We start from the raw sequence: 144,179 nt of genomic DNA on the forward strand, positions 1-144,179 counted from the left end.
CCCCTCTGCCCCGGCGTCCCCCTCTGCCCCGGCGTCCCCCTCTGCCCCGGCGTCCCCCTCTGCCCCGGCGTCCCCCTCTGCCCCGGCGTCCCCCTCTGCCCCGGCGTCCCCCTCTGCCCCGGCGTCCCCCTCTGCCCCGGCGTCCCCCTCTGCCCCGGCGTCCCCCTCTGCCCCGGCGTCCCCCTCTGCCCCGGCGTCCCCCTCTGCCCCGGCGTCCCCCTCTGCCCCGGCGTCCCCCTCTGCCCCGGCGTCCCCCTCTGCCCCGGCGTCCCCCTCTGCCCCGGCGTCCCCCTCTGCCCCGGCGTCCCCCTCTGCCCCGGCGTCCCCCTCTGCCCCGGCGTCCCCCTCTGCCCCGGCGTCCCCCTGAGTGAGCCACCATGTTGTGTTTCAAAGAGTTTGTTTATTTACATGCTTGTTGGATTGAGTGCTACATTCTTGGTTAGAACTAGCGATTATAGTGTTTACATGTAGTGAAGCTAGTGTGAACATGGTTTACAAATGTTGTGTGCCAAGGTGTCGTGGGAATTACAGAACTGGACCAAAAGTAATGTTGTTTTCCTTTCCGAAAGATGCGAATCTGCGTCGGAAATGGCTTTCAGTGATTCATCGGGACAATTTCCAACCCACTGAGCACACGAAGGTATGTAACAACTATATACCTAGTGCATTTATTTATTTTTTTTCTAGTGGAATATCTTGAATTTTGGATACATTTGTCTAAAATTGTGAGCAATAGTTCGCAGTAAACAGTATTCGTTTTCAAGTGGCTTTATTTTGATTTTCAAAACGAAATATAAATTTGTGGCTCAAATTGCATTTTATTCATGTTTAAATTTCTCTGCAGTTTGTATTTTGTTACACATTACCGATACGTTTTATTCTCCATTTGTGAGTGTGTGTTATTTTTCACTCTCACATTAGTTAGTATGAGTGCTAATGAATGTTGAAATTGCTGTTTTCATGTTTAAATAGTGATCTCTCTGTATGAAGCATATCTGTGTTGTTTTTCTATGTGTTCGTTTTTCCTGTTATTAGACATTCGCCAACCCATGACCAAATAATTATCTTTCAACCTAACCTACACTTCAGGTTGCGAAGCAAAATAGGTGTCATCACAAACAGATTTCAGTGGCGTCTTGTATCACTTGAGCTTCCTCTTATAATGATATTCTCGTTAATAACGCATCCTGTTACTTAATCTGTTCCACATGGTTAACTGACATGACAAGTGTCCTTTAGTTCATACAGCACAGCTTGGTACGGAATGTTTAGTTGATATCTTCTTAACATACTTCCAGTTGGATGGTCATGACTGTCTTACTGAGGTGTGTAATTTATGTTGGCATCTGTTCAACTTTATTTTGTGTTTGGCATGCATTTGCTTTGGAGTTGTTCTTCTAGCCAAACATGAAATTTGTGCTATATCAAGACACTCATTCAGTGTTACCTGCAATGATACAGTTTTAATATGTGCTGGAATAAAAACACCCACAGTGAAATATTATTCTGCAGCTGTTGATATCTCATATTCCATGACAATGAAGAAACTGTAAAGTCAAAATTACAAAACAACATGCAGAATCCAACAGATTACTGAATTTTTGTGCCACTTAATCCATAATAGGACCTTCACTCTTATAGTTCCATAAATATCACAGTACTGCTGTAACACAAGCAGTTCACAGGTATATTCATCATATACTGATGCCTGTTGAGGTATGCTCCTAGTGCTTATAGTACTAATTAATAAAAGAATATTACAATGGAATATGCATGTTGTTGTAGAACACGGTATATTGCTGTTAGGCCTAAATGATTTGTGTGCTTCCACTAAGGTGTGACGTGTCAAGTTGATATTGGTGGAAAATGAATGAGTATTGAGTGTTTTTCGCTTTCACATACAGACACACATCTCTAATTCATGCTGTATATTGTACTGACTCACACTACTTTGTTGTAGGTTTGTGAACTTCACTTCACTTCACTGAATCTGACTTCTGCTGGCACATGGAATGTTATGATGAAGTGAAAGGCACAAATCTTACTATCAAGCTTTCAAAACCAAGACTTAGAGAGGGTGCTGTCCCGTCAGTGTTACCAGGCTGCCCAAGCTATTTGTCTACTCCATCCACCAGCTTTAAAGAAAGTACAGAGGAAAGGTGAGCTAGATTGGACAATGAACATCTTCTACAAGCAATTAAAGACAGTATAGTAACCAAAACAGAGTATGATTCGAGGAGGTTATTTTCTACTTTTGAAGCATTTCTGCAGTGCTTAGAAAGAGAAACCATTCTCAGAGAGTTGACCATTGTTAAGAGAAGTGACTGTATCCTGTTTCTATTGCTTACTGTATTGCCTGATCCATCTGTGTCTGTATCTGTTGTAGTGAAAAATGATTGACATTTGTCTGCCTATCGAAGTAACACTGAGGTAAGAAAGATAGGCGGTAGCAAAATATCAGACAAACTTTCAAATATGAATGATTTGTTTACAGTATTAGACAAAGTGAAAGAATTAGTCAGTGCAAAAGCAAATTCATTAAAACGCCAGTTCCTTCTTATACAGGACGTTTTAAATGATATGTGCAGTTCAGTAGATGAAGAAAAACAGAAACAAATTCAATTCTTAAGTGAGTAAGTTAGGTTGCTATGTAGCTGTGAGGAAAATTATAGGTTTAATCCTCACTTTTCTGTATTTTGTTGTATCCTGCATTGTATCTCCCCTCATGCCTATAAATTTTTGAGGTTGTCTGGCAATCTTATTCTTCCCCATCCAAGAACTTTACAGAAAATATGTTCCTCATATAGTAATGGTCCTCATAATGAACAAAATGAAGGTGCTATGCTCCTACATATTAAGGAAAGATTTAAATCTTTGCAGGAAAGTGATTGTACCATTTCTTTAATGATGGTTAAAGGCAGATGTGACTCTCATTGGTGAAGAAAACATGATGCCAATCCTGAGCAGTCCATTTGACATGTTCTTGGGCCCATCTGTACTGCAGTGCACGGTGTCATGGTTGCAAAGATGGACCTCGCCATGGACATCAGGGGTGAATTTGCGCCTCCTGTAGCCTATTGCGCACAGTTTGAGTCGTAACATGATATCCTGTGGTTGCAAGAAAAGCATTATTCAACATGGTGGTGTTGCTGTCAAGGCTCCTCCGAGTAATAATCCATAGGTAGTGGTCATGCACTCCAGTAGTACCCCCCAGGGGGTCCACAACTCTTTTGTCGATAGGTGCGTAGCGAGCACGGGACCCCGAGCTAATGTGGCCCTCCTTCCTTTCCGGGCTGCATACCCTCCCTTTCCGCATCCTTCCCCGTCCCCCATCTTTGCCCCCCCCCACCTCTGGCTCTTTCCTTCCCTTTCTCCCCCTCTGGGAGTATGGTTTGTGCCTACGTCCGGAGACGGACGCTTGTATAATGTACCGCATTATTCGCCTTCCTTGCTTGTATGTCTTCATCCTTCCTTTGTCCTTCTCTTTTCCGTACCTCTTCTCTTTACCCTTTTCTCCGCTGCGGCGTTTGAGACCTCTCTTCTTTCCTTTCCCTTTCTCTTTCTTCCTCCCTGTGCGTGTCTGAAGGCCGACCCACGCACTTCCATGTGTAGCCGGTGACGGGATAACGCGTAATTCCCCGCCCCGGGTAGACAGGTAGGACACGTACGTACCCACTGGTAACGGCCAGGCCCAGGGAGGGGTGATTACCCGAGCTGATACCTTCCGAAAGTGCTGATTGGTCCCTCCGTCCGTTTGTCAGGAGGTGTGACCTGAGGTGTGAACAATCACCTAAGGTGGGAGTGCCCTCAGAGAGGGGCCCCACAAGGGAGGAGCATGCCATCGGAGACGCCGGTAATCATGGGGGATTCTTCCGCAATGCTTTCCTCACCTTCCACTATGTCTGCTCACAAGCGTAAGTTCACTGAGTCTCAGCCACAGACAGTCCTTCCATCGTTCCTTGTTGTTTCTCAGTCTGACGAAGGTCACGACTTCTCCACAGTCAACCCTTTCATTATTCAGAAAGGTGTCGACGCAATTGCAGGTACTGTAAAGTCTTGTTCCAGATTACGGAATGGCACCCTGTTGTTAGAAACAGTCAGTGCCCTCCAGGCACAAAAATTGCTGCGTACCTCACTACTACACACCTTCCCTGTCCGGGTGGAACCGCACCATACTTTAAATTCCTCGCGTGGAGTCGTTTATACACGCTCCCTCGATGGATTGTCTGACGAAGAAATTCAGCACTACCTGTCTGACCAGGGCGTAACAGCTGTTCATAGAGTTATGAAAAGGGTTGACATAAACATCATTCCAACCCGCACTGTCTTCTTGACATTTGACAAAGTTCAACTCCCATCGAAAATCAAAGCAGGCTATGAGATAATTTCCGTTCGCCCTTACGTCCCAAACCCTACGCGTTGCTATCGGTGTCAGCGGTTCAATCACACCAGCCAGTCCTGTTCCAATCTGGCCAAATGTGTTACGTGTGGCAAGGATGCCCATGAGGGTGCTTATCCACCTCCATCCCCTCGCTGCATCAACTGTATGGGTGACCACGTTGCTTCCTCTCGAGATTGCCCTGTTTTTAAGGACGAAAAGCTCATCCAGGAAATCAGAGTGAAGGAAAAGGTGTCGACCTTTGCTGCTCGAAAATTTTTCGCCAGTCGACAGCCCACCGTGCCTCAGACAGGAAAATACAGCACTGTCCTTGCTTCTCCTCGGCCAACAAAGGAGGCGGCCACGCAGACTTGCGACCTCACCTTTAGTGCCACGGTCGTCAGATCGGCCAGCGCAAAGATCGCCCGTTCAACCTCACCACTTTCGCCTGCCCACTCTCTGGCTCACCCTTCGTCAAGTTCTGCTAAATCTCGAGCCCAAAAGTCAGACACCAAGACTTCGAAAAAAGAGCATACTCGTGAAGAGTTTTTACGTACCGCAACCTCCCAACTATCGGTTCCTCCTTCATCTAAACATCATACTTCCAAGAAAGCTACAAAGAAACCCAGTTCCTCTCCTTCTCTGCCAAGGCGTGTCCCATCTACGGCACCACCTGGCGGAAATCGCCCTCAGCCGTCTTCTGTGTTGCCGAGGCGCACTGCTGGCGGCCGATCAACCGGCCGATCGCTGGTGGCAGGAGCTGTTCCTGAACAACCTATGGATCAGGATCTTCTGCCTTCGGCTGAATGCCATTCCATGCTGTCGGTCGCAAGCTCTGAGCAGTCGTTGAGTTGACAGCAATCTTGGTCACATTCCTCCATTTTCTGTTCACCCTATGTCCATTATCCACAGGAATATCCGCGGTATTCGAGCCAATCGGGATGCATTGTCGATCCTCTTACGATCCTACTCGCCAGTCATCTTCTGTCTTCAGTAAACAAAGCTGCGTCCCCATGACCGCTTTGTTCTCCCTCATATTCAGTCCGTCTGATATGATCTCCCCTCTGTTGAAGGCACTCCAGCACATGGAGGACTCATGATTCTTCTCCATGATACTCTCCATTATCACCCAATCCACTTAAACACTTCCTTCCAAGCTGTCGCCGTCCGTCTTTCCCTTTCCGGATACACGTTCTCTCTTTGTACTGTATACATTCCATCGTCCACACCAATGGCACGAGCTGATCTTCTGTGCTGGTCCTCCCACGTTTTCCTATCTTTCGGCTCGCTGTTTGCGATCCCTCAACACCCTCCGTGTCCTGAATGGTACCTCCTGGGGAGCGGACCGAGTGGTCCTTCTCCGCCTCTATCGCGCCTTAGTGCGCTCGAAATTGGACTATGGGAGCATAGTCTACTCCTCTGCTCGGCTATCTATTCTTCAGCGTCTCGACTCTATCCACCACCGTGGATTACGTTTAGTGTCTGGAGCTTTTTACACCAGCCCTGTGGAAAGCCCTTATGCTGAGACTGCTGAACCTCTGCTGTACAATCGGCGAGCAGTCCTTCTGAGTCGTTATGCTAGCCATCTGTCTTCCATGCCTGCTAATCCAGCCCATGACATTTTTTTCGACGCCTCCTTTGATGTAGGGTATGCAGCCTGCCCCTCCTCCCTACTACCACTGGGAGTCCGCTTCCGTCAACTGCTCCATTCTCTTTCCTTCCGCTTTCCTAAAACCTTCTTGACAACTTGGGATACAGAACCGCCTTGGCTCTGTCCCCGGATCTGCCTGCTCCGTGACCTTTGTCGATTTCCCAAGGATGGTACCCATTCACTTGTTTATCGTCGGGCATTTGCTGCTCTATGTGCACAAATGACGGACGCCACATTTATTTACACAGACGGTTCGAAAACATCGTTAGGTGTAGGGAGTGCCTATATTGTTGGCGACACCCCAAATCACTTTCGGCTTCCCGACCAGTGTTCGGTTTATACTGCGGAGCTTTATGCTGTTCTCCAGGCTGTCCACTACATCCGCCGCCATCAGCGGATACAGTATGTAATCTGCTCAGATTCTCTCAGCTCTCTCCTCAGTCTCCAAGCTCTTTATCCTGTGCACCCTCTGGTCCACCGGATTCAGGACAGTCTGCGCTTGCTCCACCTGGGGGGCGTCTCGGTGGCGTTCCTCTGGCTCCCGGGACACGTTGGTATCTGTGGAAATGAGGCGGCCGATATTGCAGCCAAGGCTGCAGTCTCTCTTCTTCGGCCAGCTATTCAATCGATTCCCTTCACCGATCTACGGAGCGTTTTATGTCGTCGTGTTGTTCATTTATGGCACGCGCATTGGTCGACACTTCCCCATAATAAATTGCGGGACGTGAAAGCTCTTCCTTGTGCTTGGACCTCTTCCTCCCGAACGCGTCGTCGGGAGGAGGTAATTTTAACTAGACTCCGGATAGGGCACTGTCTTTTTAACCATCAACATCCTTTAAGCGGCGATCCTCCCCCACTCTGTCCCCACAGCTCTCAGCTGTGGACGGTAAGACACCTTTTAATTGAGTGCCCCTATTTTAATCCGTTACGTTCCCGTCTACAGCTATTGCCTGATAAATCATCGATTTTAGCAGATGACACGCGCTCAGCCGACCGCATTCTCAAGTTTATTAGTGCCAGTGAAATGACGTCAGTCATTTGAAGCTTTTTTTTGGGGACAACCAACCCCTTTCTGTAGTGGATTTTTAAGCCTTCCTTCTGCTTTTAGTTTCTCCAATTTTATGACTTTCGTTCCCATTGCTGCTGGTTTCCATTTTCGGTTTTTTACTGTTTCCTAAGTCACGGACCGGGCGCTAATGACCATAGCAGTTTTGCGCCCTAAAAAAAACCAAAACAAAAAACTCCAGTAGTAGGCCTTGGGCAGCCTGCGTGAGGCATGTCATTGACAGTTCCTGTCTATCTGTATCTCCTCTGTCCAAACATCGCTTTGGTTCATTCCGAAACATCTGGACACTTCCCTTGTTGAGAGCCCTCCCTGGCACAAAGTAATAACGTGGACACGATTGAACCAGTATTGACCACCTAGGTATGGTTGAACTACAGACAACATGAGCTGTGTACCTCCTTCCTGGTGGAATGACTGGAGATGATTGGCTGTCGGACCCCCTCCTTCTAATAGGTGCTGCTCATGCGTGGTTGTTTACATCTTTGGGTGGGTTTAGTGACATCACTGAAAAGTCAAAGGGACTGTCTGTGATAAAATATCCACAGTCAATATCTATCTTCAGGAGTTCTGAGAATCGGGGTGATGCAAAACTTTTTTTGATGTGTGTATTTTGTTTCCTAAACCCTGTACATTAAAATGCAAAAGTGATAAATTATTCTCATATGGACTGATTTATGTTTGAGGCACATATGAAACACATACAGTTTCAGCTGGTGTTTCACTGGTGGCTGGTTTTATTGTCCTATAAAACATCGCTCTTGTCGTGCCAATGTATTGTTTTACTGACCTGGCATTTCGTGGTTGATTCTCTCAAGTATTCGTTATTTTTGTTCTTGAGAGGAATGGTCTCTGTAGCACAACACTGCACATTCAGTTTGCTGTTAACTACTTCCTGGATCCATTTTATGACCAAGTCCTTCCCTAGTCTGTTGAGATGTAAGCTATGGGATGTGTGGAATCTTCTTCCTCTGCAGCTTATGTCCACAAATGTAATATTTTTGAATCTCATGCATATTCAGGATCTGTTTACTTATGCTTCACACTTGCTTATTTACACACGACCAGATTGGCGAGTCATGTCGATGTGTAATAGAGAAGACGATCATGTTTGAGCTTCTCATCTCATGTAGCCCTCTTTTACGTGAGATCACCAGGTCTTTCGTTTCGTTTTTTGTTACAACATTTGTTCCCACTAAGAACACGAAAAAGTTGTTATTTGTTGTTGTTGTTTTCATGTCATGGTTCGTGGAAGACACTGCCTGAAATTTTGTATCTGGTTTCACAATGCTACAAAGGTCATTCAATAATTAAAGAGACAAATTGGTCTGGAGAAAAGTGTTTACTTTCACAAAACTTTTTCTACTTCTCAACATAATTCCCTTGAACATTTATGCACATGCTCCAGTGGGCTACAAGCTTTTTTATTTGGGCTGCAAAGAACTCTTTATCTTGATGTTTGAACCAATTACCCACAAACTTTTTCACGTCCTCATTGTCTTGGACGTCTTCCCACATAATACCTTCTTCAGTGCACCAAACAAATGGAAATCACTAGGTGCTAAATCATGACTGTAAGGGGGATGAGGCTGTACTTCCCAGCCCATTTTGTCGATGGCTTCACAGGTTAGTTGAGCAATATGAGGACGTGCATTGTCTTGCTGTAGAATCACCCCTCTACTCTGAGATCCACGACTTCTCTCTCTCATGGCTGGCATCACCTCATTTAAAAGCAAATCTATGTAGCATTGGCTGTCCATTGTATGTTGCTCTTCGAGATAATCACAAAAAATGGGACCTTCAGCATTCCAAAACGCTGTCAACATAACTTTTCCTACTGCTGCTTGGGTTTTAAATTTTTTTCTTGACCGCTGAGCTGGTGTGCTTCCACTTCATGCTTTGTCTTTTTGATTCTGGCCCATAATAGCAAACCCAAGTTTCATCACACTCTCAACCTTGTTTCCTTGGGTAGCTGCATCAAGTCCTTTGGGACCCATCTTGCACATGTTTTGCAGTACTTCAGCTTGTCACAGATAATGTTATGAACTGTACCAGTACTAACTTGAACCTTATCAACTATCATTTCCACAGTCACGCAGCAGTCGGCATGAATAATGTCATCAATTCGACTTTCAAATGAGAGAGTTGAAACTGCAAATGGTCAGCCAGAAAGGTGTTAGTCAGCCACTGAGTTGTGACCATTTTTGAACTGCTCTATCCTCTTGTAAAAATTTGTATGATTCATACAACCTTCACCATAAACTTTAGACATTCTACAGTATGTATTAATTGTTTCCTTGTCTTCAGCAAGTAAAAAATGACTAACAGAAGGTTGTTCAACTAATGTGAACGTTTAAAGTGGACTCGCCATCTTGAAATGTATTTTTGAGGTCATAAAGAAAACAATGTTGATACATCAGCTGATCAGGGCTTATCCCAGTGATGTCAACTTAAAGGGTTTTCATGCACAAAGATTGTGTCACTGGTACTTTTACAGTTTACACGATTTTGCAGTTCTTGCATGCTGTTTTTGTAAGTGACTTTACTCCCCTTTTTACTGGCAGGCTCAATGCTTTGTGGAACTTGTCGAGTATTCGGCTCACTTTTTCCAAGCTGAAAGTTCGAGATATCCACTTCTAGAGCACCGATTTTAAATTGTAAGCTGGACACATGTTCATTTAACCTCGTGATTTTGTCTTCGCAATTTGCACGCACCCTCTTTTTAACGGCAGAATTAACTCTCTCTCTCTCTCTCTCTCTCTCTCTCTCTCTCTCTTTTTTTTTTTTTTTTTTTTTTTTTTTTTTTTTTTTTTTTTTTTTTTTTTTTTTTTTTTCCCCCTCCCCCCCCCCCCCCCCACGGAGAAACATGTCGAACTTTCACGTTGGCCACCATGTTACGCATATATATTGATAATACTGACCAGCCAGCAAAAGATGGAGCTATCATTAAAAACTAAATTTAGTTGCTAGCAGTAAAGTGTCTCAATGCCCTGACACCAATATGTCACTATTAAGAACAAGACAGTGAAAATATGATGTTAATGAAACAAATAACCTAGGTACATCCAGCACGTGCATGTGTTTGTATACGTATGTGTATTCTATTTGTCTGCTTATTTGTAGCAAAATATGTGGCTACTGTTTTGATGTTCCTGCAGCATTAGTTTTAAATGGTTTATGAAAGCTACAAAAATTTGTGCTGTTTCCTGCAGCTTCTCTGTGTTTGTTGGAACATGTAATGTTCACCTCAGCATTAAAGTGTAGCTCAACAATGAAGTGACAAAAGTGAGATAGTGATATGGGCATGTACAGATGGTGGTAGTACCGTGTATCTGCCGTGCATTGGCACAACTGTCAATAGTACTCAGGTGACTCATGTGATTATGGCCACATGATAGGAATTAACAGACTTTGAATACAGAGTGGTAGTTGGAGCTAGATACTTCGGACATTCCAGTTTGGAAATCGTTAAAGAATTCAATATTCTGAGATCCACAGTTTCAAGAGTGTAGCAAGAATACCAAATTTGGCACAACGCAGTGACCGACAGCCTTCTCTTAATGCCGAGAGCAGCAACGTTTGCATAGAGCTTCAATATGGTGTGAAATAACAGGAGGCAATGTGGGATGTCCAACAAACATATCAGTTAGTAAGGTGAGGTGAAATTTGGCGTTCATGGGCTGTGGAATCAGACGACTGACTCCTGAGCCTACGACCGTATTGATTGGACCCTTGATGACTAGAAAACTGTTGACTGATCAAATGAGTCCTGATTTTAGTTAGTAAGAGCTAATGGTAGGACTCAAGTTTGGTGCAGACCCCATGAAGCTGTGGACCCAAGTTGTCAATAAGGCAATGTGCAAGCTGGAGGGGGCTTCGTAATGGTGTCACTGTGTTTACATGGAATTGACGGGGTCCTCTGGTTCAACTGAACTATTACTGACTGTAAATGGTTATGTTCGGCTACTTGGAGACCATTTGCAGCCATTCATTGACTTCATGGTCCCAAACAACAATGGAATTTTTATGGATGAAAGGGCATCATGTCACGAAGCCACAGTTGTTCACAATTGGTTTGAAGAACAGTCTGGGCAATTCAAGTGAATGATTTGGCCACTCAGATTGCCCGACATGAGTTCGGTTGAACATTTATGAGGCATAATTGAGAGGTAAATTGTGACTCTTGAAATTTTTCCGGCGTAGCGAATATTCCACAAGATTTCGGGATTGCAGCCGGATCTCATCGACTTCTTTCCATGATATTTCGGCTAACAACCATCTTCAGGCGAGTGTTTGACACTGGAAATTGCTAGTGCAAGTCGCTCTATTTATACGTAAAAGTGCCGCAGGCGCGCATGCGCAAGTTACCGTAGCATGCGCGCCAACTGTTGATTGCAAGGCCCTCTAAAATATTACTGCATCTATGGAGCGCCAACGAATGCGTGAAAAATGTAAAACATGCACGCAGACGTGTCAAAAACAATAAAAGGAAAATTTCAATATTAAATTTAAAATTACTTGTCGATCGACATGTCAGAAGCCATAAAAAGTTTTCTTTTGGTTGAAATTAAAGAAATCAACGGGTCCCAGGCCTTATTCAATAAAAAGCCACCATCATGATTAATGAGATTTTCCGCTAAACGTATTTCCACAGATTCCTTCACAACTGAATCCCAGAAGGATCTCGATGGGGCCAAGATTTTCGTGGCCGAATAATCCATAGTATGTCCTGTGGAAATACAATGTTCGGCTATGGCCGACTTACTGGGCTGTAAAAGGCGAGTGTGGCGCTCATGTTCAATGCAGCGGTCGTGTACTGTGCGTGTGGTTTGACCAATGTAGGCTTTCCCACACTCGCAAGGTAGTTTATAAATTCCATCCTTCCGTAATCCCAGATCATCATTGGCTGAGCCCAACTTCTCGTAACTTTCTTGGTGATTTGAACCTGCTACGCAGTGCCACTACGTCTGGCCATGTAACTTCTTCTCTGTCTGCAGAGGGCCGAGGGCTACAAGAGAGCTCAGGTCTACCCCAGCTTTACAAAATGACATAAACAGTTCATCGTTAACTCTTCTTTATTTTACATTCACTTTTTGTGTATATGCATCTTCGATAACAATTTTGGGTGGATATATCTCAGACAGTTTCTGTATACATATGCTTTGGTATTAGCCAATGGCTGAGAGACAATTCTAATAAGTATTTATCATTTGTTTTCTTCATTCATATTTTGGTGCATCTGTCCTTCCTCCTCACTTTCCAAGGCACCGCAAAGCCACGATGTCCAAAAGGAAAAGAGCTTCGCTACAGTAGGTGAAGTGTTTGTTTACTGTCACGCCCTGCCAATGTCTGAATCTGACATCATTTACACTTCATCAGCACAGACATTATAAGACAATGATGCACATAGTGGAATGTTCTCCAACTAATAACTACCTAAAATATCTTTCCAACTTTCACAAATACCTTTCATCGGCATGACAGGAACGTGTTATTCTAAACTATCTCATGTTACACCACAAGCCGCAGTTTCAAGTGAAACCCAAAAATAAGATTCTTTTCCCATTACATTCCCAAAAACACCACCATTTGCCACATGATGCCTGTTCAAATGGCTCTGAGCAGTATGGGACTTAACATCTGAGGTCATCAGTCACATGGAACTACTTAAACTTAACTACCTAAGGACATCACACAGATCAATGCCCGAGGCAGGATTTGAACCTGCGACCATAGTGCCTAGAACCGCTCGGCCACAACAGCCGGCTGATGCCTGTTCACTGCACTGCTTTCTATACAGAGATGATCACCACCAACCTGACCAACAACTGAATGGTCACAGAGGAACTACCTACTTCGAGATCATCCAATATCCAGCTGCCAACCAAGATTCTAAACACGACTCAATAGACTTGCTTCCTATGCCATAACATACGTTCAGAGTGTCCCACACAGCTCTGAACTCTGGAGAGATGGACTTTCCCTCTAGCATATCCTCTCAGCCTGCCACCTTCCTGGAAATAATCTCCATTTACCCAACATCTAGACCACTGCTTGTCAAACTTTCCAGCACGAGAGAGAATACTGGCACTATGGAGTGCCATGGCAGCACCTCCGACTGCATATGTACTGATCTTATTATTAATTGGAAACTTACGTAAATTAGTTTGTTACGGGCCAACAGCAGACTAGCTGTATTAAGGGTGTGATAAGTTGCCTGCCTGCCCTTTTGAGCATTAAAAGGTCGGTACCATTTGAAGCACTTCGTGTTAACACAGGACATCGCGTGCGAGTTGCGTTTGCATGTGTGTGTGTGTGTCATCTATTGTTGACGAAGGGCAACAGCCGAAATCTTTAATTGTGAGAGTCTTTTTGTTGTGCCTATCTGCAACTCAGCATCACTGCTATATGGTGAGTAGCAACTTTCCTTTTCATAGTAATAGTAATCTTTAAATGTATTATGAGACACGATCACAAATGTTTACTAAAAGCTTGGAATGATGTTTTTCTTCAACTATTGTGTTGCACTACAACAGCCCTCATTTAATGTTGTATTCCTTACTGCAAATAAAGGCTGCATTTAAGAATGAACACCTCTGTAGAGCACATTGAGGAATCCACATTACTTACCTGTCAAAATTTATACCACAGTAGCTGATGGCTACGAGTCGTGAATGCCTGTGAGTTGTCAGTGCTGGAAGACAGACAATAAAACATTCCTCCCCCTCTCACATCCTCTAACTCCCACAAGACCACACTACTTACCTCTCTGCCCCTGAGGGTATCAGTAACCATTTGGTAAACTCTTGACTAAGCCCACCCAGTTCAACTGAAATTAATCATAACTTAAAATATTCTCTATAAGACACAGTATTTATGTATTATCTTCACCTCCCTCCCTTTTCACAACAATGAAGGTCCATTTTAGGCTGGTGTCGAGTGGTCTGTTATGCTTTCCATCCTCCCCCAACGGACTCCTTTTTCCTTCCACTACAAGGAGCCTATTCCTCCCAGCACATTGTATTGTCGCTTTCATGGCATCCTGAGAGATGGTTGGAGTTCTAGCTGATTATTTTCCAGCTGTGAAAGGGGCCCGCCCAACTCATAGTTCTTGTACCGAGAATTATGAACTGGAATATTGCCAGACTAGAAAACTCTGTCAAACAAACTTGATTCTGAACAGAGAGGTGAGATGAGGCACTTACACACTGACTATGAAATGCTGTTCAATCCTGCATCTACCCTGTAAAGCTAAGTGCCTTGAGAAACCAAAGGCAGAAAAATGTAGATTCAGCACACGGAGCAATCTGCTGTCGAAATCTGCTCAGAGTATTACATCAGTCCAAAAAGTTCTGAGACTGGAATAATAATAAAAAAAATAGGGAAAAGGTATGACGGTTGTTTTAATAGTTGAGGCATTCTAAATAGTCTCCTTCTGACTTGAGTACAATGCACAGAATGTTCATACAGCCATGTGAAACTTTCAGAAAAGTCCTCCTTTGGGATGTTGTTCAACTTGTGCCTCACACTGGCTTGAATGTCAATAGGGTTATCAAAGTACTGACCTCGCACTGTGTCATGCTGTGGTGGGTTCATATTGGTAATACCATTCGATCAAGTTTCGGCAGGCATCCACTCACCACTGTTTCTGTTTGGGAATCAAAGCGTGCAGGACAGACTTTGCACACTTTTTTCTCTTCTTCAAAACATTACGAAGACTCTCTTAACACAATCATTCACAAGTACACTGCCAGGAAACAAAAATTACACCCGTTTAGGTTTCCAATCATTTCAGATTTATTGTTGCACCTGTGCATATGGAGTACATGAAATGATTACATTTACACAGCATTAGCACAATCAGTTCTGAGGTACCAGGTACCGATCCATGCTGCAACATCCATATTAATATGTAGTGTAGTCCCACCGGGCAACAATGCAGGAGTTGACTCTGGCATCCAGTCAATCATACAGATGTCGAAGAAGACTCTCCTCGCATACGTTATGCCACGCCTGCTCAACCTGTTCACGTAGTTCTGTAAGAGTTGATGACTGAATAGTCGCACAAGTCACTTCTTGTCCCATCACATCCCATAAGTGCTCAATTGGAGACAGGTCTGGGTCCAGGGAAGTTTCTGCACATCTTGCAGAGCACAGGCAGTCCTGTCACAAGAATGGCAAAAGTAAGGGTCTAACAACTCGGACAAATGCACTGTACGAGATGGCACTCACCGTGTCTATGATGTACATACAACCAACCAACATTTGAATTTATGCTTTCATCATAGCATGCCATTCCATCTTCCAAGAGATTCTCTGATGGCACCAGTTGAGCCATGCACAACAATGCTGTGGCACAAGTGGATGACTGGCTAGAGGTGTGCAAACCTATATCGCCACTGGTAATAACTGGTTCGCAACAGTTCGTGTTGACACATCTGGGCTCACAAGCCCCGTTATCTATACTGTGGTAGCTGTACGATCTGCCATTGCTCCACTTACAGTACGAAGATGCTGTCAGGTGTCTGTGTTGTTTGGAGATCTCCACGCTGTCATCTGGCTGTAAAGGGTAGACACAGATGGCACTCTGATAGTCATGTCACTACCCTGAAACCATTGTCAGCGAATGTACTATGCCCCAGGCCACATATTCCATCGCCAAATCATAATCATTGTCGTCTTTCAAGGTGTACTATTTTTATTATCTGCTGTGCAATTCACAAGAGAAATGAATTGCATGCTGGAACACACTTCTGAGGTGTCCAAATATGTTTAGAGTACATAAATAAACAGTTCTCTGATAAACTTCAAGGCTAGAAATCAATGTTTTCCAAATACAAAATCATTTCTTTATGTTGTAAAGATTTGAACACATCGTAAAGGTATGAATCTGCATATGTTTTACTGACACACTACGTATGCTGTGTGTTTACTTTGTGCACGGAACATACGCATATGAAAAGCAGGCCTGTCTGTCGCCAGCACACTATTTCATCTAGAGATGCTCCAGACTCAGGACCTTGAAGCTTTTGAATTCCTTTTACAATGTGCTTTATGAATTTTCAACCTTTTATACATTCCTAGACAACTTTCACAGGCAAAAATCATGATACACGACTATGTCCACATTATGCTGCGTGCTGTTTTCGCTTGGTTTGGGTCTTAACTTGTTCACAGACACAGTATGTGTGTATCTAGTTTGCACATTGGGCTATCGAAGTTAGTTTACTCCTCGAAGTCTTTCTGACAACTTCGCTGAATATATGGTCGCATATTTACTAGAATGATCACTAGCCTCCTATGAGACTGTCACACCTGTATTATATCATGCCAATCTGGGCAGTCATATGGACCAAACTGTTATACATTTTCAGAAGAAAAGTGTTAGCCACTTAACATAGGATTGTGTTCAACAAAAAATATTTACGTGCTGGTGTTGTTGCTACCTAAACCAAGTGCGAATCTAAATCCTTGTTGTCAAATGCAAATAAAGTTGGCTCTAAGTGTGACTGTCTGTTCATCAAAAGCGAAATATATCTTGCTTATAAATCTAAGCATGCCACTGAAGCCACAGATTTCCGAAGATGGAAATAACAAGTCGTGCAAGTTGGTGGTCAGTAAAGTCATTCTTCACCTGCTGTATAACTTTTTACGCAGCTTAGCCCGGTTAACTACAGATCTACACATATTTGAAAGGAGTGTGTGTTTGATATTAGGGAACACAAGTTAGAAACCAATGACACAAGTTAGAAGCCAATGATGGCAAAGATATTGTGGTTAAAAAGTGAACTTTATACTGACAGTGGCATAACATTGGAAATAAAATCAACTTCAGCTGTTGAAATGAATGGTAGTCAGGTAACTGATGAAACTGCTGGAATATCACCCACAGGACTCTTGAATGTTAAAGGTGATGAAAGTAATATTAATGTAATGGGAGAGCACAGTGTGAATCTGATGATGAAAATTATGGGAAATATGAGTAACAATTAGAAGACTTCCCCTATTCAAAGAAAGCTGTAAATCACATTTTTGACAATGTTGAGTTTTCAGTAAAATAGAGTTGTAAATCAGGTAAGACATGCTTCAATGGCAATGGATTTTGTTTACAAGTTGAGTAGTTCGTGGTTGTGAAGTTGGCTGTCCAGTAAGAGCGTTGTATATTAATGAAAGCTGCAGGTATGACTCACATAACTTTCACTCCAAAGGCAATTTTATCGTAAATAAAATCAAAAAAGAAAAATAAGTCATCAAATTGGAAGCAGAATGTCAAGAAGAGTAGGAGAAACGGTGGAAAATGTTACATTCCTACAGCTGGTAAAGACATGTCTGAAAAAAGATACTTCAAAAGTGTTAGATACAAATTTTTTTATCATTATAGGGAAAAAAAGGCTGTACAGTAGAATAAAGTATTGTCACACAAGTTTATTCCTACTATTATCACATCTGTTGTTGTATCTGGATCCCAGTCCAGCTACTGCTGGGTCTGGGTGCTGACAAGTCCTCTCCATTTGGCCAAGTCACACCTCTCCTTTCCACAGATATTCTCACTCCCGTTTTCCACAGTGTTCTCGAGTGTCCTTCAGGTCTTTTTCCATCCATCTTTAGTTCTTCCATAATTTTGGGAAATCTCTGCCCATGCATCCTCTTAACATGCCCATACTATCTTAATCTCTTTTTTTTTTAGATTTATTCTCTCATACTTTCTTGTTTAAGGTCCTTTCTAATATCTACATTCCTTATTCTGTCCATTCTTGCTTTTCCCTTAACTGCTCTGAGAAATTTTATTTCCCCTGCTTGCAATCTGCTCCAGTCCCTTTCTGTCATCCTCCATGTTTCTCTTTCATAGGTGACAATATGGAAGTAATAACTCTTATACATACGGAGTTTTGCTTTTTCTGAAACTTCGTTATTCCAGATCAGGTGTTTTATTGTTTGGTAGAAATTGCCTCCTTTCTGTAACCTCCTATTAATTTCGTTGGTTATTCTGCCATCACTAGATATTTCATTCCCTAGATAAGTGAAACTGTCTACCAGTTTGAGGGGTTCTCCATTCAAAGTAATATTCCCGTTGATCCCTTTGTCTCTTCCAAATACCATTACTTCACTATTATCTTTATTTATTTTTAATCCATACTTTTTCATTATTTCCTTCCATGCATCATTATCACACCCGTAATTTTTATATTTCAGTTTCAGAACAGAATATGTGACGCCCATGACTGCTTTAAAATACTGGTACACTGTTCTTTCATATAAAACAGCATTTATTTAAGGACTAGTGGAGAAACTCAGGTTTGCTCAGGTATTTATTTATAGTTGTGTGTCCATGACTGTATCATGCAACGTCTGGCCTCAGCTTGATGGTTATGTTGTCATATCTCCTGAACTATTTGTTATTCAGTGATATAATTTTGCATTTACATTAAGTGGTACACGTGTATACTGTCTGCGAAATGTGGCACAAATAGTTATTGGTAAATTATGTTGTGCCTCATGTGGTACTTTCACTGCACGAACAGTAGGAAAGTACTCAGGAATGAACATTTTTCTTTTCGTCATTTCGTAGGGCTGTCTGAGAAAAAATGTCATAAAGGTTTGAAATTATGTGTAAAGTTTGTTGCGAGTCACTAAATGCTCCCCCACCCCCCACCCTCCCCCTCCCCACAGTCCAGGTGGTTCTTATCCCCACAGTGATTGATTCTTGGCAGTAAGGTGTAAGTGTACCAAGTTTGGTTGAAATTGGTCCAGTGGTTAAGCAGATGTGTATTTAATGTTTATGGATTTCTGCAAATTGAGCTACAATGCTCAACCTCAACAAGTAATTTAACTGAATTGTTGGAAACAGTCAGTAAAAGAAATCTACTGATACCGCATCTCGTAGAAAATTCACATTACATTACTACCTCTCAAATGAAGGTACAAATGTTGAAATTTGTCTAAAAGCATTCGGGGATGGATTTGTAGTTAAACCTCAATGCATTCAAATGCTTCAGAATAAACTGAAATCTGGAATTAGCAAACCACGTGATAAATGGAGTAAAAGCTCAAATTGACTTTATGTACTTAATGTGCGTTCTGTTTCCATCCTTAAGCATCTACCCAAGCAGCCCAGACACTACAGTGGGTGGAAGACTCATATTGCATACCTATCACCTCATTTAACTGGAAGTAAAGCCTATAGGAGATGTATCCAAGCAGCCCAATGTGAGAACAACTGTGTAGGAGATATTTATAACTATGGATCTCTAATCTCTAATTAGGTGCTCCCAGATTAGATGTGTGTAAATACTGTGATGAGTTGTTTATGCTTAGTTGCTTGCAGACAATAAAAAAAGTAAAAGAAAGTATTCTCCTCCACCTGAAATCTTAATTAGCACACAAAAACATTGCATGCTAATATTGAGAAAGAAAAGATTGTATTGTCTTTGTACGAACATGCAAAATTTATCTTGCCCTACATTATGACATTAAACTTGCCACACAGTTTTCCTGTCATGAACACATGACATGAGGAAATTACAGTGCACTTTTATGAATTTCAAGCAAAATGGGGATCAGCTGAAATTGCTCCATGTTTTAGGAATACATGTGTGTACTAGCAAGCAGTAAGACACTTGTTTGGTCTGACCACTGTGTTGGCCAAACAACTGAACAATACTTTTGTACAAATGCCTCGTTTTCACATATTTTACTACAGTATGGTAACAGTTTTTGGTGTCAGGGCATAGCTTTCTGCCCTGTGAAAATACTTTTGCATTAATGGAGAAAAAAAAGTGTAATGGAGGTAATGATTCCCTCCTAACAGAAGTATGTAATATCTGAAGCTTGTGTAAGTGTATCTTATTATTACGGAAACGAATCACTTTGTTACTGTCAGTGTTCTTGTATGAATTATGAAACATGACCCAAATGTGAAAATTATTGCTGTTACACAGCTGAAGATCAGTGCAGATGATCCAAATGCAGTGCATGTGCAGCTTAGTCATTCAGCCTTGTGGAGGTCATTCTCTTGGTAAAAACAAAAGAGGAAATCAACCTCATATTAACATCCCCTTACCAGTTATGAGGTTTCATTTGTTGCATAAAAAGCCGCTTCCTTTATTGACAGAGAAAAGGGACTTGTCTGATATGTGTAAATACTGTACCTTGATGTAGAATTTGGGGAATTGTATATGAACTTACCTTCTCAGTGAAAAGTGCAAATTATTGCTACTATGATTGTTTGCTTTGTTGTTATTTCTTGTCTTATACAGAGCTAGCTACCATCTTTTTTTCTTAGTCTGATTATTTAAATACACTGTATTATATTTCAGTATGTCAGATATATTATGTTAACACTTTCCATTATTTTTACCATTTTGACCAAACTTTTTAGGATAAAGTTATTTTACAAGGCACTTTTACAGTGTAGACAATGTTCTTACACTGAAGTTAAAATAACTTTGTAAATATTGTAAAATATGCTTCTATTCTAAATACATACTATATCACTTTAACATACACATTAAAAAACATAAATAAGTAGGGTAAAGTGAGGTTAACTGCTCATGGAGGTTAACTGAACGACTCTATTAAAAATTAACAAGGAGGGAAATTTTAGTCTAAGGAAAATTTGGTTATCTAAAGTTGGCTGCCCTCCATCCCTTCATGTGATGTTTTGGCGCCTAAAGCTGGTTACTGCAGTGTTATTAACCATAGTTGTGTTTTCAAGATTGGAGGTAAATATTTTGCTATTTGTGTTTTTCTTCTGCCTGCAGTCGTTGAGTATCAAATGAGTTGGTGATACTTTCATTTAAAAGTATGTTTTTAAAGGTTTCATTGCATATCGTATTTCCAAATGTTCTTGTGGTTGAGGTTATGCTGTTGCACAATATATTTCATGAGTGCATGTGGGGTTAAGTGCCCACACATCATGGAGTTAACTGGTCAGTGGTCTAGTTAACCCCACTGAAAACTTGCCTTGTAGTTACCCTATACTTACTACTGTATATAAACAGAAGCATTATTAAGAGTAACAATTACACATTCTGTGAATTGCAGAGTTCATAATGCCAAGAATTAAGCAGCAAACTGCCAACCACAGAGATTATCCACCAGAACTGCTGAAAGATGCAGTCAGTCAACATATCCACGAACAAGTGTCTTTGCGAAAATTAGGAAGTAGTGTGGGTATTCCTAGATCAACCCTTAAACAATTCATAGAAAAGGCTGTTTGTCTAGGAGCTGACAATATAAATTTCAGGCCATCAAATGAACATCTATGAATTTTCACAGAAGAGGAGGAAAAAAACACTTGCTGACTATGTTACTACTGCATGCAATATCCATTATGGCTTAACCACAAAAAGCAAGGATTCTGGCTTATGTGTGCTAAGAGGAATGGAAAATCTGTACCACAGAACTGGGACAGAGAGAAAATGGCAGGGCTGGAATGGCTCACAGCATTTATGAAACGAAACAGACTTTCATTACGAACACCAGAACAGACAAGTATATCAAGGCCCACTAGCTTCACAGAGGCAAATATGAAAGTGTTCTTTGACAATCAGATTTGCCTTAAAGCAAAATACAGGTTTGAACCACAAAACACATACAATCTGGATGAGACTGCAGCAACCACTGTGCAGAAACCACCTAAAGTATTGGCACAGACCGGGTACAGAACAGTTGGTCAAGCTACATCTGCTGAAACAAGATCACTTGTGACAATGGTTCCAATAATCAGTGCTTCTGGAACAGCTGTGACACCATTCCATGTGTTTCTTAGGGTGCATTTTAAAGATAACACGCTGCATAATGCCCCACCAGGCTCTGGGGGTGGAGCCACTGCCTCAGGCTGGAGGAGCACTTTGTAAAACATGAAAGGCCTATGAAGGAACATCCTAAGCTCATGATTCTTGACAATCGTGAAAGCCACACAAGCATAACAGCAATATCATATGCAAAAGAAAATGCATTTGTTTTGCTTACTTTGCCTCCTCACACAAGCCATAAGCTCCAACCTCTGGATATGGGAGTTTTTGCATCTTTCAAGAAGTTCTATAATGCAGTATGTTGTGATCTTATGGCACATACAGGAAAATCTATCATAATCTATGATGTTGCTGGACTGGTTGGCAGAGCTTTTCCCCTTGTATTCACCAGCTGAAATATATACAGTGGTTTTAGGGATGTGGTACTGAACCACTAAACAGAGACATTTTTTCGACCTGAAGATTATCTCCCAACTTATTTAACTAATCAGCCTTTGCCCACTGAATCTAACCAGAGAAATGATATGCCATCTACTTCCACTGTTGCTGTTTCTGACAAGACCATAACTACATATTTAAATATTCCTCAGCCTTGTAAAGAAGTCAAGATGAATGGCAAAAGAACTGAACCAACCTCTCCAGAAGACATTCGGCCTCATCCCAAAGCACCTCTTCCAAGAAGAAAACAAACCAAGAAAACAAAATCAATGATTCTGACAGACATGCCCGTAAAAAAACATTCCTGAAGATGAAGCTAGATTAACAGAAGAAAAGAAAATGAAGAAACCTAATAGGACAATAAGAAAGAAGTCTGATAAGAATAAGAGACCAATGAGAAAGCAGTGAGCTGGAAGAATCTGAAGGATCTCTTCTTTATGATGACTCTTCTTCAGCAGTGAGTGTCTTCAGACTTTATTTATAATAATATCATTTTTACAATAAAAGTTTGTGTCTGGTTTGCAGCTACTTTCTCAAACACTTTCGACAAGATTGGAAGAATAGAAATAGGACATAGTTTCCCATGTCTTCCTTCGACCCTTTCTTCAACAGAGGTCTGACTTCGGCATACTTCAACACATCAGGAAAGCATCCCTGTTCAAAAGATTAATTATTTTAGTTAGTGGAGGTGCTATTATGTGATACACTGCTTTAATCACTTTAGTCAGTATCCCATCCCACCCAGCCGAGTTTTTATTTTTTGATGATAATATAATATTTTCCACATGCTTTATTGAGACTTTTTTTAAAATCTGTGAGATACTCAGCTCCTTGGTGGAATCCAAAGGGGTTTACTTTACTCTGATACTCTACTATATCGACCTCTGACTTTGCCCCATTTATGAAGAATTCATTTAAACACTCCAATATTTGAGCTGGGTTTACTATAAGGCTATCATTTACTTTAATCCTATATATTTCATTTGTATTAATTCTAACACCTAACTCTGATTTGACAACAGACCACACTGCCTTGGTTTTACTTTTATGTTGTGAAATGAACTTCTTGTTTGGCTGCTTTTGCAACTTTTTTGAAGGTAGCCTTATAACGTCGAACATATTCAGTAAAATACCTGTTTTTATTATATTTCAGTTCATTATGTAGTTGCCTCTTCCTAGCACTAGAAATTTTTATACTCAGAGTTATCCATTTAACTTTACCAGTGATTTTGTTACATGTGGTTCCAAGTGGAAAAGTTTCATGAAACACCCCAAGAAAACTGCTTAAAAGTTTGTCAAAGTTACTACTACTTGAAATACAGCTGTCATAAAGCCATTCAACATCTCTTAACTTATTTCTAAATACAGGTAAATTTTTTCATTGAAGTTCCTTTTCATAGAGCTTCTGTTACATGGAATTTCTTTTTTAATTGGTAATTCAATGACTAATGCAGAGTGGTCTTAGATTCCTAGATCTAAGAAAAATTTATGGACATCTTCAAATACATAGTTGGTTAAGATATTATCAATACCAGTGGCTGACTGTGCATTTACCCTAGTGGCTTGCTTAAAGTTTACTTTGAAGCCAAAACTTTTTACTATGTCAGTGAATTTGGACACATCATTGCTTTCACCTAGGATATTAATGTTGAAGTCAGCAGCTATTACAACCTTTTTTTCCTTTTTCTTTGTTTAGATTTTCAGAGACGAACTGAAATTTGGCCAGAAAGGCTTTAATTACAGCTTCTCTAGTACTCTGTAAATACACTACTATGATATTTAGGTCCCTTAACTTGATACAGCAGCTCTCAAATATACTATCTTCATTCAAATGATTCAAATCATTTCTTGTTACATATTTTATATCAGAATGAGTAAGTGTGCAAGAGCCTCCACATGATTTCTCATTTTCGATTTTGTTAAGAATTTTAATATTATCACATGTAAGCCAATGTTCACTGAGGCAAATAACTTTGATATTTTTACACTATGAAAGAATAATTTGTAATTCGTCCATTTTACGACTTTTGTTTTGAAATTTAGCACTTAGACCATTTATATTCCAGTGCATTATGTAGGAAAATTCCTTCTTATTTATGGTTTCAAGCAGTATTTTCTTTCTTGGGTACCATTTAGGTCTTGTCATATTTGTTAGCAAACACTGTTGCTCATCCCCCTCATTCCTTAAAAGTTTCCCCCATTATTCACAATTTTACAAGTATCAGCGAACATTTTACTACGAATTTTTTATCCTAATCAGTTTAAATGAAGACCATCTTTACCCAAGCATTTATTCCTTAAGAACTTATTTGGATTTACATACTCGGCTCCCATATCGTTACAGCTTCCATTTATATCACTGTTTGTTCTCACTATATAACTATCACTCATGGATCTTTTGTAGACAATACCACTCACTACAATTCTAGACATCTTGTACACGTTTCTGGCAGATCAAATTAAATTTTTTGTTTCATTTACAATTTCCTCTTAAGTGTTGCTTCTAAGGGAATTTGTACATATGTGGATGAAAATCCCCTTGTAATTCTTCAGAGATGCCTCTGCTGAACCATCCTGCGAGTTACATATGTTGTTAAAATGTTTCTTCAATGGATGGGTCTTGAGACCTGGGTGAACGTCTATTGTGGAATTAGGCACTGCCACATTTTTGAGCAGAGAATCACCTATGACAAGGAAATCACTGTTTTCATTCTGTTTTACCTTACTGAGGTGCTTTGAGTTCTTTTTTCTGTATGTTACACTTGTACACTTATATTTATTAGGAATTTTTGTGATTTTTTTTGAGCTAGTTTCTTCCATAGGTGTTGCAGGCGCACTGTTTTGAACAGATGCAGCAATCCGCGTGTTTCTGATGTTATTTTCGTCAATCGTCTCGGCTATTTCACAAAAACATTTTCTTCCGGCTTTTCAGATCACAGTTTTCTTGCTTCTGCATTGATAGTTCTGCTTTTAAAGTGTGGATGTCACTACATAGGATTTTGATAATTTCTTCCTGTGAGCTCACAGTGGAAGCTAGTTTCGCTTTTTCGTCTTGCAAACAGTTTAGGCATGGCCAGTGAATATCATCGCTAACAAATTTTAAACATATTTTCGCACACCTTTCATGCAGCCAAAAGTTGCATTTAACACACAAGATTCCTTTTACAACCCATTTCTGACACTTTCTGCATGATGCACTATTTAATTTTTGCCTATTTACAAGCGTTGTGTCACTGCACTTTTCAGTAGGCGCCATATTGTTAAGCGCATCCAATTCTCAGCAGCTTTCTGGCCAGCAACTTCCAGAAGTTGTTTGTGGATTTGCAGACATGTTATACTGTGTGTGTTGAAGCAGAGTTTAGGGTTTATACCAATATGTACAATGAATTATTTGTAATAAAATCAGTCCCACTACTTTTTGATCAAACCGTGTTTGTGTTGAAACTTTGCTCAGCTGGAACTTGCTTATAGCTTGCATTAAATCTGTTAATATCGCTGCTCAAAGCTGACTCAAATTATTAATGTAACTTTTACATCCATTACTATTTTTGTCCAGTTTTGAATTGATTTCCATCCTTAAGTAGTCCAGTTTTGTAATTCAGTTGTGAATTTAAACTACTGACGACACTTTTAAGATCATTACTAGTTTTTTAATTGGTTTCTTTAATTTCTATCCTTAAACTACCAATGATACTTTTAAGATCGCTACTATTTTCATCAGTTTTGCATTTAAATTACACATATGAAGACCTCTCTCAAAGACAATATTGCAGTGCCTGCGTTATTCCAAATTACGATGCAATACACTTGGTTGACAACATATCGAAGGGAAGTTTAGGTGCGGCTGTAAGTCATGCTGACATAGCATAATGGTAAGGTGACTGCTCGCAGTAAGTGGGAAATCCGGATTCCAGTCCTGGTCCAATATAAATTTTCATTGTTATTCCATTATACAGCTGATGGTTGTTCATATTTGTCATTGCGAATACATTTCCTGTATCTTTCAAAGAAAGTTATATTTAATTTTTCAGGAAGTAAAAAAATCATCTTCCTTTAGTAGGGTAAAGTTAGGTTAACTGGATCACTTTTTACATTTTAATTTTTTGTATCTATACTTTACACAATAAGTAAACATTTAGAACACCATTATTTTTGTTGATATTTACTGAATGTTTTAAAAAATATTAAGGGCCCAACCAAAATATTTAAAAAAGCAGAGAACAAAGTGTAACATAGTCGCAAGTGGTCCACTTAACTGAGCCATTCAGTGTGGTTAACTGGACCACTGACATTTATTGGTATTCACTTGAAAAACACAATATATATTACAACAATATCCAGTGCTTCGTACTATGTAATATAGGATAAAGAAATGCAAACAATTAGTTATATACTCAAAATAATCATCAAAAGACTGATAAACAGCCGATATGATGTGAAGTTATGCAAATCACAATTGAAAGAACACGCATTTGCATATCGAGCAGATTTTAATTGAAATTTATTAGGTTATTTCAATACAACATAAGTCTCTGGTACAAAACTTCTTTCATCTGTTGTCATAAATTTCATTGTTCCAGTCAAGCGTTTGTAAAATGACACTTCAGCTTCATCTTTTAGGACTTTTAAGAACCTTAAAAATATAATGTCTGAAAGTAGTAGTCTTTACCATAAACTTTCACAGTCACAGAGTTTCCAAACTTTTAACATATCTCCTGTACATGAATCAAATGATTTTGATTATGTATGTTATGAGACCAATAAACCACAATTCCACAATTCAAAAAAAGAATCTTTGTTACAGCACTTTGACGTCTTCAATGGAATCAAAATGCTGCCCCTTCGTGTCTTGTTTCAGACGAGGAAAGAGAAAGAAGTCTGGCAGTACCACGTCTGGGGTGTAGACAGGTGAGGAAATGGGGCAAACACCTTGCTGAGCCAACCACTCCTGCACCGACAGCATGGTGTGGCACGGCATATTGTCATGGTGGTACTTCCAGCAATGCGCAATGTCCAGTTGCTCCAGTGATTCATTTTTGCAACCTCTAGCACTTTTGTGTAAAACTATGCATTCACAGTTTGTCCAGGGAGTACAAACTCCTCGTTGATGTCGCTACAATGATCAAGGAAGACCAGAAGCATGGTTTTCACCTTGGACTTGCTCATCCAGGCCTTCTTTGGATGAAGAAGTGAAGAAGCAAGTTAACATGCCATTCTGAACTTTTGTGTTTCATCTCCAGGTCATACTGGAAACACCACAGTTCAGAAGTTCTGTTGAAGTCTGCACACTGGTTGTGGCAACACTACTTCACAGCAGTTCATGTGAGACAGTGTGCTCACCCTCCAAGGGCCACACAGCCTGCCCCTCGCACCACACCCAGCCAGTTGGCCTCCCCTCTATCGGTTTGTCTGGTATACAGAAAATCAGTCCTACTACTTCTTAATCACACCCTGTATCTCTCTTTCCCTCTAACTTAGTTTTCACTTTCCCTATCACCACTACTGCCAGTCATGGACACTCCCTGAACTGCCAGGAACAACATTCTGTTCTGCCGCAATTTCTGTGTCAATTTTGAGTTGTGGCATCTGCTCAGTCAGCTTTTTCCAGTCTTCGGGAACACCCTGACACCATTTGATATTCAGTTCCCTGTAATAAAAATGGAAACACTCCTGTTACTGTAGCAATGAGATTATTTACCTGAGGTGTTTCAATTACAAAAAGAAGTGTGGAAGGAATCTGAAGGAAACAGGCAGGAGAAGGAAAGAAAGGTTGCCATAAATGCAAGTGAGCTGAATGTAGATTTTGTGTGACTACAGAAATGTACCATAATGCTCGTATTACCCACAACAGAGACTGACACGAGAAGGATTGCAGGATTCAAGAATGTGATTCAACGTCTGTCCCCATCTGCATCATTTAGAGAATCTGGAGTATGGGGAGAGCATAGCACAGATTTGAAATCCAGTGCACTGTGGTCTACAGCAGTCTCCACCCCTGGGTTGTCGGCTTTGGTATAGAACACAGTACATGGTGTCCGTTTATGTGGGTGGCGAGCCGACTGTTGGTCGTACCAACAAAAATGTCTGTGCAGAAGTTAAGAGTCCATGCAAAATAATGTGGCCAGTAGATAAGCAGCCGGCAGAGCAAGCATGGGGAGAGCGGCAGTGGTGGGGGGCGTGGGCCGGTGCTGTAGGGGAAATTCCAAGTGCTGGAAGGGAAGAGCCCTTCTAAACTGAATCCTATACTCATTTTTGTAAATATTAAGTGGGGCCCATGCACACCAGCACTTGCATCGTGACCATTAAAAATATCTGCTTTCTCTAGTATCTAAAAAAAAAACACTGAAAATTCAACAAAAGCAATGATTTATTTTCACCTGACAGATGTGCCACAAGCAGCAAATTTCCAATAAAACCTACATTTCTTTTGCTGCCATGTTAAAAATTTGCTTCCTTTGCCAAAACACGGCAGAGTTTACACGATGTCGCCTCACTAACATGCTGCACAGATCCAGTTGTGGGAGAATTCTGAAAATGTACTTTATTAAAGTGAGGAACTGAAGAAAAAGTAATGTCAATTGCTTATGGAAATGCACAGCCTTTGTACAAAAAATAAGCGTGTAATGTCTTCACTTATACTGTTCCAAGACCCAAAGCATTTCTTGTTTCACCAGCTATCGATGGCCCATAAAAATTACATTCTTTCATTGAAAAAAACCTGTAGTTAATGGAACAACACAGTAGATAACGAAGTTTCACATAATAACCATGTGGCAAAATACTCTCCACTTGGTGTGCTATCGTTTGCCAAAATCTCATTTCGATATCTTAAACTGTTCATGAAATATGAGGAATGTCATGGATAATTAATTATAGCTTTATCACTAGCACATGCGCTCACAAATGAGTGCGTTACATCAGATGAATTTTTTTGAGACTGATGGCAGATGGATATCTCCACCCAAGTCCAAAGAAAAATTCAGTATGTTAGCTAAACTTCATATGCAGCAACATATTCTTAATGTGCACCAAACACAAAATCACAGTGACCTCTATTTTTAATTGCAAACTTTTTTGAATTTCGGGCAGTGTCTTACTTAAATGTCGTCATGAAGCTGACACATAAATCTATAAGTACGTCAAAAATTAAATTCTTTTACTGAACAGTTTCTGTAAAATCATGTGTCTCAATTCTATCATCACCGACCGGCCGAAGGTAGGCAAAAAATGTCAGCTTCCCCTTCCGAACAAATGAACGAACTTGCCCAGCACTTTGGACTAACATTGGTGACTCTGCATCATCCACCACATCCTGTGCAGACTCTACAGCTGAGCTGATATGTGATGAGACGGCATTCACAGGTGGTCATGGTTGTGATAGTGTAGATTGTGCCTGTGGTGCAACAGGAAAAAGAGAGGTCTCCAATTTGGATATTCCACATCGATATGACCCATGTGGCAAAGGTTTGGGGATAGGTGTGGCCCCAAGGATGGATCAGAACTATTTCTTAGATTAAATGTACAGTGAAATTCAAGTTTGGGAGATGTGAGAATAATTTTGGGGAGGATTTGCTTTGTTGCAGCATACAGTGAAAGTTTGCTGAAGTTCTGGCACAGGGTGTGGTTATGTTGTTCCCACGTGGGTCACAGAGGGTTATTAGAAGAGTGCTCCTTAGCAGCTCATTTGTGGGGATAGTTGGAAACTTAAGGGTGTGTGCCAATATGGCACAAGAGATCTGTTCGTGGACCGTGTTCACGGGTAGTTCCTCTCTGTAGACGCCTCAGGAAGAAAAACTAATTTATTGGAGAGAAGCTTGGACTGAGTGCATGATTATTTTCAAAAAAGTTAAAAGATATTTCTGTCTTGATTGTTAAAACAAGTTCTGCATTCTTATTCACAATGAGCAAGCAGTAAAGGAAATCGAGGAGAAATCTGGAAAAGGAATTGAAATTCAGGGTGAAGAGATAAACACTGTTGTGTTTGGCAACGATATTGTAATTCTGTCATACAGAGCAGATGACTTGTGGGGAGGAATTGAAAGGAATGGGTAATGTCTTCAGAGTATCTGATAAACATCAACAGAAGCAATATGAAGGTAACAGGATAGATCAGTCATTAGGTAATGTTACAGCCACGATATGTCAAGTAAATGTGTGGTAGACTACATGTGAGAATAGGACACAGAACAGTCAGACATCAAGGTAGTACCTTCCAAAAACCCTAGATAGCAGTCATTGTCTTTTAGCAGTGATAGAGGGATTAAATATGAAAAGGGATCAGAAAGAGAGGAAAGAGGATGAGTGTGTGGAAGTTCAAAGAAGAGAAATGCAAGAACAGTTTTAGAAAATAATAAAGAGCACCATCCCAAGGGATGAAATGTAATCAGTAGGGGAGGAACAATGATGGTGAAAACAGCAGAAAACTTCTGTGGAAAAATCAGTGATAAGAAAAGATGGAGAGAAACACACTGGTGAATTACAGAGTAAGTGAGGATGTCGAAAAGAAGGAAAAGCATTCTGTATATGCTATTAGGAGAATAGAGGGAAGCAAGAAGGAATACACTGATAAGAAGGTGGCTAAGAGTGGTAGCAGGAGAAAGGAGGAAATGGACAGGAGAGTGGACAAAAGCAATGGACGAAGGCAGTGAGGGGAGTATAAGAAGGTTCTCTACGAAATGGTTATCTAAGAAGAGAAACATGATGTCAGGATAATCAGGAAAGAAGGAAACAAAATTGAGGATGTTTAGGAAATAAAGGAGATGTAGAAGAGATATTCTGAAGAGCTACTAAACAGCAATGCAGATACGGAAGAGGAAAATGAGCACCAGAGACTGCCAGGACAGAAGTAAAGGAAGTGATAATGACCAAGAAAGGAGACATTTTGTGTGGACTGGATGAAGATGTGTGGAGATGGAATATAGCGAAGGACACCTGGTCCTACACAAAACTGCTACATGGGTCTAAGGCTTCCATTAGTCCCTTGTTGACCAGACTGATGAGGCAATTGAATACAGCAAAGTGAAGTTTTGAATTTCACATTCACGAAATTGTTCACACAAGAGAATCTTATAAACATACCCTCATTTGACCATCGGACAGACTCCCATATAGACTACATTGTAATAAGCATTCCCTGGCATAGATTAACAACTGAAAGATTTGAAAGCAAATAAGTCACCAGGCCCAGATGGAATCCCAATTCAGTTTTACAAAGAGTACCCTCTGGAATGGTCCTTTACCTAGCTAGCTTGCATTTACTGTGAATTTCTCGCCCTCTGGAATGGTCCTTTACCTAGCTAGCTTGCATTTACTGTGAATTTCTCGCCAAGCACGAGGTCCCAAGCGGCTGGAAAAAAGCACAGGTGACTCCAGTATATACGAATGGTAAAAGAACGGACCCACAAAATTACAGACCAATATCAATAACTTTGGCTTGCTGCAGAATCCTTGAACATATTCTCAGTTTGAAAATAATAAATGTTCTTGAGACTGAGAAGCTTATGAACACAAATCAGCACGGTTTTAGAAAGCATCGCTTGTGCAAAACTCAGCTTGTCCTTTTCTCACATAATATACTGTGAACTGTGGATGAAGGGCAACAGGCAGATTCCATATTTTTAGATTTCCAGAAAATATTTGACACTGTGGCCCACTGCAGGCTGTTAACAAACGTATCAGCATATGGAATAAGTTCACAGATGTGTGTGTGGATAGAAGACTTCTTAACTAATAGAACCCAATATGTTGTCCTTGACAGTGATGTTCATCAGAGACAAGGGTATCGTCAGGAGTGCCCCAGGGAAGGGGATGGGACCACTGTTATTCTCAATATACATAAATGACTTAGCAGACAGGGTGGGCAGCAATCTATGGTGGTTTGCTGATGATGCTGTAGTGTATGGTAAGGTGTCAACGTTGAGTGACTGTAGGAAGATACAAGACGACTTTGACAAAATTTCTAGTTGGTGTGATGAATGGCAGCTAGCTCTAAGTGTGGAAAAATGTAATCTAATGCAGATGAGTAGTAGAAACAAACCTGTAACATTCAGATACAGTATTACTAGTGTCCTGCTTGACGCAGTCAAGTAATTTAAATACCTAGGCGTAACATTGTACAGCTATACGAAATGGAATGAGCATGTGACAACTGAGGTACGGAAGGCAAATGGTCGACTTGGGTTTATTGGGAGAATTTTAAGAGTGGTTCACTTGTAAAGGAGATTGCATACAGTACACTGGTGCAGCCTATTCTTGAGTACTGCTCGAATGTTTGGGATCCATACCAGGTCAGATTGAAGGAAGACATCGAAGCTATTCAGAGGCGGGCTGATTTTCAAAGTTGAAAGCACAAAGATTTGCAATGATAGACGAGATAAAAGAAAATTCGCAGACAGCACTTAACGCAATCCAGCAACAGGTGTACCAGGACTGCTTCGGGAAGTGAAATGGCACTGAGAGCAGTGTATCAGTTGCAGATGAGAGTATTTCAAAGGAGACCATGTAATGTCAAAATTTTACAGTGCTTACTATGATGTGTCACACTACCAAGGTTTTCGAGGTGATTCTGGAAAATATAGTGAGGAAGATGATAGGAGGAGGACTGAGGGAAACAATATGTGCTTATGCCAGGAAGATCAACAGTGGATCCAATTTGTAGTGTAAAGCAGGTAAAAGAGACTACGAATATGGTAAGAATTTAACAGTGGTGTTCCTGGACATTGAGAAAGCGTATGAGAGAGTGACAAGCAACGCAATCTCAGAAACTCTTCAGAAAAGGGGAATTCAAAGGCTGACAGTAAGAACAACAAAGAAAATGAATCAGTGAAGTGTAAGTCATGTGGCATAGGAGAAAAGAAGGGAGATTGGCTTCAACAGAAAAAATGGGATGAAGTAAAGGTGTTCAATATTTCTATTCTGCATTACTGTTATGGATAAGATAATGACAGATGGCAGTGCAAATAGGAGATGAAAATATGAGAGCAATGGTGTTTGCAGATGTTTGAAAGGTTGGGGAAATGAGGAAATACAAGAAAGACTAACTGCATTGGAGGTCCGCATCGCTACCCAAAGGAAGACACTACTAGTAGTTCCAAATGCTAGGACTATGTTGCATGTGTTTTGTGTGTCTATCAGCAACATTGACTTCTACCTTCTGAAGATAGGTACTACACACCAATTGTCCCTCATAATTTTAAAATGAATTTTCCTTGTGATACACACATAATTTTACATCTCCGATCACACTTTGTTCTTTTATTACCTGAGTCTGACAAGCTTGCCCGGAAACTTATCAAACGGTACTCCAGCAACAATGGAATGATTGAGTGTCAGACAGCGCAAATTGGACAACTCCACAATACTGCCCAGACCTGGTTGCAGCTGTGAAAGGTCCAACCCTTTCATCACTAATGTATGGAGATGGGGTAGTGATGTGAGGCGAGGGATCAGCTCTCCGCCGAGACGTCTGCAATATGACACATCCAGTCTGGAAGCAGCAACATGTTTGCTATCATTTATCTGCGAAAAAAGGGGCTGAGAAAAAAAATAACATTAGTCTTGGCAATTTGATTAATTTCCACACATACACGGGTCACTGCAAAGGTCATGGAAACTATTTTATTTGTGTCTCAAAAATAGTAAAAAATTAAAACAAATTCTGAAATATGCAAATGGTAGGTGAGTTTAAATGTAAGCATTACATGTTGGCGTAAAGATATAGCATGAGGAAAAAAGAAAAAACAAATTTTGTAGTTTCAAATGATTTTACTGGCTATTGCAATATGAACATGGACCTGGATATCGCCGAGTTCCTTGAAATAGTCTTCGAATGAATCCATCACACACTGCAAATGCCATGGAAGACGTCGAATACCTGTGGCCTCACCATAAGCAAATTGTTGGGTCTCAAGCATCACTGCTGTGGCAATATCTTCACATGTTCAGTTTCAGTATGAAGTCATAATCGCAAGGTCTGGTGGATGCTCCCGTACTTCCCATCCCCATTCCACGAGCAGATTACACACACACACACACACACACACACACACACACACACACACACACACACACACACACACACACACACACAAAAACCTTACGGGCTCTCGCATTGCCCTGAGAGAACTAATGCATTATGTAGACATTCAGGACGTTTCTCCCGAACAGCCCGTCATAGGTGTCATTGCAGGAAAGTGCAACAGTAGTACAGTGAATTAAGTTAGTCCATGTGGGATGAAATGGCACAAAATCACTCCTCTAACGTCATGTACTACGATGACCATTAACCTGTTAGAGGGATCGCAATGCAATTCCTGTCTGTGTGGTGAGCTTTGAAGAGGCCATTCTGCAGACTGGCATTTCAGTTTGGACTTGCAGACCCTGGCCCAAAATTCATATATTATGACGAGCAAGCATATTGTCTCCCTCCTTCTCAAACACTCTAGATACACACAAGTTTCATAATGTGTTCACTTTTCCACTTCAGGCACAAGGCACCCACTTTGCAGCAACTTTACGCACCTGTAGCTCTTTGTATAAAATCCTGTAGGTTGTTGTCCTCCCAATACCAGAGCACACAGCAATTACTGTGCTTTCATATTATGTTGCTCTCTGAGTTTTGGGTGACCTGGCTATGAGCACAGACTGCGCACACGCTCTTCCATGCTCGAATGCATCTACCCATCGAGCATCTGTTCAGTAGGGTACAGCAGCATTTCCTGTCACTTTCACAAGCTCCTCTCGGCATTGTCAAGTATTCTTTCCATGGCAAACTGCAACCTTTACATAAGTTTGCCACATTCATATTTTTTTGTCAAATTCAGTGTTGTTTTTGGCAGTTTTGGTGATGCTTTTTAACATTTACAACATTTAATAACTATAAATGGTAAATATTAGTAAACTGCTATCTTTAGATAAATAACATTTTTATATGGCAATAACATTAGAGAAGGAAAGTTGCTACTCTCCATATAGCGGAGATGCTGAGTCGCAGATAGGCACAACAAAAAGATTCACACAATTATAGCTTTCAGCCATTAAGGCCTTTGTCAACAACAACAACAACAACTCCCCCTCCCCCCGCCCACACACACACACACACACACACACACACACACACACACACACAAACTGCAGTCTCGGGCAACTGAAACCACACTGCTTTTTGTTGTGTCTATCTGCGACTCAGCATCTCCGCTATATGATGAGTAGCAACTTTCCTTCTCTAATATTGTTACATACTATCATAGATGTTCCATAGTTTGGCTTTTATTCAGCAAAATTACAAACTTTGCAAAATCTCATAAAAGTCACTAATTTGTGTTATTTCACAAAAAACCGCTAATTTGAGTTATTTTCCACATCATCATTTTCACAAAATTTTCCTGTCCCTACCTACCAGGTACAATGCCTACCTAGATAATGCCATTGCAAATACATCAAACATGATTTACTAATGCCTCTTCTTTTAGTCGTCTTCTTGTGATCTCTTGATGAAAAGACACAATATAATAAGTTCCGTAGTGATACAATGAAGTTATGCAACAGTTGGTGATTTAACTTTTGAAACTGATGGCTTATTGGCATTTATGGAAAGAAAAACACTCTCATTCTCATACTCTCATGTGGGTGGTCAAATGTAACATTTTATGTGTGTAATAGGACTTACTGCATCGCAAATCATTGTGATAAATTAATTAATCTGCATTAAAAAGGGCTAGGCAACATAATCAAAATGGTGATTTGCGTCTCAATTAAAACTGAACCTCGATATTTTAAATACACTTTCAGTTCATTTTCGTCAAAATCAGTACTTGTCTCAAAATTAACTTCCAACTTAGTGCATTATGTCCAAGTGCATTTATAACTATTGTATGCAATTTACAGGACAGCTCGATTACACAAGTTTCAGTTTTCCCTAATGGGCTAAACGACTTGTAATAACGTGATCTCACATAAATTCTAACAAAAACTGGATTTGTCTCCATCAGAGTCGATATCATAAAAATAAAATTTACCGCACAGGTCAGCGAACTGTACACGCGCACTTTTAGCACTCTAAGTGGTAACTCGTCTCAGAGTAAAAGTCGCACATAAATTCACACATTCTTTTGCATACAAAAATCAAAATAAAGCTTCTTGCACTACACATGATGCTCCAAAAGGTGTCATTTGAAAACTTGAAATATATGTCATGATATTGTTCATAAAACACTTGGAATCTGTTGTGCTATGAGGTAAGTAAGATAGCAGTGGCCCTGAAGGCTCATGGAGGGGCAACAGTTCCACTTTTCCAGTGGAGTAACACATACTTGGTGGTTCGCATTTATATTTCTTTACCTGACAATAGTTACATATGACACAGTTAAAATCACTGCAGTGGTGACAAAAAAGCAACATAAATAATTCAAGAACAACTGTCTCTTGAATTACGCTCAATATGGGCTTTGTGATGGTCAGTCTACAATAAAGGCTGTGCCAGGTATTGTAAGGTCTGTCTTGCACAAATTTGAACAAAACCAATACACATATGCCAAGTTAGCCGATCAAACATACATCTCTGACAATAACATAATATTCTTGTACATAAACAAACACTAAGCAGTAACATGCAGGCAGGGACACACTGAAATCTTACTTGTCTTATAGGACACAAATGGTCTTAACTCACAAAGCATAAATTGGGTTTTCTAAATATTATAAGCTGAGTGCCTCAGGTATTTTTGCTTCGACCATTCCTGTTCATTGTTTATGCCAATGATCTTAGCTTGTTACCTTTCAAAGCAGTTGATAGGCACAGTAACAAGATTCACACAATCTTTTTATTGTGCATATCGTGGCTCAGCATCTCCACTATATGGTGAGTGGCAACTTTCCTTCTCTCATATTGTTATATTACACACACACACACACACACACACACACACACACACACACACACACACACCCATCTGCACATATACAGACACAGGCAGACATATATAAATGCAAACAGGTTGGGCAGAGATATCAGTCGAGGCGGAAGTACAGAGGCAAAGATGTTATTGAATGACAGGTGAGGTACGAGGGGCGGCAACTTGAAATTGGCGGAGGTTGAGGCCTGGTGGATAACGGGAAGAGAGAATATATTGAAGGGCAAGTTCCCATCTCCGGAGTTCTGATAGGTTGGTGTCAGTGGGAAGTATCCAGATAACCCAGACGGTGTAAAACTGTGCCAAGATGTGCTGGCCATGCACCAAGGCTCGTTTAGCCACAGGGTGATCCTCATTACCAACAAACACTGTCTGCCTGTGTCCGTTCACGCAAATGGACAGTTTGTTGCTGGTCATCCCCACATAGAAGGCTTCACAGTGTAGGCATGTCAGTTGGTAAATCATGTGGGTGCTTTCACATGTGGCTCTGCCTTTCATTGTGTACACCTTCCGGGCTGCAGGACTGGAGTAGGTGGTGGTGGGAGGGTACATGGGACAGGTATTACACCGGGGGCGGTTAAAAGGGTAGGAGCCAGAGGGTAGGGAGGGTGGTTTGGGGATTTCATAGGGATGAACCAAGAGGTTAAGAAGGTTAGGTGGACGGCAGAAAGACACTCTTGGTGCAGTGGGGAGGATTTCATGAAGGATGGATCTCATTTCAGGGCAGGATTTGGGGAAGTCGTATCCCTGCTGGAGAGCCACCGTCAGTCTGATCCAGTCCCGGAAAGTATCCTGTCACAAGTGGGGCACTTTTGGGGTTCTTCTGTGGGAGGTTCTGGGTTTGAGGGGATGAGGAAGTAGCTCTAGCTATTTGCTTCTGTACCAGGTCGGGAGGGTAGTTGCGGGATGCGAAAGCTGTTTTCAGGTTATTGGTGTAATGGTTCAGGGATTCAGGACTGGAACAGATTCGTTTGCCACGAAGACCTAAGCTGTAGGGAAGGGACCGTTTGACATGGAATGGGTGGCAGCTGTCATAATGGAGGTACTGTTGCTTGTTGGTGGGTTTGATGTGGACAGATGTGTAAAGCAGGCCATTGGACAGATGGAGGTCAACGTCGAGGAAAGTGGAATGGGATTTGGAGTAGGACCAGGTGAATCTGATGGAACCAAAGGAGTTGAGGTTGGAGAGGAAATTCTGAGTTGTTCTTCACTGTGAGTCCAGATCATGAAGATCTCATCAATAAATCTGTACCAAACTTTGGGTTGGCAGGCTTGGGCAACCAAGAAGGCTTCCTCTAAGCGACCCATAAACAGGTTGGCGTACAAGGGGGCTGTTCCCTTTAATTGTTGGTATGTCTGACCTTCAAAAGTGAAGAAGTTGTGGGTTGGGATGAAGCTGGCTAAGGTAATGAGGAAAGAGGTTTTAGGTAGTGTAGCACATGATCGGTGTGAAAGGAAGTGCTCCATCACAGCGAGGCCCTGGACGTGCGGGATATTTGTGTATAAGGAAGTGGCATCAATGGTTACAATGATGGTTTCTGGGGGTAACAGATTGGGTAAGGATTCCAGGCATTTGAGAAAGTGGTTGGTGTATTTGATGAAGGATGGGAGACTGCATGTAATGGGTTGAAGGTGTTGATCTACGTAGGCAGAGATACGTTCTGTGGGGGCTTGGTAACCAGCTACAATGGGGCGGCCGGGATGTTTGGGTTTGTGAATTTTAGGAAGTAGGTAGGATGTAGGGGTGCGGGGTGTCGGTGGGGTCAGGAGGTTTATGGAGTCAGGTGAAAGGTTTTGTAGGGGCCTAAGATTCCGAGGATTCCTTGAAGCTCCACCTGGACATCAGGAGTGGGATTACGTTGGCAAACTTTGTTTGTAGTGTTGCCTGAAAGCTGACGCAGTCCCTCAGCCACATACTCCCGACGATGAAGTACCGCGGTCGTGGAACCCTCGTCAGCCGGAAGAATAACGATGGATCGGTCAGCCTTCAGATCACGGATAGCCTGGGCTTCAGCTGTAGTGATGATGGGAGTAGGATTAAGGATTTTCAAGAAAGATTGAGAGGCAAGGCTGGAAGTGAGAAATTCCTGGAAGGTTTGGAGAGGGTGATTTTGAGGAACAGAAGGTGGGTCCCGCTGTGACTGAAGACGGAACTGTTCCAGGCAGGGTTCAATTTGGATAGTGTCTTGGGGAGTTGGATCATTAGGAATAGGATTAGGATTATTTTTCTTCGTGGCAAAGTGATATTTCCAGCAGAGACTGAGTGTAGGACTGTAAATCTTTGGCGAGGGCTGTTTGGTTGAATCTGGGAGTGGGGCTGAAGGTGAGGCCTTTGGATAGGACAGAGGTTTCAGACTGGGAGAGAGGTTTGGAGGAAAGGTTAACTACTGAATTGGGGTGTTGTGATTCCAGATTGTGTTAATTAGAATTTTGAGGTTTTGGGGGTAGTGGAGCTGGAAGGGGGAGATTGAGTAGATGGGAGAGACTGGGTCTGTGTGCAATGAGAGGAGGTTGAGGTTTGTTGGAAAGGTTGTGGAGGGTGAGTGAGTTGAGGTGGGAAACCAGGAGACTGGATAGTTTTTTGAGGTGGAAGGTGGCATGCTGTTCTAATTTGTGGTTGACCTGTAGGAGGATGCTCTGAACAGCCAGTGTGGATGTGGGAGAGGAAAGATTGAGGACTTTGATTAGGGATAGGAGTTGACGGGTGTGTTCATTGGCTGAGTTGATGTGTAGGTGAAGGATGTGTATACAAATGCCAAATGCCGCACTTCTTGAAAGATTTAACAATAATGTCTCCTCTCACTCTACACTATGATTGTTTTATCCATTGACACACTTATTTGATTGTAGGTTGTTTTAAAGTTCCCTTCAGTGTGAATTCATGTTGGGTTTCATCCATTTGTTCCATTCCTCTATCATATACACTTTAAATGGTTTATTTGTTGAGATATCAAGAGGTTGCAGTTGTGAAAAGTCCTCCCAGAATACTAGCAAGCTCTGTATTTCCCTGTCTCACTTTTTCTCTCATAGGACTTTTCAAATGACTACTAAACTGATCTAGCACAAGAAGAGTAATCTTCTTCAATAAAGCAACTTTCCTTCTCTCCAACACTCTGCAATCCATTATTTCGTACCAGTCTCGTCTATCCAGCCCTTGTCATGTACATGAACAACAACACATGGTGATATTTCAGGTTTTTGTTTTGTTTCGCGCTTGAAAATGATCACTGGTTTAAGTTTAGTACCCTCAGCACAGCATGAGAGGACAACAGTGTAGTGCATTTTTTCATGACTGCTCATTTTTATAGCTACAGTTTTAGTACCTTTCATGCTAATAATTCTGTTACTTGGAACATAAAATGTCAGAAGTTTCATCCACATTCACTATTTGGCTTAGTTCCACCCTGGTATTCTTTTCATGTTGAATAATAAAGTGATGGAAAGATAATATTTTCTCTTCATACTACTGTGGCACTTTCTGAGATATTTTGGTTTTGGTTCACACGCTAAGACCACGATGCTTCAATAACCTGTAGCACCAACCAACTCCACCCTTTAAGTCTGTTAAGTTCCACTGTAGCGCTAGCTTTCAAGTTTGTATCTGAATATTTTTCATATTAATTCCAATGTTATTTTGACAGTTCCTTGAATCGATTTCAATATGGAATCTACAGTCCTCTACTTTTTCACTTCTTCCTTACTAGCCTGCCAAGCGAGAGTGGTTTCTTCTGTTGATGGAGGGCCGAAATGCCACTCAGCTGCTCTGTTTCCATGTTGTTCTGCATCTGCTATTACTTTCAACTTATAACCTGCATCATACAAATACCTTTTATTTTTTCCACTACAAAACTAGCTGCTAACAAAAATATTGTACTGTCACTGACAACACATATCACTTCCAATTCAAGTTCACTGGCATTTTAGACTACAGTAACGCATCACAGTCTAGACAGTGCTCTGGGTTTGTGATGGTGGGGTACGAGGGAGCAAGCTCGTGAATCCCTGCAACTCATGTTAGTCACATCAGCGCACTGCTGCTGCCACTTGAATGCAATAGAGATACGTTTTTCATGGTATCGAATACGTGGCCACTTCTAAGAGTGGCAGGAATTATAAATCAAATACTGCACATTAAGCAATGGAAAATCGAGGATGGAATGCAACAATCAACTTTACTTTTCATAATATAAATACTGAACATGTTTATATTATTGTTGAGTATAAGATGCACCTGCATTTTGGAGGCAATTTTTCAAAGAAAAAAGTGCTTCTCTGGTCCGTAAAATATAGTAACATTACACAACAGCAAAACAGAGTATAGTACTCTCACTAAAAGATGCAAGTAGTGGCTATTATGGCAAAGACTTTCAAACTGATGGGTATCCACCTTGACACGGAACTCAACTGGAATAATCACACAGATCACTTATGCAAAAAAATATCCTGTGTGCTGTACCTCATCAGAATAATAAAAAAATATGTGTGCATGGAAAACTCATACTTTTTGTGTTGTTGTTGTTGTTGTGGTGGTGGTGGTGGTGGTGGTGGTGGTGGTGGTGGTGGTCTTCAATCCTGAGACTGGTTTGATGCAGCTCTCCATTCTACTCTATCCTGTGCAAGCTTCTTCATCTCCCAGTACCTACTGCAACCTACATCCTTCTGAATCTGCTTAGTGTATTCATCTCTTTGTCTCCCTCTAAGATTTTTACCCTCCATGCTGCCCTCCTTGGTCATCCCTTGATGCCTCAGAATATGTCCTACCACCTGATCCCTTCTTCTAGTCAAGTTGTGCCACAAACTCCTCTTCTCTACAATCCTATTCAATACCTCCTCATTAGTTATGTGGTCTACCCATCTAATCTTCAGCATTCTTCTGTAGCACCACATTTCAAAAGCTTCTATTCTCTTCTTGTCCAAACTATTTATCATCCACGTTTCACTTCCATACATGGCTACACTCCATACAAATACTTTCAGTTTAACAGTAATATAACTAGCTCTCTGTCTCTGACGTTCACATCGATAACTTACAAAAATCAAAATGACATCTCCATCTCTAGTCCCAACAGGGAATCATGTAGCGCTCTTAGAAAAAAGTGTTCCGAGACTGTTACCTGACATGCTCCGCCATGATACTGACAAGAGGGAGATTGAGTTAATAATTAAATCACTAAAGACCAAGAACTCTCATGGATATGACGGGGTATCTAGCAGAATACTGAAGTATTGTTCTATGTATGTTAGCCCAGTACTTAGCCATATCTGTAACTTTTCCTTTAGGAGTGGTCGGTTTCCTGACCGTTTCAAGTACTCGGTAGTGAAGCCACTTTATAAAAAGGGAGACAGGGATAATGTTGACAATTATAGACCTATCTCTATGCCATCGGTGTTTGCTAAAGTTATCGAGAGGGTTGTATATACAAGGTTACTGGAGCATTTAAATTCACATAATTTGCTGTAAAATGTACAGTTTGGTTTTAGAAAAGGCTTAACAACTGAAAATGCTATAGTCTCTTTTCTCTGTGAGGTTTTGGACGGATTAAATAAAAGGTTGCGTACGCTAGGTGTTTTCTTTGATTTAACGAAGGCTTTTGACTGTGTTGACCACAAAATATTACTGCAGAAGTTGGACCATTATGGAGTAAGGGGAGTAGCTTACAATTGGTTCACCTCTTACTTTAAGAACAGAAAGCAGAAGGTAATTCTCCGCAATATTGAGAGTGGTAGTGATGTTCAGTCCCAATGGGGCACTGTTAAGTGGGGCGTTCCCCAAGGGTCTTATTTATGTAAATGATATGCCTTCTAGTATTACAGGTGATTCAAAAATATTTCTGTTTGCTGATGACACCAGCTTGATAGTGAAGGATCTTGTGTGTAATATTGAAATAGTAACAAATAATGTAGTTCATGAAATAAGTTCGTGGCTTGTGGAAAATAATTTGATGCTAAATCACAGTAAGACTCAGTTTTTACAGTTTCTAACTCACAATTCAACAAGAACCGATATTTTGATCAGACAGAATTGGCATATTATAAGCGAGACAGAACAGTTCAAGTTCCTAGGCGTTCGGATAGATAGTAAGCTGTTGTGGAAAGCCCATGTCCAGGATCTTGTTCAGAAACTAAATGCTGCTTTATTTACCATTAGAACAGTATCTAAAATAAGTGACACTTCAACACGAAAAGTTGTCTACTTCGCATATTTTCATACACTTATGTCGTATGGTATTATTTTTTGGGGTAATTCTTCTGATTCAGAGAACCTCTTGTCGACCCCTATTCAATAGTCTGAGAATTCTGACATTGCCCTCACAGTATATATTTTCTTTAATGTCGTTTGTTGTTAGCAATATTAGCCTATTCCCAAGAGTTAGCAGCTTTCACTCAGTTAATACTAGGCAGAAATCAAATCTGCATGTGGAATGCACTTCCTTGACTCTTGTGCAGAAAGGAGTGCAGTATTCTGCTGCATCCATTTTCAATAAGCTACCACAAGAACTCAAAAATCTTAGCAGTAGCCCAAACTCTTTTAAGTCTAAACTGAAGAGTTTCCTCATGGCTCATTCCTTCTATTCTGTCGAGGAGCTCCTGGAAGAGCTAAAAAATTAAGCAAATTCCAGTGTTACATTGTTGATTTTCTTTATTTAAACTTACGACTTGTCACCTGAATATGTTTTTTAATATTTCATTTTATCTGTTTCTAATATCGTGTTATAATTTCATGTATTGACTCGTTCCATGACCATGGAAACTTCTCCTTAATTTGGTCCCACGGAACAATAAATAAATAAATAAAAAAAATAAATAGAAACGACTTCCTGACACTTAAATCTATACTCGATGTTAACAAATTTCTCTTCTTCAAAAACACTCATTTTTCTTTTGTTGATGTTCATCTTATATCCTCCTTCCAATACACTGTCCATTCTGTTCAACTGCTCTTCCAAGTCCTTTGCTGTCTCTGACAGAATTACAATGTCATCGGCGAACCTCAAAGTTTTTATTTCTTCTCCATGGCTTTTTAATACCTACTCCGAATTTTTCTTTTGTTTCCTTCATTGCTTGCTCAATTGAATAGCATTGGGGAGAGGCTACAACCCTGTCTTACTCCTTTCCCAACCACTGCTTTCCTTTCGTGCCCCTCCACTCTTATAACTGCCATCTGGTTTCTGTACAAATTGTAAATAGCCTTTCGGTCCCTGTATTTTACCCCTGCCACCTTTAGAATTTGAAAGAGAGTATTCTAGTCAACATTTTCAAAAGCTTTCTCTAACTCTACAAATGCTAGAAACGTAGGTTTGCCTTTCCTTAATCTAGCTTCTAGGATAAGTCGTAGGGTCAGTATTGCCTCACGTGTCCCCATATTTCTACGGAATCCAAACTGATCTTCCCCAAGGTCGGCTTCTACCAGTTTTTCCATTCATCTGTAAAGAATTTACGTTAGTATTTTGCAGCCGTGACTTATTAAACTGATAGTTTGGTAATTTTCACATCTGTCAACACCTGCTTTCTTTGTGATTTGATTTATTATACTCTTCTTGAAGTCTGAGGGTATTCCGCATGTCTCATACATTTTGGTCACCAGATGGTAGAGTTTTGTCAGGACTGGCTCTCCCAAGGCTATCAGAAGTTCTAAAGGAATGTTGTCTACTCCCGGGGCCTTGTTTTGGCTTAGGTCTTTCAGTGCTCTGTCAAACTCTTCACGCAGTATCATATCTCCCACTTCATCTTCATCTACATCCTCTTCCATTTCCATAATATTGTCCTCAAGTACATGCCCTTGTATAGACCCTCTATATACTCCTTCCACCTTTCTGCTTTCCCTTCTTTGCTTAGAACGGTTTACATCTGAGCTCCTGATATTCATACAAGTGATTCTCTTTTCTCCAAAGGTCTATAATTTTCCTGCAGGCAGTATCTATCTTACCCCTAGTGATATGTGCCTCTACATTCTTACATATGTCCTCTAGCCATGCCTGCTTAGCCATTTTGCACTTCCTGTCGATCTCATTTTTGAGACGTTTGTATTCCTTTTTGCCTGCTTCATTTACTGCATTTTTATATTTTCTCCTTTCATCAATTAAATTCAATATTTCTTCTGTTACCCAAGGATTTCTACTAGCCCTCGTCTTTTTACCTACTTGATCCTCTGCTGCCTTCACTACTTCATCCCTCAAAGCTACCCATTCTTCTTCTACTCTATTTCTTTCCCCCCATTCCTGTCAATTGTTCCCTGAAATTCTGTAGAACCTCTGGTTTAGTCAGTTTATCCAGGTCCCATCTCCTTAAATTCCCATCTTTTTTGCAGTTTCTTCAGTTTTAATCTACAGTTCATAACCAATAGATTGTGGTCAGAGTCCTCATCTGCCCCTTGAAATGTCTTACAATTTAAAACCTGGTTCCTAAATCTCTGTCTTACCATTATATAATCTATCTGATACCTTTTAGTATCTCCGGGATTCTTCCATGTATACAACCTTCTTTTATGATTCTTGAACTAAATGTTAGCTATGATTAAGTTATGCTCTGTGCAAAATTCTACCAGACGGCTTCCTCTTTCATTTCTTAGCCCCAATCCATATTCACCTACTATGTTTCCTTCTCTCCCTTTTCCTACTGACGAATTCCAGTCACCCATGACTATTAAATTATCGTCTCCCTTCACTACCTGAATAATTTCTTTTATCTCATCATACATTTCATCAATTTCTTCATCATCTGAAGAGCCAGTTGGCATATAAACTTGTACTGCTGTAGTAGGCGTGGGCTTCGTGTCTATCTTGGCCACAATAATGCGTTCACTATGCTGTTTGTAGTAGCTTACCCGCACTCCTATTTTTTTTATTCATTATTAAACCTACTCCTGCATTACTCCTGTTCGATTTTGTATTTATAGCCTTGTATTCACCTGACCAAAAGTCTTGTTCCTCCTGCAACCGAACTTCACTAATTCCCACAATATCTAACTTTAACCTATCCATTTCCCTTTTTAAATTTTCTAACCTACCTGCCCGATTAAGGGATCTGACATTCCATGCTCCAATCCGTAGAGCGCCAGTTTTCTTTCTCCTGATAACGACGTCCTCTTGAGTAGTCCCCGCCTGGAGATTCGAATGGGGGACTATTTTACCTCCGGAATATTTTACCCAAGAGGACGCCATCATCATTTAACCATACAGTAAAGATGCATGACCTCGGGAAAAATGGCGGCTGTAGTTTCCCCCTTGCTTTCAGCCGTTCACATTACCGGGACAGCAAGGCCATTTTGGTTAGTGTTACAAGGCCAGATCAGTCAATCATCCAGACTGTTGCCCCTGCAACTACTTAAAAGGCTGCTGCCTCTCTTCAGGTACCACACGTTTGTCTGGCCTCTCAACAGATACCCCTCCGTTGTGGTTGCACCTACGGTAGTGTATGAGACACGCAAGCGTCCCCACCAACGACAAGGTCCATGGTCCATGGGAGGAGGGGACTCTTTGTGTACCATATCTTTTCCACATGCACCACCAAAACTGCAGTATAATGATGTGGGGTAGCTCAGCTGGAGACAAGAGTTTTTCTTTGGCAGAAAGAAAACCATCTGATGCATGTATGTGAGGAGTAAACACTCCCTACAAAATTCATTTCATAGAAAACAAAGTATTGACTGTCTAGAATCTGTTTGTTACTCTCATCAACTGGGATGATTATGACATCACGAATCCAGTCTTATACAATCAGGAACGGGAACTCTTTGAATATTGCCTGGACTAAACTAACAAAAACACTGAAAACATTTCTGCATGTGGAAAAATCTTTCGTTAAAAAATTATCAGGTTAATGAAGCATTTAAAAATAACAAGTTCATAAATGCAACAGAATCCTGGCTAAAAGAAAAAGCCTTATACATTTTTGATTAACTTGTAACTAACAATGGAAAAGTCCCTTTCCCTGTTTCAGTATGTAACTGGGCAATTGTGAGTTGGCCAATACAGCCTATATGTAAATTGTTACAACATGCTGCTGTATGTATTTGTGGACAATGCCTTATGTAGCTCAAAAGCTATCTACAGGCTAGTAAAGATATAACCATCTATATGTCAATACATACACCTGTTAATGGTATTTGCCTCAATAATACAAGTGAATTTAGGATGAACTGTGCAATTCACAACCACAATATGTTAAGTAAAAATTTATGTATTGACTAGGCATCCTTGTCTAATGTTCAGAAAGGAGTTTTATGTGCTGCTTCAGAAATCTCTAATAGATTTCTGGTAGACACCAGGCAGGAACTTTAAACTCGCTAGATATTCAAAAGGAAATGAATATTAGAACTCAGGAATGTAAACTCAATATAACTTATGTTCATATGAAACAGATTTTTACAGCTGGCGATGGTCCATGTAAAGTTACATAAATGCTCTGTTTAAAGTTGAGGATGTTTAAAAAATATTTCAAACATTTATATTTATTAAACTGTACAACATACAACTATGAAACTGGAACACACATTTAGAAATCTCTCAAGTTTAGATTACTGATGTTCGATATATCTTCCACCGACGACACAAATATTACCACACTGATGATCAAATTCCTCCCACACTTGGGTAAGTATTTCACTGTCACTGATGTTATGGCAGTACGGATCCAGTTCTTCAACTCTTTTAGGTTCGACGGTAGTGTTGGTACATAAATGTTGTCCTTAATGTAATGTCACAGGACATCAAATCCGGTGACTGCTGAGGTCAACTGAGGAGAGCTACGTCACCAGCTGTTTGAAGACCAATCCAACAGCTGGTTGAGTTTCATTCAGATATTTATGAACTTTGAGACTCCACTGAAGGGATGACCCATCTTGTTGAAAAAAATTAATTGTCCTCGTTCAGCTTTGGAAACAAATTCTTATGTCACATAGCAAGACACTGCAGAATGTTAATGTTTACATCAAGGAAGGATTGGCCACATACAGGTCAGAGGGCTATCACACACAAACTCTGGGTGAATCTTGTACAGGTTAAATGTGTGCATGTGCTTCTGTAGGCTCCATATTCAAACATTATGTTTGTTTACTTTCTCTCTAAGGAGAAAAGTCACTTCATCGCTGAACATGATGCAATGTGTGAAAAAATCATCACTGTCAATAGCATTCTGAAACTCGTCAGAAAATACCACACATTTCTGTTTGTCATCGTGGTGTAACATCTGTAACCTGCATGGCTTCACGACCAACCAACATCTTGAAGCATGCAAAACTGTTGGCAGTTTGGATTTGTGTGACATTTTCGTTGGAAACGAACGAACGAACGCGCGCGCACACCACACACACACACACACACACACACACACACACACACACACACACACACACAGTGTTTACTAATCATCAATATCATTTTAATCACAGAATTACACTTCACAGACTAGAGAACACAAAGGCTTCTGCTGCACTGTAGCCACCGCAATCTGAAGTTTTGACAACATAATACTTTGTAATACATGTATACTTCTTGAAACACCCTGTATTGTATATCAACTGCAGCTGAGTAGTAGAACAGAAGGAGCAGTAGCTCTTTCCTCCTGATATACATAAAAATAATTGATACACACTGACAGAAAAAAATTGCACTATCAAGGAAAGTTGAGTGGCATTAGTAGTGCATTGTGATGATGCAAACCAGGTCTATTTTAAATACACATTGTAAGGGTCATGAACGTTAGTTACCTTTGAGATTGTAAGTGGTGAGTTTATGTTAGTCATGAATGCCTTTAAGTCAACGAAGACACCATTATCTACATCCCACTGAGTTTGAATGAGGTCATCTAATAGCACTACAAGAAGCTGAATGTTCCTTCTGCGATTCTGCACAAATACTGGGCAGGAATGGAGCCACTGTACGAGATTGCTGACAGCGGTGGTCTACATTTACATTTACATCTACATCTATACTCTGCAAACCACTGTGGCCAGAGCATGTGTCCCACTGTACCAGTTATTAGTTTCTTCCCATTCCATTCACGTACGGATTGTGGGAAGAATGATTGACTGAATGCCTCTGCGCATGCAGTAATTATTCTAGTCTTATCCTCACAATCCCAATATAGGGGTTTTTTGTATATTCCTAGAGTCATCATTTAAGGCCAGTTCATGAAACTTTGTTAACATACTTTCTCAGAATCGTTCACCTCTATCTTCAAGAGTCTGCCACTTGAGTTTCTTCAGTATCTCTGTGATACTCTCACACTGATCAAACAAACCTCTCACCATTTGTGCTGTCCCTCTCTGTATATGTTCAATGTCTTGTTAGTCCTATTTGGTACATGTCCTACACACTTGAGCAATATTCTACAACTGGTAACATGAGTGATTTGTAAGCAACCTCCTTTGTAGACTGATTGCACTTCCCAGTATTCTACCAATAAACCAAAGTCTTACCACTTGCTTAACCCACGGCTGAGCCTATGTGATCATTTCATTTCATATTCCTTCAAAGTGTTACACGCAGGTATTTGTATGAGTTGGCTGATTTCAACAGTGATATATTGATATTACTGTCACAGGATACTACAACTTTACAAAATGAAAAGTGCACGATTTTACATTTTTTTTACATTAAAGCAAGTTGTCAATACTTGCACCAAGTTGAAATCTTATCAAGATACGACTGAATATTGATGCAGCTTCTTTCAGATAACTGCAAAAAGTCTGATTTTACTGCGAGTAATGTCTGCAAGGTCACTAACATGCAACATGAACAGCACGGGTCCCAAAACATGTCCCTAGAGCACATCCAAAGTTACTTCTACAACTGACGACAACTCTCCATCCACGATAACATGCTCCGTCCTCCCTTCCAAGACATCCTTAATCCAGTCACAAATTTCAGTTCAGACCTCATATGATAATACCTTTGGCAGTAAGCATAGGTGTGGTATGAGCAGAAGTGATATCTGGCGTTCTGCAAGGTAGTGTCATAGGCCCTCTGCTGTTCCTGATTTACATAAATGATCTATGTGATAATCTGATTGTCTGCAGTTGACACTGTAATTTACCATCTAATAAAATCATCAGATGATCAATTCCAATTACAAAATGATCTAGAGAGAATTTCTGTATGGTGCGAAAAGTGGCAATTGGCACTAAACAAAGAAAAGTGGTGAGAGGTCATCCGCATGGGAACTAAAACAAAATCCAATAAATTTTAGGTATATGATAAATCACACAAATCAATTCGACTAGATACCTACGAATTACAATTACGAGCAACTTAAATTGGAAAGACCACATAGATAATATTGTGGGGAAGACAAAACAAAGACTGCGCTTTGTTGGCAGAACACTTAGAAGATGCGACAAACCCACTAAAGAGACAGCCTACATTACACTTGACGTCCTCTGCTGGAATATTGCTGCACGGTGTGGGATCCTTACCAGGTAGGATTGACAGAGGACGTCGAAAAAGTGCAAAGAAGGGCAGCTCGTTTTGTGTTATCGTGCAATAGGGGTGAGTGTGTCACTGATATGATACACAAGTTGGGGTAGCAGTCACTGAAACAAAGGCGGTTTTCTTTGCAGTGAGATCTATTTGCGAAATTTCAATCACCAACATTCTCTTCCAAATGCGAAAATATTTTGTTGGCGCCCACCTACAAAGGGAGAAATGATCATCATGATAAAATCAGAGCTCGAACTGAAAGATTTAGGTGTTCCTTTTTCCTACGCACCATTCGAGAGTGGAATAGCAGAGAAACAGTACGAAAATGATTCGATGCACCCTCTGCCAAGCACTAAAGTGTGAATTGCACAGTAACCATGCAGATGTAGATGAGTCAGGTACTTTTCAGAAATCAAGAAATACTGAATCTACTTCACTAACTTGATCCAAACCTTTCAGTATGTCATGTGAGGGAAGGGTTCTTTTTTTTTATGGTTTTAGGGCGCAAAACTGCTACGGTCATTAGCACCCAAATGTGAGGGAAGAGCAAGCTGGGTTTCACATGATCGATGTTTTTCAGAAACCGTGCTAGTTGGCACTGAGAAGGTCATTCCATTCAAGATACCTCATTATGTCTGAGCTCAGAATATGTTCAAAAATTCCACAACAAATCGATGTCAGGGATACTGAACGGCAATTTTGCAGTAGATTCTACCATCAAATAAAACCTGGTTCTGGATGGCCACACAGCACTGTCGCATCATATTGCACCTGCAGCAGCAGTTGGCACCAAAGTGACACAATGCACTGTTACCTTAAGGGCAGCACTGTGTTATACAGCCCATAGAGTGCATTCCTTTGACTGCAAACCACCGCCACTTGCAACTTGTGTGGTGCCTAGTGAGATGTCATTTGAGGGCAGGGTGAAGGTCTGTTGTGTTTGCTAATGAAAGCTCATTCTGCCTCTGTGCCAATGATGAGCACGTGGAGGTTAGAAGACGGGCTAGTCAAGGGCCTGTAACCAATTTGTTTGCATGCTAAGACACAATGGATCTACACCTGGAGTTATGGTCTGGAGTGCAATTTCGTATGACAGCAGGAGTATCCTATGGTTATCCCAGACACCCCGACTCCAAATTTGTATGTTAATCTGGGGATTCAATCTGTTGTGCTGCCATACATGAACAGTATTTCAGGATGCGTTTTCCAACAGGTAATGCTCACCCACATACCGCTGTTGTAACCTGACAGTCTTGACACGATGCCTCGGCATGCTTAAATACCCGATCAGTCTGCAATCGAGCACACACGAGACGTCAGCTGACAACTCCAGCGTCATCCGTAACCGGCATTAACTGTCCCTGTATTGACTGACCAAGTACAACAGGCATTGAACACCATCCTACAAACTGCCATCCAACACCTGTACCACACAAAGCATGCACGTGTTCAACATTCTGGTAGTTACACTGGTTATTAACGTGACAGCATTACACATTTGCAATGGTTTATCTCATGCTTGCAAAGTTAATCACTTAAATACATTACCTACACAACTCTATTTCCAAAATTTCATTATCCTACATTAATTATTTTTTGATGTTGCGATTTTTTCCAGCTGTAATTATTAGTGTACATACAAGAAGTGTTCAATAAGCAATGTAACACTTTTTTCCTTGGCCAATTTCGGTTAAAAAAATGTGGAATTTGCTATTTTGTCTAAAACTGACATGGTGAGACCATGGCTGTGTACAATTAATGTAATGATGACATACAGCTTAAATAAATATGTAAGGTTAAGTGGTTATGGTACTTACATCGTATTTCATCATTTGGAGGTGAGCTATTTTCACATAGGGCGCTTCTAACACTGTTTTTCTACTGTAGGGCAACAAGACACCAAAAATACTTCACCACAATGGAATAATAAAAATCAAAAATGGACAATAATGTACTGTATCTTGAAAATCATGTGAACAGCCGTCTGATGATGAACTTGCCAGTTCGAAACCGGTAACGGCACTATTTACATAAATAAATAGCAGTATTAATAGTGGCTGGTTGCTGTTTTCTTCTCTGTAAGAATTGACCTACATTAATGTGGAATTTGTTGTGGGATATCACAGGATATTCCCACTTCAGGCCCTACAGCATCAAGAAGTTACGGAAGGTGGCGGCACTATAGGTGGCCTATAAAATGGCTTCTGTAACGCAGGTGCATTCCGAGCAGAGAGCAGTCAATTAGTTTTTTTGGTGGAAAACCATACCGTCACAGATATTCACTGGCGCTTGTAGAATGCCTACGGAGACCTGGCAGTGAACAAAAGCACAGTGAGCCACTGGGCGAGGTGTCAGTCATCACTGCAACAAGGGTGTGGACACACGTACAACCTCCCAGTTGCCAGCTGGCCACACACAGCTGCACTACCCTCAGAAAACTGAATAAATGACTTTAGATTGTTCATTGCTACAAAAACACAAGGCCTCACAACAGTCTGTGCATCCGGAGAGCCGATCACAAAACTTCATTGGGCTGTTCTTCTTCTCCAGCCTACAGAGTCGAGTTCACAACTTTCGACTTCCACCTATTTGGCCGAATGAAGGATGCCTCCATAGGAAGCAGTACGTGGATGACGGGGAGGTTACCGATGCTACGAGACGCTGGCTCTGATGTCGACCAGTAGAGTGGTATCGTGTGGGTATACAGGTCCTCCCAGTAAGATGGCATAAGGCTGTTGCATTGAATGGAGATTAAGTTGACAAACAGGGCTTTGTAGCCAAAATAGTGCAAAATAATATGGTGTACTGGAATCCTGAATAAAACCAAACTGCTTTGAGGGAAAAAAAAGTGTTGCATTACCTACTGAATCTCCCTCATAAATTACCCCAAGCTACAATTTGTCAGTATACCTCACAGCAGTTTGCAGCCGTGGTGGCCGCTGCCCTCAAGTGTACAGCTTGACTCAATCCACAGCCCGAAAGGCTCTCCCTGTCACAATTTATGGAAGACAGTGTATGAATTAATTTCATTCAATACAATCTCTCAAGTCTCGTGTGCATCTTTCTTAACAATTTTTAAAAGATTATAAGTTTAATTCATAACTCTTACTACTGCCAGAGTCATCTACTGTGAATGTTTTTGTGGTTTCCTTTCTACATTTTGTATGATCTAGTTTCATTGCTACTTCTACTGATGCAAAGAATCTAAAAGTCTCTTGTATAAGTTCTCCTCCCTTTTTCCTGTCTGTTCAGCTAAACCACATATCATTATTTTGGTCTTTCACTTGCACTTTCCTTTGAAAACCGTATTTGTAATTGATAAACACTTAAAACACAGCCAGTTTCCTTATTTCTGGTGTCACATTACTGCTATTTTGTGTGTAATTTGTCAGTTTTTCAGCTACTAATGCATCTGCTGGAATGCATATATTTCGACTGTCAGGTATATTTGGTTCCGTACTGTTTTCCTCAAGTTCACCGACATATAAACTGAGAATTTTACGTTATTCGACATTTTAGTGTTTACTTTGCGGAGAGTGGAAATAAAGCCTCCTTTATTCTGTAATTCACTCCGCATATTTGTCGTGCACTTACAGTTTCTACGTCTGTTGTTAGATAGTTTGTTATTATGTCTATTGCAGCAGTTATGAGACATTTGTTCGTATTCTCATTGTCAGAGGATTTATTTCTTAATTTGGTTTCACGCGTGCTACATACATCTGCGCCTCTTTGCAAAATGTAGACTTTCACAACTGGAAATGTCACAATTGCACCTTCTGAAATTCCTGGGGTGTTGGTAATTGCTATGGCCTCTGTACATCCTTTCACAGTGTTCACTTGTGGCTACCAGTACTTGAGTCCTATCAAAATGAATGTGGTGGTCTCCTGGCTGCAAAGCATGTTATGCACCAGCTTCTCTGTCAATCTGCCCTATTCTGCAACAGCCCTTGTGCTCTTCTATTCGTTTTCTGACCATTAAATTGAATGACATTTGGATCCCAGTGCTGATGAAGATGTGTACCATTCTCACACTATGGGATGATAGCAGCAGTGGATGACCGCAATCGACAATGGCTGACTGCACCCAGGTATTCAAAACGTGACATCACACTACTGCACGCAAGCACGAGTGTGAATCTGACACTCAAAGAAGCTATAACCCCCCTTGAAAATGTCCACAACAGATGGGGAGAAAATGTTGGGTTTAAATGTTAAATCCATTTGGCCACACCACAATAACCCATAACATATTATTGGTATTTATGGCTTTCACACTCAATTCTGGTACCTTTTGCACAAGATAATATTAAACATAATTTTGTGATCACCATTTAGAGGTCGACTAGCAGCAAGCAGAAGTCACATTGCATTAAATCCACAGAAATGAATCTAAAGTACTCCCATATGTTCAAACAAGTTCTATTATTAGAATTCTTGCCATTCTGTCTGACATACTGATGGACACTTCTACCAATATACCTCATTACACTAGTCCTGTTGTTCCCGGGTTCGATTCCCAGCGGGGTCAGGGATTTTCTCTGCCTCGTGACGGCTGGGTGTTGTGTGCTGTCCTTAGGTTAGTTAGGTTTAAGTAGTTCCAAGTTCTATGGGACTGATGACCATAGATGTTAAGTCCCATAGTGCTCAGAGCCATTTTTTGAACTAGTCCTGTTGACACAAAATCAGTACATCGAAATTTTTTTCCAAAGAAAATCAGTATATTGATACCGAAATGGCAATATCGATATTTTTTTTTTTTCATAATTTTCGATAAATATTCGAAGTTGTTCTTTTGAAATTGTAGTAGAACATAATTTTACTTTCACTGTGTGAAAGAGTCTTACTACTTTTTGAGCTTTCATCATGTCCAGTCTCTCTCTTTGACTGTGTGAAGCACTATTTAGTTGTTGACATAAAGAAGAAGTCAGACTGCACTAGAGTGTGAATGGAATAACAAGATATCTTATGTGAAGAAACAGGAAACCTGATATGTTAAAATTAATTTTTAATGCAACTCGTGTGCCATTTCTTCACATCGGCATTCTTCAAAAACAGCTGTTTAATCTAAATCAAAAGACAGATCTGCAGTGGGTGGAGACGTGTGTGTGTGGGGGGGGGGGGGGGGGGGGGGGGGGAATGCTGATGTAATTGATGCTCGGTGCTACCAACAGAAACTTCAATGTTTAACTTGACCACACAGTTTTGACACTGTGACTGCTAGGTCGCTGGTGTTTGCAGAAATGAAAAAACAGGGAAGTCGACATGGAGTGTTGACAAATCTCATATGTGACGAAACCGAATGTCGGAACCATCAGACACCTTTTATTATTACACTTACCCGCAGTTACCACTGTTAGAAAAGTGGTTATCGCCAAGCAAGAATGTGCATTGTTTTCCTTTCAATTATTGCTCTGAGGAGAATAAGCTGGCTTGTTGATTTACAGAATATCTAACAATAAATCAATATTAAATATACAGCTCTAAAACTAGCAATGTATTTACAATGTGCAGGCAATATTGTCTCGGCTGGTGTGTCAATATTTTGATCGTAGATACATCGACAATTTTTTTCAATATATCATGGAATGATGATGATACTTTTTTTAAATATTGATATATCAGATTCCCAACATTTTTTAAGTATATCAACAGTCTGCATTACACCTATGTCTGGCACAGTCACGGTGAGTGACGAGCAGATGGCATCTCCGCCCGGCAAGTTCTGTGAGCTCGTCAACTGGTCATTTTAAGGCTGGGTGTCACATGCTGGGAATCACTCCTGTTTGACAGTGAATGTGGCCCTCTCCACAGCCAGGTGAAGTTTTGGTAATAAATCTTCACCACACCAGTTATTCTTTGGACTGTTCATGTAATGACTGGGCAGGCTCAGGATGCGAGTATATGGGCATTCCGCGTGCAGCTATGACGTGCTACTATGGCAGACTATGATACCATTCAGCCAGGTGATAGATTTTAGCCTCACCTACAAGTGGTTTCCCCAACTGTAATCCGAGTGGTTTTAATTCTGATTGTTTTCACTGTAGCCCTTGAAAATTCACTAGATCAGTAACTCGGTAAATCATTTATTCGTGTTTCAGTGTCTTAAAAAAAACTGTTAATTTATTTTTGTGATCTAAACTGATGTCCACAAAAATAATAAACATGAAATCAATGTCCATTTCCACCTTTGTATCTCACTTGCTTGCACAAACAACAAATTTTTTCCTCACTGAAATATGCATCATGTGCTTGGAAAAATATTGTCACTTCTCCTTCAATACTCTGACAGGTTGAACGATGAAACACTCACTTCTTTAAAACGAGTTTCTGGAAAGTTACCCCACACAAAGAGAGAGTCTCCTCCAGCCCTATATTGCAGGGATTAATAAGCTCGAAGAAAGGCATTCTAGATTGGTATTGTAGTCATTAAAAGTCATGACATGAAGCTCACTTTACTATGAATTGTAGCTTCAACCACACCAAGTTTGATTGATTTTTACGACAATCGTTTGAAGCCTGCTGCTCCACCATTCAGTGTTTCATTACAAAATCAGCTACTATTTTTGCATTACAGAACAAAGTCAAAAACATAGCTTACTTTTCAAGATGTTCCAAATGGTAGATCTCAAAGAACGCATCATCAGACAGCATACTGACAAAACTCAGATTGAGTTCTCGTAAAACAGGGCATGCACGGTAGAAGCCAATCACTGATTCATTATACAGATTTTTTGAACTTCGTAGATCCAGCACTTTCAGTTTCTGTAGCCCTCCGTCCCTGAAAGAAACAAATAAATACATAGTTTCCAAGGTGACTAATTTGTATTGCCTCTTTAGGGCAGAAATTAGGAGCAGACAAGTCTAACTAAATAAGCTGAAATTCAATGATACTCATTGAGAAAACACAAAATTTACTTTCAATACTCAAGGATAGTAGGCTTGTACCAGATGAGTGTAAGTTGCATGAGAATGGGAAATGAGAGAACAGGATAGCTGACAGAGAGAAATGATATGAAACAAGAACGTGCTCAATCTCTGCTACTTTCTTGTAGAGTTGATTGACAATAATGCAAGTGGCAGGACGACAGCAGTGCCTGTTGCCGATATTCCACCATCTTTCTAGAATGCATTTGGGACAAATATTTCTTCTGCTATTTCTGCTTATAACTGTACAGCCACCTTCAAAGTCAGTTGTTGGCTGAATTAAAATCACCTGATGCAATGTTATATGCCACATAACATCATATGGTTAGGTACAAGAAAAAAATCATTTCATTTTGTGGCCACTTCCAATGACCTCCTTTTGCCACTTCCAGTGTCGTCGTCCTTGCCAACTCAGAATAATTCTTTTGCCAAATTTGGTGTTTGTCAAATTCTGCAATTTTTTTAGCCATATTCGGTGTTATTTTCTGCCTATTTTGGTGCATTTTTGTCGTCACATCGAAGTTTGTTACACGGAAAATGGACCGTCAGTTTTGAGATTATACATAAACCTCAGCCTTGGGGTGGTCAGAAGTCCAAATGCTGCAGTTTTAACATTCAATAACTCTGTTACAAATATTAGTAAATTACCATCCTCAGATTTACAACATTTTTGTATGGTGAACTTATAAATTTCACAATTTCTCGTGAAAATCCCCAATTTCACTTTATTTCATTAAAAACCAGCAATTTCATGTTATTTTTCACATTCAAAAGTTTTCCTGTCCCCACATAATGGTTATTAGCTGAAATACCAAAATAAATATTTCTGTCCTGAACGTATGCCAAAACGGTGACTAAATACTGTATCTGCCAGGAAAACTTCAAGAAATACTTTGTTTGCTGACGATTTGACGCTGTGGAAGACTATTGAGGATGAATTATAAAAGCAAGTATATGATTGTTCTGCAAACTGATAGCCCAAAATTTAATCCAAATAAGGTGAGTTATTGGTCAAACAAAAAAAGGATGAACCTACACTATACATGATACCGAGTGGGGACTAGCTGAAAACAGTGAAATTTTGAGTAACTAAGGAATACCATACAAGTAAATCGAGAAATGAGAATCAGGTAAACAGATAGCTTGTGAGAGATTTGAGAGTAACAAAGACAGCCCCAGAAAAGTAAGACGTTGATATACCAAACGAGTTTGTACCAGTCTGGCTGATTGCAGTATAAACCTGAGTCACAAACGAAAGGGGAAAAGTAATGTGTGAGCATCTTACATCATAGAAGAAAAGACATTTTAACACTAAAGCTGCTGTTTATTTGCTGGTTGACTAGTTTCAGACTTATCCATTTTCACACGCCCTTTATTTGTATTTAGGATGTGGTTGGTGTGGCAGCTCTGTTTATGTCGTCATCTCAGATCTTCATTACACAGCATGATGTGATCCACATGACAACAATATTTTACACTCAATGGAGAATTTGTTCTTATTGGCTTACACTTTGTGTCACACTGACTTATTTAGTGTAGCTTTTAAGCTACACTTTTGGTGAAAGTGAGACATGTTCGTCAATTAATTTGAAGTTATGAGCAATTAAACAATGGATACATTTTTTGGGCACTCTGCTTATAAGTAACAACCATGGTGCAGTGCACACTTACAGTGAAAAGCAAGATGTTGGTCAGCTGCCTGAATGAGCACAACTACTAAATGATCAAAATGTTCTACAGAGATGATGAGGTCTTGTAGATGTTGCTGAATAAAGCCAAGAATACATCAGGGCTAAGACAGTGTTTTATAAATTCTTTCAGATGATAATGATATCATTTAATACTAGTTTCCCAGGTGCTGTGCACTAAACTTCTGCATATTTTGCCTTCAAGACAAATCTTATTGCTCATGACACTGTCCAGATTGCTGACTGAACAGACATTCAGCTTTTTCTCGGTCTTCCTATCAGCCACACCCCTTCAAACCCCCCCCCCCCCCCCCAACACTCAACATTTACTCAAGCTTCCCTTGTCGTCTCCATCTGCAAAGGCTGTCCAGGCCACCCAATCATAAACATTCCGATTGGCTCTAATAAAACTGTCGTAATGTCAGCCCCTTCTCTCCCAAACTGATTTCTTATTTTGATGTATTTTATGTATTGGGGATCTCAAGAACATTTCCAATGGCTCCAGTCACGATGAGTAACTCTTGTGATGCTACATGTTTCTACAGCATATCTTAGGACTGGATTGTAGTTGTCCATCACTGATATTACTTTTCTTGGCATCCCATAAAAGTGGTCTGACATGTTAGTGGCAATGTGAGCTCTTCTGAACTATTTTTGCAACCTCATCCATGGCTGGACTATGTAGAGAAATTATACTTACAGGACAGGTAAAGATTTCCACATTCCTCATTATCTGTCTTAATGTGTGCTAGTCGCCCCTCACTTTACCCTGCTATTACTATTGTTTTACCTTCACTTGACAACATTGTATATTATGGTCAGGCTGTAGGTCCCTATTGTAAATATTTAATAATTTTAATATATATTAATATATTTATTTAAAACATTTAAATACCTTTCTTTGCAATGGGAGATAGATGTCTGTCAGTGCACGAGTGCACTCTGATGGTTGCTCCGTATGAAATGTGGCATTCCTTGCTTGTGATACAGAGAGAGTGGCAGGCTGTGCATGAGCTTCACACTGCTCTGTATCCGAGAACAGTCAGGAAATGTCATACAAAACTGATGGCTCAAGCGTGTGTGGTGGATGTTGTAAGAAATTGTCATCAGACCAGTGCAGGAAATGTTCACCCGAAGACCCTCAAAACGCCAATCAGCTCATTCAAATGGTCTGACGCGACACTTGATACAAAATGTCAAGATCTGTCTGCAGAAGGTTGTGACTGTCTCACTGAGTACAGGGAAATCGCATTAGGACAGTTCAGAGACTCCTCCGAGCTGTTTTCTAATATAATCTGGAGTGATGAGGCTGTGTTTCACATGGGAGATCTGTAAACTGCCAAATTCTCATTACTAGGTGAAAGATCCTCCACAGGCCACGGTTCAGAAAATGCAATATCACCACACGGTAACACTGTAGTTCGGTACATCAAAACAACTTATTCTTCTATTCCTTCTTCACAACACACTGAGCTCAGACAGTTACTGTGCTGTGCAAGAAAATTAAGTTTGGCTGCCTGTGTACATTTTCAACAGCAGCATCACATTTACAATCAGTATACACAAATAGCTCCACAATCGCACATTTGTTTGTGTGGCCACCTTCTGCAGCACTTGTTGAAATCAATTTTTACCGGTTTCTCTGTCTTACGCTTACTGCAATTTTATTAAAGGGAGTTTTAAATCAGACGTGTTTCGCTTTTATTTATAATACATCTTCTGTAGTTATTCTACAAATTGGATACATATGTTTATACATTTTTGGTTGTTTTAGATAAAAACAGCATTTTTGTTTACAAAGTTGATGTGCACTTTACTTACAGTGTTTCTGCCTCTTGTTTACATATTCCTCAAACTTCTGCTTCTTCCCTCTTTGTTAGCAGAGGCTGATGTGTAAAGGCTTCGTTTCACATTTACACTAGTGGTTTCTGCCTTGCTGCACTTTCTTGTTCCATTTGCATTATTTACACTTCACTTGACTTCTGGAGATTGAACAGAAGTTGTACATGTTCTCATGTGTGTTCTCACTCAGCACAGTATTACAGAGTTTATGGCCGTTTGCTTTTGCGTAGGTTGAGAGGATTGTCAACCTGTGAAACTACGCAAGGTGTACACACACACACACACACACACACACACACACACACACACACACACACACACACAATGTTTATTAAAAAGATGGTGGTGGTGGTGGTTAGTGTTTAACGTCCCGTCGACAACGAGGTCATTAGAGATGGAGAGTAAGCTCGGGTTAAGGAAGGATTGGGAAGGAAATCGGCCGTGCCCTTTCGAAGGAACCATCCCGGCATTTGCCTGAAACGATTTAGGGAAATCACGGAAAACCTAAATCAGGATGGTATTAAAAAGAAAAACGTGATGTTTTGCAGCTCAGCAATGCTCACAGCAGAAGCACCATTAAGTACATGGTACATCAACTTTACACACAAAAATGCTGTCTTCAATCTAAAACAACCAAATACAAACATGTGTGTCCAATTTGCAGAATAAACACACAAGATGTTTTGTAAATAACAGTGAAAAATGTCTTGTGTAAAATTCTCTTTAATTAAAAGTGCTCTAAGTTTAAGATGGAGGAACCAGTAATAGCTGAGCTCAACTATCATTTTCTGGGATGTCAGTTGGGACTCAGCAGACACAATGAGTGGCCAGTGCAGAACCATGATCTCTCACTCTGCAATTGTTCTCGCTGTGAGCACAGGCAAAGAAAAAAAGATGTTCCCAATACACAACAAGAAGTCTTTTTTTGTAATTCTGTCAACCAATTGCAGAAACTGCTATAAACTGCTGGTACTTACATCGACCTCACACTGTAAAACAAATGGGTACCATTTTGTTGATCATAGTAAATCTTTTACTAATTAAAAACCCAAATACTTTGCAAAATATAAGCAATTTCCAATAGGCACCTATTTTCTGCCCACCCTGTATTCCAGAAATTCATCCTTCCATTTATTAGTCCATGCCCAACTGTGCTTCCAGCAATCTTTCTCCCCAGACTACATCACCATCACCAACAACAACAAAAGCCAAGGCATTCATCTTTGTACGGAGATTCTAAATGTTCTTAATTACATTATCTATGTCTGCAGTAATTGGCAGTGACACAGCTCTCTACTTTGCCGGGCACCTCTTTCAATCTCAACTCAGGATGAATGACCTTTGCCAATCACACATAGCTAATACTGTGCTCAGACAGCATTTCAGTCTTCCTCACCAAACTTTCCAGATTTATTCTCTTTCTCGTGGACCACAGACCTTTTCTCTTTTCGTACTGTCATATACAGCTTCAATATCAAGAAACATCAGATCATATCAATACCTTTCTTCCAGTATTTGTCCATCAACATACGGACACTGAAGACTAGATCTTGTAGCATAAGTGCCAATGTCGGGTAGTATCTGAATGCACCATTCCTGTGCAGTGAACAATAATTTACCATGTGTATTTTTTTTACATTTACATTAATTTAATGTCAAAACATGCTTCATTTTGCCATACTGAATGATTTCTGTGTGATATATAGTTATTTTGTGGTAATACCAGTTCTTATAACATTTTATGTTTTATTAATAGCTGCTTGTAAATTAAGGTACTGATAGTTCCAATAAATTCTTACAAATTTTCAGGAATAATAAAATTGTTATTTGTAGTATTATTTACGCAGAATTGTAAAGAATAACTTAACATAAATGACAGTAATAATTTTAGAATGAATTCAGATATAAAATTACCAATTTAAAATACATTGGTGTAAATTATCAATGAGTATAAATTTCATCAATCTTTTTTTTGTAAATTAAACATAAAAGATGTACTTCCAAACACTAAGACTGATATTCAGTCACTCAGAAACAATACAAAATGTCAATAATTCTTTGTTAATTAATAGCTTTAAGTATTTGAATTTGTTAGCAATAAAGCATTTCTGAAGAAGAGAAATTTGTTAACATCGAGTATAGATTTTAGTGTCAGGAGGTCGTTTCTGAAAGTATTTGTATGGAGTGTGGCCATGTATGGAAGTGAAATGTGGACGATAAATAGTAGCTTTCGAAATGTGGTGCTACAGAAGAATGCTGAAGATTAGATAGGTAGATCACATAATTAATGAAGAGGTATTTAATAGAATTAGGGAGAAGAGAAATTTGTGGCACACCTTGACTACAAGAAGGGATCGGTTGGTAGCACATGTTCTGAGGCATCAAGGGATCACCAATTTAGTATTGAAGGGCAGCGTGGAGGGAGACCAAGAGATGAATACACTAAGCAGATTCAGAAGCATGTTGGTTGCAGTAGGTACTGGGAGATGAAGAAGCTTGCACAGGATAGAGTAGCATGGAGAGCTGCATCAAACCAGTCTCTGGACTGAAGACCATAACAACCACAACAACAACAACAGCAATAAAATATACATTCTTTTTATCAAGTATTTCAAAAATAGCCCTCACATTTGCAGTTTTTGGAGAGTATTAAGTCTAGTTTACATGAGACCAGGTTGCACGCAACTGCGCTACTGGGCACACGGATATGAGGCACACATTTGTTCAACAGGCTACTAAACACTTTTAGGTCGTTCCAACTTTGACAATAGTTGCACAAGTATTGAGGTTAGGTGTGTCGGTATAGTGTGAATGAACTATATGAAGTAGGGAACAGAGGAAAGTTTCACTTTTGAGTATCTTTGGGACACATAGGTGTTGGAAGATTTCAATGATACTGACTATAAAAACAAACAGTGATGTACTGCCGCGCACAAGGCGATCATACATGATCTGAACTTGGGTGGGTCGACAATATCTCAACTGCAGAGCAAAATTCATTCATTTAGGAGTTCATATACAAATAAATTAAGAAATATACAGGTGAGCAAAACATCTGTCTGCAGAACAGCCCACGTCAACAAGACTAAAATCCCATGGTTTCAGTTGGACAATTCTTTTTTAAGGAAAATAGTTGACAGGATAAAAGGCTACAGAAAACTCTAAAGCTGACCTTTTTTATGATTAAAATAACTTCTATGGACTTCCACTATAATTTGCTTCAGCCAGGTAGCCAAACAACTGAGCTGATGTCTTTTCTTCACCCAGTCACAAATCAGAAGGCCTTTCTTATTTTTTATCCCTTTTCTCGTACAGCGTTTTCAAGCAAAAAAGCAGTAACTCCACCGCACCTTGTACAGCTGCAAAACTTTCATTTTACAGACAACTACAGCACTCTCAAAATGATGAAACTGAATTCTACACTGGTTATGCAGTGTCTACAAATACATGAAACAATTTGCGTGCAACTCGATTCAGACAACAAGTGGCGCAACCTGGTGTCATCACGTAAACTAGGTTTTAGGTTGGACATTATTCAAAAACAGCATGTCACTGGTCGAGTTCTACTTTTTGGGCAAGTTGATGTGAGAGTAGAGAAAACTACATGTCTAAATGTGAAGATATTTTTAATAATGTTTTGCAATTCAAGACAAAAATCACATAAAAATTGAGTTGTCAGAGAATGTGTGTAGCTGTTGATGAACTATAACCTTGGATCAGTAGATCCTGCACCAAAGTTAAGTAGATTACATTTCGTTAGTAGTCTTTTACCCACAGCTTTGCCTGTGTACACACACAGCACATACATTGCACACATCCCCCCCCCCCCCTTCCTCTCTATCCATCCCTTCTGCCCCTTCTCTTTCCACACCATCCCCCCCTCTCTCTCCCTACCCTCCCCCCAAACCCCTCCCTCCATCTCCTGCCCCCTCTATCCATCCCCAACTCACCCCGCCCCCTCTCTCACCATCCCCCTACCCCACTCTCAGCTTCTCCATCCCCTCCTCCCCCTCTCCCTTTCTCTGTACATTTCATCCTGGGTCCTCTAGTTATCCTTCTCCTCCTGCGCCCTTACTAAGCTCAGCCGTGACGATCTGCACACATACCCCATCTAATGCACTCTGACACTACCCGCACAACATGGCAGTCGTGTAACACAGCCTAGATACCATTGCTTTCTCACCCCCTACACCCAATCCTACCTCTATCGGAAAGGTAGTACTTACCACACAGTACTTCTTTTGAAACAATAAGTAGTACATTCAAACAAGTTTTGAGCGTGCACCTGATCATCCAATACATCCCACGATATTTCAACTGGGCACCTGCCGGTTATCCTCAGGCGAGCCGTCGGAGACTGACAAAGATGTCCTCCATTCTGCAATCTGTAGCATGCAGTGCATACTTCAAAATCGAGTTGATATATTGACCATACTACACAACAGCAGCACCCCCTCTGATGGAATCACGGAACTCGGCTGTCTTCTGCATTGCCGTGCACTGCTGTCGGCACCTCAGTTGTCTTCGGTTAGAGCTTGTCTTCAGTTAGAGCAAGTCGTGGAGATGATAGGGTTCCATGCAGTGTCTAATTGGCTCCTATCACTGTTCATCTGATTTTCCACCATGCATATTTCCGCAGAGTCTTTAATAATGGTGTCCCAAAAGATGTTGCTGTATTTAAAATCAATGTTTCATCATACTTCATTGAATGCCCAGTGGAAGTACAACGTTCAGGAATAGTAGGCTTGCTTGTTTGCAAAAGGTGACAGAAGCATTCATCACCAGTAAACACTTCCGGGCTAAGTTGCCGTGGTCGATCTGTAGAACTTCTTCTCACTGACGTTTCGTTCTCAACTACGGAGAACATCTTCCGAGGTGAGTCGACGACTAGCTGCTACGAGCTGGGGCCGCCGCTTATACGGATATCGTAGGGGGCGCCACCACACATCACGTGGCGTCGATGTGCAGCTATCTCTGGCTATTGTCTGTTCTCTCGATTGCAGGCAATCGATTGTCACGTGAATGATGCAACGTCGACCGCCATATCTTATCCAATTTTAATCCTTCTTCTTTACGATTAAAATTGTATTGATGTTTGTGGATTTCAATTGCCTCTCTATACATACGTGTATAATAGTGCGACGTCCTCGGTAGCACGCTTGTTTCACCAAATTTTATTTCGTGATCTCCATCCTTAAAAACATGTTCCGCTACTGCCGATTTGTCGATATGTCCCAAGCGACAGTTTCTTTTGTGCTCCGTCAACCGTGTATTGATGCTTCTTTTTGTAGTTCCTATGTAAACCCTGCCACAACTACACGGAATTTTATATACCCCTGGGGTGGCTAGGGGGTGACGAGCATCTTTTGTTGATCTTAGGCATTCACTAATTTTCTTAGTAGGTCTAAAAATGGTCTCTACCTGAAACTTGGCTAGTACCTTCCCAATGCGATCTGTGATATTATGGATGAACGGAAGAAATACTTTTACAGTTGATGGTTGTTGCTGTCTCCTATTTTTAGGCATTTTTCTATTTGGGTGAAGTGCTCAGTTAATCTCGTTTTTCGTATACCATTTTTCGCAAAGGCCATTCGTAAATGATTTAGTTCTTCTTGTAAGTAGCCTGGTTCACAAATATTATTGGCCCTATCCACTAGTGTTTTTATGACCCCCCTCTTTTGCCTAGGGTGGTGGTTAGAGTTCTTATGGAGGTAGCGATCAGTATGTGTATCTTTCCTGTAGAACCTATGGCCTAAGGTCCCATCCACCCGTTTCATAACTGATACATCCAAGAAGTTAAGTTGTCCAGTCTTCTCCTTTTTCATAGTAAATTTAATCTTTGGGTTGATGCTATTTAAGTGTACCAGGAAATCATTCAAGTCTTCTTCCTCATGATTCCATATTACAAAGGTATCATCCACATACCGATACCACTTCGAGGGGCATTTTTTGGCCGACTGCAGTGCTCGATGTTCAAAATATTCCATGAATAAATTCGCAATTGCGGGACTTAGGGGGCTACCAATGGCTACCCCATCGATCTGTTCATAAAATTCACCACTGTACTGAAAATAGGTCGAGGATAGACAGTGTTGGAACAAGGCCACTATATCAGTAGGGAACATATCGGCTATATGAGAGAGAGCTTCATCAACTGGAACCATAGTGAACAAAGACACTATATCAAAACTGACAAGGATGTCATTAGGACTGACAGTAATTTCCCTCAATTTCTCAATGAAGTGTAGAGAGTTTTTAATATGACTCTCAGTTTTGCCTATGTAAGGTTGTAACAAAGAGGCAAGGTGTCTGGCTAGTTCTTGGGTAGGAGCTCCAATTGCGCTGACTATTGGTCTCAAAGGAACATCAGGTTTATGTATCTTTGGTAACCCATATAATCTCGGAGGACAAGCCTCCGTTTTACAAAGATACTTTTTAACTTCTGTAGGAATGGAAGACTGTTTTATCAGATGATTGGTGGCATTCAGCACATTCGTTGTGGGATTCTTTTTCAACTTCTTGTATGTGCTGGGTTCCAGGAGATCACTGATCATCTTGTGATAATCCTCAGTATTCATTAAAACAGTAACCTTTCCCTTGTCAGCGGCAACTATAATAACATTCTTGTCTGCATTGATCTCCCGCAATGCCTTCCTTTCCCCTTGAGACAGATTGCTGCTGGGTGGCTTAGCTTTGCATAATATCCTGGAGGTTTCCATTCTAATTTCATCAGCAGAATATTATGGTAACTGACGAATTCCTGCCTCTATATTAGCAACAATGTCCTCCATAGGAATCTCGGATGGAGTTATTGCAAAATTCCCTCCTTTAGACAGAACAGAAAGTTCTTCCTTAGACATTTCTTTTTCCGATAAATTAATAACCGTTTGGGAATTGTTTGGAATCGGTGTTTCCTGTCGACCTTCTTGTAGACGATCAAACTTCTCCTTCTGCCTATTGGAAGACACTTCTGCACTAATCTCCATAGATCTAAATGTTAAACTGTCCACTTTGTTCCAATGACAAAGCTGCATAGTATTGCTAATAAGTAAATGAAGATTTAGCAGTTGACTATCACATACCGCCAGTCCTCGTCGTGTCTGATGTATCCGCTCACGTAGTAATGCCAGTTCCATACAAGAGTAAATACGGTTAGCTTGTGCCGAATGAAACAATCTTCTCACTTTTAAAAACTTGGTAACTATACCGGTATCACGACAGCGTAGCAGAAAAGTGAGTGAGCAAAGTTGTTGACCTTTCTTCTTGCGTAGGTTCTCCAGTCGTCGTACCCTAGTTGACATTTCCTCCCCATAGAGGCGTCGAATCATTCCATGTAGGCTTTCACGGCCGGCGTCTTCATCAGTAAACACTTCCGGGCTAAGTTGCCGTGGTCGATCTGTGGAACTTCTTCTCCCTGACGTTTCGTTCTCAACTATGGAGAACATCTTCCGAGGTGAGTCAACGACTGGCTGCTAGGAGCTGGGGCCGCCGCTTATATGGATATCGTACGGGGCGCCACCACACGTCACGTGGCGTCGATGTGTGGTGGCGCCCCCTACGATATCCATATAAGCGGCAGCCCCAGCTCCTAGCAGCCAGTCGTTGACTCACCTCGGAAGATGTTCTCCGTAGTTGAGAACGAAACGTCAGGGAGAAGAAGTTCTACAGATCGACCACGGCAACTTAGCCCAGAAGTGTTTACTGATGAAGACGCCGGCCGTGAAAGCCTACATGGAATGAGAAGCATTCATGTTCAGTACAGCATTCTGTCTTGGTGCATGTGGTCTGACCTCTGCAAGCCAACCACACTGGCAAGGTGTTTTGTACATTCTGACCTTTCAAAATGATAAACTGTCCTTCACTGATCCCAGAAGGACTGCAATCTTAAATGGTGGGCAGTAGTCCACACTCAAAATTTATGGAGGAATCTTGCGATTGGGAAAGGAATGTTGATCATGAAAGGAAGGAAAGCTGAAGAGTTTACTGGCACGCTTTCCTCGTTATGCACTTCTTGATTCTTTGTTTAGCTGATAGTGGCTTGCTAATATCCATTTCTTCTTAACAATGCCTTCAGGTGGGCAAGCTCTTTAGGAGAACTATCTTCATTTGAGACTGTGTGAGCTCTGTGTGGAAGTGTTTTTAGCACAATCATGGTTCGCAACAGGTCATGACTACTCAATACATGTAAATGTAATTTCGTATGAGTGGGCTTAAGATAAACTGAATGCCCCCAGAGAGCCATCATTCTCCCAATTAACCGAGATATCCCAGAAAGGCAGACAACCATCTCTCTCTCTCTCTCTCTCTCTTTCTCTCTCTCTCTTTCTCTCTCTATTTCCATAGTGAATGGAATGTTGTTGGGAATGGCATTAAGGTGATGCAGAAGTTCTATTAACTTCTCTTCTCCACGAGGTCACACAATGAAAATGTCGTCTACATACGTCTAAAGTTTAAGGGCAGCTGATTCAAAAACTCTCTCCTTGAAATCCTCCATAAAAATGTTGGCCCCTGATGGAGACAGAGCTACCCATCGAGACACCATCAGTTTGTTCAAAATGTTTTAGGTCGAACATAAAATAGGTTGAGGACAGAGCATGCCAAAACAGAGCAGTGATGTCCACCTAAAACTTATTACCAATTTATGCCAAAGAATCTGCAAGAGGGATCTTTGTAAAAAAGTGATTCCACATCAAAGCTAAACAAACAATCCAAAGTGCTTCAATGGAGAGCTGCTAGTTTGTTGATAAAGGCAGCTGAGTTATGATGTGATGTAAGCACTTGCCTACCAATTGTCTCAGTAAAGTAGCTATATGGTGGGCTAAATCAGATGGAAGAACTCTAATGTTGCTTACTACTGGATGTGAAAGTAGAGTTCCTCGATCAATATTTCGAAGGCTACACAGCCTTCGTGGTACACAAAAGTGTGGTCTTAACCTCTTAATGTTCTTTGAGGTAAGGAGAAGGAATTCAAGAGTGCAGAAGTTTTCAATTGCACATGTCCTGCAAGGTCATGAACAATCCTCCTACAGGCAAAGTCACTAAGCAGAACCTTCCCTCTTATCATTGTACACTCTGTGAGTTAACAAAATGGCTGCATTACATTAGTCAGCCTTTAGTACTACATGAAGGTTCTCTTGTAGATTTTGTAGTGCAGTTCTTATGGAAATATGCCTGGTGGAAAATCTGATGTCCCGTGATAGTGGCTATCAGCTGTACAGTGTACAGAGCCCTACCATCCCCACGACTTCCTCTAACTGAAGACAACAAAGTGTGCCAACAGCCACAGCCAACGGTAATGCAGAGGACAGCCGAGTTCTGCAGTTCTGTTACTGAGGGCACTGCCCTCACGTAGTGTGATCTGTTTGTCAACTTTGTTGATGCATGTGCAGAATACTCACAGCACGCTACGTATTTTGGAATGGAGGGTGTTTTCGGCAGTCCTCGATGGCTAACATCAGGATGACTGAGAGGTGCTCAGTTGAAATATCGTGGGATGTATTCAACAAAAACCAGCTGCAAGCCCGAAATTTTGTATGAACATTCAAGTTACTTGGAAAATTTTAAAATTCGCAGTACGTAGTATAAGTACCCAATCTGCTGAAACTGAATCAGTGGCTTGATACGAGACGTCGAACACACGTGTAGATTGTTCTAACAATATCGGTTTTATTCGTGTCAAGTCACGACATATTTGGTTTATATTTCTAAGAAAAATCACCGGCAAGATAAATTTTACATAATTATTCGAATGGGTTATGTTTCCCTCTATTGTTGACTTTTTCTGAATGTAATTTGGAAACTTTAAATGCAGGGTTATTGAAACTACAAGACAGACTGAATATGTATGCAAGACTGGCCCTAGCAATTTTAACCAGTCATATTCCCACAAGACTAAGCATTAATAATAAAAAAAGTGTATGTTCACCATAGAACTTACCTAAATGCCAGAACAACTGTGCCAGGAAATGGCTCTATGGCCGTCATTGTAAGTTCCTGCAAGTTCTTCATCCTCAGCAGAGCAGTAAAATTCTCCACCTCTGTTGCTGGCACGGTCGAGACAATGAACTTGTAAAGCCTCAAACATTCCAAGCTGACAGCATAGGACGCAAGCACTGGGAGGACGCACCTGTTATTCAACAGAAATGCAGCTCGACACACTTATTTACCACCTCTCACATTTCAGAAGTCCGAAGAAATAGTGCACCACATATCACAATGCCAAATTAACAGTGCTAATCTTGTATTTGAAACATAACCATGCTCAGTTGTGACTATTGTCATTTTCAACTGAAATATGAGATCTATACGATTACCATAATAATTTTCTTAGAAATTATACCAGTCATTAACAAGTTATATTAACACAAATATTCTGTGTTCAGCAGTATCAATACTGCGTGATAAACATAAACTTATCTCTCCTGGAGGTCTTTTTGACATTCTTACATTCACTCCTCAATATACACAGTGGAGAAAAATTGTGTCACAAAATTTTAACCCTGGATAGCTGGTGCCAGTAGGAATTAAAATTACTAATGTTGTGTAGGTAGACACACCATTTTTAAACTATGGAAACTTGGTTCCACATGCTCCGATTGGCCGTGGGATTGCCCTGTTGCCATTAGTTGGTTGACAGGCAGTGCTACGGTTGTCAGTTCACACATACAAATGTCCCTCGCCCTGTCGCAGCCCCAACGTGATACGTACACGTGTCGAATAGGTCTTGCTATTTGTGTCCACCTCACATCAGAGGCATTCACACGTAAGCTTCACTTCAGAGCATACGTATGTCACTTGCGATTTAGTCATACAGTAAGCATGGCAGCACAGTATTTGTTTGAAGAACAACGTGATATGGTTTTTGTTCACGGACTAGCCGACGGTAATGCACATGGAGCTCAACGGTTGTATGGGGAACAGTACCCAGCAAGACACCACCCACACCCGTAAACATTTACAGCAATTCACCGGTGACTTGGAGAAACATACTCATTAGTGGAATATCATGGTGATGCTGGAAGACCTCAAATACGACGGGATGCTGCATTTGAAGAGATTGTTCTCGAGCACTTCGAGGAAGCGCCTACAACAAGTACTCGAGTGGTTGGACACGACATGGGGGTCACTTATCAGTTAGTCTGGGAGGTTTTGAGGGATGACAGCGAGCATCTATTTAGTTTCCACCCTGTCCAAGACCTAAATCCTGTGTCAGATTATGAACACAGGCTAGGGTTTTGCCAGTGGTATTTGCGACGTGTTGCACAAGATCCCAATTTCCACGCCACTGTGTTGTTTATCGACGAGTGCACCTTCCATCAGGATGGCCTTTACAGCACTCTAAATCATTACTGGGCAAGGGGGGGTGACTATCTGATAGGGCCGGTCCATCTACCTCCTCGACTTACCGGGACAAATTACCTCCACTTTTTGCAAGAAACTTTACCCAGCCTGCTGGAAGATGTTCCCCTGGAGATAAGGCTACACGTTGTTGCAGCATGATGGGGCACCCGCACGTAACAGTTGTGCTGCGTGTGGATATTTAAATGAACTCTTTGATGGCCAGGTAATTGGCAGAGGTGCGTGTAGGATATGGCTCCCGCGATCACCAGACCTCACGCCACTGGACTTTTTCCTGTGGGGATTCTTCAAGGTTCTAGTTCACCCACCTGGACACGAACCACCTAGAAACGAAGAGGCATTAATGGATCGCTTTCAACATGCCACCAATCACATCAGGGCAATGCCAGGAATCTTTGAAAGAGTTCAGCATAACACCGTTCGACGTTACCAAGCTTGTGCCACGTGAGAGGGTCGCCAGTTCGAGCACCTGCTTTAAGTAAACAATGTCCTAGCTAAAAAAAAAAAAAAAAAAAAAAAAAAAAAAAAAAAAAAAAAAAAAAAAAAAAGAGGCCCTTTTCAGGGCCGACAATTTGTAAAAGACTTTCTGTATGCAAACTAACAGCTGTTGACAGGTTTGTTCCCAGTATGTCTTTTCATGAAACTACAATAGGTGTGTCGGGACCCCGGCGGATTCACCCCCAGGCCCCCAGAGTGAAAGGCTGGCTCTTTGTACAAATTGCCTAAATATCTACAGTCAGAGACTTAAAATTTCTGATAACTACATGGCAAGCAACAGTGTTTGCAATAAAAGTGTGTGAAAAGTAATAATGTAGTACAAAGAGGGCTTGGCACATACATGTAAAAATATTTTCTTTGATGAATACCACTGCAATCATGTAAATATTAAGCTGCTAATTGCAGATACACAGCAGCTGTATAATACAACTGAGGACACATTAGTTGAAGCTTTGTCTCTAATTTACACAGTTCAGTTCTGATGGCATAAACATGAAGAGAATTGAACAGTATAGCAAGTTTATTAATACAATATACCGATTAAGTTTTTACGCTGTCTATGTCTCAAGTTCAAATAAACCTCGAATCGTAGAATGAACAAATGATTAGTGTTCCAGGAAGCAATACTGGGTGAGCAATCTGAGAATATATAACACCACCTTAAGTGTCACTGCTATAGGGACCATGAACACACTATTAGACTAAAACATCCTTCAGGAAGCGATGGTTTGGTTCACAATGAACACCTTAATCATAAACTTAAGTAAGACTAATATCTTAGTTTCTCCATGGCTGGATGACAAAATCTACATAGCATCAATTGACACAAAATAGGGTACTACATAAAAAATAATTTGTTTCCTTTCCTTTCCTTTCAATGACTAAAGGTCAAGTGTCACTTTTACACCTTTTAATACCCCACATTAACACAACACACAACGTGTACGAGAACAGTGGCGTATATCAAATTCACTGCTGTGACTGAAGTGAGCAATATCAGGCACATTGAGAAAGTTTGAAATGCAATATGATGAACACGCAGAATTAAAAGGAAAAAACAGTTAATTGCAGCTCACCTTGTGCAAGATATGCACAAGGTACACAGTAGCAGAAACAACCTTTTAATCCTTCATAAAATGAAAAAGGGAAAATTTATGGACATTTATGAAGAGATGGAAATTTGTGCTCACCTGAAAAAAAGCCACAGATAAGATGCTTAACAAGCAATGTGTATTAAGGAGCAACAATTTCTTGGATATCCGCCATTCATTTACTGACGACATCCTTTAAAGATTTTCAGGAAGTTCACAGTACCTAATTGATTGTAAATACATACAACAAAAAGACTGCTATACATTTGAGCTTCCAGCCTAAAGGCCTTTTTATAACTTAGAAAAACACACATTCATGCAATCTCATCTCAAACACGACTGGCCCCGAGACCAGAGACAGTAGTAGTGTGAGAGAGTTGTGCTTGCATGAATATATATATATATATATATATATATATATATATATGTGTGTGTGTGTGTGTGTGTGTGTGTGTGTGTGTGTGTGTGTGTGTGTGTGTGTGTGTTTTCTATGTTAGATGGACTTTTGGCCGAAAGTTCACTTGTACAGCAATTTTTATGTTGTGCCCGTAGCAAGGCGTGGATTCGAACCCAGATCTCCTGCTCACTAGGCAGATTCGCTAACCCCTGTGCCACCATGGCACTGCGGCAAACACAGCTGTGTAGATCACCTCAGTACGTCTCCCGTCCCACTACAAACTCCAATTCATGCCTCAGCCAATCTTGACGTTTCCCTTAACTCTTATCAGTACTGCGGAGGTTCTCCAGCACTGGAAGAGCACCTTAGCACTGAACAAAATGGGGATAATCCTGCCTGCACCTCATGCATAGGTTATATACAAATATTATGAAATTACATGTTCCACAGACATATCAAGTCTCAACTATATATACAGTTATCACGTCTGCCTAATGAGCACAAGACGTAGGTTTGAATCCCAGCCTTTGTTCAAAGTTTAATTCATTGTTTGTGTATTCATTATCATGCAAACAATAAAATGTGATAGTCTTTCATAGCTGTAGATTAATAAAATACAATATATTGAAACACAAGAGCCGAGCTGTTGGAGCTCATTAAGATTAGTGGCAAAAATCCCCCCCCCCCATGAACCATGGACCTTGCCGTTGGTGGGGAGGCTTGCGTGCCTCAGCGATACAGATAGCCGTACCGTAGGTACAACCACAACGGAGGGGTATCTGTTGAGAGGCCAGACAAATGTGTGGTTCCTGAAGAGGGGCAGCAGCCTTTTCAGTAGTTGCAAGGGCAACAGTCTGGATGATTGACTGATCTGGCCTTGTAACAATAACCAAAACGGCCTTGCTGTGCTGGTACTGCGAACGGCTGAAAGCAAGGGGGAAACTACGGCCGTAATTTTTCCCGAGGGCATGCAACTTTACTTTACTGTATGATTAAATGATGATGGCGTCCTCTTGGGTAAAATATTCCGGAGGTAAAATAGTCCCCCATTCGGATCTCCGGGCGGGGACTACTCAAGAGGACGTCGTTATCAGGAGAAAGAAAACTGGCGTTCTACGGATTGGAGCGTGGAATGTCAGGTCCCTTAATCGGGCAGGTAGGTTAGAAAATTTGAAAAGGGAAATGGATAGGTTAAAGTTAGATATAGTGGGAATTAGTGAAGTTCGGTGGCAGGAGGAACAAGACTTCTGGTCAGGTGACTACAGGGTTATAAATACAAAGTCAAATAGGGGTAATGCAGGAGTAGGTTTAATAATGAATAGGAAAATAGGAACGCGGGTAAGCTACTACAAACAGCTTACTGAACGCATTATTGTGGCCAAGATAGATACGAAGCCCACACCTACTACAGTAGTACAAGTTTATATGCCAACTAGCTCTGCAGATGACGAAGAAATTGAAGAAATGTATGATGAAATAAAAGAAATTATTCAGATAGTGAAGGGAGACGAAAATTTAATAGTCATGGGTGACTGGAATTCGAGTGTAGGAAAAGGGAGAGAAGGAAACGTAGTAGGAGAATATGGATTGGGGCTAAGAAATGAAAGAGGAAGCCGCCTGGTAGAATTTTGCACAGAGCACAACTTAATCATAGCTAACACTTGGTTTAAGAATCATGATAGAAGGTTGTATACATGGAAGAACCCTGGAGATACTAAAAGGTATCAGATAGATTATATAATGGTAAGACAGAGATTTAGGAACCAGGTTTTAAATTGTAAGACATTTCCAGGGGCAGATGTGGACTCTGACCACAATCTATTGGTTATGACCTGTAGATTAAAACTGAAGAAACTGCAAAAAGGTGGGAATTTAAGGAGATGGGACCTGGATAAACTGAAAGAACCAGAGGTTGTACAGAGTTTCAGGGAGAGCATAAGGGAACAATTGACAGGAATGGGGGAAAGAAATACAGTAGAAGAAGAATGGGTAGCTTTGAGGGATGAAGTAGTGCAGGCAGCAGAGGATCAATTAGGTAAAAAGACGAGGGCTAGTAGAAATCCTTGGGTAACAAAAGAAACATTGAATTTAATTGATGAAAGAAGAAAATATAAAAATGCAGTAAATGAAGCAGGCAAAAAGGAATACAAACGTCTCAAAAATGAGATCAACAGGAAGTGCAAAATGGCTAAGCAGGGATGGCTAGAGGACAAATGTAAGGATGTGGAGGCTTATCTCACTAGGGGTAAGATAGATACTGCCTACAGGAAAATTAAAGAGACCTTTGGAGAAAAGAGAACCACTTGTATGAACATCAAGAGCTCAGATGGAAACCCAATTCTAAGCAAAGAAGGGAAAGCAGAAAGGTGGAAGGAGTATATAGAGGGTCTATACAAGGGCGATGTACTTGAGGACAATATTATGGAAATGGAAGAGGATGTAGATGAAGATGAAATGGGAAATACGATACTGCGTGAAGAGTTTGACAGAGCACTGAAAGACCTGAGTCGAAACAAGGCCCCCGGAGTAGACAACATTCCATTGGAACTACTGACGGCCTTGGGAGAGCCAGTCCTGACAAAACTCTACCATCTGGTGAGCAAGATGTATGAAACAGGCGAAATACCCTCAGACTTCAAGAAGAATATAATAATTCCAATCCCAAAGAAAGCAGGTGTTGACAGATGTGAGAATTACCGAACAATCAGTTTAATAAGCCACAGCTGCAAAATACTAACACGAATTCTTTACAGACGAATGGAAAAACTAGTAGAAGCCGACCTCGGGGAAGATCAGTTTGGATTCCGTAGAAATACTGGAACACGTGAGGCAATACTGACCTTACGACTTATCTTAGAAGAAAGATTAAGGAAAGGCAAACCTACGTTTCTAGCATTTGTAGACTTAGAGAAAGCTTTTGACAATGTTGACTGGAATACTCTCTTTCAAATTCTAAAGGTGGCAGGGGTAAAATACAGGGAGCGAAAGGCTATTTACAATTTGTACAGAAACCAGATGGCAGTTATAAGAGTCGAGGGACATGAAAGGGAAGCAGTGGTTGGGAAGGGAGTAAGACAGGGTTGTAGCCTCTCCCCGATGTTATTCAATCTGTATATTGAGCAAGCAGTAAAGGAAACAAAAGAAAAATTCGGAGTAGGTATTAAAATCCATGGAGAAGAAATAAAAACTTTGAGGTTCGCCGATGACATTGTAATTCTGTCAGAGACAGCAAAGGACTTGGAAGAGCAGTTGAACGGAATGGAGAGTATCTTGAAAAGAGGGTATAAGATGAACATCAACAAAAGCAAAACGAGGATAATGGAATGTAGTCGAATTAAGTCGGGTGATGCTGAGGGTATTAGACTAGGAAATGAGACACTTAAAGTAGTAAAGGAGTTTTGCTATTTGGGGAGCAAAATAACTGATGATGGTCGAAGTAGAGAGGATATAAAATGTAGACTGGCAATGGCAAGAAAAGCGTTTCTGAAGAAGAGAAATTTGTTAACATCGAGTATAGATTTAAGTGTCAGGAAGTCATTTCTGAAAGTATTTGTATGGAGTGTAGCCATGTATGGAAGTGAAACATGGACAGTAAATAGTTTGGACAAGAAGAGAATAGAAGCTTTCGAAATGTGGTGCTACAGAAGAATGCTGAAGATTAGGTGGGTAGATCACATAACTAATGAGGAGGTACTGAATAGGATTGGGGAGAAGAGGAGTTTGTGGCACAACTTGACCAGAAGAAGGGATCGGTTGGTAGGACATGTTCTGAGGCATCAATGGATCACCAATTTAGTATTGGAGGGCAGCGTGGAGGGTAAAAATCGTAGAGGGAGACCAAGAGATGAATACACTAAGCAGATTCAGAAGGATGTAGGTTGCAGTAGGTACTGGGAGATGAAGAAGCTTGCACAGGATAGAGTAGCATGGAGAGCTGCATCAAACCAGTCTCAGGACTGAAGACCACAACAACAACAGTGGCAAAAAATATGAAATTGATTCCATAGCTCTGCAACATTGTCACAGGACGATACTAGTACCTCCATATCATTGTCATTATAATCGAATAGAACTGGTCTCGGCACAGGTGAAAAGATATGTAGCAGATAAAAATACTACATTTAAAGAAGCTGACATTGTTGTTTCTTGGATAGGTCTTTCAGACATCACCACCCTGTCACCCCCATCCAGCAACTCCAATTCTGAAGGCAGGAATGTTTAAACATCCGAATAAAGAGCTATATGAATGGAATGTGAATTTATTTTGTAATTTTCATGGGACATTTACTTTCTTATCAAGCTGTCTTGCACTAGATAGCGGTTCAGAGCATAACCTGTTCTTCAATAGAAATTCTGCTTTACTTATTTCGTTATTCTGACTATAACAACATTTGTTTAAAATGCTGTTCATCCTGCTACGGATATTTTAAAACTGATTGTTTGGTTGTTTCATTAATAAAGTAAGAGGCAACTAAAGCTGTAATCTGTTCTTTAAGGTGCAGTTTATTATAGAATCCATTTTGCAGTGCAAGAATCTGTATCAATGGTTTCTCTTCATGTCGCTAAGGCTGGGAAAGATTGAATACACATTCTCTGTAATGTCTCTCTCAATACTTATTAGGTACACTTAGTAAGTTTATGACAAAATGGTTTTTAATACACAATGAACCAGACATTGGGGGCAGGAGTTAAACTTCTGCTATTGCATCTGTCTCTGCACTTTCAGCTGAGACGACAACGCAGTATTCCTTATGAGCTGCACAGCCAGAGGCCATTAACACTGTCACTGACTATAACAGTTACTACTTATATTCACTGTAAATTGAAAATCAAAATAATATTTGTTTATATCAATAAAGTTTTGGGCTCTTACATTTTATGTAATAAAAATCAAATCTGCAACTACCCTTTAAATATATGATAAGCCTACCCTACACTGTGCCCCAGGGAAGCTTGATAGGATTGGTACTTTTTTCTGTGTAAATGTATGATATGGCAGACAAAGTGGATGGCAATTGTGGCTGTTTGCTGACAATGCTGTGGTGTATGGCAAAGTGTTGAAATTGAGTGACTGTAGGAGGATACAAGAAGACTTCGACAAAATTTACGATTGGTTTGGTGAATGTCAGCTAGCTCTAAACATAGAAAAAGTAAGTTAATGTGAATGAGTAGGAAAAATGAACCTGTAATGTTCAAATAAAGTATCAGTATCCTGCCTGACACATATCTGGGCACAACATTGCACAGTAATATGAAATAAGAGAGCATGTATGGATTGTGATAGGGAAGGTGAGAGGTCCACTTTGGTTTATTGGAAGATTTTCGGGAAACATGTTTCCTTTGGAAAGGGGACTATATATAGGATACTGTGTGATCTATTCCTGAGTACTGCTAGTGGATTTGGCATCTGCACAATGTCCGATTAAAGGAAACCATTGAAACGTTTTGAAGACAGGCCACTAGATTTGTTACCATTAGGTTCAAATAAGATGCAAGTATTCTGGAGATGCTTCAAGAACCCAAATGGCAATCCATGGAGAGGAGTAGGTGATCTTTTTGATGAACTATATTGAGAAAATTTAGAAAACTGGCATTTGAGACTGACTGCAGAACAATTCTACTTCCACCAACATTCATTTCACCTCAGGACTACGAAGATAAGATAGGAGAAACTATGTCTCATACAGAGGCATATTTGGAAGGGGAAAGGAAATAACTAGTAGTGGTACAGGGTACCCTCTGACATGCACTGTATGGTGGGTTGCCGAGTGTTTACAAAGATGTAGATTTGACGTAAACTTTTAATGCAAAAAACAAGCTGGGTAGGGATACATGGGAATCATAACTTATACTGAACATAATGATAAATATTTTAATTTAATCAACATGTCCATTCATTATTTTCACATTGACATCTAGTAAAAATAAACAACACACACATATTAAGATTATGTGGAAAAAATGAAATACCTCCCGGAATCCGTCTATTTTAGTTCATATCTACTTAATATATGAGACACAATTTTAACACAGTATTACACATCTGAAATGCACATTTATCAGTGAAGCAGCATTTAAATCTCTTGAACCAACATAAACCATTTTGTTTGACATTTACCCACATTTTCCCCAATTTTCTTGTTTGTAAAGGCCATTTTGCAGCCAGCATTTTGATTTCTCATAAAATATCTTTAGACACTTCTTCTTAAACAAAAACCTTATATTATTATGGTATGTTGATACTTATAGTTCAAGAATGAATACTTTCTGCAAAGTAATGAACTGCCCATGGAATACCCAATATCACAAACATTAGCAAACATTTTTATCAGTCAACTAGAAAATCATGGTACAGATATATGGATGGTATTATTTGTCTGGTAGATGAACCAACTGAATAAAAAAGATTAACTCCACTCTGAAATCAACAAAGCACACCAGAGCATAAAATTCACACTCGAAAAAGGAAAACAAATGTTCTTGACATAACAATAATAAAAGAAAATGGCAAACATACACTTAACGTCTTCAAAAAACTTACAGCCACACACACAATAATACATTCCATGTCTAATCATCCCCACAACCAGAGGCTCGCAACACTAAGGCATATGTTACACAGATTAAATAGTATCCCACTCAACAAGAGAAACTATGAAACAGAAATGAGTACAATCATATAAATAGTTAGGAACAATGGATATGACACACATGTAGTACACAGGCTCAATTAAAAATAAAAACACAAATACAAAACAAAACAACATTTCCAGATTACACGCTAACTCTCAAACACATTCAACACACATACATAATGACATCACACAGAAAAGAAGCCAATGGTACACTATAACTTACATGCATAAATTAACACATGGAGTTGCAAACATATTAAAGAAACAAGGCTTCCAAACAGCATATAAAACTGTGCAAACCCTCCAATCAAACTTAGCCCACCAAGAGGGACAAATTCCAGGGATCAGGAATATACAAACTTGAATGTCAACGTTGTGATGCAATATACACAGGCACGACATGCAGGAATTTTAAAACACTGTACAAAGGAAACATCAGGTGTTTTAAGTATGAAACAAACTGTTCCACATTTGCAAAGCACTTTAAACACCATACCACCATCCTACAAACATGGAACAAGATATGAAAATAATCAGAATGAACAACCATGACAAATACCTTACACAGATGCAAGAAAACTTCTAGACCCAGAAATCCATTGCTGAAAACAAACATGGGATAAACGAGCACACACACATCAGTACAGGCTCCCTATTACACTTACATATATATGCCTTCTCCTCTCATGTGCACATGCACACACACTTCACAGGTATCTCAAAAATTACACTCACAAGTTGGCAATAACATTTGACAGTCAGCAGCACAAACCAATTCCTAGTGCTGTGAAGTGAGGAAAACAAGACGTCAAATAGCAATAATAAGACAAAGAACAGTGCCAAAAAAGGAACAAAAACACACATACAGAACATCATCCACGGAATCTGTAAGCAGAATTTAAAAAAATATTATTGCACGATAGAAAAGCCAACCACCAGAACTGCTAATAACCTATATACATGTTGCCTCAAAATGTACACTATGTAGTAAAAATATGTATATATCCTACACCACTGAAGATGCCTTGCAAAGAATAAAGATGAAATGCGTATGGCATGAAAATTGTGATTCACTCAGTTGTAATTAGATGGCCCAAAAGTAGAAATTATCAACATACCTTAATATTATACGCAAGTGAGGATTACAGGACAACAAAAGTTGAAGATAAATGTTATACTAGTTAATGGTGGATGGGAAGAACAACTGTCTGTAAACCCACTTACTAGCTCTAATTTCTCCAATTTCTTCATTGTGTTCATTTCAAGAGATGTATGTGGGTGGAAGTAATATGTTGCTCAGCTTCCTGCAATGTACTATTGGATGTTCAATAGTTAATGTTTCCATGATGCACATGCCTTTCTTGTAGTATCTGCCATTGGAGTTTGTTAAACATCTTCTTAATGTTCTCACACCAATGAAACAATCCCATGGAAAAAACACATCAATTTTCACTGGATTTTTATCTATTCCACTAATCCAACCTGGTACAAGTCCCAAGCTGATCAGCAGTACTCAAGAAATGGTCAAAGAAGTGTTTTGCAAGTCACTTTCTTCATGGATGAATTACACTTCCTTTGGATTCTTTCAATGAATGTCAGCCTAGCATCTACTTTTCCTTTAATTTTTTGTGTTTCTTTTTGTTTGTTTTAGGGTGCAAGAACAACTAAGGTCATACACGTCCATGTCAGAATCATAGAACACGATGACAAAAAATGAATTAAAAATAACTACACGTTAAGACCAATCAACAGACGACAGCTAAAGAAAAAGGTACTTTCTCTTGGACAAAAGGCCATAAAATACATGTTAAAGACAATGGAGGCCCTGGACTAAAGATTAAATGTCCTTTGCGATATTGCTGCAATGGATAAAAAGTAAAATTCAATCGACAGACCACGCTTCATTTGCTAAAACGGCCAATAACTCAGACAGCAAACATAAATTAGAATGTAAGTGGATTTAAGAAAAAAAAAAAAAAAAAAAAAAAAAAAAAAAAAAAAAAAAAAAATTCTATCAGGAAATAGCAAACTGTCAAAGGTTGAGGACAATGAGCACAAAGTGTTGGGGGATCACCACTTAATAGATGATGATGTCTAAAAAGACACAACCTAGCTAAAATGATCTCACGGCGAGAGGGCCGAGAGGAGGTTGGCCGAGCCACTGGCAGAGGTTTAATTCTCTGGAGCTTGTTCCTGTGAAGGGAAGACCAGTGGTAACGCCAAAGTGACACCACCTGCTGACAGATGGCAACACAGATATCATCGAAGGGAACAGAAGAACTGGCGAGCCGAGATACGAGGACTGCAGCCTCGGCAGCAGCGTCAGCTACCTCGTTTCCCGTCAGACCGACGTGACCGGGAACCCACATAAGCACCAGGGTGGCTCCATAATGAGTGAGCATGTGCAAGCTTTTCTGGACCCGCTGCACTAAGGAATGGACGATGTGCAGTGCAGAGGCTCTGAAGGGCACAGAGAGAGTCGGAGCAAAAGACAATTGAAAAGCCCGTGTCGCTGGATGTACTGCTTGGCCCGATACAAGGCGAAGAGCTCCAGTGTAAATACAGAGCAGCGTTCAGGAAGCCGATACCAAAAATCTTCGGAGCCAGTGACAAAGGCACATTTGACGCCACGGTCAGGCCGAGAATTATCAGTGTACACAATAATACTATCATGAAGTTCCGTACGAAGGCCGAGAAACTTACGGTGACAGAACAAAGTTCGAGTAGTGTCCTTACGAAACGAATGAAGTCTAAGGTGAACACAAACAACCACATGAAGTGAAGGTGGTGAAGGGTTCACACCCATTGGGAAAGAGGCAGGGGGTACCGTGAAGTTAAGTTGCCGGAGCAACAGCCAAAAACAAACTCCAGGAGGTAACAGAGAAGAAGGATACAGCCCAGAGAAGTCACTGAAGGAGGCGGCATAGGATGGGTGGCCAGGCACGGCAGACAAATAGCACGCATATCTGCCAAGGAGAAAATCGTGGCAGTGCGACAACGGTAGTTTGGCAGCTTCTGCATACAGACTCTCTACAAGGCTAGTGTAAAAGGCGGCAGTGGCCAAACAGGTGCCACAATTGTGGATTGTATTGAGACAGCATAATACAGATGGACGTGCAGATGCATAAACGAAACACCCACAGTCTGGTTTCGAACGGACGAGGGACCGGTACAAATGGAAGGAGGGGCCCAATCCACTCCCCAGGACGTAGTCCTGAGGACACGTAGGACGCTGAGGAACCACGTGCAGCAGGCAGCCAGGTAAAACATATGGGAAGAGCAAGGAAGTTTCCTATTGAGCACGAGCACCAGGAATTTCGTAGTTCCAACAAACAGAAAAGCAACAGGCGCAAGATGTAAAGACAACGGAAGAAACCCACTGTGCCACCATAAATTCATACAAACAGCTTTATCAGTGTAAAAGCGAAAGGCAATGTCAATGCTCCACGAGTAAAGATGATCGAGACATTGCTAAAGGCACCTCTAAACGAGACAAATCCGTGGAGAACTGTGATAGATGGCAAGATTGTCCACAAAATGGGAGCCAGAGCTGCCCTAGCAGGAGACATACCATAATAGGATTAATGGCAATAGCAAAGAGGAGATCACTCAGGACGGAACCCTGAGGCACATTGTTTTTCTGGATAAATGTGTCCCGACAAGGCAGAATCCACACCTACCTCGAAAACTCAGTCAATTCCTGAATGAAACAAGACATGCCACCTCGAAAGTCCCACGTGTAGAGTGTACGGAGGATACCAGTCCTCCAGTAGGTGTCATAGGCTTTCTCCAAATCAAAAAACATGGCCGCAGTCTGGTATTTCCGCAGAAAATCATTCATCACATGGGTTGACAAGTTGACGAGATGGTCAACTCCAAAATGACATGCCCTAAACCCACACTGTGCAATAGTTAATAAATTCCAAGAAATGAGCCACCAAACCAATCACACATGACCATACATTCCAATACCTTGCAAAGACAGCAGTAGTACGATTGTATATATAAGAAGAAGAGGAGACTGGAAGTATGTGTGGCAGTAAGTCACCTAATGAATGAATCTGAATATTTCTAAGTATTTGGTCACAGATTTGGAATTTGCACATGTGTCAATAGTGAACATTCTGAAGTATTTTCATTCCTGAGACTTGAAATTTTTGCATCAAGAGAGCTGGTTGCATTGTGGACTTATCAGTGGTGTCTGTCGCTAGTGAATGCTCTAAAGGATTTTCAATATGTGGACTTTGAATATTTCAGGTTAAGTGACGTAGCCTAAGCATTAAAAACTTTCCTGCCGGTAATTCTGAGAGTGGTCTGCACTTGGAATTTTGTTAGTTCATAATTATGGAACTTTAAATTTAGACCTGAGCTTAAGGAACCATTTTTGAAGAATTTTAGAAATTAATATGATGTGTAATACTGTTCTTTCTTTAAGCCCATGCTCAGAAAGGTATTACTGCAGCAATGAACAGTCATTAATTGTGATAAATGGTACTTCATTTCAAAAAATAAACATCATCGGTTACAATTTAAAAATCACTGAGTACTGAACATTATTTCACTGAGTTTCTTTAGGGTTAATGCAACAGATGTGTTGGTTAGCCCCTGGACTGTAATTTAGCCAACAATTAAGACATCCAACCACACCATACAGAGCCCCTATAAACAGTGTTTTCCTCGATTTACAATTTGTTATTCGTGCTGATGCACACAGGGGCTCACAAGTCACTGCATCAACAATTATTTGGTGTAAAGAACAAGTTTTAGCTTCTCCATTTGGCATTCATTCATCAATTATTTATCTGTCCAGGGATCAGTAGACATTACATTTCATCAATTTTCTAATGTGCAGTCACACTTTGTTCTGAACACTTTTCAAACAAGACTCGACTCGATGAGCAGCTATACAATGGTATGAGGAGAAATACAATACTCACCTATTACCGGCTAATGTCCACCTTATGCCTATGGTCTTAAGGGTGTTCTTCTTGGCATACAGGAAGAACTTCAGGTCTTCCACATTGATGTAGGTATGCATGAAGTCAATTTCTTCTAGCTCTGGGCAGCTATAAGCCAATGGTCGCAGCACGAGAGGGGTTTCAATGCTGGAATCGTGCTGTCCCAGGCAAAGCACACGGAGGTGTTGCAAACCAGACAGTGCCTCTACTGATTCCTCAGTCTTCATCACTTCACAGGGTACCCTCAGCGATTTTATTCTGGGGCACTGCTCAACTAAGTTCTTCAGCTCCTGCAAGCAGACCACAATTTCCCAGCTATACAAACACAAAAGTGCAAGATCCTAGTCTCTCCTCGAGATGCAGACACAGTGGCCTGCTCTGTGCTAAAAGTTTGAACATCTCCATATGAATGGTTTAACATCTTTTTTTTGTGCCTAATCCTTATTTTCATTAAGAGACTTAACAAAATTTTGTTTGACGCATGCATATTTTTGGTAGAATTGGATGTCAAAGAAAGCAAATTTTGCAACCCCATACTCTCATGTAAGTCAAGTACCTCCATTTAATACTCTGTAGCTGTGCTGCCCCAGTAGTGCAGTTAGTTGAGTTTTGTGTTAAAAGTACTTAAGTTTGAGAGTCTGTTTTCAGATCTAGTTATACTTTCTTCATTTTCCACTTTAGGCCGTGTGATATTGTTCTGTCTTCTCAATCATTATGCTGCAACTGCAGCAGGTCTTCTACTTATTATCTGATAGAAACACAGAATTGAGAGTACAAGTGTTTTTACAGCTCCTCCTTTAAAGCTATACGAGGTGTGGTTAAAAAGTAACAGGTATTTTTTTTTTTAATTCCGTGGGATTTATCCATCTGATTTCCATTTTTTTTTTTTTTTTTACACACACATTCTTGATGTATGTTTGCATTTTCTGCTGTTCTGAATATTTAGTTCACTGTTGACAGTTGAAAAGGTTATACATATTTCCGAGTGCTCTGTGAATTTTTACTTTTGAAAAAGATGGATCACAGAATTTGCATTAAATTTTGCTTGAAAAATTGAATAAAGCACAGCATCACATTCAAAAGGTTGACTGTGCATTTTGGTGACTGTACTATAAGTAAGGCAAGAGTTTACGAGTGGTATAAACATTTCAAAGAAGGTCGAGAAGACAAAAACGATGACCACTCTAGATGCCCTAGCACACCAACTACTGACAAAAATGTGAAATAAGTATATGGTTCTGGAAAATAACCAAATCACCACTGGAGAGGTTTCTGGTTATGTTGGCTTATCCTTGGGCTCATGCCAAGAAATTTTTTCAGATGTTTTGGGCATGAAACATGTACCAGCAAAGTTTGTTCTGAAAGTGTTGAATTTTGACCAAAATTAATGTTGCGCAGACATCACTCAAGAATTGCTGCACGAAGTTGACAATGACAGAGAACTTCTAAAGAAGATTATAACAGGAGACAAAACACGGGTATATGGGTATGACATCAAAATCGAGGCCCAATTGTCTCAACAGCAACTGCCTGAAGAGCTATGACCCAAACAAATTCTACAAGTTTGATCACGTTTTCTTTGCTAACAACGGCATAGCTTATCCTAAGTTCCTGCTGTATGGTCTTAGGGTCAATAAGGAATAATACCTGGATGTTAGGCACCATTTATGTGAAGCAATCCGAAGAAAACAACAAAAACTGTGGCAAAAACATTTGTGGAAACTGCATCACGGCAATGCTCCCACTCGCACCTCAATGCTCGTTTGTAATTTTTTGGCAAAAAAACGAAATCATTTCGTTGCCTCGGCCACCATATTTGCGGACATGGCCTCCTGAAACTTCTTTGTCTTCCCGAGTTTGAAGAGAACCGTGAAAGGACACGGTCTTGCCACGATTGATGAAATGAACATAATCATAAGGGAGCTGAATATCATAATGAAATGTGAGTTCCAGAAGTGCTTCCAAGATTGGAAAAAGCGCTGCCGTATTATATCTGAGGGAGATTACTTTGAAGGGACAAAGTCTATGTTGATGATGAATAAATAAAGATTCTTTCTTAAAGACTAAAATTCATGTAACTTTTTTATCACACCTCATATTTTGCCTTTAAATGTTTACTCTGTTCTCTTCCATACAGTGTACCCCTCCACATTTTCCAGTTCAATTTGCAGCATTGCTTCTCTTTTCATTATACACCTTTCAAAGACTGCAGCCCTTTCCTTCTCAGTCTAGCGCTGTTTCCTGTATACCAAATTAGCCCGCTGCAACTGTGCAAATCACACAGTCAGATCATCTTAGTGAATCATTTCGCACCACTTCGACTTCATTAAAGCTATTTGTACAAGAAAACAAAACTTGTGCTATATTTCAAAAGTGGAGTCACTGATTCAGGAGAATAGTATAAGCTACTCGTCTCCACGGACAATTAATATCAGTGTTATTTTATTGGTAACATCTGTTCTAATTCTCTACTTAAAGTATTGTCTCCTGTTGTATGGAACATAGAGGACAAAGGCCTTTTCAATTATTTGACAATTACTAATTTAAGATGTGAAGGATTTGGACTGTTTTTCTGGTAGAAATGGTGAAGTATTGTTTACTCAAGTGAATAATCGTCAGTTAGCACTAGAACACCTGTGTCCACTGCCTCTCTGTGACGCCTCCTCCAGCAGCATTTTAGGCAGAAAATTATACATTGGACATACAACTCTTTCCAAAAATTGTAGTAGACCTACATCACACACTAACACTTCCACTGCACAATTATTAGAACTGCTATTATTGCTTTGTTGTTGCAATATTACTTAACACTGCCAGAAAACAGTTACAAAGCAGCTAATTGGCAATAATTATTTGCAGTAAATTGCTGTCTGTTACATTTATATTTAATTAATGGAACATTACATTATGAGAGTGTTCTGCTCTTCTTCAAGCATGTTTACATAAACAATAACAATAATCACGTTAATACACAATAACTAAAACCCCCAATTTTGTGCACTGTTGTGCTGATGGAGGGCTACTGGGGTTTGTGGGGAGATGGGGGCGGGGTAAGGTGTTGACATCTAGTGGTATCAGCTGTTATTATTCTGTCGTAGAACTCGGCAATATGTCTCTCATTGTATGTTGAGTTGGACAACACTGCCTCTGTGGGATGCATTCTGTATCAATTGCTGTCATGCCATACTGATGTAATATATTTTAACACATCAGCTGTTCACTTACAATTTTGGCATTCCATAGCTTCATTTGCACAGTTTTGCTTCTGGTGCACTGGCCGTATTCTTGTATAACATTACACTGTAGCACTGACATTGGTCTTGATGCAATTTAGTGCAAGTTGAACATAAATTAAATGTAAATGTGACTGGTAGCAGCTTCCCAGAAATAACACTTAGGCATTACGATCACAGTTAACTAATCTGTAAGAGTCAGTGTTAATACTCAGACACAAACTGTGGGAGACTTACCGAGCTGCTGAGTGTTTGCTTGCCATCCAAGTGCAGTTCAGTGAGTCTGTGGCAATTGGTGTAGAGCGTACAGAGAACACTGTACGTGATGGGGTGCCAAATATGTACCTTCCTCAAGTTTGGAGCACTGCGGAAAATCTCTATCACCTCCTGGTCGGGATTTCCACTCTTCCCGATACATGTGCCTACGCGACACCAGGTCCTGTAACAAAATAATACGATGACAGCTAATTCTAGAACAGTACCTACAACATATGTGAATGCAACTGCCCTACACAATGACAACACTCTCGTGTAACCTGTCTTAAGCTTCTATAATGGCAACTTTGTCATACATTAATCCCCAAGAACACATATAGAAAAACCCTGCTTTATAGAAAATGGTAACATCTGACATTGGGAAGGAAAACAATTGCCACCTTTTCGAAACACTGGTTTCTCCACATAGCAATAGAAATGGGGGGTTGTAGAAAATGAAAAAACACCCATTACTGCGGCAGAAAGAGACAGTACAGCAGACCTGAGCCAAAAAATTATAGCCGACATCCAGTTTTATAAAGTCTCCTATTATTTACATGGCAACTTGTTGCCATCTCCAGGCAAGACACGTGAAGTGTTTCAATAACAGAGAAAAAGGAAATAGCAAGAAAAGCTACGAGATCCAACAATACTAACCAGTTTTGTGTTTCTTGCACTCCTTGTCAATAGCCACACTGTAACGGAGCTGGTCAATGCTACACTCATTCTTTATGGATTAACACGATACAAAACAGTTTCCCCAAGGGGTCCCGCAGAGTCCAGTACCGGATCCATGTAGAGTGCCCAGATGGCTACGGGCATATACGAACGCCTGGCAGCTAAGGGCATTCATTTATGTCCAGCAGGCTGGAAGGCCTGACAGCTGGAGACAGAAACAGTTGAACGCACACAACAGAATGGTGACTCTCTGTCGTCCGCATTTCAACATTTTTGCTACCACCTTTGTTAATTGCTATTCTTTGTAATGTTAGAAAGAGCTACAGCTTTCACCCACTTCTGGTTCCTTTCTGCTTATGACCACATCAAATACATAAATTTTAACTTCCTAATGAACACCAGACAAATTACACAAATAAATATAGTTTGAAGGGCATATCATTATCCTAATAAACAGACATATCAGATGTTACAAAAGGCAAACAGTGCACCAGAATACTTGCAATTTCTCAACGACACTTACTGCACGCAGAACAGAAAATGCCACACGTAGCCAAGTAACTGTAATTTGATTCCGTGATCTATGAAGTAAATATGGTACAAAGAAGTATGATGTGAAAGGGCACGAATTGTCCTACAGAATTGAATGTATCAGATGTCGTGAAAAGTGAACAGTGCAACAAAATACATACCATTTCTCAGCAACACTCACTGCTTCACAGAACACAATACTGTCTGAATTCTGAGGGTCTTCGCTACGAACCGTTCAGTTTGAAATTTTATATCTGCAACATATTGGCCAAATGTTAACGAGATTTTAGTAGGTTAAAGGTATATCTTCCTAGCATAAATCTCAATTTATAGAATTTTCCAATCTGAAATACATGTGTTCTAATCATTTTTATAAAGTAACTTTTTCTCAGCCCATGACAAACCTATAACAGAAAGCTTGCATTAGTTCTGAATTTCTGTCTTGTGGTTATCAAAAACTGCAACCACTGTGACTGCAGTGTGACAGTGAATTTATAAACAATATTGCCGAAGAGTGGTTCTTTGTGTACTGGAATGTCCGATTAGCTGGCAGCAGTGGCTGTAGCGTGCAGCGATCGTAGGGCTAAGTCGGCTGCCCGTTGGCGAGGCGCACAATACCTTCGGCGTCCTTTAGCAAGTCGGGCAAGCTGTACACTCGGCCCTAGCACCTGCAAAACAGTTAATGACTTACCACTAAATATCCGTACTCATTCAGTTTTGTTCGCAGGTGACACCTCAGTCCTGATAGAACAACACTACTGAAAAAATTTCAGGCAATGTACAAAATTTTCTACAAAAACAAATCTCCGTCCCATAAAATGGACTAAAACTGAATGACACAAAGACCCATATAATGTGCTTTGTCTCTAAATCATCAGCAATGTGCCAATAGACTTCTTGACAAGTATGCTAAATACCCTAGCTTATGCAATGTTTATTTTATCTGGTGCCACTCATATGGGCACAAGAAAGACCATCTATCATTGCTATTTTGAATTGGTTATTTAGTATGGGATATTTTCTGAGGAAATTCTACAAACAGCATAAGGCTATTAATATTATATAATTATATTTTATAAATGTATTACTCTTCAGAAGAAAATCATTAAAAACATGTGCTGCCAATAAAAATGAGTCATATCATTTAAGCAATCAAAAATCTACATCTACATCCATACTCTGCAAGCCACCTGACGGTGGCTTCATTGCACATTTTTGAAATAACCATTGTAAACTTGATAGTACTGCTTTAACCATAGTTAACAGTTCTCATCACAAGAAGAACTTCAAACTTCATTCCCATCACTTAAAGCTTTGGGCTCAGACATCACTGTACACGGAGCCAAAAATATACAATAAACTACAAGGTAGGAACATACACTGACAGAAAAAAAAAAAGGTCACAACACCAAGGAGGAGTTGTATGACATAAATGGAAGTTGATACGCATGTTTCTATATATGAAAGATGACATCTATTCAAATACACGCTGCAACAGTCATGAATGTTAGTTACCTTTGAAATTGGATATAGTGGGGGATGTCACTATCAACACCTCACTGTGTTTCAATGAAGTCACGTAATAGGGCTACGGATGTTCCTTCTGCAATACTGTAGAAAGACTTGGCAGGAACGTAGCCTCCGTACACGATTGGTGCGAGCAGTGCTCACGAGAATATACAGTTACAAGACGTGACTTGAGGAAGTGACTGGTTAAGTGCTTAATATGGAACATGGCCTAGTATGGAGCAGAAATGTGGACTTTGAGAAAGCAGGATGAGAAGAGAATTGAAGATTGTGTAATTTGGATATGGTGTAGAATGGAGAAGATCAGCTGGACTGATAAAGTCAGGAATGAAGAAGTACTGAGGAGGGTTGGAGAAGAATGGAGGATGTTGCTGACGGTGAAGAACAGGAAATTAAACTGGATAGGCCACAATCTAAAAAGAGATTGCACTCTAGTAGAGGCAACTGAAGGTTTTGTTCTGGGAAAGAGAGGGAAGGCCAGAAGAAGGTTCCAGATGCTGGATGATGTCAGCAGGCAATTCGTACTACACCACACCGTTGTTCCACCTGATGCATAACATTAACTTATGTGGATGCACCCATGTCCTTCTACAGGGAGTTGCTGTTTTGTTTGGGCTCAGCTATTTCTTCCTTTCCCTTGTTTTAGCATAAATACATCATTTTTCATCACCAGTAATGATACAAGATAGGAATGCTTGGCATTCTTCACGAGCCAATTGATGACGAGCAAGCAGAGATGCACATATCGTGCCCCACTGATTTTTGTGATTTTGCATTAGAGCATGTGGTACCCATACATCCAATATTTGAACCTTCCCCATCGCATGCAAACGCCACACAATGGTGGAATGATCACAGTTCATCACATCTGCCAGTTATCGAGTACACTGACGTGGATCATTGTGCGTTAATGCATTTAAATGACCTTTGTCAAATCTCAAAGGTCTTCCTGAATGTGGAGATCACTAATGTAAGAATGATCTTCCTTAAAATGAAGAAACCATTTTTCTTGCTGTGCTCTGTTTAATGGCATTCTCCCCATACATGGTGCGTATGTTTCTGGCTGCCTCCACTGCTGTCAACCTACTATCGAACTCGAACAGAAGAATGTGTCAGAATGTTCGAATTTCTCCTCTTGGCACTGTGTCCACAGCTCCGCTCTATCTCCTATTGACAATATGTAAACTCAAATCGCAACAGTGAACTGCAAATAAAAAATTACAATCAATAAATAAACCCCGCAGCAACCAGAATTATAACATGCAAAACAAAAATGCTACAAGCTTATGCAGCCATCTAATATACGAATGAACATTATTTCATAAAAATTCATTAACATGTGAGGCCCATAACACCGTGAGGGATTCATGTGAACTTCTTTGACCTCACACCAAACATAACATGTTGCCACGGTAGTGGTCTTCTGTCTATCCCATTGAAGCCTCTTCATCTTGGATCTTGGTGCAACTATTGCAACCTACGTGCAGTTGAGTCTGCTCACTGTACTCGAGCGTTGGTCTCTGCCCTACATTACCAAACTGACAATTCCTTGAGGCCTCAAGAAGTGTACTACGAATCTATCACTTCCTATAGTCAAGTTGTGCTATATATTTGTTTTCTGGCCAATGTGATTCAGTACCTCTTTATAAATTATCCGATCTATACATGTAGTCAGGGCAGAGGATGAAGTCAGGAAATAAAATTTGTGGGACTTTAACCTGGCTCTTCTGCTTACTGGGAAGATGAGTGAAATGAAGTTTGTGTAAGTGAGGGCACTGGACAAGGTTAGTCCATGCAGCTGTGTTAACAACAATGCCAGGGTGGTGTAGTGAATAACATATATGCAAATTAAACAGGAGAACCATTGCTTCAGCTTCTATCCTTATTGAAGATAAACTTGAGACTCAATATGTTTCCAGGAAAACTCAATTCCATCAGATCAATATATATGTAATCTTCAGCAGTATTCAGTAGTGGCACATTTCAAAAACTTCTGCCTGAGCTGTCGAAAGTCCACTTTTCACCTTCAGAAAAGACTGCTTAACATCAGAAAGTTAACTTTTTTCAGATGCATTTCACGTCCTGTCTACTTTGGCCGCTGCCATATTCTGTTGCCCAAATAAAAAAAAAACTAGTTTAGTTTTAGAGTCTTATTTCCTAATCTAAGTCCCTCAGCATCACCTGATTTAAGCAGACTATATTCTATTACCATGTTAATATCAATCCTCTAACCTCTTTTCAAAATACTATCGACTACATTAAAGCAATATTCCAAATCATCATCTATCTCTGACTGAATTACGATGTCACTGGCAAGCAAAGCTTTATTTCTTTTTTATTTTATTTTTGCTACTTTTTGTCTTATCTTTTCAAAATTACTCATTTACTTCCTTTACTGCTTGTTCAGTTTACAGATAAAATAGCATCAGGGATCGGCTACAACACTGTCTTGCCCACTTCTCAATTAATGCTGCTCTTTCATATCCTTTGACTTATTACTGCAATCTGGTTTCTCTGCAAGTTATAGATAGCCTTTAGCTCCCTGAATTTTATCTCTGTTACTGTCAGAATTTCAGGCAGTATACTCTAGTTAACTCTGTGGAAAGCTTAAAATGTCTAATTTAGATGTACGAGCATATACACTGAAATATGTCTCAATTTTCATTGCACTATATAGTGTTTTTTTGTACCAAATTGTGTATTTATTTGATATCAGCTATACAATTTTGTAGAGTACCTGCACGAATAAATGAAATTATATGCACTGCTCAATACCTCTTAGTTTGGGTACTTTCTGGCCATTCTTTATGGGTATTACAGCTGTCTCCAATGTTACTACACACTGATGAAAAAGAAATTGCAACAGCTCAAAATTGTTAACAAAGAGTAATGAAATTTTAGGAATAGATTCATCTAGCTAACATGTTTAAGTGATTAACATTGTAATATCACAGGTTAATGTAAGTGTGAGATAAGCTACTGCAAATGTGAAATGCTGGTACACTAATAACCAGTGTAGCTGCCAGAATGTGGAATGCAAGCTTGCAAATGTGCATGCATTGTTTTGAACAGGTGCCAGACGTCATTTTGTGGAGCTCCAAGCCTGTTGCACTCGGTCGGGCAATACAGGGACAGTTACAGCTGTTTGTGAATGACACTGGAGTTGTTGTCCAATGATGTCCCATAATGTGCTCGATTGGTGCCTGATCTAGTGATCAAGGCAACATGTCAACACTATGTACAGTATGTTGCATTACAACAGCAGTATGTGTGTGAGTGTTATCCTGTTGGAGAGCACCCCTCGGAATGTTGTTCACGAATGGTGGCACAACAGGCTGAATTGCCAGACTAACGTACAAAGTTTGCATTAAGGGTGCGTGCGATCGCCGTGAGGGTGCCCCTGCTGTCATTCGAAATCACACCCCAAAACGTAACTCCTGGTGTACATCCAATGTGCTCACAGACAGGTTGCTTGCAGGCCCTGAACTTGCCTATTGCTAACCAATGCACAGCCATCACTGGCATCAAGGCAGAACCAGCTTTAATCAGAAAACACAACAGACCTCCACCCTGCCCTCCAATTAGCTCTCACTTGATACCAGTTACATTGCAATGGCAGTGGTGTGGAGTCAGTGAAATGCACACTGAGTTTGTCAGCTAGTTGTATACAAAAGTACAGTAGTTTGTGAACTGTATGAAGAAGATCGTATATTTGTATCAGAAAGGCCAATTTCATAAAAGAATTTGATGTGGACAAATTTAAAAAAGAATAGTGAATAAATTGCCACACAAAGTCTGTTAAAATTGGTCAACCGTAACCAATATAGCTGTAAGAACAAAGTCTATCAAAGCAATAAGTGTGGTGTCACCGCAAGACACCACACTTGCTAGGTGGTAGCTTAAATCGGCCGCGGTCCATTAGTACATGTCGGACCCGCGTGTCGCCACTGAGTGATCGCAGACCGAGCGCCACCACACGGCAGGTCTCGAGAGACGTACTAGCACTCGCCCCAGTTGTACGACGACGTTGCTAGCGACTACACTGACGAAGCCTTTCTCTCATTTGCCGAGAGACAGTTAGAATAGCCTTCAGCTAAGTCCATGGCTACGACCTAGCAAGGCGCCATTAGTTACTTCATGAATCTAAAGAGTCTCACTTGTATCATCAAGAATGCTGTATACAAATGATGGAGTAAAGTTAAGTATTATAGCAGCTACGTACTTTTCTTTATAGCATTCATTACGTCTCCTGTTTCAGACTTCTCTAGCCTACGTGAGATTAACGCGTGCCTTTCGGCTACTTCAGAGTGGCGTGGTTGTCTTACTACGCCACTACAGTTGGCGACGAGGATGGGATTCGAACCCACGCGTGCAAAGCACACCAATGCGGCCGCCGCCGCTTCATCGCTACCGCAGCCACAACATGCTGTTGCACCCCAGTTTCGTCCGTTTCAAGCGGACGAGGAAACATGGACGGAGTGGTCACGCCAATTTGGATTCCATCTCGCCGCCTACAGAATTCAAGGTAACGAGCGGCAGCCTCATTTATTGGTGTGTGTAGGGGTGCAAACGTAACCTGTTTCAGACCTATCTCTAGCCTGCGTCAGTAACGCGTGCCTTTCGGCTACTTCAGTGTGGCGTAGCTGTCTTGTTACGCCACAACAATAAGTGTAATAATTACTGGAAGATTATCAATGGTGTCACTGCTATGAGAGTGTGCCTTACTAGTACCTCACCTCAGTTTGGTTTTGATCACTACTACCTTAGGCTCTGTGTATTTCTGTATTTGTCTGGGAGAATACTATATATTGTTCAATTTTTAAAGATGTGAGGAGTTATTGTAACAAAACCTCAAAGTCAAGCAGGGCAGAAACGTTTTTATTTCTGTCATTACTCCATGCACAAAGATCTGAGGACCAAAACTCATCCTCTGAACATCTAAGCATAATTTGAGTTCATAAAATACCACTCTACAAATAACTTTAATGCCTACATAAGCACAAAATTTTGTTAAGAAGTGCCCAGGTTTAATGTGAAAATGTGTTTAGAGCAGGTACAACATACATAACATACTACATGCTTTTAATTATTATGGTATTTATGGCTACATAGTTAATGACCAATCTAAGTCTTGTCCAAATGTTTGTGTTGTGTAACTGATACAGATGCCATTCTTTACCTGGACACTGAAGTAAAGATGACAATATTAAATTTCATGATAGAACATGCCACAATTCCATTGATATTCAAAAATTCTGCAGAAGAAAAATCAGGAGATATAATGTTCCTGCAAGATTAGTATTTTGTGCAGAAAAAGAAATTGCAATTAGGTTTTCTTTTTTATTCTCACTCATCTGGTGCCATGGGAGCCAAAGGCACTTTCATCTACATTTACACTCCACAAACCACAGTGAAATGCATGGCTGAGGGTATGTTACATTGTACCAGTTATTAGGTTTCTTCCTGTTCCATTTACATGCAGAGCACAGGAAGAGTGGTTCTTTAAATGCCTATATACCTCTATACGTACTGTGATTAATCTAATCTTGTCTTCAGAATTCCTATGTGAGCGGCAAGTAGGGGACCGTAGTGTATTCCCAGAATCATTATTTAAAAACAGTTCTTGAAACTTTGTAAGAAGGCTTTCTTGGGGTAGTTTCCATCTATCTTCAAGAGTCTGTCCATTCAGTTTCTTCAGTATCTCTGTGACTCTCACCCATATGTCAACTGAGCCTGTCATCATTCCTGCTGTCCTCCTGCGTATACACTTAATATCACCTGTTAACTATATTTGGTACTGATCCCACACACTTGAGCAATATTTCAAAATGGGTCACACAAGTGATTTGCAAGCAGTCTCCTTTCTAGACCGATTGCATGTACTCTATCAATAAACAGAAGTCCACCACCTGCTTTACTCACAAGTGAACCTCTATTATATAATGAGCCGCCATGTAATTCACAGGAAGCCGATATGAATATGTGAAATTCAAGAAAGGAAAAAAACTAAGGACAGAAGGGCCAAATCATTGAATAGTAGAAACATTGAATTATCAACAAACATACAAAAAAGAGAATGAAAACATCAACAGCATTCAGGCAAATCCTTTAGCAAAATAGAGTACACAAATATGTGTACAGACTTGTGCAACTACAATGTGCCGACTGAACACACAATGCCAGGGCTCCAGTTTGGCAGGTAGAGTCCGCACAGAATACCGTGGCCGGCAGAGCACGTGTGGGGAGAGTGGCAGTGGAAGTGGTTGTGGGTAGGCACCGTAGAGGAAATGTGGAGCACTGGAGGAGAAGTGCTTTTCTAAACTGAAGCCTACACTCACATTTTCTGAAAATATTAAGTGGAGTCCTTCCACTCCCACACTTACATGGCGACCAATCAAAAAGATAGCTCCTTTGCTGTGGTTAGCATCTAAAAAGAATAACCACTGAAAATGCAAAAAAGGCAGCAATTTATTTTCACCTGACTTGTTAACCAGTTGTAACTTTTAGAGAAGTGTAACAAGTGGCAAATTTTGAGTAAAATCTACATATTTCTCTTGTTGCCATATTGAAATTTGCTTCTTTTGCATTTACACACAGTCACCTCACTAGCACGTTGTGCAGGCACAATTGCGAGAGAATTCTGAAACAGTGTTTTATTAAGTGAGGAAATGAGGAAAAGTAAGGTCAGTAGCTTAAGAAAAAGCACATCCTCAGTACAAAAACAAATGCGTAATTTCTTCACTTATGTTGTTCGAAAATTCATAGCATTTCTAGTTTCAACAGCTATTGGTGGCCATTAAAATTACATTCTTTCATTGAAAAAGCCTGTAGTTAGTGGAATAACACAGTGGATAATGAACTTTCCATGATAACCGTATGACAAAATACTCTTCTCTTTGCATGCTGTCATTTGCCAAAATCTCATTTCCATACCTAAAACCACTTCTGAAATACAAGGTACATTGTGGATACTTCACTCTGGCTTTATTGGGGGTGTGTGCAATTGCAAATGAGAGAGCTACATCAGATCAACTTTCTCAATATTGATGTGAATAGAGACTTCCACCCTAGTCTAAAGAAAAAATTCAATATGTTAGCTACATACCACGCACAGCAACATATTATGTAGTAAGCACCAAACACAAAATCATAGCGATCCCCTACTGCAAGCTTTTTCAAATTTTGTGCAATGTCTTACTTCCTTGCAAATATCACAATAACTGTGATCGTTAACAAAATGATGGACACATCATCATGAAGTTCACAAATAACACTATAAGTAATGCAAAAATGAATTTTTTTACCCAACAATTTCCACAAAATTGTTTGAGATTCTGTCATTGCCAACCGACAGAAATGGCGAAAACACTGTCAGCCTCCCCTTCTGAACAAACAAATGGATTCGCCCAGTGCTTTGGATGCAAATTGGTCACTGTGCATCAGTCACTGTATCCTGTGTGGCCTCTAGACTGGGATAAAGGTTTGTGATGGGTGCAGCGGCTAGAGGGAGAAAAGGTGTGGGAGGCAGGAGGAACTGGGGAGGGTGGATGACCAGTGACCTTGAAGGTCACTGCAGCCAGTAAGTCAGTGCAACACAAAATGACAATGTGCAGGAGTGGACCGAGAGGGAATGCAGGACAAAAGAAAGCAGACTGCTGGACAGAAGGTGTGAATGCAGTGGGTCAGCAGATATTGGGAATGGGAGGATTATGGCAGTGAAGCATCTGCGTAGTTCGGGAAAGCTCGTCTGGGGCAGGAAGGATCCAGATGGCACGGGTTGCGAAGCAGCCACAGAACTCTATCACATTACGCTCGGCAATGCATTCTGTCACTGGGTGGTCAACTATGCTGTTGGCCACAGTTTGGAGATGCCATTCACTGGTGGACAACAAGTCAGTGGCCACGCCAACATACAACGCTGTGGAGAAATTGCTACACAGTTTGTATATGACACGACTGCTTTCACGGATGGTCACGCCTCTGATGGGATACGATAAGCTTGCGACAGGACTAGAATAGGATGTGCCGGTTGCAGGACTCACACCTGGGTGTTCTACAGGAATATGACTCCTGTGGCATGGAGTTAGGAGTGTGTGCCATAGCAATGCATCAGGATGTTGTATAGTTTGGGTGGGCAATACACCACCACTTTTGGAGGAGTAGGAAAGATTGTGGGTAGTATGTCCCATTTCCAGGCAGCATAATCGATAGTCGCAGCCCTGGTGAAGGTGCCACCCTGCAGCCAATTCTTCGTGGAGCAGGCATCCCAGAACCATCTCTGCTTCCTCCTCACGACGTTGTTATACAATGAAATCACAACTAGCTACTTTATAATTCTAAAACTGAAATCCTCACCCTTCAACACCTGGAAGAGCACTCCATATACGAGTTCGACAATCATAAAATTTAATGCATCCTACCCCACCTCTGAGCACCACTACATCCATCCTAACCCAAGTGAACGCCCAGACAACTGCTCACACCTTGCATTGCTGCTTCTGCCATATCCACCTGAACTCCAAATATTTCACAAAACCCACTGCACACACAAACCCGAAACACTGTTGTCAACCTATCCACTAAAACCCTCTATCAAAGTTTCAGTCCAATTTCAAGGTCTCAGCTTCATCCCCAAACCCAAGATCAACCACACTGGGCTCATCGAAGCTCTCGCCTTCTCCCAGTCCCTATAGTGTGAACATTTCTTTGCTACCTATCCCTCCGACCAGATCTGACACTGAGTCTTGCCTCTCCCAGATCGTACAACTATCCGACTGTGACCCATCCCCTCTCATACCTAACCTGTCCTTACCTTCCGTGAATTCTTTACCTTTAACTTTGCCTCACCATCCAAGAACTCCAAATTTCTCAACAGAAGAAACAACAGACATCTACAATCTCAACACAAACCCTGATTTTATAACCCTCCCTGTATACAACAGCTCCAGCACTGCCACAATGAATCTTAGCCAATTTGTGACAAAGCATCTGCATCACAATTTCTGCGAAATGTCTTCATAGCACTTCACGTTGATTGTGGTTCTACACTTGAGGACCTCACTGAGTAGAGCATTCCTTTTAACTACGGATTTTTTTGGTGGGAAAGATGTGGGATTGTCCACTGTTGACTTTGCTGTCTGCCCTCAAGCTGTTGCACAATAAAGGACGCACACACACACACACACACACACACACACACACACACACACACACACACACACACACACACACACAGGGAATTGGATAAAGGCTAAGATTCAGAGACTTAGTTGGGAAACACTAACATTCTCCATACAGCCTGGATCTTTCACTTTGGCAACCTGATTAAAGACATGTGTGAACATTGGTTTCAATTGGTTGAGGAAGTGCAAGAGTGGGTGGGGTTACGGATCCGTCAGTGGTCTATGGTGTTCTACAAAATACGAATTGATTGTCTCATCTCCTAGTGGGATAAATGTCTAAACATGTGTTGTGATTAGTTTTGAATGGAACCATTCCACGGTACCGTTGCGGCAGGTGTTTGGTTTTCATTTGACTGCCCCTCACCTGTATACTCTAGCTCACTACTCGATTCATCCAAAAGGCAGCAAAGTTTTAGTCCTCTTGTGTGCCTGTCAATGACTTGATGCTCCTATTCAGTGAGTTACCTTGTTTACTCTCAAATTATTTACTTTCTGCCTAAACCTTCCTTAACATATCTAAACATTACTTACAATAGTCTATACAATAAATAATGTTATAGTGCAAGACTCTCAACTGCTGTGAGGAACTCGTTACAAACAAAATCAGCGTGCCACAATGAAGCCTTTCAACTTAAGATTTGAAAATCTTGGGCTTATCATTCACATTTTTCAAATATACTGGACACCTATTGCAAATGAAAGCCACAGAGCAGTGCACACCTATATGTACAGTGGTTAAAGAAGTTTTTAGAGCAAATCTTTTTGGTCCAGTGTTCAATGGAAATGTGACAGTTAATTAACCACACATCCTATGAGGGAGTGCAGGTACAGGGCTGGCACAGTAAGAATTCTGATATGCTCAAACAATTGCCTTTATTACAGAGTGATTTGGCTGCACTTTTCTTGGTTACTAATACAAATATTTTATGTGACTCCACAGAATTGTCCCAAAATCTAATACCACCTGTTGTAATACAGTGGAAGTATGCAAAGTAAAGAAGCTTTGACTTCATACTACCATCAACAAGAGAGATTATCCTTATAGAAGAGAGAGCAGTATTTGGTTTTGAACGAAGATGGTAAAAATGCCATACACTTGTTCAACCCAAGAATTAGTTAACAGTCACTTATCGACAGGGGAAGTGCATTTTGTCTACTTTCAAGCTTCATTTCATGTCAGTGGAGGACAAACCAGAAACAGGTAACAGGTATAGTCACATCATTTAGAACTGCACCCAAGTGTTCTGTTACATAATTATGTTATACAAGTTCAGAAGGTATAAAAATAAATACTGAAAAATAAAGGAACAGAATATTGTTTCATTTTTTGTGCTTTTGTTTCACCTTTCAAGATCAAAGATCTGAAGTCTAGATCAGGGCCAGCAGCTCACCTGCTGCAATGTGCCAGTTTCACGTAGCCAATGGAATGATTCTTTGACACAACCAATAAGAGACGAGAACAGAGGCAATGTATTTCTAGCACCAAAATTGTGGTGCCAAAATTGAAACCATTGTGCTGTTAGTTGTTTTTCAGCGTATTGGTGAGTTTTGAGAGGAATATTTTATGATTATGGCAGAGAGTGCTTCAAGGTAGACTGATTTAAGTGCCTTAGTTGCAAAGACACAAAATTGCAGCAAATTTGGTGGAAAAAGACTCATAAGAGCTGAAAGTTTGTGTGGATGGAATCAACTGGAAGTGCAGCAAAATCCACCACGGGATCAATGGTTTTTTTTTTTTTTTTTTTTTAATTAAATCATGGGAGAAGGCATGTGGCTCAATGTTTATTAATACTAGACACTCATTAATTATACTAATAAACACTGATTAACCTACCTTCTCCCATGATTTAATTAAAAAACACTGATCCACACACACAGTGTGGTCGTACAGATCAATTGCGTAGGCACCCAGGGCACAGAAATATTTAACTGGCTTTTCAAATATGTCATTGGTTGCATCACAGTCCTTATTTTGGAGATAATAGCACGGTTTAAATAGCAGTGACTCAAACAGGGAAAAATTAAATTTCTAATCCTCATCCACAACAATGTTTCACCCTTCCAACAAAATGTATTACTTTGAAACATGTCGTCTGCTTGCCGCTCTCTCGCTGGCTGTGAAACAAAAATAGCTGACACAGCCTCTTTCGTTCTCATCCTGACTCACAGCAAGCACTGACAACATTCTTGCATGAAACACCTAAGTATGCCACTGGCCCTAATCTTAACTTTTACCAATTAAGGCAACATCAAACATCCACTGAACTTTACTATGCATGAAATGCTATCAGTAAACTTCAAAAATTGCACTGCATTGTGTAAACACTTAAAATGAATAGTAACAATTACTGCTACAACATAAGCAGCAACTGACCGGCAGTGGTATAGGCAATAGCGCAATTGTCTTATCAACAGCTACACTGAAGCAGACTGCCTGGACTATAGAAACACAATTATGGATTAGCATTTCTGCAGATAGAATCAATTGCAATTTGCTGTAATGCATGCTGTGTCGTGTACACCTTCCAAGTGGAAAAACTGAATGTAGCAGCACACAGTCATTCTTGAACTGATGTATTCTAAGCAATGCCAAGCAGTTTCTGTTGGTACATCTGTCTTCTTATTGTCTGCTGCCATGCAGTTTTTAACACATTTTGCAGTGTGCACAAGTCCAGTATCTCTCGAGTATCTCTCAAAATGGGCATGTGTAATTGTGTGGTACAGTAACCATCACTACAGACAGTTCAATGCCTCCATAAATGCAGGCACTTTTATGATTACAGACCTAACATATCTGAGACTTGCCGTATTTAGAAGTAATACACTGTATCATCCATCAACTAAAGCTCTGTCTACTGTTTGTGTTGTAGGCACTGTTAGAAATCGCATTACAGAAGCATTAGATTCCACCTGTTTGCTTTGATCCACGACCTCATCAATATGGTGCAAATCGCCACTCTCGGCATATCCAATATGGTGACAACGATGTCACTACACACACACAACAACAAACTTTAAAAAACAAAAATGATACGATAACGTCTCACTCAAAACATAAAATGAAACTATCAGAACAACCATGGAAAATTGGAGGTTTAGGGCTGGGAGAAGCAAAATATGGAAAGAAAAAAAAACTGCATGATCCAAGAACAAACAATATCACAAAAAAAAGTTACAGCATTCTGCTACACCAACAAAAACTACGGAAATTGGACATTACCCTTGACCTATGTAGCTCAACCTCAGCAGTTAATTCCAAAGATCCAACACCTACAACTATGAAAAGTGGAACCAAAAGCCCAACACCTCAACAACCCATAAATCGGACATCACTACATCAATTAAAACACAACCAACTTATCATAAATATACAAAACATCACAACTACTACAGAATAAACCCAAAACAAAACTCACCAACGACAACATCCAGCAATATGATCTAGGTTGGCCACACACACACACACACACACACACACACACACACACACACACACACACACACACACACACACGAAACAAGCCCAAACCACTCACATCACGTGTAATCACAAATAAAAAAAAACATAAAAATAAACCAAAACCAATCACACCTTACGAAACTACAATGGCTGTTAAATAAAGAATGGTCATTCTCAATTAGTCTCCCATGAATGCGATGCACTTGTCCCAGTGTTTCTGCCAGTCTTCAAATACATGCTGGAAACCATTTTTTGAGAGGTCCTTCAAAGTTGCCTACGCACCCTTCACCACTGCTTCTGACGATTGATAATGCCTCCCATGAAGGCGTTTCTTCATGTTAGGAAATAGAAAAAAATCACATGGGGCTAAATAAGGACTATAGGGAGGGAAAGGGATGCACTTCACGTTGATTTTTGCAAGATATTCTGCAACAACATCGGCAATATGCAGCCACGCATTATCATGGTGCTGCATCCAGCCTGCTTCATGGAAATGTGGTCTTTTGCATCTGATATGGACCTTCAATGTTTTCAAGGCATCCCTGTAGTACTGTCCAGTTACTGATGTATGTGCAGATACAACATGCTGATAAACCATTCCATGAATATCAAAGAATGAGATGACTGTAACTTTCCTAGCAGAAGCAACCACTTTTGCTTTTTTCGGGGTTGGTAATGGAGGAGATTTCCACACTGAGCTTTGCTGTTTGCTATCATGATCTAAATGATGTAGCCAAGTTCCATCAGCAGTGATTACATTTGAAAGAAACTCCGGATCTTCCTCTAACATCAACTTTAACTGCATGCAGACCTGCACATGAATGTCCTTTTGTTCAGGAATCGACAGCCTTGCAACTCATCATGCACAAACATGCATCCCGTAATTTTTCTGTCACTGTGTAGGTGGCATCCAATGAAATGTTCAGTATTTCAGAAAGTGATCTTAAGGTAATTCGTCGATCCTCTCTCACAAAATGACAGCAGCAGTGTTGATGCTTTCTTCTGTAAGAGCAGTAACTGGAGCACCGGGTCCACCTTCCTTTAAAATTGATTGTCTCCCATCTTCAAACATTTTAAACCACCTTCGAGCTGTGGTGTAGGAAAGAACAGACTCTCCATAGGCCTCCTGTAACATTGTATAGGTCTCAGCTGAAGATTTGTTGAGGCAAAAGCAGAATTTCAAAGCAGCATATTGTTCCTAGTATGTTACCTCCATTGCAACAGTAGGCGATACTGAACATGTCTGACCTTGCCCGCCTCTCACAGACGGGAGCCAGGAGTCCCAACAATGAAACTACTATGGCATGTTTGTTGCACATTAAGCTAACAGAATATTATAAGATTAAATTTTAGTGCAAGAAATTATGACCATAAAAAAATTATGATCATTCTTTACTGAACAGCCCTCGTATAATAACAACAACCAAACTGGTCTCAAAACATCCACCCCTCCACCCACAATCCACGTGATTAACCGCCCCCCCCTCCCCCCAAACACCCGTACAAACACAACTCCCTTAACTTACCATCAGCCTATACACCTGCCCGACAGCCCTCAAACAAATGTGAAAAATACTATGATTCCCTCAGACACTCTTCCGCCAGCAATACTCATCTCATTGAGATTGCACGTTGGAAGAGCGCCTCTTCCCCCTCCCTGTAACTGATGTAACTGCCTTCAAAAGTCCCTCTATAGTGTTAGTATAAGCCATACTTTCATGATTCTTTAAGTCAATACTGTGATTAACCACTAAATGACCATAACCCGTCTTCCCCAAACACTCACAAGCGTCAGAGACTACAGTACTACCCTCATCAATATATTCCTCAATCAAATCCATCAATTCCCTCTTACTACAACCCTCCAAAACCTTAAAAACACAAACAGCATACCCACTCCCTGAAATAATAGCCCCCCCCCCCCACCAACCTGAGAACTCTCTCTCCCATGCCTCCCCTCAATGAACTGAGATTCATCAATCTCAGCAAGCATGCCCTGCCCACCCACCTTCCACTTGACATACTCAGAACAAACCACTTAACAAAATGAAAACCAATCCAACATCGTTCTCTCACTCACACCGATCTGATGTGCACAAAAACTGATAGAGGACCTAAGTCAGCAAATCAATCTCCCTCATGGCCAACCTAGACATCTCAATCAGCTACCACATCTAATCAATCCCCAGATATTATCCTGCTGACATCACAACATATATGCACCCTGGTCCGAGCTGCCGCAACTCTTGTAATTGTCATATTAATGTATTCTGCAATGAGCCCAAACAAACGCAGAAATAGACATCATATCTTCACCCATCTCCACACACAATGAAGTGAATTTCACTGTCATATCCATACTTAACAAAAAAAACCTCAGCAACTAACTGAAAACACTTACAAACCACATTACAAAACCAACTATGTACACTCAAAGCGATGTTACCACTACCATAATCCAAAATCAAATGAACCCAATACAACAAGTTACACTCAGCACATACACGTACAACACAACACAACACCTACAAACACAACACAACACCTACAAACACAACCAACTCAAAAACTCTGCACTGTAGTGACATCACACATCACAACACCATTATGTCTCGGACTAAAGCAGACAGATGAAATCAGATGCTTCCATTGACCCTTAGAAACCAACCAGACACTGCCTCAGACTGCTCAACTTCTCGAAAATATATTTTTTGAAGGACACAATAGCATAATACCACATGTGCTACAAAACTAATCAAAGTTTTAAAAGTTCACTAAATCTCATTTGTCATGTCCAGTAATGATTCAGTGTTAGAAATAAAGTAGTTCAGTTATCTACATAACTGCAAACAGTTTCTTCAACTGCTGCTCTACAGAGTTATCGGGAAAAATCAAGATTTCTTAGTGGGAAGTCTTCCTTGTTATACAGTTCGCAATAAGCAGATCAGTAATTACAGTGCAACAAGTCTTTCTCATTAAATTTGGTCATGTTCTGCTTCCAAGTGAAAGCACCTGTAAGTGCAGCAACGAGCTGAAAGCACTATTTTCATTAAGTAAGAAACTGCCGAGAGACAGACATGGGGCAAGAGCATTTGGCATAGTGCAAGATTTAATCATTTTGGTTACGGCAGACATACAAAATATGTATTACATGTCTGTCGAATAAACATCTAGAATCATAATCAACAATATTACGAAAAGGATAGATTGCTGCTCACAGTACAGACAAGATACTGAGTTGCTGACAGGTACAATGAAAAGAGTGTTCCGCTTTTCTGAATTAGCCTTTGGCTGACAGCTAAATGTGTAACAGTCGTTTCATAGTGCCTGTCTGCAACTCAATGTATCATCCTTACTATGAGTACGAATCCATCATTTTCCTAACAGTGCTGATATGCCAATCTGTAGTTCAAACTACAGAATCATCAGCACTTTTAATTTCTGCAATACAAAAAACCAAAAGTTGTAAGTAACATTTTCAGTCTGCTTTATCAATTGAGTAACATGAGGTTTTTTCATACTTATCCAAGGAGAAAGACAACTCTAAACCCACATCCACTAGAGACAGAGGGTACAAGATTAATTATACAGTAAAAGCCAGTTTGTTAATGGCATGAATACATGTGCCACAAACATTTACCCAATAGGTTCCACACATACATCGAAACAAGCAGTGAAAGGCACAAAACGAAGCGAGTGTAAAACACGAGCTTCATCACATAAACAATACTTGTAATTTACATACAACAACTAGTTCCATGATAAAGGGCCAGTATTCTTAAGATTTACTAATTAAAATATGAAGGAATATGCTTGAATGAAGGCTAAAGTAGCTATCACTTCCACTCTACACACACACACACACACACACACACACACACACACACACACACACACACTCTCTCTCTCTCTCTCTCTCTCTCTCTATATTCTCTCCTCCATGCTGCAGACTTAAATGCATAAGAACTGTGGGTCATTAATTAGTTAAATAATAACAAATCAATGCCAAAAACAAATATGCATATTAATGGGTCAGTTGTTAAGCAATATCATGACAAATGTACCATAGGAAGGAAAAGCCTTTTCCACTTCACTGATATGGAATAGTGTGGGTATTGGTTCAATGATGACCCCCTGGAAATCGGCTCTATGTATCAGAATTACTTTACATGAAAATGAAAAAAAGCAGGGCTTCTGTAAACTCACAACAAAGTATGTGTACAACATTTATTTCCACTTCAGTTAAGTGGTACTAAAATTTGGACGCATTTGAGATTGAAAACCAGAATACCCGCACTTTCAAACCAAGAGTTTAATAGCGATTTCGGAGCTCAATACACAAAGTTACCACGCTACCGTATTTTGTTAATGCACTACATCAACTACGGAACTGACAAATGTATCAACTGATATCTTACCCGATTCTATATATCTTATCAGTCCACAACTGTGCAGCTTGTGACAGCACTTTCCAGCGAGAGCACACTTTCTGTACAGTGCCTACGAGCTCACTGACTGACATGTGAGAAAAGATCTTTAATAAAATCTCATCTGGCAAGTCACGAATGGCCACACGCCGGGTTTCTGACTGCTGTGGATTCAAATTTATTACAGACATCTCAGGCTGTAAGCGTGTATCGTCGGCACTTCCTGAACCACAACTCACAGTGGACAGAGCGGCAGCAGATGACGCAGTACTGAAAGAAAAAAAAAACGACCATGTACAAGCATTTAAAAGAAAAAAAAACAGGTGTGGTTTCAATTTAATCCTAATGTGTGTGATGTCATTGGCGTCAATAGTAAGCTTTTTGTACTCCAGAAAACGTTCGTCACAGCCGCACATTGTTTACCTGTTGCTTCTAACGCTTGTCGATTGACAGTTGACACTGTCAAGTGCGCACGCAGCATCACAAAACAACAAATGAGAAACGCGACTCCCGTGTTAAAAAACAAACAGCGACAGCAGCGCCCGAACTGATGTGGAGAGGAACTAAAGAAAAAGTAAACATTGTCCGCGTCCTTCGTTGCGTAAATCTTAATTATTTTGTGCTTTTAATTTTTCTAATATAAACCTTCCATCAGAGTAAAACAATTTAATCGTAGCTACAACATACTTCAGTATAGGAGTGACTGTAACTCGTCTACATCACAATATGAACTGTATTTTTTTTTAAACTTCCTGGCAGATTAAAACTGTGTGCCGGACCGAGACTCGAACTCGGGATCTTTGCCTTTCGCGGGCAAGTGCTCTACCAACTGAGCTACCCAAGCGCGACTCACGCCCCGTCCTCAAAGCTTTACTTCTGCCAGTACCTCGTCTCCTATCTTCCAAACTTTACAGAAGCTCTCATGCGAACCTTGCAGAACTAGCACTCCTGAAAGAAAGGATATTGCGGAGACATGGCTTAGCCCACGGCCGCCTGTATTAGAGGCCGGAGGACTGAAATGTGGCAACGTTACGTTAAGGCCTACCGTATGGCTGTGGCTATAAGGTAGCAAACCGAAGCAGTTGTTTATGTACTTTCGCGGTGTCTGTTTTATCCGACATTACAGTGTAATTATGCTATACTGGACGCTGCAAAAATTATAGCAAGTAGTCGTGACTACAGTCGAAGATATAACACAATGTAAGTATACAATTCTGTGAAGTTTGTAGCGTTTTTACATGTATAAGCGCAAATGTGCTACGTGATCGACTTTCGTCTATACAACTGCAACAAAAGTTCTACTATATTCTAGATATAATTTGAAAATAAAGTTTTGAATTCATAAGTTTAGTATCAGAATCTTCACCTAAGTGATTTTGTGTTAATATTATGAATATTTCTACACATTTGATTCTATTTGTAGACTTGTGTTTCGTGATATCCAAGCAGTAGAAAAAACCAGTCCACCCAAATTCTCATTTGCTACTTTTACATAATAGTATGTTGATTTAAGATGTTTGCAATTAATGCATCATTCTATTTGCAGATGCCAGAAAAATGTGTTCCTGGTTGCAACAGCAACTACAAATCCAGCAAGGAAGAGGGTTACATCTCAGTGTTCAGATTCCCTACTGATTCCCTAACAGATTCATGTCGCTGTGGAAGGCCACTTACTGATATCTACAAAAAGCTGGTTTCCATTATGTGTAACATATTGTTAAATAATTGCACCAAACTCCAAAATGATCATTTAATATGTTCCAAGAAGGAGGAAGTTAATAGAAAATTAAAAACATTACATAACTTTTGACACAAAATTATGAAACTTTTTTCTTACCCATAACCTCAGTCCTTAAATGCTCTGATTAGTAATGGCAAGGAGGAGGTGGCCACTATGAAATAAACTTTAATGCACTGATAAATTTCAGTCATGCTTCTTATGCAAATCCTACAGCAAGGTCCCCAGTTCATTCTGACTCAGAAAGATGTGCAGATTGTGTATGACCTGTGATTTAAAAAAATCTAACCTACTAATGAACAATACACAAAAAAACGCTCGTTAAAAATATTGTTATTATGCCACCCTCATATATAAAGGTGTGAAAGATATATTGCAGCTGTCAGAAACTCTTATACTAGTTTGTCATTTATATAGGAAGGAACATGATAATAAATTTCAAATAACAGACTGAATAATTGCAAGTCTGCAAATAATGTTAGTAGGCATCTCACAAAATTGTTTGCTGAACTTGTATCTCCAAATCTCGGGTACGAAACGTCATAATATACTGCTATAAAGCACATGTGAGTTATTGTAAAGTTCATCGTTGCAAGGATACGAGAATAAAATGCGTAATTCCGACATAAAGTCGGCGTAATACTGCGAGAAATTAGCTTTTTTAAGTTACTGTGTTACTTATAGGGACCAAATCTACAAAAAAAGAAAGTGATTGCGTATTTATATCTGACACGTCGTCTGCAATCGGCGAAATCTAAACTTCAGTCTGGGCCTAGCTGGTCAAGCTAGCCGGCCTACTGACGTCACAGGCTATGACGTTGTCAGCTTGACGACTCCGGCCTCTAATACAGGCGGCCGTGCTTAGCCACAGCCTGGGGGATGTTTCTAGAATGAAATTTTCACTCTACAGCAGTGTTGCCAACTCTAAAAAACCCGAGTCGCTAGATTCAATATCAAAAGTCGCTAGAAAGTCGCTAAAACTGATTTTACTAGGGATATACTGAAAATTTCGTGCTGTGAATGGTGCAATAAGCCAGTGGGGGAGAGGGGTAATTAAATATTAATAAAAATTGTCTCATACGTAATTGCTATATTGTCTTAATTAAATGACGCATCGCTTGCAACAACATACATATAAAATACGCTAACGCTTAATTAAACATGTTATCATAATTGACGCAACACATAAATTATTGTTTCAATTACAGTAGTCAAATATACTAGAAATATTCAACTATATTTGTAACAAAAGAAAGCAAGAACACAAATTAGGTTACAAAATATATACATATATGTGAGCTATTCATTGTCGTCACTCAGAAGATCGAATAACTCTTCTGTTTCATGCTCTGACAGAACTGTAGTTGATGTAGAGGGTTGAACGTAGATCAAAAGATGATGTTGCAGTTCGACTGGTTTTGTCCCAAATGAGTAACTTTTGTTCGTTCCAATAAGCTCCAATACGACTGACGGTATGTCAAAAGATGCACAATCTTTATTTTGTTTCTTCAGCTGGTCTCTCAATATGATCAAAGCATAAATTGTCTTTAACGATAATCTGTTACATTGTTTAGTTTTTATAATGTTCATAGAACTGAATATTCTTTCCACTTCTGCAGTTGAATGCGGTAGGCATAGAACAGTCATTGCTAGCTGTGAAATCAAAGAAAAAGGATTCTCCCCTGTGACATTTTTATACTGCAAAACCTCACACCAAATCGAACAATGTTAGTAGTGTTATTCCACCTAATGAAGTTGATATTATGCCATTCTTGCAGCATACCGTCTATGAAATCACCACTAAAACCCAATTCTTTGGCTACATCCACTACAGCATTATTTTTATTCACTTTTAGTGTTTCTTCAACATTCAGCATTGACATTTTTTCAGGATCGTAACGTTACTTGGCAGTCTTTGTTGAATTTCTTTTATGAGTTTCAGACTAAACTGAATGCATCTCTTCTTCAAATAAACTTTATTTTCTTCAGATAAACTTGACTCAGACAATTTCTGTTCAAACATAAAGCCGAAGTTCGGATTTGCGTACATACATTCGCTTGGAACTGGTGTTGTCAACAAATCAACAGTTGGAAAATCTACTTTTGTCCAAGTGACTGCAAGAGAAATACAAGTGTATCTAGTAATTTAGTGGGGTCATTGTCTTCTCCTTCAAAAGCTTTTATTGCTATTTGTATGTCTTTTCTAGCATGTTTAAGGTAAAACATGTAAAGATGATTTGAGTCGTCACAATACATCTTGTACAAAAGATCGGCAGTGTAACAGTTGTCTTGAACCATGGCAAGTGAAAAATGTAGCTTTAGTTCTTCCCTCTGCTCCAGAATTCTTCGTATTGCTGGTTCAATTGAAAGCCAACGTGTTGCACAGACCTTCAAAATTTTTAGTGGCTGTTTTCCACAATTTATTGTCTCATAAACCTTTTTATATTCCTCTTGTCTTTTTGGTGAAATAGAGAACCACTTGTAGGTTTCCCGTAGAAGGAACTCTGTGTTTCTAGGTATGGTATTCACTGAGGCTAGCGAAACTGCAAGCTGAAGAGAGTGACAAATGCAACGGATCAATACCAAATGCTTCAAACCATATTCTCTCTTGAGTTGTTCTAAAAGCCCATTGTTTATTCCAACCATTGCAGAAGCATTATCTGTGCCAATTCCTACCATATTAGCGATTGGAAGTCTGAGATCTTTCAAAGAATTCACAAGAACAGCAGCCAGATTTCTTGCATCTGCAGTTTCTACTACAGCTAGTTTGAGAAATGCTGATCTAATGGTTTGGTTGTTTACACTATAGTACCGTATAACGATACCTAGCATTTTAGATATTGATACATCTGTGGATTCATCTATTAGTACACTGTATTTTTGGTTACCTATATCTTCAACCAACGATTGTATAAAATATGGAGCCAAAACTTCAGTTATAATGTTAGTGCACTTTGTACGATGTAATTGCACGTTTTTAGCGCCCTCATCACCGGAAAACACCTTCTTGCACAGTATTCCTAAATGATCAACAGCTAAAATAGAACACTGTTCAGCAATAAATAAAGAAAGGGCGCCTTCCACTCTCCTTGCTATTCTAACTGTAGTTTTCGGAACAATTTTCACAGGTAAGGTGGGCTGTGTTGTTTTTAAATCAATTTTTTGTTTATGCTTAATAGTTTTCCAATGCTTTCTAATATCACACAATTTAGCATAAAACTCTGTTGCACATACTTCACATCTTGCCTTGGATAAGTCTCCAATGACTGGTTTCAGCCACCCATTGGATTCAGGTTCGGCTTCCCACGCATTCCGATATTTTTGAGCGTACTGCTTCTTCTTCTGCGGTAAATCTATTATGTAAGCCACCACAACATAAGTTTCACCATTTTATGATCACTGAAAATACATTAAAACTCTAGGCGAACTAGAGGTCATGAAACAATCTACTCACTCGGTAATTCGATATCAGTCCTATTGTTCACTGTTTAAAACGTAATAATGCCTGAGATACTCCCACCGAATTGTTCTTGCGTTACCAATATGCATATGGTAATAATTTGACTGCGAGTTAACATTTCGAAAAATTAGAAGTTGCTGGACAGAAATGTATTTTATTATACTTAATGTTACGTATGTTTTTCGTCAATTCGAAAAATAAAGGAAGTTCAAAAAGTTGAAGAATTATAGATCGATATGCTATTGACGATAACAGGCTAGTGGGTAATGAATAATGAATTGTTCTATACTCAAGGTTTTCTTATTCTGTAGGATATTCCCACATTCAGGTTTACTGAATGCAGAACAATGCTACATGTTCTGCTAAGAACTTAATTTCACTTACTAAATCTAGAACAAAGTCAGTGTAGTACCCATTCTATAGTTAAAATCTTAGTTTTGTTAATGAAAATACTGGCCCAAAATAGTTTTGATTTGTACTTCAAAAGTCGTCAGTACTCCAAAAGTCTCCAGATAAGTCGCTAAATAATTTTTGGCGCTAAAAAGTTTTTTTTGTCGCTAAGACGAACGCAAATGTCGACATTTCTAGCGACAAAGTCGCTAAATTGGCAACACTGCTCTACAGCCGAGTGTGCGCAAATATGAAACTTCCTGGCAGATTTTAAATTTATATGTTTATTCATCCGTATAACAATAAAAATTGTATAGATGTCGTCAATTGTGTCTTATGAACTAAAGCATACATGAGTTTATGGTTTATGTTAAAAAGTCCATAACAGACCAGAAATGATGTATTTATGCGTTTAATCAACACTCAAAACATTGTAGATGTGGACAAGATCAGAGATAATAACAGTTTTCTACACAGAACACCAATATAGTAGAAGTGCAAAGACCACGTTATTATACGGAAACACAGAACGACACCAGCGCTACTTGTGGCCTGTCTGTGAACTTCAATACGAGAAAAGATGGCGCGAAAATTTCTAATGTTTATTTCTAAATACGCGAATTAGATGACAATATTATTCATTTAATCTTTGAACGTGGGCCACATAGTGCAGTGATAAAGGTTTTTGAGATCTTGCAACGTAATATCTAAAAGAAATCTGAATCAAAAACACACATTAACTACTCGTAGCTGCAGTTTACATTGTGAAAATTTTCGTAAATTACGACGTCACCTTTTGACTGTGAAATTTTTCTGTAAAACTAAATACTGCGATTTTGGCCGTGTGGCCATTATCATGTGGAAATAAACGAGCTTTAGCACATGTCAGACTAAAAAATCATCTGACATTGCATGCATATATAAATTATTTTTAAGTTTCCACATATCCTAAAGCACATTATGTCCACTCGCATGATCGAAAGTGGAATAGTAGGTTACACAAATAAATAACTACACAGCTAATGGATAAGCAAGAGGTCATTTACAAAAAAATCTGTGCTACAAACCAAGGATGTACTGTAAAGTCTACAAAATCCGATTTATTATTTTTTATGTTGATTGTTATTTATGGATATTCAGTCATATGAAATTGAACTTCTGCACAGTTCAAATAAATTTATGAAACACACAAAATACTACTTTACATCAACTGAAAAACAAATTGGGAGCAGAGCAGGTAGACACTCCATGAATGTAGCGAAAATGTTTTTGCCAATGAGACATACAAAAAAAATGAACTGCAACACACAACATTTTTTCTTCTTTTTTCCCCAACTTGGCTGTTATTTTGGCAACACCCATCATGTTTAAAAAATGAAAGAAGACTTTGGTACAACATTTATTTTTAACATTTTTATTTATTTACTTCCTCTTTGAAAACTTTGTTTGGTACACTACTGAAAATTAACACAAATTCCCTTTGACAGCACTTTATTCATTATACTTTTAGAATCCAATCATCACATCTAGAAAGTGTTAAGTTATGTTCCTGCTGAATTACCAGATTTTGTCATAACAAATCAAAGGCATGATTTTGATACAAGAACATGTAATTCTCTGCTTTTAACACAACATTTATATATGTATAGGGAGCTTACTCTCATTGTACACATAATAAACAAAATACAAAGTCTTTTAACATGATTTGAACTTCTTTTTAAATTGTTGCATACACAATTTCCTCTTGTTTGTAAATTTCTTTTCTTTCACATACTTGTATATTATAAATGGAATACTTGTCTTCAGAAGTCTCTCTTGAATGTCATGTTTATTACAAATTGTTGTATGAGACAGAACAAATGTTTTTTTTTAAATTATCATGTAGTCTTCTTGTGTGACCATGACTATTTAGATACTCATACAGCTGATCATGGAGTGCCCTTAGGAAAATCATGACTCTTTCACTTGCATATCTCAAATGAGAATGCTCCTCACTATTCTCTTTAAATGAGGTAAACAAATGATTTTCAGTCACAACAGAGGAGTAGAGACTGGTATAACATGTTTCACAATCATCTGGTACATCTATGGCTTTTAGTACATAGCCTGCTACATAGGCTAAGGATTGTTGATCTTCTACAGACTCGATGGTACCATCTGAGTAAGAATAAATTTGCTCAGGTGTATCAGTGTAATTCATCTCACATTCACTTAAATGTTCACTCCTACCACTAGCTGCCGAAAAGTGACACAAACTGCTCAAGGTAGTGTAATCATCATTTTCACAGTTACTTACACTCATGGGTTTGAAAGGCAAAGTCATATGATTGACAACACAAGTCTTCAGAGCTTGTACAAACTGAAAACAAGTTGGGTTTGTATTAGCAATACCATATTGTCTTATACAACAAAAGAATTTTCTAAAGTATCTTGATTGAACGCCTTTAAATTTAAGTACTTAAAGCCAACCATTTTTAAGGTCTTCCACAAGAAAATAATAGACTAATGTAATCTGCCACCCTTTTATGAAGCTAAATATATTAGTCTATTATTTGCCAGCTGCCTATTTCCCTCAATATGCTATACCACATTTCTAAATGTGGCGAATTTTCTGATAAAGCACACCTAAATTGTTTTCCATCCCTAGGATATTGCTCATTACTGTTGAGTGAATCAAAGAGATTATCTACCTTTTCCACAAACTCAGCTGTGTGTATAGCTTCAGATGGTAATGTCAGTAGAAACATATGTTTCAATTGCAGCTGCAACAGTATGGCTCATTTGTGCAGCAGCAACTTTTACCTTCATTTTGACATGGGAATCAGAAAAGTTAAAGTGTTGTGCTTTTAATTTAGTTAGAGTTTTGAACCGTTTTTTTATCCAAAAAGAACACTGTACTGATGTACTCAAACTTTGCTGCTTTGTGAGGTTCAAATTGAATTTTATTATCTATCAAAGCATTTCTAGTGTTTTTGAGCAGATGTGGTACATCATAAATGGTAACAATTGGTTGATTAATGACGACAAAATGAAATATACTGGGCTTCAACAAATTTGCTTCACACAGTTGCTTAAGGGCCTTTTGGTTTGTTGCATTCTGGTCACATACAGTACAAACCACTTTGAACCCAATATTCTGTATTTCACTTATGATGTGAACAATGAGTGATTTCAAATGGGTGTAGTGGAAAGTGGTTGCGGTAAAGTAATATGCTAGAACTTGTTTCCAAGTTCTGTGAATGCCTTTCAGCATAAAAACCAATGCTTGACTAGCAGCTACAGGTGAACGTCCTAAATGACCAAAGTCCTGATACCCATAGATTAGCTGTTTGTGTGCATCATAGTACATACCATCATCCAGAGACATTTCATCAAAAAGTAGAGCACAATACATGTCATTTTCATGCATATTACTTACTTCCCTTGCTAAAAAGTTTAATAAAGCTGGATTAAGTCCTGTATCAAATGGTATGTGGGAAAGCACTCCCTTGAGCAGCCTGACAGATGGAAGGGAGAAGTATGTGGCCAAATATCTGTACAACCAGGGACTACGCTTATAAATAGATAAAGCAAATGCCTTATCTTGTATAGACCACCGTACTGCTGTGGGCTGAATATTGGCATTTCTTAACTGACTATTAATAAAAGTTTTGGTCACATCATTCAAGTCTTCTTCAATTAACTGAAATTTCCTGTCATCATACAATTCTTTCAGAATTTTCAATTTATTCCTCTCATTCTGTAGCTGTTTTTTCAATTCACACACTCTGGAAACTGTTATTCTATGCAGTTTATAGATTTTGTGTTTTCTTGGAGTTAAATCACGTTTAGAAACGCCAGATCCCATTACACCTGGACTACTTTCAACATCATAAACAGGCGAGGATAAAAAGCTGTACTCACCATCATCTGTGCTCTGTAAAGGGGGACTGCTTTGTTGTATTACTGTAGATTTTGCTTTGTGACCTGTCTTGGGCACACTTATATTTGCACCCGATGTGGTGGAACCGCGACCACCACCACCACCACCACCAGTGTAACACAGATGGGTGGGGGGAGGGTGATACAACACCAATTCCATGTGCTTCGGTATGACACCAGGATTTAGCCTGTGTCTAGTAAAGTTCACAAAATCTGCTTCATAAAAATGATCCTCACACACATAATAATAACTACAGTTGACACCTTCATCTATATTACAGATCAATTTCCACTTCTTTAAAGTCTCATTTTTTGATGCAGCTGGAAATTTAAACAAATGTTTATTCCTGTGTTTGGAATTTGTTTTTACGTAATAACTACTCCTGCATCCGGGAAACTTGCACGAGTATTTCAATTTCAATCTCAAACTGGATTCTTCTCTTCCTGTATGATCCATCCTCATGTGTCTGAAATGTTATTCAAAGCAAAAATTAGGAACGAGAAAAAAGATCAGGTATGGTTTACATTGATTAATGTTAAAGAAAACTCAATGTGAAATTAATTTCACTATCAAAAATCATATTAGCTTATGTCTAAATGCAGCTATGCTGTACTGAAGTATTGATAACTGTTATCATGGCTTGTAATATGATGTGGCATTGCTACAAAATAGTGAAAAAACGAAACAAATTCTCATTTCCACTACGGATATGCACATCACTCTATATATAACTGCGTGAGTGTAGTTGCACTATATTCTATATTCAACACTACTTTGTTAAACAGTGCGGGTCAACAGAAAGGTCCGATCTTACTCGTCGGCTTTGACCCGTGACGTAAGCGTGTTGTGGTGTGTGACGTCATTACGGCGCGGAAAACCTAATACATTGTTTGATGTACTCTTGTTTAAAAAACATGTATACGTAATATGAAGCAATTTGATGAACATATTGATCTGTAGCGTAGCCCACTTGAGGTTAGGTTGGGAGTTTTTTTTTTGGAATGCGGCCGCGGCAGCGGCCGCCTATGATTCGAAAATATTGATTTGACACTAATGAAGCCTGTGGGGGGATGGGGGGGCACTGCAGACTCCCCCCACCGCATAACGACATATTTAGTTTCTCCCCACCCAAAAACCCCCAATTTCCCACGCTTGTCCCGTTACAGTCATTAGGCTTTTTGTGAAACTTGTGTATTTCAGTGTTTACAATACGTATTCGATGTTTTTATATCCGCCATATTGGAATTGTTGTTTATGGTCGTTTCCGCGGTATTTGTGACGTCATGGGTCAAAGCCGACGGGTAAGATCGGACGCTTCTGTATTTCCAACAGTGCTATCAGGCAGTAGAAACACTGCTTATTGTACCATTTCAGTATATTTCAGCATCTAGATACCATGGTAGATACCAAATTCAACTGTACATTATCGGTAACAGTTACAGCTGTAAATCTGTATTACATTGTGTTGAGCATTAAAGTGCGAGAAGATTTCTACTGCACTGGATATTGCCACAATAATACGTGTAAATGTCCAACTGCTTGAAGGACCTCCTTTGTGTGACTTCCAAACAAATGTCTTATTATGTGAGAACACAACTTTTGTCGATACAACAGCAATAAACACTTTTTACCTGGATAGAGTGTTATGTACTGTACAGAATATTTACTGTCGAAAATGGGAAATAGAACACACTCGAGGCATTACGAATCAATTGTAACACGTCCAATATTTGGTATGTAGTAAACGGCACAATAAATGGTACTTATTATGTCACAAAGAGTACTTCGTGGCAAAAAGGAAGATGAATCAAAGCCAGAATTATATTCCATTACAGGATTCGGAAAGTTGAATATCAACTATGTCAAAAGCTGCTAACATGGGATTCTCTATGAAATACAAGGAAATATGAACAGAAATAGGAAATATACTTACCCTTTAAGTAAACTGAGCAATGGAAATTGTATTTCTTTGTAGGAACAAATATACAAGAGTCCACAGAACGTAATGTGATGATACAACCTCGTGTTCTATATGAAACAAAAGTAAAAATGTAAATACTGAATCGTCACACCATCAAATATTACGAATGCATCCAAAAATTAAGCAGAATAATAGCAACATACTTACACTGCAATTTAAACGAAAAATCACGATCACGTTGCTACGATACCAAAACAACCATGGAAGACTATGTCATCCAATAGGAACACGAGACTATAAATTGCTTAACTTACAGCGCTCCAAGTGGCCTGGGACCAAACCAACGTCCTGTTGCCGGAAATTCCTATATGAGTTTCACCCCCCTGATTTTCTAAGTAATGAGAATGTACACAAAGTTCAGAGATATAATTTACAAATATTAACATTGTTGTCCGCCACACACTCCCTCCGCAGTGACAGCGGCCATGTAGTTTCGATGGTAGGTGACCTGTCGACCTGATCTGGTGATCTGTGGTGAAGATGCACTGGCTTGGTTGCTGTCGTCTTGTGAAGGCTGACAGTCCTTGGAATGGAATGTGATGGAATATCCAAAGTGTTGTCTCCTGCAGTGTCTTCCGTGTTGTCCAATGAATAGTCTGTCAGAAGGAATGCTGGTTTCATCGGTCAGTGCTAATAGTTTGTTTTCCTGTTGGCATCTCCACCTTGAAGTGTTGTCATCGCGAGACAGGACTAGATATGACCTGTCATATGTTGGCTGAAGTGGTGTTCTGACAGCATCATGTCGAATGAAGACATACTTGCTTGTCATCAGTTGTGGATGAATAAAGATCTTCTTGTGGCCGTGTTGTTCTGTTGGAACTGGTCTTACGCTCCTCATTTGTTCCTTCAATTTGAAGACGAAGGTTGGGATGTCAGTTACTAACTTCTTTTCATCGAGAAATGCCCCTGGTAAGCTAATTGCTGAGCCACAAGTCATTTCCACTGGTGAGGTATTGACTTGCGGGATTATGTCGGAGTGAAGCCCTAACAGGAAGCTACGAAACCGTCATCAGACATCTGTGCTTTTAAAGCAGATTTTTAACTGATGATGCCATTGTTCAATTTTTCCATTTGCTGTAGGATGATGAGCTGTAGTTTTGATGTGGACAATGCCCAACGTGCTTGTGAGACATTTGGAAAGTTGACATTCAAACTGCCTACCATGATCAGTAGCTATGATATGAGGCGTCCCAAAATGAGATATCCATGTTGAGACTATGGCAAATGAAACTGTTTCTGCTGTGATGTCAGCTAATGGAACCGCTTCTGGCCATTGGGAAAAACGATCAATAATTGTTAGTAAATAGTGATATGCTTGTGATGGAGATAGGGACCCAACTATGTCCACGTTAATATGATTGAATTTTATTGTCGTTTGAGGATAATGTCCGATGCGCTATTGGTGTGTCTCTAGACTTTACTTCGTTGGCAAGGAATACATGCTGAAGTCCAGGACTTCCGTCTTTTTTTAGTGACGACCAAATTAAGTGCTTTCTGACCGAATTAATGGTTGCTTGAACACCAGGGCGAGCTACATTGTGTAGCGAGTTGAAAATTGCTTGTTGTGTTTGTTGAGGTACATATGGGCGAATCATATCTCCAGATATGTCACAAACAAGTTATTTACCATTTGGCAACATTATTGTTTGAAGTGCAAGGGACGTCGTATTCTTGATGTGTGGAAGCTCTTCATCACATCGTTAGCTTTCCGCAATTTGTTCCATGGTAACAGTTGGAGGTATGGTGATTGAAGCAATTCGTGAATAAGCGTCGGCTGCGAGGTTCTCCTTCCCAGTAGCGTAATGTATATCTGTGGTAAACTGTCCGATGAAAATAGTGTGCGGAATCTGACGTGGAGAAGCTTTTTCCTAACGTTGCTTGAACGTGGAGGTGAGTGGCTTGTGGTCGGTGTAAATTGGAAAATCACATCCTTCAAGCATGTACTGAAAGTGCTTCACTGCTGTGTAGGCTACAAGGAGTTCTCTGTCATTGGTTGAATAATTCCTCTCTGCATTTGTCAGTTTCTAAGAGAAGAACGCTAATGGTTGCAGATTATTGTCTTTGATTTGTTGTAAAGATGCACCAGTAGCATTATCTGAGGTGTCAACTATTAAAATTAGAGGTAAATTGGAAGATGGATGAGCCAGAAGTGCTGAACTGGCCAAGCTATTTTTAGGTCATTAAAGGCTTGTCGAAGATTTTCTGTCCAATTAATTTTCCTGTTATCGTTTTTCTTAGTCCCATGGAGTAGGTTCAAAAGTTCTGCTTGTTTACTGGCTGAATTTGGTAGCGCTCTTCGGTAAAAATTAATGAGGCCAGGAAATCAGCGCAGTTCTTTTATTGTTGTACATAGCGGATAGTCAACAATGGCTTGTACTCGATCTGGTAGTGGTTTGATTCCCTCTGCAGTTACCACATATCCCAGGAAAGGTACTTCTATTGAACCGAAAATACAATTGCTCAGATTAATTCTGATGTTGAATTTACTAAGGCATTCGAAAAGCAATTCAAGATGCTTCTTGTGCTCTTCTTCATCTTGTGATGCCACTAGAATGTCATCCATATAACAGTACACGAAATCGGGGTCTCTCAATATATTGTCTATATACCTTTGAAAAGTTTGTGCTGCGTGTGCGGAAGTCACAAAAACTCAAACAAACCAAATGGAGTTATCACTGCAGTCTTAGGTACATCGTCTGGAGGTACAGGGATGTGATGATAGGCTCTGACCAGCTCTATCTTTGAAAATAATTGTTTTCCATGCATTTGGCTGTTAAAATCTTGAAAGTTAGGAATAGGACACCTGTCAGCTTGGTGATTTTGTTGAGAGCACGGTAGTCTCCACAAGGCCTCCAGGATCCGTCTTTGTTGGGAACTAAGTGGAGGAGGCTTGCCCAGGCGCTCTTTGACGGCTGACAGACTTTCATATTAATCATCTGTTGGAATTCTGCTTTAGCTGCTTTAAGTTTATCTAGTGGTAGTCGTCGTGCCTTTGCTGCCACAGGATATCCTTCTGTGACAATGTATGAAAAACAGTGGTATCTGGGATGTCAAAATGGATGTTTTCTTGGAGCAAGTTGGGAAATTTCTTTAGAATGGCAGCATATCTTTGATCTGGTGGCATTACATGAACTGTTTCTATGCCCGAGAACTTAATGTGCCAGACATTGCTGCTGACGTTACCAGGTCAATGAGTCGTCTGTTCTTGAGGTCTACTAAAAGATTATAATGGTGAATGAAGTCAGCTCCGATAATCGGCGATTGCACATCTGCAATTACGAAATTCCATGTGAAGTTGCGCCGTGAACCCAAACTCAGTAATAATACATGCTCTCCGTATATATTAATACCAGTGCCATTTGCAGCATGAAGTTTACGATCTGTTTTTGTGGTGTCACCGCCAGATACCTCACTTGCTAGGTGGTAGCTTAAATCGGCCGCGGTCCATTAGTACATGTCGGACCCGCGTGTCGCCACTGTCAGGATCGCAGACCGAGCGCCACCACACGGCAGGTCTCGAGAGACGTACTGGCACTCGCCCCAGTTGTACGATGACTTTGCTAGCGACTACACTGACGAAGCCTTTCTCTCATTTGCCGAGAGACAGTTAGAATAGCCTTCAGCTAAGTCCATGGCTACAACCTAGCAAGGCGCCATTAGTTACTTCATGAATCTAAAGAGTCTCACTTGTATCATCAAGAATGCTGTATACCAAAGGACGATATAAAAGTTAAGTGTTCTAGTAGCTACGTTCTTTTCTTTATCACATTCATTACGGATCCTGTTCCAGACTTCGCGCCAGTCGGCGTGTGTGTACGTGTGCCCTTTCGGCTACCCGTCACTGTGGACTGGCTGCCTTGTCAGTCCACTACAGTTTTCTTTCGGCGGTCACAGAAATATCAGCTCCGGTGTCAATTAGGTAACGACTTCTGCTACTGCTGTCTGTGAGAAATAGACGACGTGAAAGATGGCTCCGATCACCTGCCGCCGCTTGTGTGGAGCGTTTGAGTTTGACTGTTCGTTGGAATCCTGGGTGGGAGATGGTCGAAACGAGCATGCGCTCTGACGTTTCTTTGTCCTGTGGCGATGTTTAAAGTGATACCAACGTAGTGCTCCATTACGATTAAGACACTGGGCTGACCGTGACCTGTCTCCTAATCTACCTGGTGAGGAGCGAGAGAAGCGTGGGCAGCCTCTTGAACGTGACAGTGTTTTGAGTTCATTGACTGTCAGCGTTAATTCTGCAGTCTGCGTTTCTAGTTTTGAGATTGTATCGTTACTGGTATCATTTACTTTACTGACTGCAATAGTGGATGATGCCTGCAAGGTTTGAGTACATATATCCAACCTCTTTGTGAAAATTCGACAATTTTGTCAGCCATAGTGGCTATGGTGTCAAGATCATCTTTACCTGTAGCTACTATAGAACGTGCGGTGACAGGAAGCCGCTGGATAAATACGATTTTCAAAAAAACCGTCGTTGACTTGCGTGCCAGCTAAAGTAAGAACTGAGTTCGCTTCTTATCATCTAATTCCGGTTCTGTTAATAATTTCGTTACTTTTCTATTTTCTGACTCTTCAAATTCCTGAATTAGTTTTGTTTTAAGCTCTGTGAACGGAGTGGTAGATAGTGGTGGAGTCAAAATGTCGTAAATTAATTCTACGACATTCGCTTCCAGTGATGCAACAACATGACTGAATTTCGTGGTTTCGTTAGTGATACCCAACGTGTTACACTGTGCTTTTACTCGAAGGAACAATACTTTTATGTTTTTCTTCCAGACAGGCAGAATCTTCATTGAAACACGAGTAATATCCGCTTCGTTCTGTACTAACGCCGGCGTTGGATTTGCGCTGTTGCTGTCGACGATCATTTTTAAGCTTCACTAACTACTAATGAGAAAAAGATTGAATAATCAACGAAAGGATAACGTTCTACGAGTCGGGGCGTGGAATGTCAGAAGCTTCAACGTGGTAGGGAAACTAGAAAATCTGAAAAGGGAAATGCAAAGGCTCAATCTAGATATAGTAGGGGTCAGTGAAGTGAAGTGGAAGGAAGACAAGGATTTCTGGTCAGATGAGTATCGGGTAATATCAACAGCAGCAGAAAATGGTATAACAGGTGTAGGATTCGTTATGAATAGGAAGGTAGGGCAGAGGGTATGTTACTGTGAACAGTTCAGTGACCGGGTTGTTCTAATCAGAATCGACAGCAGACCAACACCGACAACGATAGTTCAGGTATACATGCCGACGTCGCAAGCTGAAGATGAACAGATAGAGAAAGTGTATGAGGATATTGAAAGGGTAATGCAGTATGTAAATGGGGACGAAAATCTAATAGTCATGGGCGACTGGAATGCAGTTGTAAGGGAAGGAGTAGAAGAAAAGGTTACAGGAGAATATGGGCTTGGGACAAGGAATGAAAGAGGAGAAAGACTAATTGAGTTCTGTAACAAGTTTCAGCTAGTAATAGCGAATACCCTGTTCAAGAATCACAAGAGGAGGAGGTATACTTGGAAAAGACCGGGAGATACGGGAAGATTTCAATTAGATTACATCATGGTCAGACAGAGATTCCGAAATCAGATACTGGATTGTAAGGCGTACCCAGGAGCAGATATAGACTCAGATCACAATATAGTAATGAAGAGTAGGCTGAAGTTCAAGACATTAGTCAGGTAGAATCAATACGCAAAGAAGTGGGATACGGAAGTACTAAGGAATGACGAGATACGTTTGAAGTTCTCTAACGCTATAGATACAGCAATAAGGAATAGCGCAGTAGGCAGTACAGTTGAAGAGGAATGGACATCTCTAAAAAGGGCCATCGCAGAAGTTGGGAAGGAAAACATAGGTACAAAGAAGGTAGCTGCGAAGAAACCATGGGTAACAGAAGAAATACTTCAGTTGATTGAAAGGAGGAAGTACAAACATGTTTCGGGAAAATCAGGAATACAGAAATACAAGTCGCTGAGGAATGAAGTAAATAGGAAGTGCAGGGAAGCTAAGACGAAATGGCTGCAGGAAAAATGTGAAGACATCGAAAAAGATATGATTTTCGGAAGGACAGACTCAGCATACAGGAAAGTCAAAACAACCTTTGGTGACATTAGAAGCAACGGTGGTAACATTAAGAGTGCAACGGGAATTCCACTGTTAATTGCAGAGGAGAGAGCAGATAGGTGGAAAGAATACACTGAAAGCCTTTATGAGGGTGAAGATTTGTCTGATGTGATAGAAGAAGAAACAGGAGTGGATTTAGAAGAGATAGGGGATCCAGTATTAGAATCGGAAGTTAAAAGAGCTTTGGAGGACTTACGGTCAAATAAGGCAGAAGGTATAGATAACATTCCATCAGAATTTCTAAAATCATTGGGGAAATGGCAACAAAACGACTATTCACGTTGGTGTGTAGAATATATCAGTCTGGCGACATACCATCTGACTTCCGGAAAAGCATCATCCACACAATTCCGAAGACGGCAAGAGCTGACAAGTGCGAGAATTATCGCACAATCAGCTTAACAGCTCATGCATCGAAGCTGCTTACAAGAATTATATACAGAAGAATGGAAAAGAAAATTGAGAATGCGCTAGGTGACGATCAGTTTGGCCTTAGGAAAAGTAAAGGGACGAGAGAGGCAATTCTGACGTTACGGCTAATAATGGAAGCAAGGCTAAAGAAAAATCAAGACACTTTCATAGGATCTGTCGACCTGGAAAAAGCGTTCGACAATATAAAATGGTGCAAGCTGTTCGAGATTATGAAAAAAGTAGGGGTAAGCTATAGGGAGAGACGGTTCATATACAACATGTACAACAACCAAGAGGTAATAATAAGAGTGGACGATCAAGAACGAAGTGCTCGTATTAAGAAGGGTGTAAGACAAGGCTGTAGCCTTTCGCCCCTATTCTTCAATCTGTACATCGAGGAAGCAATGATGGAAATAAAAGAAAGGTTCAGGAGTGGAATTAAAATACAAGGTGAAAGGATATCAATGATACAATTCGCTGATGACATTGCTATCCTGAGTGGAAGTGAAGAAGAATTAAATGATCTGCTGAACGGAATGAACAGTCTAATGAGTACACAGTATGGTTTGAGAGTAAATCGGAGAAAGACGAAGGTAATGAGAAGTAGTAGAAATGAGAACAGCGAGAAACTTAACATCAGGATTGATGGTCACGAAGTCAATGAAGTTAAGGAATTCTGCTACCTAGGCAGTATAATAACCAATGACGGACGGAGCAAGGAGGACATCAAAAGCGTACTCGCTATGGCAAAAAAGGCATTTCTGGCCAAGAGAAGTCTACTAATATCAAATACCGGCCTTAATTTGAGGAAGAAATTTCTGAGGATGTACGTCTGGAGTACAGCATTGTATGGTAGTGAAACATGGACTGTGGGAAAACAGGAACAGAAGAGAATCGAAGCATTTGAGATGTGGTGCTATAGACGAATGTTGAAAATTAGGTGGACTGATAACGTAAGGAATGAGGAGGTTCTACGCAGAATCGGAGAGGAAAGGAATATGTGGAAAACACTGATAAGGAGAAGGGACAGGATGATGGGACATCTGCTAAGACATGAGGGAATGACTTCCATGGTGCTAGAGGGAACTGTAGAGGGCAAAAACTGTAGAGGAAGATACAGATTGGAATACATCAAGCAAATAATTGAGGACGTAGGTTGCAAGTGCTACTCTAAGATGAAGAGGTTAGCACAGGAAAGGAATTCGTGGTGGGCCGCATCAAACCAGTCAGTAGACTGATGACAAAAAAAAAAAAAAAAAAAAAAAAAAAAAAAACTACTAATGCGTTCGGCTTCATATTTATCACGTCGGGGTCACCAATATGGTTTATGGTAGAAGTTTCATAAAAGACAAGAAATGATATTTTTTTTCTTTATTGTTATTTTCAAACCCGTACAAACAGGCAGGCTGTCAGCAGCATGGTACGCCACTCTTCAGCCGTAGAGGAGATAAAGAAAGAACAGAAAGAATACACAAATGTGACATAACGGTGGGTAATAAAACAGTAGACACATAAAGACAAACACGGAGCCGTTCACACTCGACGATAATTCACTACAAACTGTTGTCACGACGCACTAACACTGAAGATGGCGATGGCACAGGTGAACGATGGAGTATGACGGGAACACTGAACACTAAACATGACGGCACTCACGAGACACTGATGGCGATGATCTCCGGCGCGCGAATGTCCACTCAGCGTGTACGAGTCCGGGGACCTGCCAAGAGAGGAGGTGGAGGAGGAGGAAGGGGAAATGGGAGAGGGGAGAGCAGAGATGCCATGGGCAAAGGAGAGAGGGGGAGGGAGGAAGGGGGAGGGAAGCCCGGAGGAGAGGGGAGGAGGGAGTGGGGAAAGGAAAGAGAAGGGAAGGGAAAAAGGGGGGAGGGAGGGTGCCTGAAGGAAAGGACACAGGAGGTGGGGGGGGAGGATCAAAGTTGATAGGAGGGGTAGATGCAGGGGAGGAGGACATCATCAGGGAGGGGGAGCTGGCGGAAGCCACCTTGGGAGAGGGTAAGGAGGGTGGAGAGATGGAGACCGGGTGGGACGTGGGAATACAGGCGCGGCAGCGGGCGGGGGTGGGAGAGGATCGGGGAGACGAGCGGGTGAGGAGGGTCGAGTTTACGGGAGGTGTACAGGATCCGTATCCTTTCAAGGAAAAGGAGGAGGTGGGGGAAGGGGATGAGATCATACAGGATCCGCGTGGGGGAGGGGAGACGGATGCGATAGGCGAGGCGGAGAGCATGGCGTTCAAGGATTTGGAGGGATTTATAAAAGGGAGGGGGGGCGGAGATCCAAGCCGGATGGGCATAACAAAGGATAGGGCGGATGAGGGATTTATAGGTGTGGAGGATGGTGGAGGGGTCCAGACCCCACGTACGGCCAGAGAGGAGCTTGAGGAGACTGAGTCGGGAGCGTGCCTTGGCTTGGATTGTCCGGAGGTGGGGAGTCCAGGAGAGGCGACGGTCGAGGGTGACGCCAAGGTACTGAAGGGTGGGAGTGAGGGCGATAGGACGGCCATAGATGGTGATGTAGAAATCAAGGAGGCGGAAGGAAGGGGTGGTTTTGCCTACAATGATCGCCTGGGTTTTGGAGGGATTGACCTTGAGCAACCACTGGTTGCACCAAGCGGTGAACCGGTCAAGATGGGATTGGAGAAGGTGTTGGGAGCGCTGTAGGGTGGGGGCAAGGGCAAGGAAGGCGGTGTCATCGGCAAACTGGAGAAGGTGGACGGGGGCACACGAAATGATGTATTTATATGTTTAATCAACACTCAAAACATTGTAGATGTGAACAAGATCAGACGATAACAGTTTTCTAAATACACTGCTGGCTACCGTAAATGCAACACCCTGAAGGAAGCATCCGAATCAAGTGAAATTTACACCATCAAGTGAAATTTGCAGCGATGAGATATGCAACTGATTAGAATTTCAGCGCAGACGCACATCACGCGCGCCTGTGGCGCCACCTCATAGCGCCATTTAAGGCTTGGTGATTTCGACGAGTGTACGTTCGGCACGTGTGTTTACCTTGTGGTTGTTTCACAAGACGATCAGTTATGCCTCGTAGACAACAGCGAACATCGTTTGATGAAGTATCCGAGCTCGACAGAGGAAGGATAGTGGCTTACCGAGATTGTGGATTATCATACAGAGAAATCGCTAGTCGTGTTGGACGAAACCAAACAACTGTAATGCGGATATATGACCGTTGGATGCAGGAGGGTACGACGGACCGACGTGGTCGATCGCATTCACCTCGGTGCACCACTGCACGTACTGATAGGCAAATTGTGCGCATGGCAGTGACGGATCGCTCAGTGACATCCCGAACCGTAGCACAGCACATTGCGTCTGTAACGCATCATCCAGTGTCTGCGCGTACCATTCGACGCCGTTTACAGCAGAGTGGTCTGTCCGCGAGACGTCCATTGCTTCGTCTACCATTGACGCAGAACCACAGACGTCTCCGTTGCCAATGGTGTGATGACAGACGGATGTGGACGGCAGAATGGAATGACGTTGTCTTTACTTACGAGGCACGCTTCTGTCTGCAGCACCACGATGGTCGGATTCGAGTGTGGAGACACCGTGGAGAGAGGATGCTGGACAGCTGCATTATGCACCGCCACACTGGTCTTGCACCGGGTATTATGGTATGGGTTGGTATTGGATATTACTCTCGCACGCCTCTAGTACGCATTGCCGGTACTTTAAATAGCCGGCGCTACAAATCCGAGGTGCTGGAGCCAGTTGTCCTTCCTTACCTTCAGGGCTCGGCCACAGCCATATTTCAACAGGATAATGCGCGACCACACGTGGCACGCATTGTCCAAAGGTTCTTCGTCAATAACCAGATTGAAGTGCTTCCCTGGCCGGCTCGCTCTCCGGATCTTTCGCCGATAGAAAACATGTGGTCCATGGTTGCTCAACGAGTGACCCAGATTACATCCCCAGCTGCCACACCAGATGATCTTTGGCAACGTGTGGAAGCTGCTTGGGCTGCTGTACCCCAGGAACACATCCAACGTCTCTTTGACTCAATGCCGAGACTTGTGGCAGCGGTGATCTCCAACAATGGCGGCTACTCTGGCTACTGATTCTGGCAGGAACCACATGTCACAGACGTCTGTAAACGTAATCATTTGATACTTGGTCAACATGTTATCCACAAAATAAATTTTGTTGTGTTACCTCTTGTCTTTCTTGGTGTTGCATCTACGGTGGCCTGCAGTGTAATACGAATGTTAACAAAGTTCAGAGATAAAATTTACAAATATTAACACTCGAGTCCGCCACAGGTTCTTACAATGTTTACAGTTCAATTCTTACAATTTTTACAGGTCAATTCTTACAATATTTGTAATTATGCTATATACTGTCACTTTATATAGGCTTGTGTGGTATTTGTTTCTCCTCAATAGCTATCTACAATTATTCCAAATACTCATTTACCCTGTAAAAACTTTTACTTAATAAATATGTTTTTAATTTTCGGCTGAAAATATGAAGTTCGTTTACACCATTTATTGCCTATGGCAGCCTGTTGTACGGTTTTAGGCCATAATATACCGTACTGTTCTGTGTTTTGGACTTGTTTTTCCTGTTTAGGTAAAATTAGTGGCTGGATCTAGTTTCATGGTCATGTACTGAGCTGTTTGTAGCATACAGATGAATATTTTTCCTTACGTACATTTCAGTCTGAAAAATGTATTCACAAATGGGACAGTCAGTATTTCTAGTTTTTTTGAATAAATCAGTACAATGGGCCCTATTGCTGCTATTTGTTATTATCCATACAGCTCTTTTCTGTATCTTGAAGATAGACTGAATATTCCCAAAACATGATTCCATAACTGAGAATTGAGTGTATGTATCCAAAATATATCATTTCGAGGCATGAAATATTGTGCACTGGTGCAAGTATTCATAGAACTTATCATGCTGAGGATAGTCTCTTTCTTAAAGCTTTTACAAGTTCTGTCCATTTCAATTTACAATCTACCTTCAACCCCAAAAATTTGGTATCCATTACACATTCCATTACCTCATCATTAATTGTTAATTTACATCACTGTGTCTTTTATTCAGCTGGAAGTACATACAATTAGTTTTCTTTAGGTTTAAAGTTACTTTATTTTTCAATGATGCCTTGTGAATATCTTTGAAGACTGCATTTGCCTTTTCTATCAACTGTGTGGAGTTTTGGTTGTGATCACTATGTTGCTGTCATCAGCAAATAAACTGTACAAATTATCTTCAGCCCTACTTCTTGCAGCTGCCTTTTAATGTAGATAATGAACTTTTAAAGTAGGACTTTAAACTGAGTGAAGTAATATTCAAGACCTGCATCCAACTTTTATGTATGTCTCTGACCATGAATACTAATGCATAGTTTGCATATGCATTTGACGTTTCTGAATGTCCTAAATCCTGAAACCCTGAGATTTGTTGCTTCCTCACACCATAATACAAACCTGTCTCCAGAGACATTTCATCAGGCAACTAAGCACACTATCACTGTTTTACATTACCTGAGCTTTTGCTTTTATTACATTCATAACTGCAGGATTTAGTACTGGCTCAAAAGATACAAGAGACAGATTTGAGATGCTCCACAGAATAGATGAGGGCTTGACTTCTGTGAGTACAGGGCAAATACCTTGTCCTCAGTTGTCCAAAGCGTAGCATCTGCTGAACAATGGGAGTTTCTTAACTGCCTGTTTATGAAATCTCTGGCAACAGAATTTAAATAGTTCTGTATGAAAGAAAAAGTACTGCTATCATATAAATCTTTGAGAGCCTTTAGTTCCTTTTTACCATGGTGTAGTTTCGCTATAAATTTTGCTAGCATTGTTAAAATATTCCAATGAGTCTGGTTCATTTTCGATTTTCTGGTCCTCAAGTCTCCTTTTGAAATGTCAGTACTCAAAACTGCAATTCCCTCACTAAAAGAATTTTCAGCTAAACACGTGTTACTCACCATCAGTAGATTTATTTTGAAGGGAACTAAAATTTACGAAGTGTATCACTCAAATAATTAGACTGTTCAGCAAAACCAATGCTTGGTTATCCATTAATACAGTTTTCACTTCTGGCATGAACACTTGCCACAGCACAGCTAGTGCTCGGTAATTCGCCAACACCAATTAGCAGCTACGTAATGACCACTTGTCAGATACTGTAGAAATACACTCCTGTTTGGCCTATATTTAGTCTTATTCACAAAGCGCCACATTCCACCCTTATGTTTTCACCCCGTAGGCAAAAGGTGTTGTGGTGTGTGACGTCACTGTGGCACATTGTTTTTTATTTGGTTGGCTTTTATAGATCTCGTGTTGTTGTGTTTGATGGTGGCCCCTAGTTGTGGATGTTGACGTGCTGAATTTAACGTGTGGTATTCGGTTCATTTGAGTCTTGGTTATCACTGTGGTAACGTGGGTTTATTTGAGTCTGGGTAGTCTGTTCTGTAACGTGGGCTTGTAAGCGTTTGCTTTTTTTTTTTCAGCGAGTTGATATGGTTTTTCTTCCTTTTGTTTATGTGTGTGGCGTTTTTGTTAGGCGTGATTAGTTTGGTGTTTGTCATCGTGGTTGTTTGTGTGCGCACACACTCCAGCCAGCCTAGGTGAATTCTGTCATAGACTTTTCTTGGTAAATAATTTTTGTTTTGGTTTTGTTCTATAGTAATTGAGATGTTTTGTTCATTTTATATTTATGGTACTTCGATCGTATTTTAATTCATCTACTGACTAAGGGGGTTTTGGGGTTTTCGAGTTGTTGGGATTTTGGTTTGGCCGGCCGCGGTGGTCTCGCGGTTCTAGGCGCGCAGTCCGGAACCGTGCGACTGCTACGGTCGCAGATTCGAATCCTGCCTCGGGCATGGATGTGTGTGATGTCCTTAGGTTAGTTAGGTTTAAGTAGTTCTAAGTTCTAGGGGACTGATAACCACAGCAGTTGAGTCCCATAGTGCTCAGAGCCATTTGAACCATTTTTTTTATTTTGGTTTCTGTGGTGTTTTGTGAGTTATGTAGGCATGCGAAGTTAGTGGTTGTGGTTTCTTTTTATTTGTGATTTGCTGTTAGGTATCGAGAGCTGCGTTTGAGCTATATAGGTCAAGGGAAATGTCCGATTCTATTTTTCGGAGTTGTTGGTGTTAAATTTTGGTATCGAGGGCTTCGTTTGAGCTACACAGGTCAAGGGAAATGTCCGTTTCCACATTTAGGAATTGAATAGATAGTTTTTTTTTCGGTATGGTGGGCTTGGTTTGAGCCGAAGCGAGCTTCCTGTGTGCTAAAGTAAAGGTGTATGCAACAAAGTTTGTGATGGTGGTCAGCAGCTTGCAGATGCAAGACATCATTACGTCCGCACCCGAAGCAGGATCATACCTGACACTCAACACTGAGCTAATTCGCCGAGTTTCTGAATATCACGAAAAGCGTGTGCGGCAAGTCGTTTAATCCCGGATTACGAGAGCCTACTGAATACTGAAGAATGGGATACAACTGTCGGCTTTGAAATATGACGTCACAAGGTACCACAGACGATGCTTCGCAAAGACATGGACGCATGGAGGTAAAAAAAAGAAAGAAGGGACTTACGCTAACGTTGTTTTGAAGCCAGAGTGGGCGGGGCCTGCCGCCATTTTAAGTAGTTCAAAACATTAGCATACCGCTGTTTACGATTGCTGCTTATTCATTATTTCTGTCGCGCACGAGCACCATCTGGTTTAAATACTAGCTAAAAATTACAGAGCATAGGTGAATACCATAGTGTCAGGAAGGCAATTTCGAACGTTTTCCTGTTCTAAAATGCGTATTTGCTCTAGTATTACGAAACATTTGGTCTCTTTAACGTAACTAGATTTTTATTGCTATATTTCGGATAACCAGAAACAGAAGAAAGTAATGTGAAAAGCATGCTTTCGTAATACATTTGATTCGACTTTTACTGTATTTGTATCAGTAGCAAGTGAAACTGGACCTCCGAAACCAATGCTTGTTTGCTTACTGGTATCGGGTGCTGCTTCTTATTTGTAACATTTTCAGCTTTCAATTCGTATGTAGAACATTTTTAGTGTTCACGTTTGCAACAAAACTTACCTAGGTTTGCTAATCCATAAACGTGTGCGATGAGGAAAGAAGCAAGGCATCCTATCGTATCTTGTGCATGTCAACAAAGTGAATGATTATGGCAGTGCTAAAGAAACAGAATTCCACAGAGGTATACCTCCATGTAGAATAGAATTGTCAGGGCATTAAGCTGGGTTCACACACGCAACAGAAGTGTCGCCACAGCTAGTGGTATACTGCAGTTCCCTGTGTGTACGCCAAGATTTTAGTGGCGCAACTTCAGAGATTCAACTTTCGTCATGCCACAAAAAGTTCAGCTTGGTTGTACTTTCTTGAGCCACTTTACTGCCACCATTGCTTCTTGGTGGTAGTATTTCGAAACACGAGCATTTTGTTACAGTTATCATGCAATAATTGCGGCTCAGTAAGCTCAATGTTGCTGCTGCACTCCATTCGATTTCAGTGTGTTTGTATTTTATTTCTGAAAAAAGTTAAAACAATGGTCGACAGGTACACTTTCGCAGCTATGTTTGATTTTCTGCAGCAGCAGTGTGTGCATGTGTGTGTGTGTGTGTGTGTGTGTGTGTGTCTGTGTGTGTGTGTGCAATATTTGCGAATCAGTGACATATCCAACGAAGGAATAGAGTCGTTTAAATTTCGTGATTTCTGAGACCAAGCATTGTATAAATTGTGGATTATACGCAGGAAATAGCTCCGAAGTGTGATATGGCGGCTGTTAAACTAAGAATTAGTTTTTCGAAATACCTATATCAACGAATACAATAAGAGTTCAAAATCTTGGAAGAGTGGCGTATCTGCAGATGAGACAGCATTTTCGTCTCTGAGTGCCATTTGTTTCATAAATGTGTTTGTTTCATCTGATTTATCTCTGTGCGAAATCTATTTTCGGATTCAGCATTTGGGTTTTGTCTTTCTTGCATTCAACTTTTGTCACAGCTGTAAGGCCATAACCTGCACCATAACATTCATACCCGCCCATATGATTTCAACTGAAGCCATATTGAAAGCTGTGCAACTACGTAGAATTTGTGGCGTCCTATGTGAACGGTAGACCACGATGCCTGTTGTGTCTAGACAAGACAGCCTAGACACAATGAGAGGGAGCCGAAAGGCACGCGCTTAAACTCACGCAGGCTGGCGTGAGGTCTGAAACAGGATACGTAATGAATGCTATAAAGAAAAGTACGTAGCTTCTGGAATACTTAACTTTAATCCACATTTGTAGAACATCGCTCTTGATGATACATTAATAGAATCTCAATATCAATTGAATACGGTGCCTTGCAAGGTCGTAGCAAATGTAGCTGAAGGCTATGCTAACTATCGTCTCGGCAAATGAGAGCATATTTGTCAGTAATCCATCTCAGGCAAAGTCGACTGTACAACTGAGGCGAGTGCCAGGACGTCTCTCTAGACCTGCCGTGTGGTGGCGCTCGGTCTGCAACTACTGACAGTGGTGACACGCGGGTCCGACGTATACTACCGGACCGCGGCCGATTTAAATGCTACCACCTAGCAAGTGTGGTGTCTGGCGGTGACACCACATTCCTCCCCCGCAAATCGGCTGACGGTTGTGTTATAAGGCTTCCGCCCGCCGTGGGGAGGACTCCATGTTGACGTATGCAACGAGGTGGGGAGCCTAACAACAGGCGAGGCTGTGCCACACGCACCCTGCCATTCGGTCCGAGGGGAGCTAGGAAACGCCTGACAACCTAGTCAAGGGTGCACGCCAACATGCGGTGTATGCACCCGTAAAGAGACAGGAGGGGCCGGAGTCGACCCCTATCGCGTCGAGGTACCCGACGGGCGTAGACGACATGTGGTCCGGAGCGGGCAAAAGTTCCATGCCGGAGGATAGCTGGTCACAGGAAGCGATCGGCGGCGCGTGACCCAGGGAGGCGCCCGGCAGCTGCAGCGAAGCGTCCACTGCGGGCGGCGCCGGCGGGAGGACCGGCGCGGGGGCGGCGGCGCGTCGCCATGGAGCAAAGTGGAAGGCATCGTCGGTAACACCTGGGGATGAGGCGAGCCAGTAGATGGGTCCCCAGGGCGCTGACAGGACGGCACCGTCGCTGAAAGCAGACGGGGAGCGGCAGAACCCGTGCGACGACAGAGGCGCAGCTGATTGAGATGCCGACGCACCTCACCAGAGGCCCCCAAAACCAGATACATAGCGCGGCCGAGGCAGCGAAGAATGCGCCCTGCAAGCCAACGCCGTGAACCACGATAGGTGCGATAGTATACAACGTCGCCTGGAGCAAGAACAGGTGGCTGCCGCTGCACAGGAACCTGATGCGGCGGATGCAGCAAAGACATCAAGGTTCGATGAGGACGACCGTGGAGCAACTCAGCCGGCGAGCAACCATCTCGGGGCTGAGAGCGATACGAAGACAAAAAGAGCAATAACGCGTCCTCCCGAGAATGCGACTCTTTCAACTTCAACATCTGTGTCTTGAAAGTCCGGACCAATCGTTCAGCGGCACCGTTGGAGTGAGGCGAAAACGGCGCGGATGTCAGATGTTGAATACCATTGGCCATGCAGAATGACTGAAATTCTGCGGACATGAATTGTGGGCCATTGTCGGAAACAATAGTCTGTGGAAGACCTTCAATGCAAAAGATAGCGGATAATGCTTGGATGGTGGCAGATGACGTCGTGGAAGACATCCGTACAACAAAAGGAAAATTACTGAAAGAATCGACCACAACCAACCATCGAGCATTCCAGAATGGACCAGCAAAATCGATGTGCAAGCGTTGCCAAGGGGAAGTGGCTTTCGGCCATGCAAAGAATTTCCGCGGTGGGGCGGATTGTTGTTCGGCACACGCCATGCAAGAAGAGCACATATTCGTAATTGCAGCATCGATTCCGAACCAAGTACAGTGCTGACGATCAAGTTGTTTCGTTCGCACTATACCCCAATGTCCTTGGTGGAGAAGCTGTAAGACAGAGGACTGTAACGAACGTGGGACCACGACCCGGGACTGATCATTATCAGAACGCAACAGCAAAACACCACGTCGAACAAAAAGTCTCGCCTTGTGAGCAAAATATCGGCGAACCAACGGATCCTCGATCCGTGACTGTGACAAGGGCCATTGCGTAGCAACAAAACGCAAAACGGTAGCAAGGTCAGGGTCAGCAGCTGTGGCTGTAGCGACACGACTGAAATCAATCGCAAACGATTCGACCACGTCATCTGTTGCCGAATCAATGAACATGCAAGCAAGTTCGGAGGAATCGAATGCTCTATCCTCAGCAACAGGCAAACGGGACAACGCATCAGCGTTGCCGTGCTTAGCAGTGGACCGATACAAGATATCGTAGCGGTATTGCGAGAGGAAAATAGACCAGCGAATGAATTTCTGCGCTGTACGTGGAGGTACAGGCTTGTTCGGATGAAAAAGTGATGTCAAAGGTTTGTGGTCTGTGATGATGGTAAAGTGACGACCATACAAGAAATCATGGCACTTTGTAACACCAAAGACGAGAGCCAAAGCTTCTTTCTCGATCTGTGAATAATTTCTTTGCGCAGACGAGAGCAATTTGGACGCAAAGGCAATAGGGCGATCATGCGATCCATCTTTGTGCGCAAGCACAGCACCGATCCCGAAATCCGATGCATCTACCATCAACAAAAGGGGTTTCTGGGGATCGAATGGCGTAAGGCAAGTATTTGAAAGCAATGCCGATTTCAACTGGTGAAAGGCGCGTTCGCATTCCGTCGTCCAGACGAACGGAACACCTTTAAGGCGTAAGCGATGAAGCGGAGCTGAAATGGAAGAGGCATGGGGAACATATTTATGATAATAGTTGATTTTTCCCAGCACACTCTGTAGCTGCTTCAAATTCTGCGGCGAAGGCAAGTCTTGTATGGCACGGAGGTGCTCTGGACTAGGATGTATGCCTTGGGCATTGATTACATGTCCCAAATATGGTAAGTCACGAGCAAAAAACACACATTTGTCCTTCCGCAAGCGAAGACCATTTTGTCGCAAGACCTGAAATAATGTTCGGAGATTGGCTAAATGTTCTTCTTCTGTCTTTCCGGAGATCACAATATCGTCCAGATAGTTTGCTGCAGTAGGGACCGAGGCACAAACAGTTTGCAGATATTGCTGAAACAATGCAGGGGCGGATGCACACCCGAATGGCAGTCTTTTGAATCGGTACAAACCAAGATGCGTGTTAACCACCAAAACGCGCTGGCATTCTTCGTCCACTGGTATTTGCAAGTACGCATCTGCTAGGTCCAACTTCGAAAAATATTTACCCGGGCACAGTTTGTCAAAAAGATCTTCCGGGCGGGTAAAGGAAAAGTTGCAATTACTAGTTGTGGATTCACTGTTGCCTTTAAGTCCACACAAAGTCTCAATTTATCGGAAGGTTTTGGTAAAATTACTAAGGGTGATGCCCAGAGAGAAGCTTGCACACGTTCAATCACACCTTGTGATTCCAAATCGTGTAATGTTCTTGCGACCTCATCACGCAATGCGTGGGGAACATTGCGCGCTCTGAAAAATTTCGGTTGCGCTCCGACTTTCAGTGCCAAATGTGCTTCATAGTTCTTAGCGCAACCTAGGCCCGGTGCAAAAATGTCTGCAAATTCTTCACATAGACGAGAAACACTGGCTGAAGGCACAGCCTGGTTCACTGAGAGGACCTGACTGACTATAGACAAGTTAAACAACTGAAATAAATCTAAATCAAACAAGTTCACAGCAGAAGAAGAACGAAGGACGTAAAAAGACACAAGTTTTGTGTGTCCCTTGTATGTTGCAAGAAGGCTGCACTGTCCTAACACAGGGATATGCTGACCTAAATAACTAGTTAACTTAACATTTGCGGCACGCAATGGAGGTGTGCCCAGCTGTTTGTACGTGTCTTGATTGATCAATGAAACTGCAGCTCCGGTATCGAGCTGGAATGGTATCACGTTGCCATTTATGTCCAAGTCTACAAAAAGTTTATTGTCCTGCTGACGACAAGAGCGACTGTCTCGTGCAATTTGAACAGACACTGGTACAGAATCACTTGCTAATTGACGTGATTTCCGGCGACGTCGACGCACACTTTTTGCGGGACGCACACAGTCACTGTTAGAGAAAGTGGCACTGGGCGGAGTGGAATTAACTACATGAATGTCCATGGGCGAAGGTTCACGAGCCCGAGTATTCGTGGTTCGACTCCGATTCCGGCGCGAAGCAAAGGGCCTGGAATGGTTGTGAATGTCTGATCTGAGCTTTTTCTGGCAAACACTCAGAACATGTCCCTTTTTATTACAGAAGAAGCAAATAGCTTGGCGTGACGGGCAGTTCTCACGCGAATGTCTAGTAGCACACCGCGGGCATGATTTTAGCACTGCATTTGCTTGCTGCCGCAGGACACGTGGTTGAGAGCTTTGCGTCAGCTGCGCGGACGAGCGCGAGGGCTGTTTACTGTTCCGTGCCGCTCGCCCGGCGGGCCGGTTAACGTGACACACAGCTGGCGAAGTTTCAAATGATTCCTGAGCAAAGTCAAGTGTGTCTTGCCTATCCAATATGTCTATCACTTGTTGAAGGGAGGGATTGACTAGTTTCAAAATTTGTTCCCATATACGAACATCAGAAACGTTCTGTGCAATTGCATCACGTACCATTGTATCTGAATAAGGGAGTCCACATTCACACTCAAAAGCACAATCCCTAGTAAGGCCTTGCAAAGTTGCAACCCACTCCCTATTAGTTTGACCGGCCGTACGTTTGGTACGAAAGAAAGTATACCTTTTTGCAACTACATTGACGGATTCCTTGAAATATGCATCTAATGCCGACAAAATTTCTTCGTAGGACAGAGTTGCTACGTCGTGGCGGGGAAATAATTTCACTATCACATGGTACGTCTGCACCCCTACACACACCAATAAGTGAGGCTGCCGCTCGTTACCTTGAATTCTGTAGGCGGCGAGATGGAATCCAAATTGGCGTGACCACTCCGTCCAGCTTTCCATTGCCGCATCGAAATGACGAAAAGGTGGTGCAACTGCGTGTTGTAGCTGCGGTAGCGGTGGAGCGGCGGCTGCCGCATCGTTTTGCATTGCACGTTGACCCTGGACGAACTGTCCAAGGGCATCCAATAACGCCTGCGTCCGCTGATTCTGCAAGCGATAAAATTCGGACAGTACATCTGGAGATTGTGGCGAAGCCATGACACAAGTAATCTAAGCAAGTATAAAGAACAAGACCCTGTTTTTACTCGTCGCCAAATATGTTGTGTCTAGACAAGACAGCCTAGACACAATGAGAGGAAGCCGAAAGGCACGCGCTTAAACTCACGCAGGCTGGCGTGAGGTCTGAAACAGGATACGTATTGAATGCTATAAAGAAAAGTACGTAGCTTCTGGAATACTTAACTTTAATCCACATTTGTAGAACATCGCTCTTGATGATACATTAATAGAATCTCAATATCAATTGAATACGGCGCCTTGCTAGGTCGTAGCAAATGTAGCTGAAGGCTATGCTAACTATCGTCTCGGCAAATGAGAGCTTATTTGTCAGTAATCCATCTCAGGCAAAGTCGGCTGTACAACTGGGGCGAGTGCCAGGACGTCTCTCTAGACCTGCCGTGTGGTGGCGCTCGGTCTGGAATTACTGACAGTGGCGACACGCGGGTCCGACGTATACTACCGGACCGCGGCCGATTTAAATGCTACCACCTAGCAAGTGTGGTGTCTGGCGGTGACACCACAATGCCACTACACCAAGTCACAAGCTTTGGCGCCTCATTAGATGCGTTTTTTAAACGTGGCTCTATTCTCGCTGTAGTATATCCCTCTTCTCACTTTGAAATCTGATCTATGATGCGTCATTCGGTGTGTGGCCAATAACAGCAACTTACAAGGTAAAGAGATATATAGTTTTTAAACATCTTGCAGCATTAAGGAATGCTATAAATGCGATTAAGGGAATGGTCTCAAACGCTTAAGACCCCTTAAAATAGATATTTTGCTTTAACATGCCTGTGAGTAGCTTTTAGTAATGATAGTTTAACCTGTGTAAGATGTAGGCCTACCTTTCCAGCAGCAGCCTATTTGATTCTTTCCCCGAAATGTTTCTCGCCAGTAATTCTGTAATGCTTGATTGTACGTTTGTATTTCATTTTGAGATTATCAAAGTATATAAGTTTATACTATGCCTTGTAATGTACCAATAGTTAGTTTCTTGTTCCATGTATCATTTGCCCAATAAATCGTAACAATATGGAATGAGACATTGAATACTGACATAAATCTTTTTTTGTAATCCCTGTCTCTATGCTGATCATCTATTAATGTCTACGTTTTTTGATTAAAGACAGACAGGTGTTAGTAATTCCTACTCATTCCTACACTTTACATGTTACAGTAGGCCTAACAGTCAATCTTTCGCAGAATAGGAGGCGTTATCAAAGAGAAACGTTTTCAGTTTAGTTTCAAATTTTACTTTGTCGTATGTCAAGTATTTTATATCAATGCGTAAGTGATCAAAGCTTTTGGTTGCAGTATTGGGAACCCCTGTTTGAGCTACAAACAACCTTAATGTGGCGTAATGAACGTCATTTTTTTCTTCTGGTGTTTTACATCATTGTTCCTGAAATGGATTATTTACAACAAACTTCAGGAAGGAGTAACTATACTGTGAAACGGACAGATTGCTACTCACACGCCGAGCACAAGGCAGGCGCGACGAAGAGAATGTGCACATTAATTTTCAATCACAGCCTTCTTCAGAAAGGAAGCACAGCACACAAACACATTCATACAATCATACACACAAAACTCACGCACACATGACCGCTATTTTCGGATGTTCTAGCCAGAATCTGTTTTAAAGAGGGGTGGTGGAAGGGGGGGGGAGGAGGAAACGTGAACAATGAGTAATAATTAGCGGCGAGACGAATTTAGGGCATCAGATGCTGCCCCAACCATCAGCGCGGTTATTTAGCTGTGTGTCATGAGGGCACGAGACTTTTGATACAGTGTGGCTCGGATATAAGAGCGTTCGCGACTTGGAAGGCAAAGACAAAAGAAAATATTGCTTGAATTGTTCCACTTACGAATGAAATGTGATTCCTTTAAACTTTAGATTACGATCGGATCGATTACTATAACTGTAAACAACGCAAGCTGGCATTTTTGATGAAACAACTACGCCTCTACACAATCAAAGCACCCAACACTATCGAAAATACGTCGGAGTGACGTCTCGGGAAAGCACCACCACGGAGTTTGTGATACAGTGATAGCTTCTTTCTTTCGCTAAATGTACCTGTGTCCTGTCTGGACGTAGCCGTGACGTTCAGCAGTACCATAATGCAAGCCAAGCCAGATTACAAGAGCCTGCTGAGCAAAACTGGATTCCTGAACAAGCGAATGAGTGAAAATCTCATTGACAAGATAGATTTCCTGGCCGACATATGAGTGATCTACTCGCTGAACGTGACATAGGAGAGAGAGTCCACGGTAGATCACGCAGTCAATCTTTGTGGAACTGGTCGTCTGGTGGGAATGTGTTTGTACCACCAGCAGTTCGGTGAGAAAGCACAAAAATGCAACTGCCCTGCACCTACGTCAGCTAGAAGCATTAGTTGGAGAGAGAAGCTCCTGGGTATCCATCTGCACACCTTTTCGTAACTGACTGGAAAAGTGGATTCAAATTTCTTGTCAACATCGCCTCAGTCCCCAGTATTTTTTCATGAGATAAGCAACAAAAATATCGACCAAATATCATCACATCCCCCCCCC

At 40.7% G+C, this 144,179-nt stretch overlaps 1 protein-coding gene across 1 annotated transcript; it reads right to left on the reverse strand.

Moving 5' to 3' along the window:
• Positions 1-26,481: 26,481 nt before the first annotated feature.
• On the reverse strand, positions 26,482-109,810 carry LOC126215102 (uncharacterized). Its single transcript, XM_049941752.1, has 8 exons — positions 109,721-109,810; positions 109,289-109,567; positions 89,475-89,676; positions 85,984-86,294; positions 71,005-71,193; positions 57,212-57,391; positions 33,547-33,771; positions 26,482-27,933 (listed from the first exon to the last, which is right to left on the reverse strand). The coding sequence occupies exons 2-8, from the start codon at positions 109,486-109,488 to the stop codon at positions 27,786-27,788; spliced, it is 1,455 nt and encodes a 484-aa protein (XP_049797709.1). The 5' UTR covers positions 109,489-109,567; positions 109,721-109,810; the 3' UTR covers positions 26,482-27,785.
• Positions 109,811-144,179: the final 34,369 nt, after the last annotated feature.

This window comes from Schistocerca nitens, chromosome 12, assembly GCF_023898315.1.
Source record: "Schistocerca nitens isolate TAMUIC-IGC-003100 chromosome 12, iqSchNite1.1, whole genome shotgun sequence".
NCBI lineage: Eukaryota > Metazoa > Arthropoda > Insecta > Orthoptera > Acrididae > Schistocerca > Schistocerca nitens.

Excerpts from the sequence above, each read along its gene's own strand:
- LOC126215102 (XM_049941752.1), bottom strand. The coding sequence starts at position 109,488 with ATGTCTGTAATAAATTTGAATCCACAGCAGTCAGAAACCCGGCGTGTG. Across the intron at positions 89,677-109,288 it reads GATAAGATATATAGAATCGG|GACCTGGTGTCGCGTAGGCA; the intron begins GTAAGATATCAG and ends ATTTTGTTACAG. Across the intron at positions 57,392-71,004 it reads ACAGTTGTTCTGGCATTTAG|GGACGGAGGGCTACAGAAAC; the intron begins GTAAGTTCTATG and ends TGTTTCTTTCAG.